General features: G+C 42.2%; 5 protein-coding genes across 7 annotated transcripts; 3 read left to right on the top strand and 2 right to left on the bottom strand.

Annotated features, from left to right (window-relative positions):
- The first annotated feature begins 19,588 nt into the window (after positions 1-19,588).
- On the top strand, positions 19,589-66,464 carry LOC308134456 (rho guanine nucleotide exchange factor 9-like). 3 transcript variants are annotated; one of them, XM_080502196.1, is made up of 13 exons: positions 19,589-20,501; positions 24,277-24,403; positions 24,505-24,611; positions 46,088-46,267; positions 47,632-47,721; positions 48,916-49,116; positions 52,241-52,420; positions 52,708-52,940; positions 53,854-53,983; positions 55,563-55,694; positions 59,586-59,829; positions 60,097-60,165; positions 63,554-66,464. In XM_080502196.1, the coding sequence occupies exons 1-13, from the start codon at positions 19,764-19,766 to the stop codon at positions 63,727-63,729; spliced, it is 2,607 nt and encodes an 868-aa protein (XP_080358322.1). In that variant the 5' UTR covers positions 19,589-19,763; the 3' UTR covers positions 63,730-66,464. The 3 variants fall into 3 exon arrangements, with proteins under 3 accessions (XP_080358322.1, XP_080358324.1, XP_080358323.1); XM_080502198.1 differs by having other exon boundaries at positions 60,097-60,188; positions 63,554-63,674; XM_080502197.1 differs by lacking the exon at positions 47,632-47,721.
- A 186-nt stretch (positions 66,465-66,650) lies between these two features.
- asb12a (ankyrin repeat and SOCS box-containing 12a) lies at positions 66,651-73,083 on the bottom strand. Its single transcript, XM_080502199.1, has 4 exons — positions 72,908-73,083; positions 72,397-72,723; positions 70,177-70,705; positions 66,651-69,258 (listed from the first exon to the last, which is right to left on the bottom strand). The coding sequence occupies exons 2-4, from the start codon at positions 72,679-72,681 to the stop codon at positions 69,113-69,115; spliced, it is 960 nt and encodes a 319-aa protein (XP_080358325.1). The 5' UTR covers positions 72,682-72,723; positions 72,908-73,083; the 3' UTR covers positions 66,651-69,112.
- Positions 73,084-77,762: 4,679 nt separating this feature from the next.
- On the bottom strand, positions 77,763-89,293 carry zc4h2 (zinc finger, C4H2 domain containing). The gene is made up of 5 exons (XM_080501989.1): positions 89,161-89,293; positions 87,785-87,956; positions 87,376-87,548; positions 79,596-79,758; positions 77,763-78,627 (listed from the first exon to the last, which is right to left on the bottom strand). The coding sequence occupies exons 1-5, from the start codon at positions 89,211-89,213 to the stop codon at positions 78,514-78,516; spliced, it is 675 nt and encodes a 224-aa protein (XP_080358115.1). The 5' UTR covers positions 89,214-89,293; the 3' UTR covers positions 77,763-78,513.
- A 4,308-nt stretch (positions 89,294-93,601) lies between these two features.
- LOC308134544 (moesin-like) lies at positions 93,602-102,258 on the top strand (the record flags this gene model as incomplete). The annotated part of the gene is made up of 14 exons (XM_080502311.1): positions 93,602-93,640; positions 93,864-93,947; positions 94,025-94,120; positions 94,260-94,382; positions 94,998-95,149; positions 95,251-95,334; positions 95,415-95,561; positions 95,808-95,904; positions 98,753-98,916; positions 99,086-99,216; positions 99,381-99,541; positions 99,866-99,958; positions 100,266-100,499; positions 102,094-102,258. Exons 1-14 carry the CDS (start codon positions 93,617-93,619, stop codon positions 102,256-102,258), a joined length of 1,755 nt encoding a protein of 584 aa, XP_080358437.1. The 5' UTR covers positions 93,602-93,616.
- Positions 102,259-103,362: 1,104 nt separating this feature from the next.
- LOC308134568 (progesterone receptor-like) lies at positions 103,363-113,133 on the top strand. Its single transcript, XM_080502341.1, has 9 exons — positions 103,363-104,517; positions 105,525-105,661; positions 105,911-106,027; positions 106,469-106,612; positions 106,713-106,919; positions 107,520-107,664; positions 108,621-108,751; positions 108,901-109,052; positions 111,856-113,133. The coding sequence occupies exons 1-9, from the start codon at positions 103,667-103,669 to the stop codon at positions 112,018-112,020; spliced, it is 2,049 nt and encodes a 682-aa protein (XP_080358467.1). The 5' UTR covers positions 103,363-103,666; the 3' UTR covers positions 112,021-113,133.
- Positions 113,134-139,091: the final 25,958 nt, after the last annotated feature.

Raw genomic sequence — 139,091 nt, 5'->3', positions numbered from 1 at the left:
GCAGTGTACATGCAGTCAGTTATATAACAAAATAATACTTCTCTATGAAGAAAGACACCAATTAATATAAGGTTGTTAAAGGTTACTATACACGCTTTGCTTTGCATACAATTACTGCTCATCAATAGTAAAACCCAGAAAATAATCATAAAAATAATGTCTCTTATTTATAGAATGTGAAACTACAACAACACAAAATGTTCTTTTTCAAGTGTTACAAGACAAATAGATTCCTGCTTCAACAAAATACCTCTCCCTGTTTTTCCATTGTAAACAATAAAACATTACCATTACAAAAATACTATTGAATAAAAAAATCCAATGCTAAACTTTTGTCTTCATCTTTTCAATCCTTCTTTCCTTCATCAGTCTTCTCTGCCCGGCCATGTATTTCTATAGAGTAAATTTTTCCCAGCAGAGTTGCTGAACAAATAAGGGTGACATTTTTTTTCCAAGACATTTTTTATTAATTGTAGAATCCGCTTCAGTGAACCAGCAGGAAGTTTCCTCCTCTCTTCATTCCACTCGTTCTCAAAACAATCTCAACATTTTCATTGTGAAAAGAGCAAGTGCAAAACGACAAACTGAACAATTCTCAGTCTGTCTGAGTAACATGAAATGCTTTTGAGCCATCCTAGAAAAAAAATTAAATAAAAAATATGGACCACTTCTGATGCACCTGTAGGCCACAAAACTCCTCATCAATGTTGTGCATTTCTTTGAATTTCTTGAGATTGGTATCCCGATCGAAACACTTGACACGCTCTCTCTGGCACTTGATGTGGCCCTCCTTATCATTCCAAACTGGTGGTTATCTTGGTTCAATGTTGTGAACTTCTTTAAGTGTGTCAACTACTTCTCCTCATACTGCAGACATGCACTGTCCAGGTCTCTCACAGAACTCGCCACAAAAATAAAATCAAGTCCATTTTTTTAGTGCTGGCAGTCGCCTGGCTTTATGGATTGTACTGCTCATACATTGATGGGGCAGTTTAATATTGTATACCACTAAATATATATCTCGGTGAGATATTGTTATATTGCTTCTGCTCCTCCATTAGGTGTGTTTTCAACTTCAACGGATTTTGTTTACACGCTATCGTTCTTCCAGTTGAAGTACAGGACGATGGCTGAAAATATTTTCACTGCTTCATGGTTCTTTCCTTCCATAAAAAAACACCACAGAACTGGGTTTCTTTGAGTTCTCCATGCTTGATTTCAACAGAGTGGGACGCTATAACACTATTGACAACGGCTTTGGTCTTATTGTAGGCGCTGTCAAACTTTTGGTGGTGTCGGAGTCTCGGAATGATATGAGTGAAATCAATGTACCTGAAGCTGTTATATTCTTTAACAGTATGGACATGCCTGAGCACGCCCTGGTGCATTTACATTATTCTATTTTCCTGGATCTCACACAAACCCATCCAGAACAACTCTGCCCTGAGCTGGCTTTATTTATGCTTTTCTGTGTCCAGTTGAGTTTTGAGGTATCAAGCATTTTAGTTCGAAAGCAACACATGCCAGCTTGGCACATGTTGCTGTCCTCCTCACATTCATCCTGACTGAGATGGTAAATTGGGATTTTTTTTTCCCCCCAAGTTCCTCTGAAAAGCAGCTCTTTGGCATTTTGTGTGTAAATTGGAGACAAAGTTGCCCTGGACCTCTAACGTCTGCTCCATTGGTTTGTGAGTGTAATAGACACGTTCACAAAGAAACCTCTTGGGGAGTCGGTGAGGTGCAACATGGTACCGTAGCATTCTGTACAATTCAGTAGATTTAAATTCACACCTGAAAGGCTCTTAAAAACTAATGGAAACTAGACATATTCATACATTTTTAAGAGCAAATCTGCATGCATAAATGTGTATGTGGGTTTGTGAAGGAGCTAAAAGAAAAAGCTTGTGCTCCAGGCTTAGGTCCTGCTTGCTTGACATCAATGCTTGGAGTCACTGGAAACACAGCATTTCAGAAATGCTCTGAATCTTTCTCCATTTAAACAGGAGAAACATTTTTGAATCACTGCTATTGCACTTGCGCATCACAGCCGTAGTAAATACTGTGAACCTTTCTTTGTTGTGATAGACTTTCCGACTGGAAAGAGAATCTGTTTTTGATCGCTGAAGCGAGGGACAAATCTGGATGTTTGGAAAGATGATGAGCGGGAGTTCACTGGACACTGTAAGTTATGGGTGTGAATAAAGGAACAAGGTGTTCAATTGTGAATTAGGACTCAGATGTTTATTCATCTGACACACTGACAATCAGCGTGTCAAGTAAGAATCCTTGGGTAGCATCTCAGTGTTTTACGGCTTTGGCTTGCTTTTTTTTTTGAGTTTCAGACGAACATGCAGGCTTTCACTGCTCAAGCTCACAACTGTAGCCTAAGAGGAAGAATCCAAATGAGTGGTTGCTACCTTAACTGCAGGAAGAAGTTGATGCCCCTTGCACAATTGCAATGTCACCAGTGGAAGGAATGGTTATCACTTATCTTTTATGCACTGGCTCTACAAGATTTTGCTCCAAATTAGTTCTCAGTATGTCCAGGAGCTGAAAAACTGCCTGAAGGGTTGAATAAAAAGGAGGTATGCCACTCTTAGTTTCCTTCAATTTCTTAATTTATTTAACATTGACTAGAGCATCAACAATGTTACTGTTAAAATGACATCTATCTGGTCCTGCACCCATTGATTTGTCTGTATCATCAAGCTTCCATTGTAGGGTGTCAAACTGAGATTTCACAGTGAAAGAAACTTTTTAAACTCTTCAGAGCTTCATCGTGGCCTTGCAGCACGGCTTGCTGCATGTTTTAAAGCCTTGTCTCACGTTCGCAAATGGTATTTTTTCTTTTAATTTAAATTCATGTCATCATTTTCAATGCTTTCACCTTGCTACGAGAACTTCTTGAGCAGTTCAGTGAGTAGAAACTGTACCATTTTCCTCTTAGGCTCATTTTTCTAAAAAGCAATTTTACACTATTTAATCAGAGATGTGTAAAATTGGTCTTTTCACCACTGGATTCCACTCATTGCTTTCAGGTAAAGACTAATTAACCTATAATCCATGACGGGCTGTATTTTATTGAGATGAAGTCGCAGACAATGATTTCCCTCATCTCTGCTAACCACCATTCTGGTTAAAGTCTCGTCTCACGGGAATCGCTGCTACAACAAATGATGAGAAACAGCCTAATATAGTAATAATTAGTATTTTGTAATTTCCTACTCTTCTGCATTAACAGATTATAACGTGATCTGATTTAAATGCTTAACCTAATAAATACATTTGTACTGAATCTCTTGATTATAGATGTCCATTTACATTGCTGATAGAAATATTGGGTGAACTTGATTAAGCTCATGACTCAAAAAGCAGCAAACTGGACACCTTTAAAAACACATGTATTTTCACTGTGATTCAAATATCATCATGTCTCTCAAAAACAAGATCTCTGAAAAAGTATGGTCAGGATTTATTGGACTCGTAAAGTTGAAAGAGTTTACAGAAAGACTGAAAGACTATGTTTACTCACCATTCTACAGTGAGACAAATTGTCTATAAATGGGGAGAGTTTAGTAATGTGGCTACTTAATTGTTGATCTTTTTGCCAGCCAAAGCCACACTGTAACTCACCCTAACAAGAAGCAACACATGTTTATTTCATGAGTGCAGTCGGCCATAACAGTAACAACAACAGATGTGTTTCATCAGCTATTTCAAATAAAAACCCACATTTCATGTATTATATATATTCTTATTTTAGGTTTTGTACTCAGTTTCTAGGTGAAAACAGAAAACACTTGTAGGCCAACTGTGTTGCCCACTGTAGTGACCCGTCCATTGGTGTGTGATGGTGCAGATAGGTTGGTCTGGTGACCCCCACACTCCTGGAACTCTTTAGGAAAAAAACACCCAAAAAGCTCACTCAAAGACGAGTTCAGTCTTTCATGCATACAGTCTCACTGTCATTGTCCACCACCTCCAATATCTTTGCAATAGTAACCTGGGCGTCACGCTTACCTGCCAGCTGGCTTCTCCGGTCTCACGGTGTCATTGCATGGTCATTGCACACCCAGGAATGAAGGTAGAAGGGTGTGTTTGTTGCTGAGGCACCTTAGACTTTTACTGTGGTTTAAATACAATTCACACTGTTAGTCCCAGGGCTGTGTCGCCTTACAGGCAGAACACACGCTGAGCGTGGAGACTTATTTTATCAACAGATGTGATGCAATTATGGGCCGGTACGGTTGATTGCGAACCATTTTCATGAGTCAGTGAGGTGAGAAAAGACGTCATCGACCAAAGAACCCCACTGCTGTAATGATTGATGTCGTCTGAACCAATCAACATCCAGAAAATGTAAATAGAAATAGTGTTCAAGGCAATTAAGAAGAAAAAGCGCTTCACTCAGATGTGTAATCTTGAAAAAAAAAAATTGAATGTAAAAGTGTTTCTGTGTTCACTTTCTAATTAATAACTTCCTTTATTTCCAGTAGCAGATGTTACCAGTCCTTCAATGTCCTGTTAAGACCAAGAATGCAGAGAAGCACATTGCAGGAGCATGTGCACCAGAAAATAAACCATTTTAATAACTCAGTCCCACTAACTGCAGGTGAACTTGATGAGTGATTCAGTCATTGCACGCTGCTGACAGCTCAGCGACAGGAAAAACAAGCTTGGGTGCATATTGTTAAGAGGGAACAGAAAAAAGAAGTTAGTTACTTTGTTGTCATGAAAAGTAGTTTAGGGGTGCTTTTGGTCTTTTGGTTGGGGAGTCCATTGGCAAGTGGCCCTGTTGAGGCTAAAAAGTTCACCCACACAAACATCGCAGAGATAAACGCAACAACCTAACACATGCTATTAAAAAAAATAAAAAAAGTAGAGCGCTCCAAAAATACAGCTTCATTAATATTTTTTGACATGAACACTTTCTAGTAAAAAGAAAAGGATTCAAGTTAAAATTCCTATGAAATACTGTGTCCACTTCTGTGGACACATTAACACTGCATTCCAAAAATTTATTTTAGTTGTGAATGTTGCTTTTAAAACAAACATTGTATTACATTTTGGTTGATATGGCACCTTTGTAGTATCTTTAGTATAAAAATCTACAACATGTGACTTTTGAGCTCATTATTGAATTTTGCGTGCAACAAGGGGATTGAGCATGATTGCCAAAAATTGAGACTCTAAAATAATATAACTGTGTGGTATTAGGTGGTAGACTTTGTCCATATTTTAAATGTGAATTGGATTACATTTCATAGCATATATCTTAGGTTTTTTTTGTATTAATATTTTTGAATTGTATTCAGTCACATTTCTACAAGCCAGATGAGGAAGTCTGGATGGAAATTGTTGGTTTGGTTCTGCCACAGCCAATTTTTTTTTTGTCCAACTCCATTTCTGGATTCGGGAAGATTTGTAGAAAAATAATGACAATTTTCTGTTGCCTCTCTGCTTGTCAGTGTACCAGTTGTCGTCTATTTCAACACTGCAGTCAGTGATAAAGCGTGACACTGTCCCAGCAGCAAAATAGTAGAGAGATGAAAAAGATACAGCTGTACAGAAAACCTCATTAACAAGAGGTATTTTGCTTGTGCAGAGAAATAAATCTTCACAAAAGATATTTTCTTGCGACAGAAAATTGAGTGAACTGACAAGGAATTAAATTAATAAGCTCTGTAAGTATAATATCTCTCAGAAATTAAACTAATGGCTCTTTATTGTGAGTTTTTCTTTGTAAAGTCATCCTGCCTGCTCATGGAAACTTAACGCCTGTGCATATATTTGTTTCTTCGACCGGGTCTGGTTAACGCTCCTCAGCTGTCCTCAGGATTTATACTGTTTGTTGCAACAAGACAAGGTATTTGATTTCACTTGGATTCTGTAAAAACTCATGTTGGGTATTTAGTAGAACTACATGACTTGCAAGTTCAAAATGCTCTAGCCTCTATTTCAGTCTAGATTTGACAAGCAAGTATATTATTTTTTTGCATTTTCATCCAGCAGGTTGTTCAAATGATCAGCAATAATCATAAATATCTAATTAAATCGCCCACTGTTGCGGCATAAAAGTGAATTATTGACACATGATAGTCAATCGCTCATTGTTTTTTCTTTCCCATGCGGAATACCTGGTCCAATCCAGTGATAATCCATCCAATTAGGACTGTTTGATGTGTTTGGATCCAAACCAGAAATGGACGGTGGTGATTTAAAGTGTTTTAGGATGAAATCTGATGACTCACGTGAAAACAATGAATTGCGGACATTATAGCTGCAGCGATAAACGGTGCAGATGGGAAATACATTACATTGTGCCCATGTATATCCAATGGAAACATAAAAAGAACAATTGAGTGCCCTTCATAGCAATAGACAGTTTACAATGGCCCGAGGAGAAGATGCCACAACAGGGGAGAGGAGGCACGAGTGTTTTGATTAGTAATGCTAATTATCTTCAGACCGTTAGCAAAGAAGAGAGAGCATTAAATTAAATGGCCTGCTCCAAATTCCCTTTGTTTTAGCAACGTAAATGGCCAGACGACAAATCAGATCTTCATCTCTTTCTCATTCTCTCTCCCACTGACTCCCCCTTATTTCTCTCCCTTTCAGGAGAACAAAATGAGTCAAGATCTTGTTCATTACAATTAAATCAGACAACATTAAATTGTTCTCCTATTAAATCAGCTCTTTGTCAGATAAGATCTCTTCAGTACTCGGCACCAAAAAAGACAACCGGGTTCACGCACACATGCACATGTGCAGGTCTCCGATGAATGGACTCCAGCTCTGCTTCCACACTTAGATGATAATTATAGTATATATTGTCACAGTGGATGCATCCTGACAAAACACAAACACAGCATATGCAGATTGGCCAGTTTAACAGGCTGAGGATAAATCAACATTTAGTGTGCACCGACGCTAGGGAAATATTTATCCTGGAGGACAAATGATGTGTGTGACAAAGGAGCCATATTGGGAGAAGTAAATAAGGCAGATTAACCGTTCTGGTGTTGTGGTGATGTTGTGTTCCCAGATATGTTCTAGTAGGACAGATGGAGGCAGTGAGACATGCAACCCTCATTGTTATCACAGACTGGGCAAAGCCGCATTAGAATTAATCAAACGAAAATAAACTCGGCATGAGGAGTGCTTGATTACTTATCATGCGAGGACCTGAAATGAGAATTTAACTGGGTCTTGATTGAAACTGGACCAGGGAGGATGATCAGGCGCTTCAAAACCCCTTTTCTCACTGGGCTGCAAATAGTTGGACACACAAAGATGCAGGACAATGTGCGGAAACAATTTTCCCTTGGAATCACACTGAATTGGTACTTTCCTTATATTGCATTCATATCACATGATGGTTGTTCTGTCGTGCAACAGTTGTGCGACAGCCATGCAAGACAACTCGTGAATACTTGACCAAGTTCACCTTCCCAGTCCTGCAATCAATTATTATCAGACTTTTAAATGTGCAGAAACTAAATGAAAACCTCGGTGACGACTTACAAAAGCTTTGTGGCCTTGTGACTCACAGAAAGAAGTTGCAAACAGCTGCGAACATCGTAAGATATTTTCAGAACTCTTTCTCTAGTTCCGTTTGGTAACTTATCGCAGCCTGGTGGGATCGAGGCCAAAGTGACCGCAGCCTTTGACATCAGCAAAGTATTTCTTAAGTTTACTTTTCTTTCTTTTTTCTCCATTGTACCATTAAAATGTGCAGTGGCTGTTCTCTCTGTGTCACCAGTCTCTCATACAGGTGTTTTGAAGTTCACTTTAACTCACACAATCGCGCACTGTCGCCAAAGCGGACTGAGTTTCTTTCCCTCTTTTTCTTTCACACAACACTGTCTGATATTGATGTCAACCCATTGGTGAGGTCTAGGCGGTCGAATGAAAGGTCAAAAAAACAGACTCTATATTCCTTTTCAGTAGCAACCAAAGCCACCCACATGTAATACTGCTTGCTGCATTATCAATCCTGATGAAAAGACACGAGGCAATCTTTCATCTAACCTGAAAAATGTCAGCTGTTTCACTTGGTTCTCGCCTGTGGTGGAAGCAGCACTTCTGTTGTTTCTGCAAAACCGAAAGGTGCACTGGTTGTCCCCTTGATGGATTGTCAAAAATCATAGTGTTTAAATTGATTTTTTTTTTTTTTTCAAATAACCTGTGCTTGTGTGACTTTGATTGGCTTGCATTGATTAGAATGTGAGAAAACCTGATTAAAACATCATGCTCCTTCTCAGCGAAGATCGTATATTTCCCACAAGAAATAATGCAGAGGCAATCTTTCAAATTCTAACAGCATTTACCTCCTGGCAAAGATCAGCTCGAGACACTAAGACACAGATCAGTGAAGGAGTCTCTGGGGAGAAGTCAGCCTTCATCTCACTCTCAATAATAATAACACATGCATGCTTACAAAGTCAAGTACTCTGACACTTTCTTTTTTTCCCTTTTTTTTTTGTATTTGCTTGTTATCTATCGAGTTATCTATTTCTCTATCTGCTATGCTACCTTACCATTGACTGAATGCATTTCCTATCCCCATCACCCTATGTTTATCCTTAACTTAACCCTCTCCTTACCGTGACCTTAGGAGGGAAAAGGCAATTATTTAGCTCTTTCTCAAAGTACTGTCATATTCACCCATACACACCCCACAGGGTAGGTGGTGTCCTATTTCACTTTCATAATCACTGAAAATGCCTATTAACGTTATTGTGTGAAATAAGGAGGTTTTTTTATCAATCCTGGGGCTTCTTGGAGGAAATAGTTTGGATTTCTGCTTAACTAAGTGGTGCGAGTAGTCACAGTAGTTGGAGTAGTCAGGAGCAGTGAATCAACAGTCATTTGTGCAAGTATGGAGGGAGAGGCAAAGAGACAAATGCATTGAGAAAGAAAAGTAATTTATATTAAATGCATGATATTTGAAAAACCACGCACACACACACAGTACAATATAATTTATGTGGAGGTACTAAGAAATGTTACCATTACAATCCAATCATTATTACCATAAAAACAATCTCTGTGTATATTCACACACCAGAGGGACCCATCTAATTGAATCTATTTCCTTTGCAGATGATGGATTCACCTTCTGTCATGGTGGATGTTGTCTGATTTCCATGCTGTGGAAATATGGTTTTATTTCCTGGCTTATCTCGGCTGCCTCTACCTCATCTGCTCTCGATTCTCTCAGCACCCCTTCACCCCCCTTCTGCCCCCCCCCCCCCCCCCCCCCCCCCCCTCTCTCTCTCCCTTTCTGACTATCTCACTAACATTACCACTAGCAGCAGAGAAATGATGGTAATTGGCCATTTTGGGCTTGGACAGCTGCTAACATGAAAGCAAAAGTGGCTTCAGCTTGGAGTGCTGGGCTCTAACCTCTTCAACAGTTCCCCCCCTAATAACCACAATACCTCTTTTCGCTTGCATACTCTGCAGACTATTCTCAGTAAGCCTGCATAAAAATACAAGAACGCAGCCAGGTAAAATGGATAGACATGCTCAAGACACATAAACACACATGAGCAGCGTGTGTCTCCTGAGTGATGCAGACTGAGAGCTGAAACAGACTTATGTCTCGGATATACAGATTAAACAGCCTCTTATCTGGCCTTGTGAAGCCTTTAAGCAAGGACAATGTGCTCCACTGAATTAAAAATGAGAAAGTTCCTCTTGACTTGTAGTTTTTAATTTAAACCGACCCATTACCTTACTTGTATCAATTAAACATTGCTGGAATCTATGGAATTGGCCAGCAAAAGCCGGAGTTCGTGCTTCTCTTGGCCGGGCCTCTTTGCAAATGTGTAAAGCAAATGAAATCATCTGGCTGTGTTACAGTGGAAAATCATGGAATCGAATAGAGGGATCCCACTATTCTGCAGAACATCCCTAGACTCGGTACCTTGTAACAGAGATCCAATCGATGCCTGTAGCTTTAATCACATCTAACTTTAATGCTGGCCACATCTCCGAGGTCTAATTCTTTACTTTCACACCAAATTACAGCTTAGCTTCAGGCACATTTTCTCAAAAAAATGTTTTATCTGTGGTCACAGATTCAGCAGTATGACCATGATCCATTGATTGACACACGGCTAAAGGCTGTATCCAAATAAAGAGTATTCCTGCTTTCATTCATGCTACCAGGAATCTGGGCTTCTTTTTTTTTTTGTAGAATTGCTGCCCATGTACCTGCACCTTCATTATGGCGAGAGAGGAGCCTTCAGCCTTCAGGCACCTCTTTCTTTTTAATGGAAGACCAAAATTCGGCAGCAGACCTGTGCCGAGCACAATCACCCTTAATCAGATTTAGTAGCAGTTGCTTATTGAACCCCACCACCCCCCAGCCCCCACCCCCTCACAGTAGCCAATAATGTGATGAGAGAGTGAACTAAACCTGGGAATACTGGTAGTAGTTAATTAAAATCCTCATAGCAAATTTGGCCAATTTCATTTCATCATTCTGGATCAATTCTTCCAGTTTCACTGTATCAGTTTGATTCCCCAGAAAACTGGATTTGCCTGTGTGGTAATACTCCTGAAATAGACAATATTCTCAAATGCATGGTATATCTGATTTTTAATAATAACGGATTGTCTTGTAATCGTCGTTCCAAGTGGCAAGAAGCAGCCTCATCCTGTAACAGAGCCAGAGTGCCATCATGTGGAGGAGGCTAACAACTGCAGTGAGGTACAATATTTGCATCAGTCAGGTTGCAAACAAGACTGAAAGTACGAAGACAGCATGGTTTGATGATATAAACTCTTTTCCACTAAAATTCTGTTTTGTATTTAACCATAAGTATCAATCTTAATGTATAAATCTAAACGTTTATCCACTGTGTCATGGCAGCAGTTTCTCCTTGCTCCTCTAGATGTCTCTCTTCACCAGTGTTTTTTCCTGATTTATGACTAGAGGCAAATATTCCAGCCTATTAAAATGAGGGTATAGGTCTCCAGGAGTGGGGAAGCAGAATTGATTGTTCGGATAGTACAAGAAGAGGGGGCGAGACTTGAACAAAAAACCTTTTCCTGACTCCATGCAGCTGCCTGGCCACTGGAACCTGCAGCAGCGTGCCGCATTATGTCACTGTAGTGATTAGAAATGTTCTGTACTTAACCCTCATCCTGCTGTGCAGTCTTACATTGTTATTTCACAGTGAGTGCTTGGACCAAATTGTGACCTCAGCTATTAAATTACTATTGCCCAGAACTGCACATTTCCTACACGTGTTCCTCTTTCCTTTCTTGTTTGTTTTATTCACATGACACTTAAAAAAAAAAATATATATCTTTTTAGGTTTGTTTCTTTCTCTAAATATATATTCTGTGCAGCAGGCACAGTCACAGTGTATCTTCATTCATATGTGTAATATGTATATCCCAATATATTATTGTTTATTGTTACTATATTGTCCTTATCCTTCCTAATGGGTGAGGGTAATGCTTTTGACTTGGTGCATATATACATATATAAGTTTCTATTGGTTATTTTTAAACAGGTAGAAAAAAAACTAATGAAGCTATTTTGACTGAATAAGCACATTAGCATTTTTATTGACCAGATGTGTCCATCATTGAATAGAAAATTAAAGTTATTCCACATAGATGCCTGTGATAATTTTCATACATGCATGATCACAACACAATTCTCTCCTCATTACAATCATATATTTTCTCTCTGAGGGATCTGATATCCATTGTTAAGACCAACATTCTGGTTCTTTGAAAGCTTTGAAAGGGTTTTTGTTGTTGTGTTGAAGTTACATTTAGGTAAGGATTACAGATTAGAGCAAGGGTGGTGAAATAATTATTTTTCTCTCCTCGTTGAGCATATGTGATGCTGTACATATCGTAGATATTCTCATATATCCTCCATTTCTACAGGTTCAGCAACCATAGGGCGATGGAGTCAGTCTATCGTTGAATGTAGTTAAACTTACCGGACCATTTCAGGTGAGACACAGACAGATGACACCGACGCCTTCATTCACACTTTGGAGTTATTTAGAGTCACCTAGTGACATAATATTGATGTATTTGGTCTCTGGGAACAAAATTAGTATTCTGGGTAAAAAAAAAATTAAAAAAACATGCAAACCTCACATAAAAATTCCCCTAAGTATGGATTCAAGCCTGGGATTTTTTTCCCCACTGTGATCAACACAACATTGCCTTATTAGAGGAGAAATAATTAATTATTCTTACAAAACTCTCAATTTATGTTTAGAGTTAAATGATTAGGACCTCACTTTTTTTTCTGTATATCAGTCATGTGGCTTCACTCTTGTGCCCTTATGTTTAATGTTCACTTCTTAACTCAGTGTATTTGATGGAAGTATCTAAAATTATGAATAAATCGATGAAACGCCTCTGATACATTTTTGTGTCCAATATTCCAGGCGTCTCGTATTTCATTACAAAATACAAAGGTCTGAGTGAGCCTGCAATTGACTGACACACAAATGGCCACTTATGAAGCAAATTTTACAGCTGTACATGTTCATCTAAACATACAAATGTTAGTTACTGCTCACAAATGGGATATACTTCAGTGTTTTTCCCCAATAACACTTGTACACAGGGGCTCAAACTGCCAACCCAACGATGGAGAGATGGTCCACTCTCTCACTTGAGCTCCAGTGGTAGAATGTTGAATCAAAATTATATCTTGTCATCTTTTTGTAATGACACATACAGCAATAATGTTTTATGTTTGTAAGAAAAATAACTCACTTGTGAAAATGATGAGTTTTTACAATGTATTCATGCCCTCTTGGTCACGAAGTAAAATATGGGAGGAGAGAGACACTCGCCCTTTGGCTCCATCTGAAACCTCTGCAGAGGACACAAACAGAGGGATGGAGTGTGCTGATAACTGATAGGACCAATAATATGGCTTGTGCTCTATCCCCAATAAACCCGGTGCCGGATAGAACTTTATTTCCACAGCTAAACCAGCACAGACGTTGACCAGAGACAATGACATGGTCAGAGGTCGACGTTCATCAAGGAGATAAAACAGACAAGTCTAAGAGAACTCGAATCAGTGCAAGGAATGCCACTTTACTATCAATCACACCATTAATTGTGCACTATCTCCTCTTAGATCTCAGCCTTTTACTCACAACACGGAGTGATCTGCAGAGTTTTATCTCTTTTTGTTCTTCACAGTTAAATAGCCCTCTTCTTACTGACCGTAATCCCACCTTTTATCACTCGGGCTCCTGAGTTTTCTTAATCAGCTGGTTTTTCCCCTCTTCTAAAAAAAATGAAAGTGCCCATATGAACAGAAAGGGTGTATTCAGGTGCTTTTCAGTCAGTGCTGCTATGCTCAGCCCAGGGCCTGAAGTTTTGGAACCATATAAAAACTCACTATGACAGAAAACTGGAGAACATTTCTGTTTATACATTTGTGATTTTTTTTACAACAAAATGAAAGAGAGTGGTGAATCAACTGTTAACAAAGAAGAATTTTCTCTTTTTTTAATGTATTAAAACTTCTCTAAAGATAGTCCTTCCAAATACTGCTTCTGATTTGAATTCCTAAAAAATCTGCTGTTTCCTCCCTTGCTCTAAAACAGGAAGTAGAACTGTGGTCGTCTTCCGCTCGTCTTGTTTATTGGAACGCGCCTTCCTGTTTTCAGATTCATCCCGATAATGGCCAAAAGTCCCCAGCTGAAAGCCACACACACACACACACACACGCACCGCCTGTCCGACCCCTCTCGTTCCTCCTTTCCCTTCATGTTTCTGTCTCCCTCTATCTCTCCCTGTCCCTGTCGCTCAGATGACTCCCAGATAAGTCGTTTTGCTTCCATATTGCCCGCGACGCTCACAGCATTGCGCCGCACATTCCAGTTGTCCATGTGTGTGCCAGGTGAGCTTGCATGTGTGGAAAAGGGCTGAAACTGATTGCAGTAGGGCTCCAAGTGTCAAATGTCAAAGTGTGAACTGGTAGGCTATAGGCGTGAGTTCAGATGTGTGTGTGTGTGTGTGTGTGTGTGTGTGTGTGTGTGTGTGTGTGTGTGTGTGTGTGTGTGTGTGTGTGTGTGTGTGTGTGTGTGTGTGTGTGTGTGTGTGTGTGTGTGTGTGTGTGTGTGTGTGTGTGTGTGTTGCAGGGATAGTGCCATGTGCACCCAAGGCAGAGGAAGTATGCAGGTCAGTGCAGAGGGAATGCCAGGAATGTGGGTGTAATTCAAACTCCAGTCTGCTAACTGAGCCAAGCACCACCTGAATTTTTTTATTTTTTTTAAAGTGGGCAAAAATGCTCATCTGAATGTGTGCCAGCGCACTGGGATGCTTCGACAGGAAGCCACTATGTATACATGCCCACATCAGTCCCCCCCTAGTCCTCTTTAAACCTCCCATTCCTCCCCTTCCCAGGACTTTACAGAGCCAAATGGTGGCTCAGCCGCACTGTTCCCAAACACCTGCACTGAAAACAACATCTAAACTGACCTCCCAGCTGTTCTCACACGAGTTACACCTCCTAAATCCGTGTTCCCAGGCTTTAGTAAGCCTTTCATTTGATATCACAACATATCTGCCCATCACCTCCCTCTTTCCCTCTCTCCCCCACCCTCCCTTTTCTCCCTGTCTGGCTGCCTTTTTCACGGCAGCCTGTTTTCACTCAGCAGCCTTGACAAAGACTGGCGAAATAATTATGGCTGGGCCTAAAAAAAAAAAAAATTAGGCGAGTGTTTGTCTCCTGTAATCTCGGCTGAGCGCTTATGAGCGTGGACCGTGTCATAGGAAGAGGAGGAAGGGGCTGATTGTTCTGTAAACGAGAAACCAATGACATCATTTCAAAGAGCTCTGTTCGGAGCGATCAACACTCGTGTCGTAAATAGGTAACAAAGCCAAGTGGAAGGAATTAGCATGCGGGGCTCGCCAAATGTCAACAAAACTTATCATTTCAGACACAAACCCATCTTGCCGAGAGTCTATAAATCTCTCATTTGCTTTCAATCCCTCATACAAATTGCTCTTCTTTCAGTGGCTTTTCACTAAAGATAACAGGCTTGTCTCAAAAGGTGAAGCATTTGGCCTGTTCGAGCCAGGATGTCTTTTGTGACAGCCCGGGGACGGCAGGAAGACTGCTTGGGGTTCAGAGGAAGTTGGCGAGTAAAGGAAGGGAGGGAAGAAGTGAGGGAATGGAAGCAAAGCACACTGACAAACATCCAAAGTATGATGAGAAAACATCAAGAAATGACACAACATCAAAGTCTAAAAAAAAAAAAAAAAAAAGACAGCTGTACTATTCTTGCATGTCAATGAAAGAGGAGCCTGTTAGCCCTGCACATGGAGCTGTGTGCTAAAGATGTTCCTCACAGGAGAGGTCAATTGAAGATGAGTCTGGCGTAACACGGAGTGACAGTCGCGGATGAGTTATCGGGGAAGTGTAGCATGTAAATCACCATCTTGCCGCTACTACCGCCACTACCACTATACCCTCAAGTGCTTAGAGCAGCTCCAGGGAGAAGGCCAGGCGGCAGGGAGTACGGTTCCACGGGCAAGTAAGGGAAGCATGGACACACAGAGATATTTACATACAGTCAGACAGACTTCCTGGCATTGTCAGCCTGAGAGCGTTGATGTCAGATCCACTCCTTCCTGTGCAGAAGGGGAGAACGCCATGCGATGACAATGGGCCCAAAACAGGACAAAGAGGAAACGTTTAAATTTAGGCCCCCTTCTTCCACCATCTCCTCTTTCACGGCTATGGAGCTCTGGAGCTGTTTAGTTTTGTGAATTCCTTCAGTTTTTCCCCCCCTCTGAGCTCCCTCTCCCTATTGTGTCATTTCAATAGAAGGATTTTCACATTCAGTGCAAATCCCAAAGGAGGATCAGCTAGTGAGACCAGAGTTCAGTCAATCACTTGTTTTCTCTGATGTTTCTTTAGAAATTATGAGTGCTTTTTTTTTTTTTAGCAATCCATCCAACTAGTGCAAAATGGAAATAAACAAGGGATAGGCACATATGCTTCAACAGCTTTAAATAATCAATGAGGAATATGTTAAAGTGAGACATCAAATTATAATCACACAGTTAATGTGATCTAATAATGTTGGCTATGTAAGCTAATCTAATATTTAAAATGAAATTAGCTGTACATATCTGGCAATTATTATTTAGCAAAATAAAATATTTGTCTTTACTCGGCTTCTCATTCCTATTTAAACATTACCTGAGCTTCTATGCTGCTATGTAATCAGATAGATCATAAAGAGTGACTCACTTCAACGTGTACACATACCAAACACCATCATACATTATTTAAAACCTGACAGGAAGTACAGTTCTAGACAAGATGGTTTCCTTTGAGTAAATATTTGTATCGCTGTAAAAGAATGAAATCTATAGTACAGTATTTGATCACTGGCAGTTCCAAAACAAATAAACTAAGTGCAATTAAATTAATTTCAAGAAAGTTTATTTGAGTGCTTCATCAAGTTCAGCCCTGCCCCTCACCGCCATGAAAGAAACAACAACTCCGAGCACCGCCCCTGCACTTAAATGAATTAAAAATAATTACTGTGATGTTTTAATGTTTTGCCTTTTTTTTGTACGCGTGTGGTTGTGCGTGGGGAGTGGCATCCGTGTGAACGTGTGCGGTTGAGTGTGTGTATAAGCTTGTTTGTGTACGTAGGTACGTGCGTGTCTTTGCGCGTCTGTGCGCGCAAGTGTGCGCGCCTGTGGGAGCTTTATCACAAATCACAGCGTCTGCGTCTGCAGAAGCTGGCGGGGCAAGAGTTCACCGGGCTGTCCTTCTCCTTCTCCTCCTCCTCCTCCTCCTCCTCCTCCTCCTCCTCCTGCTACGAGCAAGGGACTCTTCTCCAACTCCGCCGATATAGTTGTGCACTTTTCGGGGCAAACTTTAAACACATGTGAGCGTCAGAAAGAAGAAGGGAAAAAGGGAGTCGCTGGATGTTTCACCGCCCTCTCTCTCTCTCTCTCTCTCTCTCTCTCTCTCTCTCTCTCTCTCTCTCTCTCTCCCTCTCTCTCGCTCAGGGACAGAAGTTGAGTTTAGGGAAGAAGCGCAGCGGAGAAGTTCAGCCGGTGTTTTCCTTCTTTAACAACGGGTAAGTTTCCACTTTTAAAAGGTACTTTAAATCTTACAGGATAAAGGCTGTTTAATTCCCTCGGTTAACATCTGTCCGGTCATTCATTTTCACCCGCAACACCGAACTTGGATGAGTTGTTTATGCTTAGAAGTTTAAACTAACTCGTTAAAAAAAAACTTTTTTCTTTCATTTGTATATATTCTTTTTTCATTGGCACTTCATGTTTTAATGACAAGACTGTCAGACGCATAAAAGTTAAATCACTTTAAACAGGAACCGAGCGCTTTACATTACGATCTCTTAACTATAAATGAACTTTAAAAAAGCAGTGATATCAGACTGTGTATATTAGTGGTTGTCAGTCCTTTACGCGTGTAAAGCAGACTGTATTACAAACTGAGCAGGTATCCGTCCATCTTTTATATCGTTGTATCCAGTTCAGGGTCGCTTCAGGGTGAGAAACGACCCCAGCTGACTCTGCGTCAAGGCAGGTTACTGGCTGAACATGTCCTCAGTCTATCACCGGACACACACACACACACACACACACACACACATGGAGAACATGTAAACTTCACACACTTCAAGCAAAAGCCAGACTTGAACCAGGGGGACTTCACACTGTTAGGCAAGTGCTAACCACTTCACCTCCGTCTATGTATTCAATAAACTTTATTAGAACATTACATTTTAAAACAAGGCCACACAGTGCTGTACTGGTTAGCTGCCCCATTGTTTGCATGTCCCCTCTATTGTTGGTGGGTTTTCTCCCGGGACTCTGGTTTCTTCTCTCACTCTAAAAACATCGATTTGACTGGATTGAATTGAATAATGCAATATTGAAGACTGACAATTTCAATAATTATACAGAGCTTACTCTGGCAACAAATTAATAGATACATTTGTCAAAAATGGCATCAGCAAATTATATTGATAGTTTTAGAGCAATACATTTTATATTTGCATACTTGTATGAACAAGAATATGGTTTGTCTCTTAACCTGACATTCTTGCATTTGAAAGCTTGAGGAGCCACTTTTCTTCCATCCTTATCGACAAGTGGCTTATAAATTAAATTGCGGCTTTCTGTTAAAAGGCTGCCCTAATTGAAACACATCTGCCATTATGATCTCATGTAACAACAAAGATGTTTGCTGGGGGCCCCAATTATACAAGATGCTTCCATACATTAAAGGGATTACAGAAGAGGGAATGAGGCGGGGGAAATTAGCATGTGGTAAGGGCAGCGCTGTCTGAGCATCCTCTTCCTCAGAAGGAGCTTATCTGAGCTGGGATGATGTCACAGCTGGAGCAGGCCTGAAATAACCAGGCATCTCTGTAGTGAGTGTTTCTATGACAACGCAGCCTCCCAGCATAAATGGCGGATGGGGACTGTGTCTCAAATAATTACTTTGGATGATATGGGGCAAATTTGGGGAGGGCAGGTGGAGGGCGGTGCATGTTGATTCGGTTTACAGAACTCCTCATCTGAGTATCACAGGTCACAGAGACCCCTCATGCACTTGTTTTAGTGTTTAATTAGTATTTTGTATATGCTGATCTTGCTTTTGACCCGTGGTGTAGGAAAATATGGTTTAGAATGCATTTTGCATTTAGGGCAGACATCTACGGTTATTTTCAGAAAGTTATGACATATTATTTTTCAATTTGTAATGACAGTGGGTTTAATGTCAAACTCCTGAGTAAATATACTGCTTTGTTCCTGCAGGTGTTTGAGAAAGAGAGAGGCCTGAAGAATGATGTCCATTGGATGTGATAGCTGACACTGTAGAATGAGAGAGGATGGAGCAGACAGACAACCCTGCCCCTGAGATCAACAACCCTAATGGGTTTGTCAACCGAGTGTTTAATGTTTCTCTGGATGTGGAGAATGAAACCGGCAGTGTTTATATTCAGGAGACTGGGCCAGGGCCTGCAGAGGGGCAGGGAGAGATCCACGCTGCCTCTTGTCAGACCCCTGTCAAGGACAGACAGGAGGTCAACCGGAGGCCCCGTGCCACGGGGGGCATATGGAAGATCTTGAATCGAAAGAGAGCTGTCTCCGAGCTGGAGAGGCGGCCACACTCCATGATCTTGCCTGGAGAGGCTTCCATCCCTAAACTCTCCTTTGCTGACAAAGTTCGCTCTTTCAAAAAGCTTAAATCCCCCGCTGTGTTTCGAGGGAAGACGGGAAAGTTGTCCAATGCCAAGTTCAGCAGCTCCTTCGTAGACGAGGAGTCTTTTTGCCGTGAGATTGGCACTCCTCAGCAGTCCAGCAGGGGCACGCTTAAACACCGTGGCAAGCGGCATTCATATGCTGGCTATACAGCGGAGTTCGACTGCTCATTTGAAGACATTGACCTCGCCGCTCCTATGGACAGCCATCAGTCTACTGTAATAGGAGAGGCCATGACTCAGAATGGCTTTAAACTATCTGAAAGAGTTTCCTATTCTAAAAAAAGCCACAACAATTTATCCAACTGCCAAAAAACTGCTGCTTGTTGTGAGGAGCCCAGCGTGAAGGGCAGTCCAAGAACCCACCACAGTGGAGGAAGGAGACACAAAGATGTGTGGAGTTACCTGAGGAGGATTTCCCTTTTGGGGAAGAACAACCCTGTCTACTCTGAGAGGAGCTTTGAATCTGAGCTTCCCTCACTGGACAAGACAATGGACTCTGACTATGGCTCTGTAGACTTTGAAAGCGTCAGAGACTTTCAGCCTCCGCCCCCGAAACAATCGGATGCCAAGGGACACTTTGGTGGCTTGTTCAAATTTTTCAACAGCGTGGCAGAGACGGCGAGAAAATGGCGCACAACGTCCCGCTCCTTCTCTCCTCCGGAGGGAGAGAGGTCGCCTGTGAACTCTCCGCGGGAGCTGCAGTGCGCAGCAGACAGTGTTCACAGCGTGTCTCTGACGCTCCACAATGAAGGACTCCCACAATCCCAGCCTGACCCGTCGTCACCACTGACCGATAACTCCCCACACGCCGGTGGAGCTGACAGCGAGGCTCCAGCACCTGTGACAGGTGGACGGTCCCCCAAGGTGGTGCTGAGAGGCTTCAGGGCATGCCCGGGATATCCAGCTGTCAATGGGCTTCAGGGTTTTGAGGTTACAGAAAAAACTGTGGATGGAGAGGCAAACCACAAATCCACAGCCATTGTGGAAAACCACTTCTCTCATCCAAACACAGGAGCTAAAACAGAAGCAGAAGTTGAAAGAGGTCAATTGAACGGCCTCTGTCAAGAGGAAAAGGTAGAGGGGCAGACAGGAAACGAGCAGGATTCCAGGGATGCTCCTCTTGACTCCCACCGTTTACAGGAAGCGAATGACCAATCACAACAAGGTGATAAAGAGAGCATGACCAATAGTGTGCCTGCATCAGATTCCACAGAAGAAATATTCAAGGTACGTGAGTTCAAACAGAGTGAGCTGCATTAATTACCAGTCACTGAAATGTAATAAATGCATTCACTTAAGAAGTCAGTCATTTGTGTTGCTAAAACTACTGTTATGTGTGTTTCTTTCCTCGAGAATAGCATTTTCATGTATAATATGCCACATTTATGACATAATCACATTCCATTGCAGGCTTTTTCCACATCATTAACATTGCCAGGAGCATGCATCATGTAATTACTGCATAAATGCTCAAAATATCATTTATGTAACTGCTTTAACTGTGGTCATTCTTTTGCTTTTTTAAAAATCATCAACAAGCGCTCAGTTGCTATTGCTAAACTCATGAGTCGAAGGTGTTGGAACATGAATTGTCAGGGTGAAACAACAACAGTACAAGGCGGCAGGCTGTCAGGACAATGGTTTATTCATCTGCTCTGTCGTTGTCCTTTTGCTCCATCTGTTGGAGAGAGGGGGAAATAATGATCACAAAGGTACATGCCGCCATACTGTGAGGAGTTTGTCCTTTCCCCGGTTTAGCCACCCACATGTTAGCCTGCAAGGAAACCCTACGTGTCCCACAGAGTGTGTGGCTGCATCAACCCCACAGTTCTGTGACGTCTGTGTTTCATGACAGCACCCTTCCCTTCTCACTCCGTTGGAGGAATTAGTCATCCCCCTTCTAGTCACACCAATGAGTCAGGACATGTTAGCCCCGACTCCTCCTGACAAAATGAGATATGACATCTCAACACTCAGCACACTTTCACGGGGGTTTATTATGCAAAGGCAAGGGCTTTTGCAGAATGGGTACGCAAGAAGGGTGCTAATGTTCAGTCCCACAACAATTTGGTAGGGTTGTCTCTTGTCTTACGTGTGTTTTTGGATGCCGGTAAAAGACATGTAAATTAGGGAGTCTCAGGGCATCACGCCTGGCTTACTTAAAAGCGAATAAAAACATTAGAGCACAGTATGTGTAAGACAGGGAAAAGCGTTTGAAAACAAGCAGTGTTGTCTGCTTTAAAATGTTGCAAGAAATCCCCAACTTCTTTCAACTGTCAATGTCTACAATGGATCCTCTGTCCTGTATCCGTCATCAAGTTGTTTACGTGTACATATTGGAGCCAGGGCTGTAAAAGGGTGCTCTGGTGAGCACTGTCGTCTCACAGTAGGTTCCTGGATCAGTCCTGCTAACTGACAAGACTTTTCTGTGTCCAGTTTGCATATTCTCCTGGTGCCTGTGTGGATTTTTTTTTATCCTGCTTTCTCCCACTATTCAAAATTTGTGGACTTTAGCGTAATTGGTGGATCTAAACTCACTGTCTCTGTGTATGGTTACGGGGCAACTGTGCGTCTCTCTTATCTACTGAAGTGCATGTATTGTTACTGCAATACGTGACAACATCATTGCATATTGCCTGTTCGCCTGATATTGTGCAGCATTAATTCAAATCTGTGACAAATTTAGAGCCACAAATTAACTTTAAATGTACGATTTCGAATTGTGGGAGGAAACTGGAGGAGCCTCAGAAAACCTACACACACATAGGAGAAACATGCAAACTCCACAGAATCCACCCCCTAATTCCAATAAATCCAAACTGCTGACTTTGATTTACATTAACCTTAGATGGAAGATAAATGAAAAATCATGGAGAAAAGAGTGCAAAGTTTAAAAAAAACCTATTTAATTTAATAATTAGAATTTATGTAATGTAACATATTTCATAAATTTAGATGATAACCACATTGTAAAAATTACAGAAACTCTTCTTAAGAGATCAGTTTCAAAGCTCCGGGTAAAGAAGTCAGGCACAAGTACTTAGTAGATAGTAGCAGAACGAGTTGATGAACCATTTAACATATTGATCTAACCTTTGTAACATTTTAATCTTAACGTGATCAGTCGATGGTTCATCTCACGGCGACTCCTCACTGGATGGGAGTTCTTAGAAGTACTAAAACACTCACTCTGATATGTACACTGTCGTTGACCTCATAAATAATCTTTCTCATGAGTGCAGACACTGCTGTCGTGTCAACGTGTATTGAGCGATACAAACCCAACAAGTGCAATGTTGGTTTCAGCCTGTTTTGGAGTTAAGTTGTCAAATTAACAGTTTTGGCAGCATTGACGTTTATTGCCGGAGAAAAGTGGGAAGCAGCTACTCGAATGTTTTGTAAACTGAGCTTTGCTAATAAGAGTGTCAGAACTCAAGAGTCACTCACACTGCTGCACACAGATAATTTGTCACATTCGCACGCCTGCATGTGTGAGTGGAATATGTTTAGGAGACGTGACCGCACTGGCAAAAATCCTCACCAATAGTCATGAAATTGTTTAAAAATAAACTCTACCTATCGTTTTCTCCAAAATGTAGCTGCCAATAATCTTGGCAACTGGCTCACTATTGATGTTTTGCAATTAGGACCAGGAGCTCACAGCTGGTAGATGGTTTCTGAATGAAATACGAGGTTTTTGTTGTAGAATCTACTGAGACATTTTCTCCCAATTCCCGACTCAAGAAATGCAATGTTGCACCGTTTCACTGGGCCAAAATTGCTGAGAATCTGTGCCAATCACAGCTGTGCGAGCAGATTGCCAGCCAGACAGGCTGCAGCGTAAGACAGCCGGCCATGCCCCACTCCAGCACAGAGAGGACCTCTGTACCCCACAAGCGCCCTCGCCCTCGTCCTCGCCCGGCCTCGGTTGTGCTGGACCTGCGGCGGCACAACCCGGACCGAGATCTCTACAGCCACTACAGCGAGGTGGGCTCGCTGGCCCGGCGGAGACGCAGGCCTGCTGCCACCGTGCAACTCTCTCCGGAGCAGAGGCGGACGGCTGCTCGCGCCAGGCCGTGCTCTGTCATAGAGACCAGTGTTACTAGGGAGACGCAGTCCATGGAGGTGCATCACACAGTAAGATGTTAAGCAACACAGGCATTCATGCATATATTCACTGATATAATATTGACAAATAGGCAGTCCCATCGCTATACCCACATGGGCAGATAAAAATCTATATTTATATAAATATACCTCATCCTTGTGTTGGGGAAAAAAAGAGCACAGAAGGGCCAAGTCTCACTCGGAGTCACCACCAACTCACAGATAAATATAGCTCTGGCCCATAATGAATCAAACACACACTACGGACTTTGAAGGGCAGCCCAATGCTAACCCAGTATTTATACACCACTCGCTGTTAGCTGCAACAATGGCTGCATGCTCTGCCTCATTTCTACAGCCCTGTATTTCTGGATGCTGCTTTTTCCCTCGGCTCACTTTCTCCTCTTCCTCCTTTTTTTCCCTTCCCTCCCTCCATTCCCTCCCTCTTTCTCTCTCTCTCTCTCTCAAACCCTTTCTTTCTTTTCTCTTTGTGGCTTTTCTTTCACTCTCCCTCGTTCACCAGTCTTTTCTCTGTGGCCAATTTTCTGCCTCATCGCTCCCATAAGCTCTACCTCTCATTGCCCTAACTCAGAGTCAGTTCATTTTAACCTGAGAGATCGCCTGGTTGGCATGATGTATAGTCTCTCACGGTTTGCTGCAGGGCATGCACACCGACCAATGCACCAGAATACAATTGCTTTATGTGAGATACTTTTAATTCACAGCAAAAGAAAAAAAAAGATTTTTTTATTTTTTTATTTGAAGGACAGAAGAGTGATTGTATTCAACCTTGTGTGCGCGCGTGTGTGTGTGTGTGTGTGCGTGCGTGCGTGCGTGCATCAGAATAGCAATGTACGGTGTATAGGTGATGTTCTAACAACTCAGTCCCCTCCAGGCCTTGTCTCGCCCTCTGGGTGTGTCACCGCTAGAGCCCCCACACAGGGTATCTCTCCAGAGATGTCGCTCCCTGCCACTACCCCCCACCACTCTCACAGCTCTGGCACTACTCCTGCCTCCATCAGGTATTGTTTATATTTTTATTTGCAATATCTTGAGTGGTATCTATTTGGTACATAGATTTGCCTGTGTGATTATGTGTGTGGGCACCCCCCCCCCCCCCCAGGAGATGTGGGCCATTCATCATCCGTGCGCCTGCGGTCTGGAGGCTCCGGTAGCTGCAGAAGGAGGCGGCTGCTCAGACCCGGGTCAGAACCGCTACAGGTTAACATAGTGAGTGCCACTCAACCCTTAAAAACACACGTACAAATGCAGATTCATGTGGTCACTGCATTCACTCGCTCTACTGTGTGCACAAGTGGGTGAAAAACACATTGGTTATGAAAGGTAATGTTTACATACACAACATGAAGCTCGCTCCCTTGGGAGACACGTGAAAACATGAGGCTGGAATTTATTATTCATTAGACGCATGACTGATAACCTCTTACTGATCTTGTAAGATGGAGATGACAAGGCACCGGTCAATGTTTCATCAGATAATGAAGGGAGTGATCCATGAAGAGGGTGTCCATGTGGATTGATGCCGTGCAGTACTCTCAGGCCATTACTCATCCTGAGTTACTTATCCCGAGTTGGGCACCCAGAATTTCAGACATGCTGAAAGCACGTGCAGTTCGTTGACTGCAGAGTGACATTAAATCATGTCTTTATACCTGGCGTGCTGGAATCTCTGAGAAGTGTCTTTGTCGGTGGTGTAAAATTAGCTTCAGAGTATGTTGGAGTCATACTACCCGGGAAAAGAAACCAGGCATTTCTCAATTGATGCTTTCATGTGCGAGCCGCCTCGGGGGGATAGTAGTGGGAAGAGATACAGTTTTTTCAGAGTTTTTCTAAAATATCCTGACAGGATAGTGCACATTTCTCGGGCTTGTTCCAGCACCCACAACTATGTTACCACACTGCGCAAGGTCTGTGCTCTACATGTAATTTGGCTATTGTAGAGGCAAAGTCTATGGAGCTATTACACTGTAGAAATACGAGTGCTGATGTATTTGTATATATTTTGTAATGATATTTGTCTGTTATAAGAATTCTTATTGTGGACTTGAATTTGTATGTGTAAAAGTGGTGTCAAATCCATTTGAATTAAAGGGCCACATGCAGCCTGGTTTCACCTTGAGTGGAACGAACCAGTGAAATCGTAACATTATAAGCTCAAAAATATATAGTTTGGTCCAATTCATGATTACCCTTTCTTTTGAGCATTGCGAAGAAGTTGGAATTTATTCAATGTGTTTTACAGAAAACTAACAAGTTCCACATTCTAAAATAAGTGCAGTTTCAGCATTGTACAACTTAATGGCATCTCACTAATGTTTTCTTTTGTGATTGTTATCCCACGGGCCGGGTTGGACCTAGTTTTGGTCCCTGGGCTAAGGAGATACAGTGTAAACCAAAAATCCACAGACTGCCAGTCTAAACTGAGAGCAAATACAGCGCAAAGTTAAAGACAAATGTTGTTTGTCAGAACAGAACAAATGACAGAGATCTGCCTGAGAAATTTACAGGACCTTGTACCAGTCATGCTATGTGTCATATTATACACACATTGTTCTCTATGTTCACAAAAAAATTGGCACAAATCTTAACCCATTTCTGTGTACACACAAATCTAAGTGCATCAATCTCATGATAGACCCAAATATCACTGGATACATAAAAATAGAAATTAGAGCTAAAAATGTGCCATTCAAGATGGACACACACACACACACACACACACACACACACACACACACACACACACACACACACACACACACACACACACACACACACACACACACACACACACACACACACACACACACACACACACACACACACACACGCACACAGGGCTTTCCATGTCATTTTGTTACATAGCTCCATAGATAGATCTCAGCCTTGATTTTAAAAAAATAAATAAAAAATGTTCCAAGTAATTTAACAGACTACAACCAAAATAAAGGAATAGAGGTCATATTTTATGTAGTCATCAAACTTTCTTGAAGGACTCACTGAGGTTTGATTGTGATGTACTGCATAAGCTACAGTAAGCAACCTGTTTTATTATCACAGTTTTCTCCTCAGTTCTTGAATCGGGAACTATGGGTTCTCGGTGCGAACTCGCCCAGACATTAAAAAAAATATGTAAACTGGGCGCTTAAAGAAGTGACACTACTGCATTTAGGCTTTGATGATAACTTTTCATTACTGATCCAAATAGTGTTTGTGAACCACTGCACCCTGTTGCCATGACACTCGCTGGCTCCTGTTCATCTTTGTGCTTCTATCTTTAGGCAGCCTTTTTAAGCGTGAGCTAAATCGAGAATGTGTGTGGGTGAGAGAGAGAAAAAGGGGTGGGAGAGAAGGGAAGAGAGATGCTCCCTTTTGTCGTGGCCCTCCCCTGGGGTAGGGAACATGGACACTTTGCACTGGAAATGCCTCGTGTGTGTTTGTGTTTCAGACGTCCATGTGCAGCAGGCTGAAATTTAAAGGATGATGGTGTCAAAGTTCCCACGATCCGGTATAAATTGGACAAGTTCAATCCCAAATGTACTGCATTCAAGCTCATGTTTGATTGTCCACCATGAGTATTTTGGTATTATAAATGTAGGGATCTGTTTATTAATCACAATAAATCATCAGAAGACAGAGTTATTAACAGCCACTGTTTTGGAGAGAAAGTGTTTGATGATTAGTTTCCTTGTCGTGTGCTTACGTTTGCATGTGACTGCGTTTGGCATGACAACAGTAATGCAGCATTAGCACGGCAACGGTTCTGCAGTGCAGCTGAATGGTTGAGAGCTGTGTGGATCTCGTAGGCTCGTCATGGTCGGATCTGCTGCTTGAGATCCGGAGTAGTGTGTGTTACAATCTTCCTGTTTGGATGACATCTCAGGCTTAGAGGCCGCAGGCAGAGAGAAAGCATTCTCACTGCAGTGGATTAAGTGCTAATGCTGACGCCTCTCTTCTCCCTTTCATTTAAATGGATTTCTCCCCCCAGTCAGCCTCTCCTCTCCTCTCCTCTCCTCTCCTCTCCTCTCCTCTCCTCTCCTCTCCTCTCCTCTCCTCCGATGCAGATGAGAGGACAGTCTTCCTGTGTGTTACTAATGCTCTGCCCGAAGCTCTGCTGTCAACGTGTCAAAAAAAGAGGGCCTGTCTTATTAAAGGCTCCATACAGATTAAGAGTTTCAACAGAAATCTTATATGATTAAGTTTGGGCCAACCTAGGTCTGTCTGGGCATAATCATATTATGCAATGCAATCTATTTATTATGAACGCATGAGTCAGCAGGCAGTGGCGAGCTGGGCAAATATGGCAGAGAGGGAAAGAAAGGACAATGTTGAGATGAATGAGTTCTCATACGTACACAGTTGTGCTCATGTGTTTTATTCGTTTAATTCAACCACGTGCAGAGATGTAATTTTTTTTTTTTTTCCGTCTGCTTTGTGTATTAGGCCTTTAGCCCCTACCATACGCCCTGTGATGTGCACACTTCACATGCTCCTCCAGTGCATTGAGAATTTATCTGTCAGGATGCATGAGTCATTGCATTGACAACTTCATTATTTGGTGAGGAATGAATCGCACCAGCTTGTGATGTCTCCGTCAGACACACTGTGAATGTGTAGCATTTGTTTCACCCGGGGCTTTTTTTTTTTTTAGGAACTGGTTTAAAAAAAGAGAGAGAGAGAGAGAATAGGTCCTGTGCAAAACAACCACATTTACAGTTTGTGGTCTTTCAGCAGTTCATTTAACCTCGTTCCCCTGCGATGGTACACGCACATATGTGTTGATTTTATTCAGTCAGCAGCCAATGTTGTTGAGTGAGAGGTGGAGGGCTCTGATTAAAATAAAAAGTGTCACTAACTGGATTTCAGCAGGTAGTCATAGCAAAACCTTTTGAGGTATTTTCTTCCAAAGTGTGTGTATTTGTGCTGGTGTTGTCACGGGTGTACAGCACGGTCATGTGACTCCATGCTGACATGTCAGTGTGTTTTTCCTCTATGTTCTGAAGACTGGGGCTCAGGGCACTTGTCTTATGTAACTCCAGAGAAAGGAAGTTTTAGTTTTTTTATGTTTTCCTCCACATAAAAGCTCTTTTCAGTTTTGGATAGCTGCATGTTCCCCAGTACTGCAAGAGCTGGGCTGTGTCTGTACGCCCTGACTCACTGGTGAATCCTGTTTCACAGCATCTCCACATTAGGCTTCGTGTTTTGTGGGGTCATGCATGTCTGTGCATGCACGGATCTGTGTCTGTGCTTTCTCGGAGCACTTATCTCATCAGGGCCAGTATTTGTACAAGTTCATCACTCAAACTCTGTCATGCTGCTGCCACTGTGGGACAGTGGGGATATTTTGGTGGATGGCTTCACTGATATCACAACATGCAGTCATTTCTGTTATGAGACTGTTTTGAGCCTGGAGCACTTTGGAGCTTGTTAAGCAGCACCAGTTGGATTATTTGTGACAGTTTCTCGCTCCGATTTACCCTCAGCCGTCAGTGTCCACTGTTTGTGTAATGCACTGTTTATTTTCATTGCGGTTTGACAACTTGATATGAGGGGAAAACACTTTGTCTGGTCCTAAGTCAAAAATTGTCGCCTTTTGGTCGCTAATGTGATATAAATGTGAACAAGTGTAAAGTCTACATGACAGGTACAAATTTTATGTAGAATTTACTGGATTTCCTCTCTTTTCACTATGTCGTCAACATTCATTGTATTGGGTATACTGTATATTGGATTGTGATCAGGTTTAATTCTGCAGTGCATATGGTGCCACTGCATTTGTTCAAATAAAAGTTTCACTTTCACAATTTTTTTGGCAAAGATTTTAAATGATGGGATTTAGAATGATTCATCATTGGCACATTTTGACCCAAAAATGAATTGAACCAGTCTTTTCAAATCCCATTCACGTTCAGAGACACTTGTGCAGCGGTGTCCTCTTATTACGTTGGGAGATTTGCCAAACAAGTGCATAATAGTGGTTTTAAGCAGAGGAAATGATTTATTTGTGCACAAAGTGAGTGCAGTGATGTCACTCCTGACTGAAGATCACAGCTGTGTGTGATTGTGTGAGTGAAGCATCTTTTTTTCCCTCTTAACCTTATACTTAACACTCTCTTTCATGGCATGGATGACTTCTCACTAAACCGTTAAACTGGTTTACCTATTTACACAATACCCCGTATTTGGAAATCCACAGATCGTACTGCCGATAAGGCTGCAGGCAGTTTCATCAACTCAGAGGGAATTCATGCACAACTTCAGCTTCTGATGAAAATTAAAAAAAAACAACAACAAAAAACAATGTGCATCCAATAAAATAGACATATGGCATTCTTCCCTCTCGGAATAGCATGAAATGAAGCTTGATTTACTACAGTCCTGTAAAAAGTGTGCTAAAATGTGTGAATTCAGCCCTCTTTACATAAATGTTAACAAACTATCTGTTTGTGTGTGTGTGTGTGTGTGTGTGTGTGTGTGTGTGTGTGTGTGTGTGTGTGTGTGTGTGTGTGTGTGTGTGTGTGTGTGTGTGTGTGTGTGTGTGTGTGTGTGTGTGTTTGTGTGTGTTTGTTTGTTTGTTTGTTTGTTTGTTTGTTTGTTTGTTTGTTTATTTGTTTGTTTGCATTCATTCACAGCATCTACACATTAGGCTTCGTGATTAGATGGAGCCCATAAGTGGCTGGTACGTAACAATGAAAGTGACAAAATCATAGCTGTTTAGTAACACACAGGAGATTCTGAAAAGATTGCAGGAATGAAAAAAGAGAACAGTACAGAAAACATATTTTAATTTAGTCTGCCAATAATAGCTGTGTGGAGCCAGATGAGGAAACGCCTCTCACCACTACAACAGCAGCATCTCTGCTAAAGACTGCGTCTATTTGCACCAAAACCAACGCAGTCATAAACAATTTTTAGACATTTTAAATCACATTAAAACACAGGTTCAATATTTTCTATTCAATAAGGTAAATGCGGAATATTGAATATATATATAAGATTTTACACATGTATGTGTGCAATATACATGAAATCTTTTCGAAGATCAGGCTCAAATTGTTTATGTCAACGACATCGGCCAGTTGTCATGTTTCGTGTCTTTATTGAACTCTAGATGTAAACGTTCACATCAGCCAGTTTTTGAAGCCTGAAACTCTCACTGTAAACTCCCTGTGACAAATAATGACGTGGACTAAACTCGTCCAATAGCTGCAGATTACATGTTGTGGAGGAACTTTGGACGAGTCTTCATAACAGAATTGTTTTGCATTTTATTTCGAGCTTAAGAATAAAACCAGGATATTTTGAAGCCCTTTTCCTTCCAGGACAGTTTTCAGAAGGGATGCACGGTGGGTTAGTGGTTAGCACTCCTCCTTCATCGGGAGAAGGTTGTGGGTCCAAAACCTTTCTGTGGGGAGGAGGAAGAAAAGAAAAGAAATAGAAAGTGTGCTATATTGATCAGTTGGGGAAGATATTTCTCCAGATTTAACCTATCCTATTCATAGTTGACCTCAACTGGCATGAAGTATAATGTAGTTTTTCTGAATATACATAAAATGCTGGACCGCCAGTGACTCATCCAATGGGCACAAGGTTGTGTTTGAATGGAGGGGGTGAAAATCATTCTCTTCACACTTCAACTATGTACAGAAGTGGTCTTGGCCGAGAGCAGGGGTCTCCAACTCCGGTCCTCGAGAGCCCCTGTCCGGCATGTTTTAGTTCTCTACTTGCTTCAGCAGACCTGAATCTAATGATGATGTCGTCGCCAAGGTTGTGAAAAAAGTCCATTAACAAGCCAGTCATCATATTTTAAATACGTACATCACCTCATGAGCATGCCAAGCTTCCACTAACACTAACTATGCAATTGAGCAATCGTAATGATAATAAAATGCAAAGCTCTACAGTTGTTCACTTTGTGCTGGCGTGACACAATGAGACAGAAGCTAACTGCCTCTACAGTGTTCTGCTAGTTAGAATGTATCCTGCAGGCCTCTGTGAAAGACGGGCTGGATTTTTATGGCAGCTGCCACTTCTTGTATACATTATTTAGCTTAACTTTCTGCCTCTGACCTCCCCGACTCCCTGCTCCACCACATGCGGCATCACAGAATACCCTGAATCACATATAGGTATTATGCAACCTCCCTTTCTTCTTTTTCGTCTTCACTCTCCACCCACCTCCCTTTTTCATACTGACCCCATATAGCTCATCATCTTTCCCTCCCTCCCTCCATCACCCCCTTCTCTGTTTTCTCATCCCCTCAAATGAAGTCCCCCCCTCTAGGTTTGTGAAAAACACCTGCTTCCTGCGGTCATGGTGTTTCTATGTGCGATAGCACGCAAGTCTCTGCGAGCGTCCGTGCCCGAGTGCCGTTGTGGATTCGGGGCGACGGGCTTGTTTGGGAATGTTTTGCACGCTATCAGGTGCAGTCAGCAAAGTCTTTGATGGCAGGAGCCGACCTATCAACTAAAAGAACAGCACTCAGAAAGACAGAATACCAAACAAGCCTTCACCCAAATATGGTTTCACTGCAGAGTTTTGCATTTCAATCTGCTGTTCTGCTTTTGAGCTCTTGTGGCAAGGAAGCAAAGAGAATGTGAAATCGCTCTTGCTCAGAGGGCAGGTGGAGTTTTGTAACCACCTCCGCACCGTTCACCCGGATTTCCAAATCCAGGGGAACAGCAGTTCATTGGGAGTGGGCTCTTCGTAGCCCGACTCCCGTGTCTCAGGTGATGCCAGAAGTGTGACAATAAAAATCTAAATATACAATATTTTACCAACACAGGCCAAACAAGGCATGTAAATGTTGCTGTCAGAGAATTCGTGAAAAATAGAAGGGCTCCTCTTTCTACCCTCCCCACTGTTTGGGGCCGCAGGTGGCGGGCGATGCTCTGATGAATGGTGACATGAGCGAGCACGCTCACTACGCTCACAACCAGCAACAATGCAATTGCTGGTTTAGAAAAAGCAACCAAATCCTCGCAAAGGTCCTTTGGCTTTATTCCTCGTGCCACAGCTGGGGTCTCAAATGACCAATTATTTAAGTACACGTCTGCACTGATGCAGAACAGAAACAGAAACTGGAAAAAAATTAGATTGGAGATTCAACAGAGTTCCTTAATGCCTGTTGTTTTTGTTTTTGTTTTTTTTTTTTTGTTTCAGTTTGCGGAAAGCTGCTGTGCTGCGTTCGGGGAGCTTGTTACAGTGTATTTTAGCAGAAGGGATTGTTTTGCCTCCATGAGAATATGTAACTTTTTTTTTTTTTTAACAGAATTCTCACACTGGTCCTTTAAATCACTCCACTCCTGAGATGTTTCGAGGAGGTGGTTTAATAAGCTTAGAGTTGAGGAGTCAAAAACCAAAAGAAAGAGCCTACTTTTTAGAGACAGAGTGGGTGAAATGCTTTCATTATCTCATCATTTATATGTCTCATTTTTATTATTAATAAAATGTAGTACACAATATAATCATGTCTACAGAAATAGCTATATAATTGGGGGAATGTGCATATTTGATTTCCAATGAGACGAGAAAATTGCAGCCTTTCATGAGAATGTGGGATAAATATGAAGCCGCAGCCAGCAACTGCTTTCTTTAATCCAAACAGTGGTAATGTGAGTATCTTCAATCTCATTTAGTTTCTTTATAGAGGTACAGAAGGACTGTGTTGACTTGGACTTCTGTGTACAACTATAAATGCCACAAATACACTTTTGTTTTCTCTCATTAATCACAACAGCACCATTACATTTTGTCGCATAAGTGAGGATTGCGGGTGAAGGGTATATCAAGTATGCTTGTAGTTTTTTGTGTCTCTCCCCAGCAACCTTGTCTTCAAAAACCTGGTTTTATTCCACAAGAGACTTCCTATACCTTAAGTTCAGGCGGTGTTTATTCACAGACTTTCTGCCTTCAGTTCTTCTGGAGCTGCACAATGTTACGCAGTCTCACGAGGGGCCGACACGGAGAACACAGTCGCAGGGTGGATTCATCTTGTTCCACCGTCTCAGAACACACAGATATTGTTCTGATTCATCATTAAATTACGATTCTCCTTCTCTGGCCCCATGGCTACATCGTGCTTGGGCAGGAATATTTCTGCCAAAGCTGTGAGACAGAGGAATGGCATGATATTGCTTTTTGATGCATTTAACCATTGTTTCTTCACCCTACTTGGCACAGCCTCTCTCCTCTGCCTCAGCTGTCTTGGGCTGTTTCTCAAATCTGTCCATGCTCTGACCCATTGACTTGACTTAATACTGAAAGCCAAATTGAGCTGAACGAATAAACAGCTGATGGATGAACAATGGTGACAAAGCTGCGTTCAGGAAAAGTCCAGCAATTTATTTTTAGGGCGCTTTGTGGCTGCAGGGCCTGGGAGGAAGCAGGAAGTCAGTGTGGTTGCCGTGGGGACAGGAGGAGAAGAAAAGAATTGGAGCAGACTGGAGGGGAAATGGGTGTGGTGGGCTTTGCCTCCCATTAGTGAAATACCTACTGACCACAAACAGCCTCATTTGCAAGCTCTGAAATGTCCACCGTTCTTCAGAGATGATCTGAATGTGATGCTGGACAGCAGAATGCAGGCATGGCCGGCTCAGTACTTACTTTGAATGGTGATGAAATAGATAATAATGTTGGGCAGTTGATCCCAGAGCTGAATGAGCTTTTGCCCCCTCACGACAGAAAGGTCGAGGACAGGGGTCTGCAACCTGCGGCTCTGGAGTCACATGTGGCTCTTTGACACATTTCTAATGGCTCCCTGCAGCTTTCACTAAATTATACCTAAATAAATATTTTCTCTGCGTTTTATGTATTTATACTCCAGACTCGTTTTCAAAATGACTTGTATCTCTCGGATAAAAATGGCTTTTTAAAAAAATGGCCAAATAACTAAAATGAGAAAAATAGCTCAAACCACAAGAATTGATAAAATAACAAGGATTTTTTTTTTAAAGGGGAAAAATCCATCCTTTCTGTATTTATTTTAGTCACTGTTAAGCCTTGTGCATATTAATATTTAAAATTACTTCTTCAATTTTTATCCTGTCTTATTTGGTATTATTCATCTTTATTTATATGTATCTTGTGTGGAGCAGTGGAAAAATCAATTTCCCTCTGGGATTAATAATCTATTCTATTCTATTCTATTCTATTCTATTCTATTCTATTCTATTCTAAAAAAAAAAAAAAACAATCTGAAGTGGAAAGGAAGGATAAAACCACTGAAGGCATGTTCAAAATCTGCTGAAAATGTCATGAAATATTTACCATCCCAAATTTAATTGAAACTTCATAAATGTGACATAAGAGATAGTTATTATGTGTTTTTTTTTCTTCAGAACTACTGTATATATGAAAGTTTAGGAGCTGCGTTCGCCTCATGGATTACACACCGAAATTTTTTTTATTATTTTGTAAATCAGTTTAATCTGTGGTCCGTTTGAAGTGGTCTTGGTCATCAGTTATTAAAGTAATGCTTTACTAATGTTGCATTATATTTATACTATCTTTGACTTCCACGTGCGAGGTGCGTGTCATTGTGATGGATGATGTCAGGATTGCAGCAAACGACTGCTGTCTCAAGAGCGGCGCTTCCTGCCTACATCCATCCAGGATTCTAACTATTATAGAACTTGCCCCGAGGCATACATTGGAAATTGGTGCTTTGTGACAGTATTACTTGTTTCTTTTCTGTCAGCGCAACATCAGCTGAGCATTATTCAAGGCTTTGTGCTCCTGTTTGTGTGGGGTATGGATGAGCAGGATATTGAGGTGCACTGGATGTCTGGAGGGAGTCCAGTTTGGGGACACGAGATTGGCCTGATTATCTCCTCCCCTTGGCTTAATTGGACCTTGATATTCAGCTTTCACTGGAATAGTTCTCCCGTGGGAAAAGACGGCCGAGTCAAGTGTTGAGTTTGCTGCTGGTTTTGTGGATGGAGGACAAGGTCATTTGTACACGGGAGGACGAATGGTGAGATCACAAAATTGTCGGTTTGGTAGAGTGCTAGCTGTAATTGCATCATGTCAGGCTCATGATGTGCATGCACAAGCAGAAGCACTTTTCACATTGTGTTTTTCGGCTGCCCCCTCCAGGATCCGTGCAGCTGATCGTGTGATTTGCCTTTGTTTGATTTGGCACAAGGTTACATGCAGTATGATGTCACCTGAGGGGTCGGTGGTTAAGAGCCTTGCTCTCAGAGCCACAAGAGGGATTTGAACCACTGGTTACATTGCTTCTCTGATCTCTCAACTAGCACTAGTCCTCAAAAGTTTCCTGATTATTTATCCATCTTTTGGGTTTAAGGCGAGCATTTCATGCCCTCGGGCATCATGATGCACAATTTTAACCATTTGGATGAATATTTCCTCTTCATCTAACCATATGTTCTAATTGAATTTCTCCTTAGATGGATTTTAGTATTCAAATTAAATTTTTTTAATAGAGCCAGAAAAGTTTCACCATGACAAAAAAGTACAGATTCATTTATTTATTTAAATTTTATTTCTGCTTGTTTTTGGTTGAAAAAATTTTTCAACCAAAGTCCTGGTCCTGGTAAAAACTTTCAAATATGTAATAATTAGCAGGATTTTAACATTCAAAAACCAGTTTGATTACATGGTGCGAAATGATTGTTCTGCTGTGTTGATTGTGGAAATATAAAATAAATATCTATTGATAAATCCAACAATGAGTAAAAAATGGTTTCAGTGAAATTGTGAAAATAGTATTACTGCAGTTTATTTTGATACAGTATGATCACTGAGAAATTACAAGAATTTTCTGTGTGGGCTTCCAAAGGTTTATGCAGGAGACATTTTTGTTCTTAATGATTAAAGATGGAGGTAAATTATACTGATAGTTGGGGGTTGAAATATGTCAAGTTATTGTTTGCACTTAGCTTCAAAACCAAGGTTAACATTATAATGATGACAGAAATGTATTGCATTTCCTTGTGGGAATAAAAAAAAAACGAGGCCGTGTAAAAAGCACAAAGTGGCGTATTGGTTAATACTCAAGAAGATGTATTTATTCTCATTGTATAAGTCCTCTTAATAACTTTTAGTCCTTTCAGATGGTTTTGACATAGATATAATTACATTTTATAGTGCCTGATTGCTTGTATTTGTATCATTAGCCTCAAATCAACACTAAAACCATCAGTGCATAACATTGGAAATCCTGAAAGAGATGTGACTTGTGTAGAATATAATGCTCTTTTGGTAACCACAGACTTATTAAACATGGGATCCTCTTTCTGGTGGGAGATATTCTGCAACCACCCTCAACTCTTGCCCTCTTGTGTATATGCATGAGTATATTAGCATTGGTGTCTGCGCAGATTTAGACTTTCAGATGTGACCTTTGTTGTCTAAATGTCAGGGAGATTGGAGAGGGAGCCCACAGAGGTAGAGCAGGCTTATGTAATCTGCTCGCTCTGTGTTTCTCACACACACACACACACACACACACACACACACACACACACACACACACACACACACACACACACACACACACACACACACAAACACACACACACACACACGCATGCACGCACGCATGCATACACACACACACACATGCACAGACACACAAGCACAAGTGCAAAATGTGGGGAAAAAAGCCTGTTTGAGGACGGTTGTCATATCTCAGCTGTGATGCCTTGCGCTCCTCTCTGCTCACTGAAAGCTGGGCTTTCACTGAGCCTTTGCTTTTATCAGCATGTATGTGTAGAAAGTGCCCTGGAAATTATTTATGGCTTTAAAAATACTGATATATTGCACTCCTTTGGTTTTATTCTTCTAAACCTATTCTGAGGTCTTTTGATCCATCCCAGCTCTCAGCTGAATGTGAAGACATTGTAGTTCGGGAGTGTGAGTGCCGGATGGTGTAATAGGTGGATGCCGGTGTGAAGGATGAAGAATGATGAAGTGATTCTCCTACATGAATTTCTTTTGCCATCACGTCGCGTCGGCCAACAATAAGGAGCTGAGATGTACTCCTATGCTATATAATGCTCACCTTAGCTATCAGCGTGCACATGAAGGCGACCATAATGACAACATGCATCCCTGCATCTTGTCCTGTCACTGACAACACTTACCCTGAAAGAACGCCTGCAAACCAGGTGCTGAATACCAAACATGGCGCTCCTGTACAACTGAGAGCGGCTGTAAAACCTATATTTCTCACTTCTTTAAAGAGGTTATCACCTGACGTTTGTAGGGATTCTCAGTCAATTCCAGTAACACTTTTCTTTATGTGGAGTTTTAAGTGTCAAAGCATCCATAAACACCCTGCAACACAATATGCTCTGCCACCAGTCATAGATATGCTCAGTACACTTCCAACACTGATACATTTGCCCAAATGCCCAATTGTTTCTTGGCCCTGCAACCTGTTTGATAATGTATTTTTGTGCAAAAGCGACAGTTGAGAACATTTTTCCTGTGAATGAACAGCTGCAGCAGGTTTATACTGACATGTGGATGCTTTACCTCTTCACTGACACTGGCCTGCTGTTGTAATAAGCAGGATTTAAGGCTGGCTATAAATACCATTATACTGTTCCGCAGTACCTTCCACTTCTGTTGACAAACATATTTTTTAAACTATATTAACATCACATGGTTCATTTGTGACCTTTGACATTACACAAAGCCGAAACTATATTTATATTGTGAACCTGTGTGTCAATTAGGAAGCAGTTTATATTTGTATTGCTTCTATCTACTGTGTGTGTCTGAACATCTTTTTGATATTGGCAAGTCTTACTGCTTCAGTTGATTTTGTTGCTTTCTCGAACTGTAATTTGGATTATTTGAACAGCCAATAGTGGTGCATTGGTGGCGCTCTTGACCTTGAGTGTGTGGCCCCCTCATTCAAATCCCAACTGTAGTAAAGTTGTAAAAAGTGTACAATACAAGTCACATCCTGTGAAAGGGAGACGTGGAATAATCTGTCAGTGACTGAAGAACTACATTAATGCTGTGTGTGACATTAATCTGGCTGCCAATGGCTTTATAAGAAAGCAGCATTGACACAAAATCTAGGCACCTACCAATATTAATTATCAAGTCTTTTCTCTGTGTCAACTTTGCACTGTAAATAAATCAATGTTTTTTTTCTTTTCGCTGAACTTATTGCTGTATGATAATATGTTGCCACACTTTCACATGCTGTGTGCACTTTTACGCTCAAATGTGGTTCATAGTAAATATATCCCCTTATTGAATGATCAGTTCAATGTCAGCTGATCTCTTTATGTGGGAATGTTCTTCAGTGCACTGCAACAGCCAGCAAGTCGTTGAGTCTGGTGTCAACTTACAAGCAAATGATGCTCCTTGTGAGCAAACTGATAGAGAGACCTCCTGGGTGATGACCAATCAGAGGAATGAAGGCTGAGAAGGAGGGAGAGGTTTAAAGAGACAGAAGAAAACGGAGATGCTGCACTGGCCAGTCGATGACATATAAGGACTTTCACAATGTATGGTCTAATATGGCAGCTTTCCTGAGGAGATTTTCCTGTAATCCATCCAAATTTCCTGTAATCCATAAAACATACAGTCTTACTACTGCAACATTTTGTTGGAACCCCCCCTGCCAAAAACTGATTTAAGAAAAACAGTCGAACTCTTTATTTGTTTTTTTACTTTGGTAGAATCAACATGTGATCATCGGTGGATAATCATTCAAATCTTTCCCATAATAATTTCAGCTCCTTCTTTATATTTCTTCTCCACATTTAATGGAATACCTTAGTTATCAGGACAAATTTAAATTTCCAATAAATGTAATATCCAGCTCCATGCGGCTACTCACTCGTACGTGATGTTTTTGTAACGTTATCATTTGTAGCACTCTGGGTAAGTTGTGCCTGTACAGTGTGATAATACACAACCTGCCCACTGATACCCCTGTAATGTTTCCAGCTGTGCTGTGATTGATGGTATTGGAGAACCCAGAGCTAATTAAAAGGTGTTGTTGTGTTATTTCAAGGAGTCCGATCAACTTTAATTATTGAGTTAGTTTGCATCTTCAACCTTAACTTTAGAGGGGTGGTGAAGGCCAGTAACCTCTCAACCTTGGTCCTATAGGGCTGGACCACACCACTGAGTAGATGATTTTGAAATGAATGACTTCTAGAGAGGGCACATTGAGGTGGCTCCGTGTTGTACAAAATGGAAATTCAGTTGAATATAATATCAAGTGGACAAGCGCACTCAGATTAATGTGTGGCCACTGATAAACCTGCAGAAGACGCTGACATTATGCCAATAAAATTATAAGATGGTGATCACTCTGAGGAACATGCATCCATTATGATGACATTTATTCCCCTTCATCGCACAGCCCTTAATGATAAATGATAAATCACGGCACGGTGGTATTTTTAGATCGGGGGTGGGAGATGAATGAGGTTATGATTCTGGTTTCAGTGGTCGATGTAGTCAGCGAGGGGGCTGGCTGAGCCCCTCCCCCGGCTGTAGGTGATGGCTGATGCCGGCAGTCTGGCAGGAGCGCGCTGATCGCCGCCGTTAACGCAGGACCGCCTCCCCGCCGCACAGCCGACCGTCCCCCGGTCCCCGCTCCCCCGGAAGGCTGCTGGGCGGCTGCAGGCACCCCGCGGACAGCCGCTCTCTTGTTTTGCTCGGAGGATCCGTTGGCCCCGGGCCGGGAGTCGCTCGCTTTTTACAGGGAGGAAGGCGAAAACACCGGCAGGTGTTTGACTAGCGGGGAGAAATCGCGGTGCAGACTGATGACGATGATGATGGTGAGGATGATGCATCTCTTCCCGTGCCTTTATGAATTGCATCGCGTAGTGTGAAGATACGTAGGGGCATCGGGGTTTTTTTTTTTCCTCCTTCTTCTTCTTCTTCTTCTTCTACCTCCATTCTTCTTCTTGTTCCTCCTCCTCTTCAAGTCTTGCCTCGGCGTAACGGAGGATTTCTCGGTCGCTTTGAGGCTGCGTGTCTAGAAGCGGGGAGCGGAATAAACCGAGAGCGCATCTCAGCGGCGGCAGCATCGGCCCGCAGCGCTGCGCCATGGCCTTGGACGTCCAGACTTGCGCGGTGTTTACGGTGATCGCGGTGTTGGTGCTTGTGAACGTGCTGTTGATGTTCATCCTCGGTACACGTTAAATGGATCTGCGCCGCTTGGGGCCCGGTTCGCAGCGCACCACTCTGTCGCTCGGGAGAGGAGAGAAAGGCGGTGCGCGTTGGTCGAGAGCGGGGACACCCGGCGCTCCATCGCGGCTACGCGTTGAAATGAATGACGTTGGTACAACATAATGTATTTCTGTTTCTCCCCCCCCCACCCACCCCCCACTTTTCTACCCCCTCCTCCTCCTCCTCCTCCTCCTCCCCGATCCTCCGTTATGTCTTGTCTCCTCTCACCGTTTGTGGTAGTTATAGTGTTGTCTGGTGGTGGTCGGTGATCCAGATTCTGTGGTGCTCCTACCTTTACTGTGCTCACTGGAAATTCATACAAACATGCCCCCCCCCCCCCCCCCCTCGTTGATGTTTTTATTCTGTCATAATTAGACTGTTAGGTGAATAATAATAATAATTTAAAAAAAGATCTGATGGTGTGTGTTTTAACCACAGCCTACATGCTGCGTCAGGACTTGTTTTTCTATTGTGATCCACTGTAGCCACATCCACAATATGGCAGCTCATAGCTGTGCAGTGATCTCTGCACAGAAGTTAATGTGATATTTGTAGCGAATAGCGATGCCAGTGAGAGGCTCGTGCTTGCTGACGGCGGACTCTGGAGGAGCATTGTAGTCTCAGCTGAACAGTAACCAGCAGCAGGCAGGGCCAGGCCTTAATAAAGGAAGGGCCTCCGTCACTCCAGGTTTCCCCCATTTTAGATTCAGCTAAACTCAGCTCCCATTTCATAGCCCCCAATATTCACATTTCTCCCTCCTGTTTGCACTGTTTCAACGTGACACCTGCCTCTGAATTTGGCACAATATCACACCTAATAGTGGGAAATATAAATTGCATCTTCATGCCTGCATTCAAATGAAATATCAATGTCAGGCAAAACTCCCTTTCCCTCCCATTTTCTTCAGAAGTGCAGTGGTTTGGTCTATAATAAAGGCTTGGAGGCAGGTGTCATGAATGTTGAATGAATGTCAGAAATAGATATGCTAAAAGCCTGTCCCAGAGCTGTCCATGACAGTCCTATTAATAGGGATGGTAGATTGGTTCAGGTTTTTTTTTAAAGATACTGTATGTGCTCTTTCTCTCTCTCTTTTGTTCTCTCTCTTTTGCTCTCTCTCTCTCGCTCTCACTCACGGCGAAGTGCTGTGTGTTTTCAGTGTGTGTGTGTGTACTAAAATGGTAAATGTTGAACTGTAAGTGTGGAGAGAAATGTTTGAAAGCCATGTATTATGAACACAGATACCTCCATCACATGCCCTGGCATGTGGGCTGGTGTTTTCCTCACTGTGGCACAAAGTACAAGCATGCTCCGTTTATAGATGCCCCACAGGACTCTCTCTCTCTCTCTCTCTCTCTCTATATATATATATATATATATATATATATATATATATATATATATATATATATATATATATATATATATATATATATATATATATAAAAATCAAAATGTCACAAGAGCATGATGCATACTGCAGTAGCTGCGGCTCTCGTTGGTAGAGGTGATGAGAAGGGGCTGCGTGCAGATGTGTGTTCACATGTAAGCATGTGTCAAGTAGTGTGTGTGTGTGTGTGTGTGTGTGTGTGTGTGTGTGTGTGTGTGTGTGTGTGTGTGCAAGAGGTATTCTTGAGTGGGTGTTATCTGTTGTTCCTCTCTGAATCTTGAGTCCTGCACACGTCCCAAGTGTTCACACATTTGTGATTCCTCCAGGGCAGGTGCCTTCTAATAGAGTTCCGTTAAATGCTGTGCAGTCAGAAGTGTCAATGTGCAGATGGTGTGTGCAAGGGAGACAACAGCGTGTGCGAGGATGTGTGTGTGTGTGTGTATGAGTGAGCATGTGTGTATTCCTCACCGGTTTTTAGGCAGAGCATCTTTGATTGGCTCCCAGACTCAGGATATAAGTGTATTACATAACAGGGTTGGCAGACACAGGGAGGACGGACCGCGAGACTCGCTCAGTGCATTGGAAAGAGAAGCCTCTTTCTGGAATACAGCAGCTTGTTACTTGACATCTTAGACTCGGCTCTCGCGGAGGACCAACACCTCACCCATCTTCCAAAAAGAAAAAAGAAAAAAAAGAGGGATTTGATTATCATGATTGTATGAACCGGACTTCTCCATGCATACACTCTCCGAACAGTTTCATGCCACAAACATGGTAAGGCTGGCTAAAGGCGTGTGTGTGTGTGTGTGTGTGTGTGTGTGTGTGTGTGTGTGTGTGTGTGTGTGTGTGTGTGTGTGTGTGTGTGTGTGTGTGTGTGTGTGTGTGTGTGTGTGTGTGTGTGTGTGTGTGTGTGTGTGTGTGTGTGTGTGTGTGTGTGTGTGTGTGTGTGTGTGTGTGTGCTATAGGTGCTCTGCTGCAGCTGTGCTGTGCTATGGCTAGAGACAGAGGAGGATGTTGGAATGCAGTGGATCAGCCAGTGCAGTGAATGCTGATGTGTTGTGCAGCAAAGATGATATAAGCAAGTGAATGGGCTTCTTCTCTTCTTTAATGTTTCCTTTTTGTGCTCCGTGTCTGTGTTTAAAAATGTGTTGGAATTCTGAACAGAGAGCAGTGTCACATGTGTCAAATGTATAGGGGCTATATTCCTCTGCATTCATTTGCATTGACCCAAATACAGATTTTGCGGTTTAAAGGGGACCGTGTAGCCCTCTGATCTTTGATGTTGTAACTGCAGTGTAACTAAAATGATGACATAGGTCATTATAGCCACGATAGACACAGGTAACGATGAGCAAGACCTCTCAGCGTTGGTCTCTGTGTGTTTACTGTATGCCATTTGATCAAGCTAGGTATGGGGCCGTTCTAAAGCAGGGACGGGTAAGATTGATTATGTAATGCTTTTAATTTATTCAGACTTGTAGAGAGGGGGAAAATGGGGGGATGCAATATATTGGAGAGGGCAGTACTGATCTCATTAGAGAGATGGAGGGATGAGGGGAAGGAGAGAGCTGAGAAGAGAGGAACATTGGCCGTGAATGGATCGCTGTCTCTCTGCCTGTCGCTCTTTCTGTCTGTTGCCTGTATTACAGCAGATTGATGGGGTATGGAGAGATTGTGTTTGTAGTGAATGGGGCTGAAAATGGAGTGGTGCTCTGGGGAGGATGGGCAGGGCACGAGGCAAGACTGACCTCAGTGCCAGGGCTCATCTGTTCACTGAGCTTGTTCTGTGGGACGGTTTTAGGCCGAGGGTCCATGTATCAGATGGTGATGATCAAGTACAACTTATTTAACTTGCACTGACTCATTGCTACAAGTTCTTTTTAATTTTAAATATGATTGTGTAATAGATTATTTAAATCAAATCCCCTCTTCTGAATCAGTGATGATGTTTTAATGTTTTTAAGCACTATTCATTGGTCATGTTTCCATGGCAGTGTGACATGTTTTTGCGGTAATCCTCCTCTCTTCCTGTAGTGGAGAGTTTTGAGGTATAGGATCCAGCTATTGTTACCCCAGCTCCCAGTCCAGAGGGATGCTTGATCAAACAGACGTGCCTGGTTTGCATCTCTGATGCGTGTAAATCTGCATGCAGAGACCTCTAAAGTGTGACTTTGCATTTTGCGAATGATCACTTCATTGTGACTTGCTCATTTCAGATGTTTTATTATTTCATGGAATTGTGTGGCGCCTCTCTCTCACACACAAACACACACAAACACAGACACACACACACACGCTCCTGAAAACGTTATAGTACATCGCAAAGTGTCCCTGCCTTCGCCCATCATCTTGTCAATACCGGCGAAGCATCCTCATCTGTCACCATGACGACGGCTGCTCTTTCTCTTCTAGACATGCACGTCCCTCCTTGTGTTTACTCCCTTGGCTCTGATTGGCTTGTACCCACCACCCACCCTGTAGCTGTCTTTGTGAGCTATCGGGGGAAGTGGGCTTGTCCACAGGTTGAAGAGGCCAGCGGAGCTGCTGAGTCTCAGAGCCGAGGTCCTCATGGGGAGTTTCAGATGAATACAAACACACACATGCAAAACACACAAATGCACACGAGGGCACTCACAATCTGCTTTCTCAAGAGCATTCTTGCAAACACACCACATCAGCAGGAAGGTGGAATAGCATTTTTGAGTGAAAATGATGAGGGGGAATTTCAACATGTTTTCTCATTTTGTGAATAATTAAAAAACGCCTATAGCTTAATTTAAAAACCGCTTCAGCCTAATGTGCAAAGCTCTACGAGTTAGTTAAAGGCTAATTGTGTTTCTGTCCATGTGACATCCGAGTCTCCAGGCTTTTGATAACTCCTTACCTAGAGCCTAAGTGTCTCCTGTCAGGCTCGGTTAGCGCTGCCTAATCTGCCCACGGCCCCGGGGACCGGATGCATGGTTAGCTCTCTGGCCGGGAGAATGCTGATGAACACTGCTTCGGAGAGAACAATTGGAACAAACACTTGGAATTGTGCCACAGATGCGTACACGGCTGTAGTGCATACAAAGTTGGAGGAGTGCGGCTGCACGTGCGCACGTATGCATGGGTGTGCACTCCTGTCGTGGGTGTGATGGATGGCGCCGCTGCAGAGTGATGATGTCAGAGCCCTCTCGGCTGTCCTTTAAACGAGGACAACCTTTAGCCTTTTCACAAATCTCCAAGGAATACTCATCCCCTCACTATAACCGTCCGATGCCCATCACGCGCGTTCACCGACGGTTTACACGGTGTAAACGTTTACTTTCAGTGTCGCATAATGTCCACATTATTAATTCATGATTTTGAAATCAATAGAGTAGATTTGATGAGTCATCCTTCTACGTTAGGTGGAAGACAGTGCTGCAGATAAAACAGCGAGCCTTAGTGACATGAAGGAAAGCAGATTATCCCTTCACATTTGTTTGCTCCTCAGCATTTATGTTACATTAACACATGTAATTATTCTAATGTCATGATGGGCCAATTAGCGTCTCTGTGTGGAGACTGGTGCTGTGCCGCTGAACACTGTTGTTTCTCTACTAACAGCTAGACCTTTGCGTGTGTGTGTGTGTGTGTGTGTGTGTGTGTGTGTGTGTGTGTGTGTGTGTGTGTGTGTGTGTGTGTGTGTGTGTGTGTGTGTGTGTGTGTGTTGCGTGCGTGTCGTTGCATTGCGTTGTGGTCATGTTGTATTCCTACTCCTCTATGAGACACTTTGCATTGCCTCGTGTTTGAATTCTGCTGTCTTAATGAAACTGACATGCCTGGAGTGTCCTGTGGTCTGTGTTGGCTATTGTGTTGGTGTATTGGCAGTGCCTTTCCATAGCCGCTGCTACCAGGCCCTGGCTGTGAGAGTGTGTATTTGCACCATTAGGAATCTTGAGTGGGATTATCAAGCTCAATTTGCACAAATTTAAGCTAATGAAGTGTGACATAGTCATATCTGATTGAGACACTGTTGTAGGTCTTGTGGTTTGTGTATTGTTCTGATCAGTGTGTGATGTTCATCCCTGTCTTAGTGGTGGCTTCAGGTGATGAGAATAAAGCATAAGGTGTCCCCTTGTCTCTTCTTCAAATGTCTTCAGTTGATAAGTGGAGGCTCAATCGTCAACGCTGAGGCGGTATGGGACCATGTGACCATGGCGGACCGGGAGTTGGCGTTTAAGGCCGGCGACGTCATCAAGGTGCTGGACGCCTCCAACAAGGACTGGTGGTGGGGCCAGATTGACGAGGAGGAAGGATGGTTTCCTGCCAGCTTCGTACGGGTGAGTTAGCTGCAGCCATGGCTGGCCAGCGAGCACAGGAACAACAGACGCCCATGCACACACAGAGATGGAGGAACATGAACATATGCGCTCGGGCTGATGAACACACACATTGGAAAGTCCACAGGCACAAGGATTTTTGTCACACTCACAAAAAGAATCACACGCACCCACACACACACACACACACACACACACACACACACACACACACACACACACACACACACACACTGATGATGCTTGTTCCACAGATACACAATTAAATAATGCTGTATTTTAACAGTAATTAAGACTCCAGAGATCAGCTTGCTGAATGTCTTCAGGCACAATGGAACAACGACGAGGAGCTCCCCCACTCCCCCTTTTTTTTAGCTTGGCAGCACCTCCGTGTTTTACCTTTGAAATCTGATTAAATGTACAATAACAATCTTCACGTTGAATCATGATTATGTAATGTCACCCAGATCACAGCTAAAGACACTATGCACACAAGTTTCATGGAGCCACAGCTTATTATTTCACACTTTTGACTTGCTGTACTTTAATTGGATATTGGAAGCTGTCCGTACAGGATGTATGTATATTGAGCGTAACGCCACAATGGGGCTTCGAAGTTCCCTCTGCTGAAAGTGGAAATCTCAGTGGAAGACATGCACTTAGTGGCCTCAGCAAGAGAGGTATTCTTTCACCTATACGTTCACTTTTTAGGTTTTCTTTTTTAAAGTTTAATTTTGAGGATTTAAACCTACACATGTTTATTTTGGGCTTCTATTTGCAGTGGTGTTAGTTTGAACTATATTATTTTAAAAGGTGTTCCTGATTTTTTTTTTTTTTTTTGCCATTTTTTGATACTGCAATGAATTTCGGTCGAGGACAACACCACTCCAAACTGCAACCCAAAAAAAACAAAAAACAACGACAGTCTGATATTCTCAAGAAACTGAACATTTGTACCTTTGTAAAGGCAGATTTTTTTGACTACAATCTGAGCCTCAAATCTGCAATGGAAATTGACACAACAAGTAAAATACAGAGGGGTTAATCTTTTTAAGACATTTCTTTTAATGAGATATTTAAGGTTTTTCCATATATTTGACAATGACCTCTATATTATCCATGCAGAGTACTTGCATGTACCTTGCAGTTTGCCTAGAGGTGATATTTATTCAATAAAGGAAGAATTGGCACCCTTGGTATTCACATTAAAGCACCCCCCCCCCCTTTCCCAACCCCAGACACTCCTCATGGCCATTCCCACCTCTCCACCCTTTCCATAATCACTCCTGAGAGGGCAGGGCAGACAGGCTGACTGACTGTCAACCAAAAAGTATCTTTCTGTTCTGTCATTCTCTCTCTCCAAGGTGGAACCCCACCCTCCTCAGCCCCAAACAAAACAGGTTTTCTATATCAACCCCATAGCAACTCCACGGTTCCAAAACACCACGTCAAAGGTGCGTTTTTCCCAGCTTCATCCACCCATCCAGCCTGCCCGCCCACCCGCCCGCTCCAGTCTGTCCAACGCAACGTACCCTCAACATTTCCAGACATTAACGTGCCCATGACGTTATCACACCATTCCTCAACGGGGTCGATAGAGAGGTAGAACTGAGGAGTCAAGAGTAAAGCTAAATGTTAAATGTCTTCCTAACGGCTTTTTTGGGAGGTAAAATTCTACAAATGTGTGTGGAGAATAAGATGGATTTCTGAATAATTTTTAAGATTCTGTTTCCAACATGAATCCTTTTCTTCTTCAGTACTCTATTTACTATTGACTCTGACTAATACTCAGTCTTAATGCTGCGCTACTAGTTCTCGTCTGCAGTCAGTGCTCTACCACCCGTTACTCTGCTTGTCTGTGGCGCTACATTCCTCATCTTGTGTTTGGCATTCTACCCGTCGGTTCTTTGATGTTCTCTCGGCAAACTGTGTGTCATCAGGTGTTGGCTGCTGGGCATCTGAAACCACGCTCACTTGGCCCTTTTCCTCTCTGAGCGAAAGTGGAATACACTGCGTATGTGGGTCTGTGAGTGAGCGTATGCGTGCGTGCTTGCGTGTGGAGATCACGAGGTGTGTGTGTGTGTGTGTGTGTGTGTGTGTGTGTGTGTGTGTGTGTGTGTGTGTGTGTGTGTGTGTGTGTGTGTGTGTGTGTGTGTGTGTGTGTGTGCGTGCGCGTGCGCGAATGTGCATGCATATGTGTAGCGGGGTGGGCAAGGTGAATTTTTTTTTTCTTTGGTTTGTTTTGTTGGAGTCACACACAGTGCATTGAACGTTCTCAGAATATCTTCAGTCTTGGAAAGACTCTTTCTCTATCGTATGTATTACTCTGGAGCACTTGGGCAGTGTGCAGCTAACCTTTCTAAGTTTTACTCACTGTCCAAGCTACTGGAGATCGTCCATGTGAAGCTCTGTGTGTGTGAGGCGTGTGTTTATGTATGTGTGTGTGCATTCATGCTCATACTGAAGAGTGCCTGAGTGACACTCATGCAAAGTTTTTACAGCAATATTAATTGTTTACTCATGATGGTTTTGTTTTGTTTTAGTACACTCAACAGTACACATCTCTTATCCAAGTGCATGTGGCTCTGTGTGTGTGTGCGTGCGTGTGTGTGGTGTGTGTATGTGTGCGTGATCGTGTTTGTCCTCAGCTGTGGGTGAACCAGGAGGACGGAGGAGCGGAGCCAGCCGAGGGGACCAGCGAGGTGCAGAACGGGCACCTGGATCCAACCAATGACTGCCTGTGTCTGGGCTCGCCCCTCCAGAACCGAGACCAGATGAGAGCCAACGTCATCAATGAGATCATGAGCACGGAGAGACACTACATCAAGCACCTCAAGGACATCTGCGAGGTATGAAACATGTGCATACATCCACCAACACGCACGTGCACACAAGCTGCTGCTGCTGCAGTGCTTCCAGCCAGAGCTGCACAGGTGAGGATTAACTGCACCGAAAGAGGAAGCTGCGTTTTTTTTATTTATTTTTTTATGCTACACAAGGATTTAGCATAAATTCATAACACTCCCACAGTCACACTTTTATTCCAGGCATATTTTTTTCTTCTTTCGATTGCAAAACAGTCTAAATATATTTCTTTCTTCTTTTTTTTTATGTGGAATCACAATATGTCAGCTGTACACAGTCATTCTGGCAGTCCAGATTAAATTTGTCTTTATACTATGAATCATGCTGAAGTGAGAAGCTCAAATTCACACCTAATAACATGAAATGAAGGCTTTTCGTTTTATTTTCACCATTGCAAACCTTTAGTGACGCCTCAAATAGAAACCCAAATTGAAATCTTAATCTAAACTCTAATCAGCAAATCAGTAAAATACATTGATTGCATTCGAACTATTCCTTGAGTTGATGTCATCTGGCATCTGGCACAGCATAGATAACAATACAAATTTCACAAACTCAGTGGATTCCTCTCAAACTGTAACAGCTCATCTTTAGATTGAAAATAACCAGAGTTTAAACACAGCTGGGAGACACCACATTGATTTATGTGCTTCAATATAGCAGAAGTATAGTATTATTTTCAATTCCAAGAGTTCTTTACCTACACTTCTCCCGTAGTAGGAGCTTTATGAATCAGTCACAATAACATTCATGAATCCTTCTAGTCATAAAATATTAACATCACAAGTTACACATTTAACTCATTAAGTACTTTTTAATAATTGCTTTGAAACCATGGTGTCTCGTATATTTCTGTCTCATTAGCACACTGGGTCTGTTATAGCTTTGTATTGATAAAAATGTGTGCACATGTGAAGGTTGACCTACGAATGGAATGCCCTGAGAATTAAGTCAAATATCATGCACTGTCGATTTTGCCTTCATGAATATGGATCATCGAGGACATGTACAAGTTCATGTAAAATACTTGGAGGAGGTGATGCTAGTGGGTTAATGTACACCACAGAAAGTGATTTAGAACCCAAATCCTTGGGTTGTTTATCATTGTGTCTGTTTTTATTGTGTTGGTGTTGTGACGAGAGACATTTCCTCCGCTGGCTCCCCATGACGTTTGTCACAGATTTTATTATAAGTCTTTTCATATTTGACCTTAAATTTTGTCTTTGTGAGCAATCATCTCCCATAATCCTGTTTTTCCTTGTTATATTTTTCTAAATTCAGATTTATTTGTTGAAATGCTTCCGCCACCAACACATCCAACTCCAGCAAGTCACATTATTGTTTTGGTTGTGAGAGTTTCATTTGGTCACTCCATGGCAAACATGTTTGCTTTCTCCCAAGCAAACATGGAAGAAATAGTTTCCAGCTGATCGATCTCATTTAAACTGTGTCTAAACCCCTTATTTGAATATTCATATTTGCACGTGATACCAGTCATGGTGTTATTCTTAGTAATTCACCTGCACAACCTCTGCATTTGCATACTTGCAATTTAGTATGCTTTATAGAGGATCTTGGTGAGTTAGACCCTTCCTGTGTTTACAGTGATTGTGTTTAGCTCTGTGTCTTTGGATTCTATACATCCATGATATTTATATGTTTATGGATGTAGACAATTGCTGTGGTTTGACTGACTGGCATCTAAAATCAAATTATCCTGTTGGTCTAAATATGAACATAAGATGACCCTTTCTGTTTTTTGTTTTTCTTTATGAATACATGGTTGTTGTTTTATGAAATTAAGATAAACAGCTCTTGTTGATATATTTAAACACTGGTAATGGGAAACAGATGCATACATAGACACACTTCACAACTTAGCTGAACTTTCCTCCTTAGCTTTCCTCCAAGCTTTGATTCACTTAGTGCTCCTTTTACGGCCCACCGAAAGATTCTAGAAACTACATTTTAAAGCATTTAAACAACTTGTTACTAACAATTTAGCACAACGACAAACACTAAATAAGATGGTCTTGGTAAATTGTGTGCACATGACATTAGATTGACTTGAATCCAGCTTGCTATATATATATGTATATGTGTGTCTTACATTCATACCAACACAGTGGTATTATTTGGTTTTGGTTATAATCTTGGTCATGTCATATTTTAAAATTGATTTGAGATGTTAAAAGAATCAGTAATGCGGTCTAATATAAGTGCATCTTTGTTTGATAGACTTGCAAATGGCTTCTCTTTTTAAACTATTGGAACTAACATTAGGTTGACACATGAGACCAGTAACATGAGGTGTATAAAAATCACTTAATATGCTGCATGTAGATCATTTGCATACATTATGTAAAAATAAAGTGGAAGCAGCTCCACATACTCATCACTTCTATAGAAACAAATGGCTATGGGAATAGAAGAAAGCAAGCGTACTGTTATGTACAGGAATCCACACCCAGCTGCTGGTTTCCTGTAAAGCAATTTGAGACAAATTCACAGAAACACCAGCTTGATTCTGTTTGGGACGGAGAGGTTGTCTCACACTAAAACAGCAAACCTTTGCAGTACTCTTGCTTTGGGTGCTTTGGTATGGCAATTTTAAATGTCTGTATATTTTGCTCATGTAATCATCTTTCCCTAATCCTCTGTACACCCTTCATTTGTTCTGCAAGCGAAATGTGGTGTTTAAAAATAGTTGCAATAAAGTGTAAATTTCACCTTTTCACCTCCTCCTGGGATTGCTAACATGCAGTACGCTTCACATTAGCATAAACATGCAGAGACGTGTTATCTATGCTTGGACGAAGACGTGAATAAGAGAGGTTGCTGTGGACTGGCTAGAAATATAGAACCTAGATGGGAAAGTTTCCCTAATGTCAAAATGTTTTCATAGTGTCAACAGTGCACAGTTTTTTTTCTTGTAGAATTATCATTATTTATACTTTAATTTATTACCTACTGTTAACTTGATGGAAAAGATGGGAAATCAGAGTCTTATTTCTCATTATTAACAGCATAAAGGATTACATTTGTTAGTGTGAATAATGTTTGATTTGTTCCCGGCCTCACGTAGCTTTTAATTCATGTTTTTTACAGGGCTACTTGCGCCAGTGCAGGAAGCGTGTGGACATGTTTAATGACGACCAGCTCAAGGTCATCTTTGGGAACATTGAGGACATATATCGTTTCCAAATGGGTTTCGTGAGAGATTTGGAGAAGCAGTACAACACGGAGGAGCCGCATCTCTCTGAAATCGGGCCATGCTTTTTAGAACACGTAAGTATGAGATTGGAAGAAATACCTTTGCACTGTCCAGCCAGGAGCAGCCATGATCATTAATAATTTTATTCAGCCTGTTATCACCCGATCTTAAACTAATGATCTTGTTATCGTGAGATAACATTGAAATTGTGGAGGTAATTAAGTCCCCCCCCCCCCGCAAATCATTTATCCTAAGATAAGGAGATAATTAAGTCATGATCCTGAGAAAAGAGCTGTAAAGAATGTAGGATCTGTAGGCAGCCTTTGTTCCTCATTACCCTCCCTCTTTCTCCACATCACAGCAAGATGGCTTCTGGATCTACTCAGAGTACTGTAACAACCACTTGGACGCCTGTATGGAGCTAAGCAAGCTGATGAGGGATGGCAGGTACCAGCACTTCTTCGAGGCCTGTCGTCTCCTCCAGCAAATGATTGACATCGCCATCGACGGCTTCCTGCTCACCCCTGTCCAGAAGATCTGCAAATATCCGCTGCAGTTGGCTGAGCTTCTTAAATACACTGCACAGGAGCACAGGTACTGAACGCAGTGGCCGAGATCACATTTCATCTATCCAATGTGCTTTCGTGGTGATTTTGTTGCTTCTGAAAAAACAAGCCGTTACCGATGCATCCAGATGCGTTGTGAGTGTATGTCAGTGCAGCTGTTGCAGGTGATTCGTGGTTCGTTCTACTGAAATGGAAATGACTCGTGCACGAGCTGAAACAAAGGTCGTGCAAAAGCAAATCGGTTTCATGTCGGTACTTTAAACATGATTTTGGTGCTTTCTGCAATCAGCATGTTCCACACGTCACACATGCAGCAGCACAGAATCCGACGACTAGGAATAGGAACATTTGCGGATGAGCTCCCATGCATATACGTGAGCTTCCAGCACGTGCAAAACCCACAGAAACATGGTGTAAGTGATTCAGCGTGTCGCAGCCGGCTCCAGGTCATTCACAAACCATGCGTTCTTAGCCAGGGAGGGACAGGTGCCAGCTCTGCCAGCGAAGCCTGCCAGTTCACAGTGTTTGACTGTGAGGAGCTGCGGAGGATCTGCCAGATAGAGGCCCATCGCTGTCACACAGCCGCGCACAACGCTGTCGACACATGCGAAGACGTGCACGCAGCCACTTTCAAAATAAGGATCGCTTCCACAGCACATCGCAGCCTGAGGGCCCAATCCAGCTCAGTTAGCACAGACGCAGTTAGACTAAACTGTGAATGGGGAAAGCGGCTGATTGGAATTAAACAGCAGTGTGTTGTTTTGAACGCGGTCCAACAGACTTATTGCTGTGACTTGAGTTTATAACCCTTGTCTTTAATAGGCCAGTCTGTATCATTTACTACTGCAACATTACATGTCTTCTAGTGGCCAACCTCCAAGAGCTATAACTTTACCCTTTAACACTCCGGAGTAATTGTGTGCGTGCTGTGTCTGTACTAGTGACTATCGATACGTGGCAGCGGCCCTGGCGGTAATGCGGAACGTCACTCAGCAAATCAACGAGAGGAAGAGGAGGCTGGAGAACATCGACAAGATCGCCCAATGGCAGGCATCCGTCCTGGACTGGGAGGTATGTGCACCGGCTTGTATGTACTTCATACTTTAATAATCACCTAAACTACTTATTTGAAGAACAAACAACAGTCATGGTTTCCCTCTGAGCCCCGATTGCTGCAGTGCATCGAAGCACCGATCTATCCACTGCTCACCCCCCCCCCCCCCCCCCCGTCTCATAACACCACTTTGTATGTAAGAGCCTGTTCTCAGTCCGACAGGACAGAAAGAAGCAGCACGTACTTACCCCCGGTTACTATTAATGACCCCTGTTAGATGAAACTGTAAACTACAATGCTGGCGCTTTTAGCAAAGCGACAATTATCACCACCCCCATCTGCTATCAGCCTCAAAGCACATTTGGCTGTTACAAGTACAAACAAAGCAAGACTTCTCCTTGGTGTTGCTTCCCACTGCCACGGACAGCTGTTGGCAAGTGAAGGACTGAAGTTTGACGATGAACCTGCAACGTTTCTTCCAGATTAGTACGTGAACAGCTATCGAAGCCCTGTCACTGTCTATAGATTAGCTAAAAACTGAGGGTTGTCGGTGCGTGTTGGAATCGTTGCCATGTTTCTTCACTCCTGCTCTTTTCTGCCACGTAACAAAGCCATTAGTGCCCCAAGTCCACTGGATATTGATGCACAGTTCAGAGCAGTGCCTTGGTTAGCTCCACACTTCTCTATCCACACAACAGAGATAATGACAAGAAGGAATCAACGCGGGCAAACAGACCTTTTTGAATCTTTTATTCAAATCTTTAGTGAAGCTAATTGTGTTGATTTTGCTGCAGCTGTTTTCTCGTTGCTTTGTCTCTAGAAATAGAGCTGAACAAGCTATAACTTAAAGGGGAACGATGTGAAATATAAGTTGTGCTTCTGTTAAATATTGGGTAATGATGCTACGTCATGTTAGTCTGTCCTCCGCCATGATTTGACACCTTTTTGGTCATATTTTTGTTTGATAATAGCATTTCTAGCTATGGGGCAACTTGAAAACTTGTGATGAAACTCTGAGATTAGACCCAGACTTATTTTGTGTCATTTTGCTTATTATTGGAAGTAATATTAGTTCACGTTAAAATATAATGTTGAATGTTTTACCTTTAAGCTATAGTTTGAGGGTGTTTTTTTTATTCTTTCCAACACCTCAGTCATTCCTCATATATTCAAAATGAGAAATTTCCAAGTCATTGCATTATTGTGAGTTGGTTTATTTAACAAGCACTGTTATATTAAACTTTCAACAAACTGATAAAAGTAATCTACTGTCGCACTTTAAGAGTGAGATGTGATTTTCAACAATAACGCAGCTATTCCAACATTATTTAAAGAAGTAAATACTGTTGCTATTTGACAAATTAGGACAGCTATATTCATGTTCCAATTAAATAAATTAAACATTTTCTCCACTGAGGTACCACATGTGACAAGTTTTTACTTTATCCATTTTTCATGGGCCTTCTGATCAGACCTGGAGAGCCTGAGATATATAACTGCTTATAACTGCTAACCATGATGAGTAAACTTGTGACTCTACCATGAAGGCTTTTTTGTTTGTTTGTTTTCATTTGTTAAATGTTTATCTACGTTTAGGGGGATGATATCTTGGACAGGAGCTCGGAGCTCATCTACACCGGGGAGTTGTCATGGATCTATCAGCCGTATGGACGCAGCCAGCAGAGAGTCTTCTTCCTTTTTGATCACCAGCTGGTCCTCTGTAAGAAGGTAGGCTCGCTCTTTTCCCTCCCTCACTCCTTTCTCCTTATAGTTCCGCTCCTTCCGTTCATTTGAAGACACGGTTGGGTGAAAGCAAGCTGATGAGCTGAAATGCATCCTCAAATCTGTGTTCTTGAAAGTCGCTGTATATCACATGGCTGCCGCCGACAGGGACGCTTGAAGACAATGTGACTTCTTACAGCGTCCGCCGAGAACGGCAAACACATTACATAATGCTGCATGAGACGCACCAGCCCTTAGTGGAGACGCGTTCAAATCCTCAGCGCCTCTCACAAAATGGAGCTATGGTAGTTTGGGCTCTAATGCACCGAGGCTGCGCTCTCCTGTCAGACAAATGTTCACGCTTGACTAGATTGGATACATGCACAGAGATACAGACGCAAATGCAGACAGACAGACACAGACATACACAGAGGCCGGGTAACCGCATCATCATCATCATCATCATCATCATCATCATCATCATCATCTCTCACACACACACACACACACACACACACACACACAGACAAACACACACACACCGAGGAGCAATCATTTCATCACTACACGGGGGGGGGGGGGACTAAAAAGGCATAAAAATACCCAGTTTTTATGTCTTTCTGCCCTTCCCTCCTCCCTAAACCTCCCCCTCTCCCTCTGTATCACTCTTCAACATCTCTAGCACCGCAAATGAAATCCAGCGTGTCTGCGGATCACCGTGTGTCGTCGCTGTTCTCATCCACTGCTTAAAGTCAGCCACAACATGCACTAAATTATAAATTCAAGTCTTTGTTTTAACTCATCCACATGTATAGGGGCTCCGAACATCCCTCAGGGGGTGTTCTGGAAATGTTGCATGTATCTTCTCCTCTCATCTCGTGGAGAGACAAATGTGCATCCATGTGCTGATTAATAGATGGCAGATCTTTCTCTCTATTTTTCTTCTCCTTCCTACCTTCCTTGCCCTCGCAGTACAAATTGATGTTCGTTGAATCCAAAGGTCATGATGAGCATTGTCTCACGTGCGCATCTTGTCCTTTTAGATGCTGGAAATGACGTTGGTTAAGGTTATTTTAGTTTGGTTTAAACTAGTGGAGCTAAAATATGAAGCGATTTGTCCTATGAGGAAAATCATCAAGCGATCACATTAGATAACCACGATATTTATGTTATTCCTGCTCTGTCGCACAAAGACAAGCCATAACATTGTGACCACCAAACGATGACGTGAACAACAGTGAAAATATTTTTTATCGTGGTACCTATTAGTGGCATATAGTAGGCAGCAAGTGAACATTAAGTCTGCAAAGTTGTTATAAGTTGCATTACCTGCATTATCTGCAGGGGTCAGTATCTATCGAAAGTGATCAGTGCAGCAGATAAGATGCTGGAAATAGGATGGAAACCTCCGCACACAACTAATTGATTTTTATGAATAAACTAATTCATTGACACTGTACTTATTGAGGTACAGTATAAATTACTGAAGTATACACAAATGTATGAGAAACAGCCACAGATTTAATAGAAATGTAATCATTAGTGATGTATTTGTTGACGTGTTTCTTAGTTTCAGATGATGGGCTCATGGTTAAGTGGCTTTGTTTTTTTCTTTATTTTGTTCACAAAAAATGATTCAGTGAACCAGTAAAATGGTCATGGCCATCCAATAGGGTTGCACAAGATATTGGGAATTAATCAGAACAATGTCAACTCGTGAAAAGGTAGGCGGTCATAATGCTGTGGCTGATTTCTGTTCATGTTTTTGCTGTGGTGTGTGTGTGTGTGTGTGTGTGTGTGTGTGTGTGTGTGTGTGTGTGTGTGTGTGTGTGTGTGTGTGTGTGTGTGTGTGTGTGTGTGTGTGTGTGTGTGTGTGTGTGTGTGTGTGTGTGTGTGTGTGTGTGTGTGTGTGTGTGTGTGTACTGTACAACTGCGAGATGTAGTTATAGTTCACGGTTTCCCTCTTGCTCACACTGACACCGACTTACGCCAGCGCGCTAATTAGATGCATGCGTTGGGCGACACTAACGTTTTCCAGCAGTCCGTCATTAACTTACAACCGCCGATTGCAGCCTGGCACTTGAGTGTGGAACGAAGTGCTGTTGCCCTGCCATGGGTAGTCTGTGTCACTCTTCTCCAGATGAGCAAAATAAATTGCATCGAGATCTTTGCAAAGCAATGAGCTGTGAAGCTATTTAAAAGAGTCTGACAGCTTCAGATGAAAGATGCCTCCACTTGCAGCTGCCAAATGAACAAACAGTTGGGATCAGCAGGTGGCAAAACATGCGGGATTAGCTCGGATCTTGAGGAGTTGTTGCATTTATTTACTGTCAAGCAGCGTCAACTGTACACACGTCACACTGCTGTGAGCTATTTGCCAATATACCATTCTGGTCACATGTCTGGCAGTCAGCATTGTACGTGGTTTTTGAGCGGTGAATTCTCTTGGACGAGCATTTTCAACGTAGCATGTTCATCCATAACATCATTGTTCCAGTCCAGTCACCCTTAATTGAATCTCAATTTGTATTCTTGAAGAAGTCGGTTTGATTCGTCTCATTCTGCTTCAGCTGTGTTTGTTGTCTTCCGGCTTTACATCCTTTGTACAATAATACAAGACCAGTGCAATAGTGCCACAATAGCATTAAAATTTAAAACTGTTAAGTTTTTCTTGGTTGCGGCGTACAAAATACGTGATGAAAATATCTATATTTTCGCAAAAACCATCACTACGGAAAATGACTACAATCTGAACTTAAAGCTAATTTCAATGATACATTCTTGTGCAAAATACTGTGAAATGTAAAAAAAAAAAGAATTCTCCTATAGCTGTTGCATTATGAATATTTTTACAAACTCATCCTCGCAGTGTGACTTTGAGACAAATCAGCAATGAGCTTTCATGGATTTCTGATATCTCAGCTCAAGTCTCTGTTGTTTTGTGTCCACTACTTTCTCAATTTTTTTTTTTTTTTTAAATCAATGTTGTCTTCAAAATTTTTACTATTTGCTTGGTTGTTTGGCAGATGGATTGGAGCTTTTTGGCAACTGCTTTTGGCCGACGACTCTTACGTTTGACATTCAGCCACAGCATCTCAAACAAGTTATAATTGTACTTTTGTGAATGACAATTCACAATCTGGCAGTTGGTGTGGCCACAGATGTTCAGCAGTGGCTCTCAGGAAGTGTCTTGATCAGATTATCAAAAATGATTATAAAGTACATCACAGGAACTCATGCTGAGCATGTGTGGTTATTTTATACATTTTGACAATTCATTGGTTGGATTAGGGGTGTCAAAAAATTTCACCCTGCAATTTCAACATGGCATCTTTAATAATGTTTTCCTGGTGTAAAAATCTTATGAAAAAACAATTCCTCTATTTATGTTTGGACTGTTACGTCCAAAATAGCAATAGTTGACTGAATTGTATGTTTTTTTTATTTGGGAACTCTACCATAACATTTGAAATCTTGCCTACATCCAATGATCCTAATGCTACTTTTTTCCTTCAGTGCATCACATAAATAAACCGAGCATTAAAAAGCTTTGGCAGATCTGCTAAACAGTGAGTAAACATGCTGTTATTTGCGGCGCACTTTCTACCTGTGTTTGTATGAGGCCAGCAGCAGATTTACTAAGAAATATGGCTTTCTGTGGCGTGCGTGGAAGGTGTTTGTGTGTTTGGGCAGCAGATGGAAAGGGTTGCATAAGACAGACTGTCAGGATACCAAGGGAGAGATGCTTGTTGACACCTCTAAGGTTCAGCGCGCACACACACACACACACACACACACACACACACACACACACACACACACACACACTCTCTCTCTGTCTCTCTCACACAGGCAAACACACACATTAACAGACGTCTTCCTCTCCTCTTCCTCCAGGATCTGATACGCCGGGACATCCTGTACTATAAGGGCCGCATCGACATGGATCGCTACGAAGTGCGGGACGCTATAGATGGCCGCGACGACGATTTCAACGTCAGCGTGAAAAATGCTTTCAAATTGTGCAACAAAGACAGCGAGGAGATCCACATCTTCCTGGCCAAGAAACCCGAGGAGAAGATCCGCTGGCTCAGGGCCTTCCACGAGGAGAGGAAGATGGTGCAGGAGGATGAGAAAATCGGTTAGTCACACAACTCTCTTGCACCTCCCCGTTTGGAAGCCATTAGTTTTAGTCACAATGGCAACATGAGTTTCAGTCACATGTGCAGGATAGATGGAGGATTTTGTAGCACAAAGAGAAAGGTGACACGTGTGCGATATACGCATGGGTTTTACTAAAAACATGCCGGCGTTTGTGACATACTATGACGCTTGTCATGTAAATTTTTGTATCAACCAAATGAAAATACATGAAATTTGAAACATTTGTACTTTACTTGCTGTTTAGGTTTCGAGATCTCTGAGTACCAGAAGCGTCAGGCAGCCATGACAGTGAGAAAGGTGACCAAACAGAAAGGTGAGGCAACAAGAAGATATCAGGTGATTTTCCTTTTTTTTTTTTCCCCCTCACTGATTTGCTCTGTCTTCTCATCGCTGTTTACTCTTTTCTTAACCTGCTTTCTTTTTTTTTTTTTTTTCATTTTTTTCTTTTTACTTCCCGCACCTTTTTCGAGCGCACACCGTGTTTCTGAATGGACCTAGAATAGCCTCGTGCGAAGTAAGCTAGAGAAGTCAAGAGGATTGATGTCGTCACGCTTTATCACTTCCAATATTTTCTCTCTTTTGAGTTAATTGTCTGTCAGCCCATAAAGGCGAGGATGACTTGATCTGAGTCATAAAGCAGCTGTTAAGCATCAATGAAAAGACAGAGGGCTGTTTGCATGAAGTATTGAGTTTAAAGGACGATACCGGTGCTCGTGGCATGTGGGTCTTGTGTCACGCTTGTCTTGAAACTATTTACTTCTTCAGACAATGCTTTGAATTTCTCTTTTACTGAGTTAGGGTGGTTTTTGGAACTTTTGCTTCCATTTCCATTCAAGGTCATGGAAACTACCCCCCCCCCCATAAGCAGACTCTAAATTTCCTAATTATTTGAGTAGTTCTTAACATTTTTTTTTTGCATGTAACAGAAGATGGTAGTGAATCCTGGGCTGTGTTTCAAAATACTTACTTACATTTAGATTTATATTTTTTATAAAGTAGTAGAAAGTAGCGATACAAAATTTGCAGTGTGCCAAAAAAACATACAAAGAACTGATTCTGTAAAAAATCAATTTTGCATCAAGCAAGCATGCACAGAAAATGATGTGTGAGATTTTTGAATTTTGATTACAAATGTGTGTTAAAAGATCAATAATGACACTGCATACTATTCCTGCTATAGGCCAGACATATTGTGCACTATTAAGCAGGGGCATCTTATTATCCTTGTCAACTGATCTATAGCTGTGTGTATACAGTATATATATATATATATATATGTATGTATACTGTATATATATGTTTCATTTGGAATATATATTTCAAACATGAATAGAGCAAAACATACATTATCAATAATAATAATCACAACAATCAAGCAGCAACTTGGAAAAATCAAGAACATAAAACTCTTTATTCATACTCAGAAATGTCTAAGCATATTAAATGCATTAGTTTATTGCCACTTCCCTAAAAGTTGTGATCTTCATGTGCTCTTTACGAAGAAAACCTCCACCTTGACCAACACAGTTTGTGAGATATATAAGAATAAGAAAAACTGACCTGTAATAATTGATTTTTAGGTTCTTTTCTATTCTCTCAGCTGAGAAGTAAAAAAGCTATCATTCATGACTTTTTTTCAATATAGTCACATTGACAAATATTTATTGCATGATGCATGAGCAGCACCAGTGAGTATGAAATGTGAATCAACCAACAAAACTATTGAAGTATCTGTAAAATCAAATACCCATTCCAATTCCATACAGCTTTATGTAACTCGGTGTTGTCCATCACAAGACAAACACAGAGACACATTCACTCCTATTATTTTACTTCGAGGCACAAATGAAACTGAAATGCTTTTTGCGGGGAGACTGTGAGAGAAAACCAGAAGAATACAAACTCCCAAGCCTGAACATGAACTGCAAATATTCTCACTGTGAGAGGAGACGGCGAACCGCGACACCACAGTGCAACCGCAGTGAAATCCATTCAGTGTTGTTGTCTGTATCAACATGGATTAGTCAGAATAACAAACACTGATGCTCTGATAAAGGCTTTTGTCCACGTCCAGCTATCTCAGTTCAGATTTTGCATATTGTAAATGCAATCACAGATGTCAGATGTATTCCGCTTTAGCACATAGCAGGTGGTTTCTAACAAAGCCCTGATTTGCGTACTTTATGAAGCACGCCCCTTTAATTTGAGGAAAATCAGGCCATGCTCTGATTTACATTGTCCCACACCTTCCACGGCCGACACAGTAGTAAGCCCTGCCAATGCCTCCGGCTATCTCAGTAACAGAAGAACATGTCAGACAAGTTCTTCAAGGCTCCACCTCCTGACAAAGCATCACAGAGGACCCGCATTTCCACACTGCTGCTATCATCCTTTAAGAATTAGCCGTTTTAGCGCTAGGCTAGATGTTTGTCCATTGACCATCACTGATCTGTTCTCGCAATGAGCATGACCATCCATCAAGATACAATTGAACTAATGACCACTGCTGGAATGTTCTCTCTGACATTAGGATCCCTCTAGATGTCTGTCAGAAGTAAATGTTGTGTGTTTCTAAGTGCTGTATGTGTACATGGCTGGCACAAGGTGAAGTACTCTCTTGACTTTCAGATTCATTTATAGATTTCATCTTGAGAAAGAGGGCCATGTTGTATGGACATGGTTTGAAAATGATAAAGGTATATGCATTAGAGTTCTCCTTAGCGCTAGCACAACAAGATGCCATGGCAACTGCTAAAACAGCATTGGGAGGCGTTGTGTTTAACGTTGGCCGTCCAATCTGTTTACAAGCATTATCTTGACCATCTCAAGATAAACAGGTCCCACTAACACAAACAGACGCTAACCCTTCTAACTGCTATAACAAAAAAACAGTGTCTGGGTCAAAACACCTGTAACAAAAAGACACTGTTTCTCATTTTCCTCATTTTTCTTTCCAAGATGCCATGGCAACTTTTGAATATTTCATCTCCGAATATCGACTGTATCTATTTATTAATGACACGAGCATAGTTGTGATGCTTGTAGACTGTAGCTAAATGAAAATGTAGACTGTAGTTAAGTGCATATTAACAGTTTTTTTTCTGTTGGCTCTATTTTCACCACTCTTGTGTTCTCAAGTGTCGAGGGTGCTATTCAAACAAATGTGCTGTTAGCAAACATGAAAGAACAGTGTCCACCCCAACCCCCCCCCCCCCCCCCCACCCCCCCCACCCCACCCCTCCCGCGCTCCACGTCCAAATGCCCAGTTTTGTCCTCAGTGTATCAGATGTAATCTCTTGGTTCTATTGTTTGCCTGCTACAGACTTTGATTGAATAGCATCTTCAGTCTCCCTTGTGTCATTGCTAGAGCTGAATACCACATGTCGTCCAAATTCAGCTGCCATCGTTACTCTTGTCATATCTCAGGATTAATATGCGGGAATGTTAACGCCAATGGCTCATTCTGTACGTCTCTGTGCCTGTTTTCTGTGGAAGCATGACTTGATGTTGTGTTGTTGTGCCCGTTTTGGATGCAATACTGATAACGTTTCCCTTTTTGCTGCCCACCTCTCTTCCTTTCTCCTTTGCTTCGTGTCCTGCTCTTTCTGCTCTTCCTGCTCTTCATCCCCGTCTTCTTCTACCTCACCCCCCCCCCCCTCTCTCTCTTTTTCTTCTTTTTTTTTTTGCACCTGCCTTCTTAGGTGTAAACAGGTGCACGCCCCCCTCATACCCGCCCCCCCAGGACCCCCTCAGTGTGGGGCAGTATGAGGTTACGGAGGACATGGCACAAGGAGAGGTTTTTGAATTCAGTCAATCCAAAAGAGGCCAGGCTCCTTTCTGGCAGAATTTTAGTAGATTAGCTCCATTTAAGAAATAGAGATACACAGACTCTTCCGAAGGACCAGCTATTTTTCTTAGAAGCACTAAACACTGGATGATTATGTCCCATGATGAAGAAAAATATGAAAAACATACGCACACACACACACACACACACAAGAGACTTGGAAGTCAAGGACCAATGTTAATATAGAGAGCGACTGGAAGCAGCAAGAGGACTGAAGACTTGGATTTAAAAAAAAGGAGGAAAAAAAATACAACTTTATAATTCATATATGTTAGTAACGTTATTAGTTATCATGCCTCTCCAGCTGAGTCATCCATCAAGAACTCGTCCCCTCTGATTCTGCATATTCGCTCCATCTGAATGTCCTGGAGGTATTTGGATTCTCATAAGATTTGGTTTTAATCGACCATCTGGATTCGGGAGGTCACACGTCAGGTCATTCCCAGTTCGTGTGATGGAGGTCAAGAGCTGAGGTCTTAACCCGCTGCTGCTGCTCTGTGAGTTTGTTTTTTTGGGGGGTTTTTTTTGGGTTTTTTTGCTGCATTCTTCTGAATGTGAGATAGATTAACGACGACCTCAGCTGCCGGGCTGTGGAGGACCTTCCCAAGCTTGACTGTGGACGTCACCTCTGAGTTCAGCCCACCCCATCACGGACTGATCGGGCCACTAACATCTGGATTCTGCTCCTCTTCGCTCCGATGCTCCCTTCCTCTCCTCTGCTCCAACCGCCTGCATACAAAAGCGTCACGGTGTTGCCATCCCTCTCCACATCCCTCCCGTCCCCTCTATCACTCCATCCACCTGCTCAGCCTCCGTGAGTCAGTGGCTCTCGGAGGGAGGCTCTCATTCACTCGGAAAGCTGCCGTTGGCCATGATACGATGGGTCAGGGAACAAATCAATAGTGGGAAGCATCAATAGAATATTTACATCCTTTCCACCAAGCGCTTGTGACAGGGTATTCATATCCGATGACACCGGGGATCTGTGCGGAGAGCTCGCCCGCTCAGACGAAACAGCTGGGAGCAGGAGATAGGCGGGCTGCGGTCCACCTGCCTGGTGTTTCCCCCCCCCCCCCCCCCCCAACCCCCACCCACTCCTCCCCCCAGAGACCACCCCTGTAGCACTGTGCTGGCAGCTCACTGGGTGTTTCTATGGAAAGAGCACAGCCTACCTCCAGATACCAGAAAGTGAAGTTGATGCATCGTCCAAGGTCTAAAATATTATCTCGCGTTTCAAGTCGGCCGTTAAATACAACAATCAGTTGATTTAATCATTTTCTTTTGCTTACACTGTTTAAAAAAAATAAATAAATTTTTAAAAGCACAGCATATGAGAAATTAGTGCGCGGCCTATTTAGCACTAGATGAGGGCGAAATGATAAAAAAAAGTGGGTAGGAAGACGTGTGGACAAGAATGTGTGTCTGCTGCAGTAGAGGGGGCCAATACCGTGAGGAGAAAGAAAGGTGAATTCAATCTGTAGCACGCAGGTGTCCTCTGACAGATTCATGCATCTCTAAAGACTGCAGCTTCAACTCTTGGCTCTCCGCCCCGTCACGTTGTTCCCCAAGATCTGATCCGTGTTCTCTGGCAGTTCGCTGCGGCACCCGCTAAGTGATTTATAAGAAGGACTGTTGCCCGATCAGATTGACTTGTTTAACCAACAAAATCCCTGAAGCCGCCGCCTCCGAGAGAGGGATCTGGCTATCAAGTCCCCCGAACGAAGATCCGACGGGAAACAGTGGATTTTTAACGCTCATCATAAAAGATATATTCTTTTCTACACTGGGAATGTAAGTGAAACATCTGTCCACAGTTTGTGATTATACTTTGACCTCAAATACCGGAGTACATTTTGTGTTGAATTCTCTCACCAGATGGACAGTACATATACAGTATGACAACTTGTGCAATGTGATATATCATTATATATCTTCACTATTCACTACAACGTGATATCAAAGAGTTATATATTGTTCTATGTCATTCGTTTGCCTTCTTATAGGCCTTATAAACTAACGGAGAAAGGAGAAAAAAAGACCTTAGAATTGCTTTTGTATGTTGTGTAATTTATGTTTTTGTTTCAGTAAAAAGAAAGTTGAGAAACGGGTGAGTTGGCTGCTGGTGTCTGTAGAGATGGCTCCCGGTGAGATCGTTCTGGAAGATTATTCTCCTGTCTGGCACAGCAAAAAGATATGGTTCCCAGGCCATGATAACCTCAGGTCCCGTGCTATGCCCCCCCCCCCCCCCCCCCCCCACCGCCCACCCCACCTACCCAACCCCCCATCCCTCCCTGCCCTGCCCCATCTCCCACCACCCTACTCCACACTACCACCAGTATCAACATGCAGACAAACACACACAAACACACACACACACACTCTCGTAGACACACGTAATCACGCGCACTCGCTGGCCCGTTCTGCTGCGGAGAAGAGAGATGCTATCTAACAGTGCCTTCCAGCATTCCACTAGTGATTATCTATTCAGTTTCACAAGCAGATTTGAATTAGTCATGTATTTTCCCTTCAGTGCATCTCTCACTCGCTCTCTCTCTCTCTCTCTCTCTCTCTCTCTCTCTCTCTCTCTCTCTCTCTCTCTCTCTCTCTCTCTCTCTCTCTCTCTCTCTCTCTCTCTCTCTCTCTCTCTCTCTCGTACGCTGTGGGAATTCCTCGTTCCCTGGTGCACGAGATCCGCTCGGACAGAAACTTAGAGGTCAGGCCCTCTTTTCTCCCCCCTTTCTTTTCCATATGAGTTAGATACTGTGCTGTCTGACAGAAACACTTAATAGAGTTTTTTTTTTTTTTTAACCACCTTATTATACTCTATCGCACTCTACATAGCAGCAGTTTTATTGCACAAAAAGAATCTAATTTCAGAAGTTTAGAAACTACATAGAGTTCATTTATCTATTTAACATGCTGAGAGATGGTTTAATTTGAATATACAGCAGGAAGCAGGTTTTCATTCGTCGACCTGGGTTTCACATTTGAAAGTATATTATTAGCACTGAGTTCTGAATCAAAAGAAGAATCATCTATTTTACCTTTATCAGCTACACATTGTAAATACTGTAAAAAGAACAGATCATATATTTGGATATTGGTATTTTGCGTTGGAGACGAATGTTGTTCCAGTTCTAGCGTGCGGTAGACCTCAGTACCAGGTAAAATGCATGTTTGTGGCATCCAATATTTTGCATGAGACTTAAGGCAACTCTTAACAGATTGTTTGGTTTCATTTTGACTTCCGAATTGACTCTTTTCTTTTGAAACTCATTGAATCCCACGACGACGCGGAACCGCTCACGTTGTGAACCCATGCCATCTCACTAGAGGGAGTTCTTTTCTCTGTCCACCTGTCTCCTGCTCACTTCACATCACATGTCGTAGCTTCTGGTTCGTTTGTTGTTGTTGAGTTGTTTTGTTTTTTTATTTTATTTATTGTCGAGTCCAGGGGGAATTTAATCTTATTTTCATTCATGCTGAATCACAGACTGAACTGTTGATTGCTGATCTGACAGGCACTGGCGTTCTCTTTGCCCACATAAATGGGTACCATAGACTAAACTTATTTTTGAAGCCTTTTCTTTACTTTAACCTTTAATCATTACTGTCACGCTCCAGACTGCTGGTTGATTTTTTTTTTTTTTTTTTTTATGATCTTTTTTCTCCAAATGCCATTTTCTGCGGAGGTAAAAAAAAAAAAAAAAAAAAAAAAAAAAAACGGGTATAATTTTTCTATAACAACAGTGAACCAAATAGGAGTTAGCACTGATCATGGGTGTTTGTGTATAGATTTGTAGTCAAGCAGAAGAGCTGAATAAATTAGAAGCCTCTTGCGATGAGCTAAAAATAAACATAATCCTGAATACACAGACACACACAGACACACACACGCACACACTCCGTGTACTTCACTCCAATTCATATCATGCTCTTGTTTCTACTTAAGAACTGATTATTTGAAGTACAATGACTTGACTTTACCAGTGAACATATCACTTGTATTTATTGACAGCAGTATTAAATAGTACCAATTCTGGCCACGTTGTTTCAAGGATGTATATATTGGTTACATTTATTTCTTTTATTAATTATTAATCTGACCTGAGAGGACAGTTTTGAACACAGTTGAAGTTTTCATTTAGTTTGTTTCTTTTTTTACTCTCTCTCTCTCTCACTCTCTTTCTGGTCATGTAACCACAACAGGATGCTTCAGAGGTTGTTCACATTTACCTTTTTCCTTTTCTTTTCTTTTTTAAATTCCCGGGTGCACATGAGCCAGTAACTCGTTCACGTTTAACATGTGTTGTTTCAGACCGGTCAGGGTACAAGTCGTCAACAGCCATATCTTGATGTGGTTTTCATAGACAGCAACGACTTGCAGAAGACTGACACCCCACACTCGGAAAACACACTCCATTGTATATTACCATCTAGATTGAAGGTCTGGATTCTTTCCTTTCACAGATAAACTTACTCACAATATCCGCATCCTTTTGTCGCCATATGCAAAACATTTGTCATTTTCTTTCTCGCCGGCCTTTTTTCAGTTGGATTATTTGTTGTAGAGATGAAAAACCTGAAAAATAATTGCCTATTCAATCCAGAAACTGTGAATGGGAGAGTGGAGATGTCAACTGTATGTACATTATATGTTTTGATGTAATCAAGAAGCACTGGGAATATGTTGTACTTCGCTGTAAAAAAAAAAAAATGAATCCATATCTGATATAGCTGTACTTTTGTTGAAAATAAAACCTCTACAGAAGTGGGTGTCGAGGCGTCAGATGTGCGAGTGAGAGCATTGTGCCGGCTTTCCTGTGATATCATCTCCCTGGTAAAGTGGGGCCTGTTCCCAACAGCTGACGCATTCACTTGCTGGATGTATTACAGAGGAAAGATTTATCACCACAGAATGAAAATCCTCATCAGAAGCAGGTCACAAAATTTAAGTAAAGAGCTTTCAAAAATTACAAACTTCTAGCCTCCAAATAACAACCTTAATCAATAAGTAATGAGAGATATGCAAATCTTCTCTCCCTGCTGCTCATTCCAAACATGCAAGACTGAGCTCTTTTCTTTTTTGTTTGTGTTTTTTTTTTTTTTCCAACAGAGATCTAAGACATCCTGGTGTGATGCTTTCGTGTGTGTGCGTGCGTGCGCGCGTGCGCAAAATTGATCAAAACTGCCAATGCAGAGCCCAAAGTTTGAGCAAAGCCCAATGTGCAGTGTTACTGTGGTCTCTGGTGGCCAACCTTTGTACTACACTTCCAACATGAACGTCTTTACGATCTCTGTTAGTAAAAATAATTTCCGTGAGAAAACACAAAACATCAAATCAGGGGTGTCAAAGTACTTAAAATAAGAATAGAATAGTAGAAAAAAACAAACAAACAATCTTCACAAGGCTTCACATGACTTCAGAGGGGTCGTGCTTTAAGTAGTTCCTCAGTATCACAGGGATGTCCAGTCCGTTTACTGCAGGCTCCTTATCAGCAAAAGGGAGGAATCCTCGGATTGCCAGCCGAGTCTGTGACATCAGCGTCTTGGGACAAACTAACCAGGAAACAGAAGCAGCAAACCAAAGTGAGACAACAAATCCAAGTTGGGACGCAGTCTAAAATGTCATTCAGAAATCAATCAAAGTGTTTGAGCCATATATTGAACTGAATGAGCTGATCCAGACTGAAAATGGACAGGCACACACACTTGTAGGATCGCAAATTAGCTTTAAATGTATGGTTTTGGACTATAGGAGGAAACCAGGAATACCTGAAGAAAGCACACTCATGCACACAGAAAACATACAAACTCTGCCCTATGGGGCCACAAATAAAACTGAACCAAAGAACTTTAATCAGAAAGGCCTAAAATCAAGAACTTGTTCTCCATGATTTAGTCAGATCTGCTCTACATCTCATTTAGTGGATTTGATGGTTGTATATTTTCATCAGAAGGTGACAGATTTGTTCTGCTACCAGGGCAGAAAAAGTTCCTTTTTGAAGAATGAGCTTTCAGTTTTCTTCCTTTTAGAGTTGAGTTTTAGTGGATGTAGTAATAACCTGTTCCCAGATGAGGCTTTTTCAAAGTGTCGATGCAGGAATTTCCACCTCATGATCATATTTGACCATGTGATGGATTGAAAATTACATTCTCAGCCTTGTCACATGCATACAGGAGTATCTAACTTCTGTTAACAATGTGTACAGTGGGTGAAAAATCTCTCAGGTTATTTGCCGTTTTACTTTACTTTAGTCAATCATTATTTGTTTTTCTATTTGTGTGTGTGATTCTATGTGGATCTGACATGTAAACCTTTCAAAACTTTAGTAGAACCTGCCCCTATTTACACTTTTAAACAAGTATATATTCATTAACAACAAAGGCATTTCTTGGTTTCACCAGTGGTTGTGCCAATTAAATATATAAATAAATAATTCAATCAACTCAACGCATATATCACTCTCCTCTCACCTCTTTCTTTGAGCAGCAGCAGCAGAGCTTCGTTCTGCTTTGTAGTTTTATCAATGATGAGTGTGGGCAGGTACACGTCTGCGCCAAAATCTATGAGGAGCTGAATGTACTCCACCCCGCAGCCGTAACGCAAGCACACCTCCAGGACAGTCTTTGGCTGCTTTATCCTGGCCAGCATCTTCTCGTCCGTGCAGTTGTAGTTGGGGTTGGCCCCGTGCAGGAGCAGCAGTTTGAAGCAGTCCAGGTGTCCGTACACGGCCGAGATGTAGAGGGGCCCTCTGCAGGCCGTGGCGTTGGAGGCCCACTCGGGAACTTTGGGTCTGACGTCCACCTCGGCCCCGAAGCGCAGCAGCTCCCGGAGCACGTCCATGTCGCCCTCCCGGGCGGCCGTCAGCACCGGGGAGCAGTTGTTGTACTGGCTGCCGTTGGGGTCGGCCCCCGCCTTCAGCAGAGCCACCACACAGTCCAGATGTTTCCCGCTGACAGCTGTGAACAGGGGCGTCTGGGCCTTCACGTCCAAACTGTCAATCTGGATTAAAAACAAAGCACCGCAGACAACTGTGACAGGGATTGAACGCATACATTATGATGGGGTTTTGTTTTGTATTGTATTGATGAAACTGACTCACGATGTCACAACATCATCTAAAATTAATGCACCGCAAACATTTGGAATCACTGCCAACAGAGTTATTCCTTTATGAGACGATATAATACATTATTTTAAGATACAATATCAAATGTCACAATAAGATGCAATACAATTGACAGAATATTATACCAGCGATGATATGTTATACTGTAGTATAAGCTTTATGATGCTATTCATTAAAAGCATATAAATTCACTATGGGAGATCAAATTTGATATGAAGCTGTATGTCAAAATAGCATACAAAGAGATTATATAAGAGGATATACTATTTGTAAGATACTATACATTATCATGCAATACAAGTAATACTTACAACACCAATAAAGCAACAAAACAATAGAAATGTACACTTATTTACATCATAATATGTTTTGGTAGATTGCATTTATCCAATAAGAGTTCCTTGTGGTCATTAGGGCTGGCATAGAAATCATTTAAACCACAGTGGCTGCAATAAATGCATTTTTGTGTAATGGTGCGTCAGTAAATGAACACATTAGCGGTGCATAAAAATCACAATTCTTGTTCATGGTGATGAGCTTCCCATCTGGCTACAGGTAAGCACTCTCACTGAGGAAAACAGTGAGCTCTCATCACTGAGGTCACATCCTGGAGGTGGACACAATCCTTCGGCAGTGTGTCAATGAATCTGTGGTGAGCTCACGCTGGAAGCCAAAGCTTCAGTGTGAGCAGACGGACATCGTTTCCTCGTGGCTCGAGTCGGAGGAGGCGAAAGGCATTCATAGAATTCTCATGAATAGATGTGTTTGTGCAAAAAGATTCTGTTACGCTTGAAAAATAAAAGGTATCCCATTGAAGGCCATTTCGGTATTTGTGCCACTTGAATCTGTTCTGTTATCAGTGTTATCTGGTTCCCTTCAGCTGTGTGGCTACTGTCACAGACACCACATTCAGCAGCAGTGTTTTCCCAATGATTTCGTCTCCTTCTGGTGTCTGTTCACTCCGGTTACACCATCATCGATGGGGTTTTTATTTCTGTGTGCAACACTAATGAATTCATGTGGACTTGTGCTAAAAATCTATGTTTGAAAGCTTAATTTATAATGTCCAGAGTAAATGTAAAATGTTCAAATATGAATACTGAACGTGCCTGAACCTAAAGACTCTGCTGCAACGTGCAATTGTGGACTGATGTTTTCACTGCTGACCACTTGTGATTGAATCACTGGAGATGTATGGACGCTCCAGGTCAAAGGTCGCCTACATATGTTGTGCCAGAGAACAAGATTATCATTCACACATTGAGCACGTTTATCACGGCGAACGCTTCATGGATAGAAAGACGGAGGAAGAGGAGAAAAGATATAAATGGCTTCGCAGATCTGACGCAAATGTGAATTTTCGCAGCTTTAATGTCCATCGAGTAAAATGTCTTAGAAATACTTTGCAAATCAAAGAAACCTGACGGAATCAAGTATTATGGGATGGCTGACTTTTCTGTGTGATATTGCTCAGTAAGCAGGATATCTGTGTGCATAACACCCATCAGCAGTCTCACGGCTGTATACTTCTCCAAGAAATACAACAGCCCTCGCCACGTCTCACCTCTGCGCCATGCTCCAACAACAACTCCAGGCACCTCAGGTGTCCCAGAGCAGCAGCGGTGCGCAGGGGGGTTACCGGGACCCCCCACCCGCTCCGGGCGTTGATGGACTTTCTGTAGGCCTCCTGGGACAGCAGCTCGGAAAGCACAGCCACGTCATCGCTGCTCACGGCGTTTTTCAAGGCCTGGCACTGCTCGCCGTCCTCGTCCTCCTCCTTGGGTTGCAGCAGGGAGAAGATCTTGGAAATGTCCATCAAACTCATGTTGACAGCTTGGCCCAGAACCATAATGCAACTCCAGGCTACGGTGCCAAGTCAGAAGCTTTCCATCTGCAGCGGCATAGAGAGAAACGACAACAACACGCGCACACACACGCACACACACACACACACACACACACAGATGACATCCTTTTGTCATTTTGGTGTCTAGTACTCCAACATGTAATACACAAAGCTCATCCCCATCGAACAAACAACAGTCAGACCCAGATTTAAGCAGGAACACACCTACCTCACTTTGATGCTTGTTGACGGTGTTTCCAAAAGTTCAACTGTGCAGATTCTCCATTGTGAGTCACGTGAGGGAACGCTAAGAAAGTGGATGATGCTTCCAGAGCTGCTACCACTTGTGAAAAGTGTCGTATGCCATAAGTGTGGATGTGTGTGTTTTGTGTATGTGCATGTGTGTGTGTGTGTGTGTGTGTTAACTGACAGAGGGGGCCAGGACTCCTTCCTGGGGCTGGGGGGTTGGGGGGTTGAGGGGGTGGTGGGAAGGGGACTAATTTTAGGCCACACATGGGCCTGGCTAAACTTCCATTCTTGGAGAGTGGAGGCGAAGGTTTATAATTAGAAAGGTGGCAGAGTTGTGACACAAGCTCAGTGATTGGTGAGTGTGACTTTGTCTGTGGTGGTATGCAAAATAGACGAGACAAAAAAAATAAATAAAAAGAAATGTGTCAGGCCCTATCAGGGCCCACAGGCTGAAAGAAATAGCAAATTATTTATCTGGAAGGTAGCCGGTGTGTCGCCCGTGTCCTGTTATCACCCTGCTTCCCTGACTCACACTGAAGCAGCCATTTTTAGCGTCAGCTGCGTGACTGTCAGAAGCTTTAGAGGAGAAGCCAGTCAGCTGTCCCTCTGCCAAACCCACCCTTGCTTTCAATGCCGTTCCACGATCAGAGCGGGAGAGAGGGGCTGAGACGCATCACGTTCTCGCAGCAGATGGCACAAGAGTCAGGATTCCTGGCATCGCACAAACGCACTGTGACGTTTTATTTATTTATCCGGGCAGAAGCAAACGGGACAAAATTCAAAGGGGGCTTTAAATGCAAACACCCAGAGTCACCTTCAAAGAGCGCTGACAAAATGAAAGCGATCAGCTCCTCCAATGAAATACAAAGAGCTTTATAACTGGAGATACTTTGAGTACAGTTGTTACTGATAACATCAATGACTCTTGTCCTGTGAGGGTGCACCACTGGGAACGAGCCCTGAAAACTGCAGCAACAGGGACTTTAGCTGTTTATGTTATGACATGTACAAATATCTGAGGTAAGCATTATAATTAACATTTCTAAAAGCTTCTCACATTAAAAACACTGCCCCTTTTGATCAAGCTCATAGTTAGAGATGGCCCTGGTGACTGTGATCCCTCCCACTATGGAGAGATTTACATAAGCAACTCAATTAGACTGAAATTATATGTTACAGCATGTCATTCATTTCTGTTTTGTCTTCTCCTCACTTTAATATGCCTTTTTCTGCTCTTGTTTCACTCACAGTGGTGGCGTTCTGCTTTTCTTTATTTCTACTTAACATCCCAGCAGCCTGCTTGATGCGCACTTGTTACTTCATTAGGTCAATTCATTATTGAAAGGTTTACTTTTGTTGCATAGCAAATACTTTATACATGAATAGTTCTTTTCTTCACTTCGGGATATTTCCAAATATCTTAGGTTGAAATCAGTATTTGGGTTAAAAACAAATACAAAATACTAATTAGTTCAAATGAGGAGTCGTTACAAATTACCAGACATTTATTTCAAAATGTAAGAAATATAAATCTACTTATAAAAGTATGATTCGAAAGGTATTTTATAAATCCCGTATAGGAATGTGTGTGGTTAGAGCATCAAAACAATACAAAGATTACATACAAGAATACATACAATGTACTGAAATTAAACAAAATTTAATGAATAAATGTATTTGCAATTAAGTGCAAATACACCAACATACTAAACAAACAGGAGCATTATACAGTCAAAATGCAGCAGGCTGGAGAGACGTTCTGCTATACTCAGTTCTGCACCTCTGAACCATGATTCTTCGGATAGAAAGTGGGAAAAAAGCTGTGCTGGATTTCCCTCGGTGTAAGGAAATTGTGTGAGCGGGAAGGATAGGTTCTTAATTATGGATTTAGTCTGAAAAGTGTTCAGCAACCTGCTTCAATGTGTCCTTCTCTTCAAATATCCCGGAGACTAGGACTCATTAGTTGTGTTTGTGTGCCGAAAACAAGAAGTTGCTGCACAGAATAAGTTTGCAATGAACTATTTCACCATAAACGTAAACATTGTAACAACGCATTGGCAATGTTATACTTGTCTGTCCATACAAACCATTCTATAAATTCAATGCCACAGTATCAACATGGAATGTAATTAAATAAGCCAATTGAATACGTTTGTTTTTCCCCCTTTTCACGTGACAGTCATGGTTAATGTGATCAGAGAATGAAATTGAATTTGTAGTTACAAAGTTTGCCCAGCAGGTGGCGGTGATGACTCGCTGATAGCAGGAAGTGTTAACGAAAGATGAAGAAGGAAGAGAATCTGTTTAAATTCTACGCAGTTGTTAGTTTTTCTCTCGTAAAATTTGTACAAAACGCGGACAAAAATGTCTGGTTGGGAAATGCTATTTTTACTTGTTTTTAATGGTGTTGTTTTGTAATGGACGTGGTGAGTCATCACCCGCGGTGAACATGATGGTGTTTTTAGCAGGTCGCGTTAAAACAGTTTAAAACTGTTTATTATCCGGAAGAAAATGGACGAGGAGGAAGAGGAGAGGAGGAGGAGACAAGAGGCATGGAGGTTTCCAGAGGGAGTGACGGGACCGGGGCCGAGTTTCGAGGTCACTGAGGTTGCAACCGTCCCGAGCAGCGGGGACACGGAGCCCCCCCCCCCCTCCACACCCGGCGGGGGGAGAGAGAGAGCCTCCACCCCCCCGGGAGTCACGGAGGCCCGCCCCGCCTCCACTGATCACCACAGAGGGTCAGAACGTTAAAGGGCCACCTGACGGAGGTCTATGTAATCCTGACCGCCTGACTCAGTTTTGTTGCTTTAACGAGACTTGAATGTGTAATATCTTGCCGAGGCCGAGCCGGACCGCCGGGGCCTGGCCGGGCTCCTGCGGTGTGTGTGTGCGCGCGGGCAGACACCGGCTCCTCCTCCGGCCTTGGAGACTTTTATCAGGAGGAAGAAGACACAACTGCAAGTCCCAAAGACTAAACACAGGCCGGAGTGAGTGACTTTAACAAGCCCGATCGCTTTTAGAGGCTCATCTGTCAAGATCACGTTTACGAGAGTCCGACTGGTTCGCAACAAGAGTGATTAACTTTATTTATGAAACTCTTCTCTGAAGTTATTAGTGCTTTACAGACTGTCCAAATAAATATAAAACAATGCGATAGATGAGATACAATTGTATCATAACACAATTATCCTTTCACAAAACATAAGTGTCTGGAGCTGCAAAACAAGTAAATATATGTTCATATAAATAAAACACACATTTACATCATTGCACGGTCACAAGAAGAAGCCAGAATTATTAAATTCTTCTTCTATAACTCACTATTTAATATCTTCCTTCAGCTTTTCAGTTCCCTAAAAAAACTAAAACATTCAGTCAAGTTATTTATTATATCTAAGTCTAATTTCTGTTGTATTTCACAGCTTCAAAAGCTGGTATAGTATAACGGTTTGCTGTATTTGTCAGAACTGTAATTAATGTTGCATTTCTGAAATTTAAAAACTACAATTAAGACACACTTAATTGAACTATTTAACAATTTTGTTTCAGGCTGTGATGCAAATGGTGGTTAGTCTACTGAGCCATCTGTGCGTCAGACACGAAATGGAAGTAACCGTAAAAATCTGATACACCATTTTGTGTGATGGAGTAAATGGGCTACTTTTGGCTCCAGATCCCTGGTCTAGTAGAGACTTCCGACTTCCGTTTATGTCACAGACGCTTTTAAAGACAGTCTTTAGAAGCTGACTGACAGCTCGCCAGGTTGTGGTGTTAGAGGAGTTATTCCAAAGCGTTGTAGATGGAGAGAAACAACAAAACCCCCAAAAAAACCACCACTTTGGACTGTGGCACAGTTTTGGTAAAGGAGACAAGTCGTGTTATCTCCCTTTAAAATCAACTCTTAAATGAACGGTGCCAATGACTGAGTGATTTATGTTTTGGGGAGTTTTATTGAGGACTAATCTGAGCACTTTCTTGCAGAGTTTAGTGCTTTTGTGGGAGCACAAATCTCCCACAGCCCTCTAATGCCCCTCGCCGGATTTGGGAGGAACTACTTGGCGAAGATACGCGGGTCACAGCAACCTGGGGTTGCCTTAGCAACCACTAAGGAACGTGGAGTTGCCCTAGCAACAGATGAAATGAGGGGTTACCCTGACAAAAACGCTACAGGAACTCATTTAGCGAGACCTGGCTGTCCTTTTTCAGACAGATAGCTGCAGACATGTTGGGCGCAGTATTAATACAGCCAAAGACACAATGATGGCGTGGAGTCAAGCATATTTCCGCCGCTTTATTTCCAAACACTGACTAAAACCACCCATTGTTTACATCCATAGCACTATGAACTGAATGAATTAGAGGCACTATGATATTTTGTAAGAGAGAGAAAAAGAAAAGATTGACCCGTCTTATCAAACACCCAGGAAGGCTGGCATGTGTAAGCAAAACTAATGGAGCTTTAAAAGCAGGAGCACAGGAGGAGTGCGAGACCAACATAATCCAATGCTTGGTACAGGAGTTCTTCCTTGTAATTTTGCTTCTCGACAATAGAGCTTACACCTTTCTGAAGAATTTTCTAAGGAACCCGCATTTGTGGGATGAGTAGAGTGGAGTAAGTGGTTTGCACCCATTGGAACACTCATGAAAGTCTAACAGCTTCACTCTGCTGAAGCCATTAACTTGTGTCCATTACTCAATGTAAGACAGACTTGAATTTAAGCATTTTTCCAGAGTATTTTTCATTTTATTCCAGTTATACGTTCAACCTGGGCGACAGACAAAATGGCCCTATGAAACACCTGCTCTCCCCGAGGGTGTGACGGGTGTTGGATCTACTTCGGATGAAAGAATTGTTGACCTGACAAGGATCAAAGGTTGGCGATTACAACGTCTGTGGCTTAAATACAAATGTGCAGTCAATTCAAAGAGCCTGCAATCATGTCCACATTCGAAAACACCACAACTGGATGTCTGGGATTCGTTTTAAGTGTAAAAATAAACAGACAGACTGGGTTAGTACAAAACCGCTTCTTTATTTTCTTAACACTGTATTAAAGTTGAATACAGAAGACTATTCCAAGCAAATGAGTCTGGCCTTTTTTTTCCTTTCCCTCCAGTTTTGCTGTAAACATTGAACCAACACTGTGTTGTATTTAGCTTCGTAAATTCAACCTATTAGATTACATATTGGCACAAAAATACACAACAGACAGCCATGGCTAGGAGCATGCAATGCAAGAAAACAAATAAAAATAAAATAAAAATACAGTAAAACATCTAAGGCAATGAACAATAGCAACAGCATTGGGGCAAATTTTTTTTTTTTTTGCATGATTGCATTTACATTGTTTAGCTCTAGTAAACACAGTTACATATTATAAACACATCCAAAGCACTGATAAACACAAACACCTCTGGACACATGGTGAGCGAATTACTAAGACGGCTTGTTAAAGCAGGGGGGCCGTTTGGAAGTGGTCCTGTTACTTCAGTCATGTAATCACATGTACAGGACACAGCTGGTAAGAGGTCGGGGAGTTGGACCGGTTGCTCGCTGGAGCTGCAGGTGCGAGTAGCGTGTGGGATCTACTCATCTGGCTTCCTCTTGGGCTTCTTTGGGTTGCGGGAGCGGCTCTTGGCCTTACATAACGGACAGATGGGAGCATTACGGTGGATCTGCTGGTGGCAGGACAGGCAGGCCTGCAATGGAAAGTGGAGACAAATCAGCAATTTTGAAAACAGCCAGTCAAGAGGAGTCCGACTCGTCTTCATTTAAACTGATCAGCGCCTGATGCCAATATTTTTACTCGTCGGGCAAATACAAAAAACGACTTCATGAAGATCCAACATGGCAGCGTCTCCATTTGTTGCAGCTTCTTCTGGTCCATGTATTTGTAAATATTTCCAATCATTTCATACGTTTGCGTGTGCAAGCTGGTGGTAAAGGATGATTGGAAGACTGCCCAGCCACGAGAATCTCTATAGAGGTTACAGTTATTAATGCTGCAGTTTGTCTTCCTTCCGATGGCGACGTGGAGAAACACCGCTAATGGCATGATTGAGGCAGAGAGAGAAACTCTGCGCTGAAAAGCTTGAATCTGGACTCCGGCGCTCGTCCTACTGGCAGATGCATATTCTAAGTGGAGGCGGTTCAACTTGTTTTTAAACTTTTTTTTTTTAAGGTGCTTTCACACCTGTGGTGCGGCAGGATAGATGTCAACCACCAAAACAACAGCGTGAAGTCTCTGAGAAGAGCTTCTCCAGAGTACAACACGATGTGCAGAGCGTTTTATACGGCGGGAACAGATAATGCAGAGAAGGAAACCAGGGAATCAATGAGTTCCACAAACCTTGGGGGAAGCATCATTTGTAGCCTCATAAACATGTCAACGAGTTTAGTAGTCATGGGAACATGATGTTGGGACAGTCGGTTGCACCAGAGCAACAGAGGCAGTCGTGAACACAAACTAACTAAAATCCTTTCTTTACCTCCTAATCCATTTCAGGGTCACGCCTTGGTCTGCACACTAGCAGGTGTGGAAGCACCCTTGAGGAGCGTCGCTGTTATGAACATTACGACTGATATGGCTCCCGGGAGACAAATGGTTTTGTCTCGACTGCTCGTGAGACTGATTCCCATAATCGCTCCCGATGAAGTGAGTCGGTACCTTCATGGGTGGCGGCTGTTGTCTGAAGGTGGCCGTCTGGCGGGCGTCCTGCTTCCTGGACACCTGAAGCTGCTGCGCGGCGGCGGCGGCGGCAGCGAGCGACTCTGGGATGGCGGGCTCGTGGGGCTCTTTTTGCCACTCCGCTTTTTGCTTCTCGAAGTAACTGTTGGGAAGCAGAACGAGAGAAAGCCGGTGTAGCTGCGAGTCTTTATTTGGGGCTCATGAATCACATCACAGTTGAGATTAGCCCCGTCCAGCGCCGTCTGTGTGTCGGGAGATGAGGAGAGGCAAAGCCAAATAAAAGCGAGACTTAAATTGAAGAACGTTATAGTGGAGCGAACACATTTTTTTTTTCTTTTTTCATGTGTAACTCTGCGCAAAAGCACAGTCATTGTGAGATTGTTTGTCTCTCTGCATGCATGCATGTGTGTGTGTGTGTGTGTGTGTGTGTGTGTGTGTGTGTGTGTGTGTGTGTGTGTGTGTGTGTGTGTGTGTGTGTGTGTGTGTGTGTGTGTGTGTGTGTGTGGATGGTGGGGGAGTTGGGGAGGGGGGGGGGAGTGGAGGGGAGGACTGGGGAAGAAATGTGGCCTTGGACTTTATGCCTGACTGGCCCATTTTCAAAAAAAAAAAAAAGTGATATCCCATTTCATTACACTCTGGTTCTTCTCAAAATAAGTCTGTGATTGAGCAGAAGTTTGGAACATTCGCAGACCAAATTTAACGTGTTACTTTTTTTTTTTCTCCCCCCCAAAAGCCACAAACAGCAGAGCGTATTTACAAGAGCTCTCAACAAATAAATACACAGTCATTACATTAATATTATAGATTTGGGGCTGCTGTTGTTTCGACGTGCTGTTGTTGGGGTTTGTTTTTTTTTATTCCTGTTGTGAGGTGTTCGGCTCTACGTTTTGTACTAATTTATCACCTCACAAAAGGATCTTAAAATCAAGCCCACACCCCCGCGGGCTTCCAAGGTGTGATTTATCCCCCCCCCCCCTCCGAAACTGCAGTCACACCTTCGAATATGATCACTGTGCAGTACAATTAGGTACAATTACTAATGGTACAAAGTGCAAATAATGCTTCCCGCATTTCCCCTGACGCCATCGTAAAATTTCTCTGGGGCCCAGTTTTTGTCTGCGGAGAAGCAAAACATAAAAAAAGAAGGAAAAAAAAACCCAGAAAGAAAGAAAGAGGAACTCAGAAGAGCAACAAGTGATGAACCTTAACTTTTTAAGTGAGGCATACACTGGGGAAACATCAAGGAACGTGCCACTGAAAGGAAAGCAGAGATGACGACCACCTGGCAAGGAGTGAACTCATCCCCCCCGAGCCTCCACACAATTCACAGCCAAAGTAAGAGGAGCAGCCTGCCAAGTCAGCCCTGGTTCAGCTTTAAATCAGCTCAGCAAAGAGGTTTTTCTCAATGACAAAAAAAAAACTAAAAAACTATGACTATTCATATTTTATTTTAATTCCCTGTGTGCTCTCAAGTTTTGGAAGTTTTTTTCCCCCACCTCAAAAAAGTGAGCGCCGACTTCACCTCCTGACAGCCGCACTCGCAGGTGAGAGAGATCAGCGACAGATTTTTGGCAGAATCAATTCTGGCAAACAGGTTGTGCATGGAAAGAAGCTTCTCTGATGACAAGTCCTTTCCTGCAACGTGCCCTCGTGAAACAAGAGCAACATCAATCAAACTAATTATAAATGATCCAATCACGTGTTGCAAAGACAGAAGCCGCGGCCGTTGGCTCCTCCCACCTCGGCGACGGCTCACGACACTTGAAAAGCCGGCGCTTTTACTTCCCCGGATACCGGAGAGTCTTTGTTCAAAGCTCGGATAACCTTCACCTTCTTCAACTGTGAGTCACACAGTAAAGCTGCACAGCGCTGGGGAGTTGGTGCTGCTGGGAGTCTGGACTCCCCTTCCTATCCTCCTGAACACCATCCCCCCCCCAACCCCCCACCCCCGGTCCCACGCCTCCCCACCCCACGCCCGCACCCATGTACCTCCAACAATGTGGTTAACAGGGACTTTGTGAAGCCTGAAATGGGTTTCCTTTCTCACCAGCAGCTTCACTGGTTCCTGAAGCAAGTGATCCTCGCCCCATGGAGAGGAACATTTATTGGACTTCATTTCTTAACAGGACCTGTTCCAGAGGCAAATACCTTTCTGTTTAAAAGCTAAACCCTTCAAGGGTCCTTCATAATAGCACTGGGATCAGCAAAACAGCCACGGAGGATTTAAAATATACTACTAGTGTGCGTTTCGAGACCACTTTTTAAGATTCATTAGTGCTGCGGCACTTAAAAGCAGCACCAGTTCACTTCAATCTATTCACTCCCCCCATCTTCTATACCAACTTTATTTAACTTTGGGTCACGGGGCGCTGGAGCCGGTCCCAGCGAACTGGGCAAAAAGGAAATGTGCACCCTGGACAGGTGGACAGTTCATCAGAGAAAATGAATCACCCGAGCACACACACACACACACACACACACACACACACACAACAAGCAATTTATAGTCGCCACTTAACTTAACATGTATGTCCTTGTTGGAAGACGCCAGAGTTTAGACACTAGCGACTAGTGATCCCAATGTATGTCAGCGATTAAGGGTATGAATAAAGATGGCTTCTTCATCCTTTCTTTTCTTTTTTTTTATTCTCTTGGTGGTCGTATCAGAGGTTTTTGGCAAAAGTGCAGGTAAGAGAAAGAATGAGGGAGTATGTCTGTGCAGGTTCTCATATTTTCAGGTAAGAGGCATATTAAATTAACTGAATGAGGTCAACTGGACATGGTTATGTATCGGAAAATGTTTTGATGAAGTGGCTTCATCAGCTCATTGAAAGAAAAAGAAAAAAAACAGCAACCCCCCCCCCCCCCCCCGAAAAAAAAACTTTAGGCCCTCAATAATAAAATCTATGTGCGGTATTCTCTCATTAGGGAGATACTTGAGCTTTTCCACTCTGTGGCCTTTTGCAGTGGAACACAGGCGTAGGTTATTTGGTATAAGTCTGTTTTTTCTTCATCTTCATCATGAATCCAAAGCAGTCCTGGAAATCTAGAACTTTTCAAGCTGTCTTTTCAAATTCCAACAAAATTCTGAGGGCGTTTTTTTTTTTTTCCTCCCCCAAAACTGCTCGAAATATGTCTGCGCATGTTCTCATTTGTCCAGGCAAGAGGCATCTGAAATGAATGGAATTAGGTCAACTGGACTTCTTTATGTGTCCTGGAAGATGATTTGTACCTTACGAGGGAGAGGGACTGCATGTGTGTGTGTGTGTGTGTGTGTGTGTGTGTGTGTGTGTGTGTGTGTGTGTGTGTGTGTGTGTGTGTGTGTGTGTGTGTGTGTGTGTGTGTGTGTGTGTGTGTGTGTGTGTGTGTGTGTGTGTGTGTGTGTGTGTGTGTGTGTGTGCTTACGCTGGCGGAGCTCACCGCCGCCGCTTTAATTAATTAGCAAGACGAAGCATGAATTCAAACACATCTGACCTTCGTGCAGTTCGGAGAGCAACTTGTGGCACAACACAATGTCTGCAGCCTGTTTTCTGTGAAAATAAACTTATAACCTCAAAATGTGAAATAATAATGACTATTAAGACTGTGAGCGACACTGTCTACATAACAGGTCAAATCTTCAAGAAGACTGGATTCAGATTTTGTTTTTGTTTTAATTCAACTGCCTTCTGGATAACATTATGCCAGAAATGGTGGAATATAAAGTGATTTACCTCCTAAGAGCTGGCAGTCATGAAATGCATCTGTGAGAGAAGAAAGACCCCAAAATCTCCCAAAGATTCTAAATCTTTATAGATTAAACATATAGTTTTAACATGTGACCACTGACTGCACCGAACAACAGCAAAATATGGGTGAATACCATGACTTTAAATGCAACAAATTATATTTCACGAATTTCGTTGGAATGAACTACAGTGGATTTTTCCTCGAGTGTAATGTAATGTAATAATGTGTAAACTATTATGGTGGACAGCTTAACAACCTATACAGGATGGTGGAAAAAACACATGTAGATTAAATAATACTGTTGCGATTGCAGGTGTCCCCTACGGTTAAAAACTTCCAAGTGCGTTGCTCTTGAAGTGTTCAGTTGCAGTTAGAATTGTAAATAGACAGCTGCAGTGCCCAACCAATGCAGTTTAAAAACTTCAAATATCAATTGTTAAGTTGGATTTTTTATTTTATTTTAATAATGGATTATATTTAACTCCTGAAATTCATTTTCAATGGTTAGAATTTACAGTTGCTACTCTGTGAAAAGTCGGTGGCATTTTCTTGGCAGCAGATGACTCGGAATCAGCATGAGAAGAGAGCAGAATCAGTCCTGAAGCCTTAAAGTTTCAGCAGGTGAGACTTGAACATTGACACTTTTATGAACCTGTGGCATTAATGGGTTGCGCTGACGTACTGCCTGCTCTCCCTGCAGCTTTCTCTTCGTAACTACGTCGACGCTCCAATTTGACTACCGGACCAACTGGCGCAGTGCCACGTTTCCAGCGCCACTGAGCGTGGAGACATGGGGAGCGCCACGTCGATGACGCTCCCGGGCGAATTCCACACAATTTTCAGGCCTTTCACGCCGCACCATTTTACACAAGCAGCTGAAACGTACCTCCATAAAATATCCACTAAACAGGATACGCAGTGCATTGCTGAAGTCCTTGAAACTTTGGCTTGGCTCCAGTTATTGCTCGTATCATTTACCAACTTTAATCAAATACGTGTATGTCTTCGGAGCAATCCCGTCAAACGAGGGGAGGTATTTTAGCTCCAACTTTGAGAGTTCCTGAGGCGGTTGGGACACACCTTGGTGCAACCCATGTCCAATTATGTTGACGTCATGCCAAAGTGCGACGGCGGCACGACACTCGGTCCCCAAAAAAACCAACAACTGCGTCAACCTAAACACGCGAGGTGTGAAACCAACCAACCTCCAGCACATACTCCAGCACTTACCTCCGAGAGTAAATAAACGAAACACAACTGAATATTTGTGCGAGTCTCCACAGATAACGATAAAAAAAAAAAAAAAAACGGCGTGCCCACATTTTAGTGTATGACTAAAGTTTGCGTGCCAAGACAGGCGAGATGGCTTTTATTGGCAAACGGATGTAGAGAGGTGTGGCATGACACCGATACAGTAATTACAGTCAGTCAGTTAGCAAAATGAAAAAAAAATGAAAAAAAGAGGAAACCCATGCCTGTGGCCAAGCACCTCTTCACAGATCTACACTTTTAACAGTTGCAATCCTATTTGTTGTCCGGTTTGGATGAGACTCCAGCCTCCTGGGCAAAGTGTATAGACAAGAGGGATGCTTTGAGCAGTGCCGGCCAAACAAACACTGGACTATTTTGATTTACATCCGGGGATTAGCAGGTTAGCAACGGACACTCAGATGATTTAGCCTCGTCTCTGAGCGTGTTGGTTTGTGATAACAACGTACATCTGCAGTGGTGCTTGTCGTGGTATGATTGCTACATATGCGCACGTCGACGCAGCGCTGAAATAACGCATCATGCAACCGTGTCTGAATCCAAAGCTCTCGCTGTCACTACTTTGTGCCACGACCATAAATACTCATATAACATCCCATCAGGATCAGCCATTGAGCCTTCTCAGACTTCTTTTGGCAATGCATCCTACTGAAGCACCACTCACATCACCATTGTAGGCTATTCAACATTTCACAGTTGAACTCGATCCAAATGCCTTTCAGATTTTTATTTATTTTTTTTTTTTTTACAAATCTTGCATCACATTTAAATTTTAGCACCAGCTTGTCTTCTGCAAAGAATTACTTCCATCATGTTGACACAATTCAAATCAAAGGGTAGGACACATCCATTTGCCTTTGACATTTGAGAGCTATGATGTCAATGTGTGCTTTGACACGTCTTGCCAAAGTGCCCGACTGTTATAACCTAGCTTGGTCTATCATGTCAACAGCTTTCTTAGGAGAACTTGGCTACCCTACAAAACCAGCCAATAAATCTTGTCCGTGTCATAAACTGCTGTACCCCTATTTATCAGAAGGACAGGCAATAAGACTATTCCATGGATATTTATAACTATACGCATGATTGCATGCGTAATAAATTTTGTGTTAGTACATTGGTCACAATGCAATTTCAATTCAAGGAAATCATAAACAGTTATAATAAAAAAAAAAGTCTACTGTGTACTGACTGCACCGTCTACCATTTCTATTGTCTTTTTGGCTTGCTTACAAACATGTTGAACTTTGGCAATACAATTGCCACTCCAATGGACTTTGTACCTTATTTCAGATTCACAACCATTAGTGTCAGTTACATAAATACAGTATTGGCACACTTTGGACATTTGGAAGGGATTTTCAAATCTGTGAATTAAAAGAAAAAGACAACAGGACATTTGATTTGGGTTAAATGCCCTACTTGCTTTAGAAATACTCCCCTAATGACTTGCACTGTCCCCATCTCTCTCTGTGAGCTAATTAATCTCTGTTTTCTTAGAATCTGTCAACAACACATCAACTGAATTCCTCTTAGACTTCTTCAAATTATGAAGCTCCCAGACTGCTGTCTGTCCTCTCCCTGTGTCTGAATATTTGGAGGCAGTTTGTGAGAAACACAAGCCAAAGCCATTGGCTTTCATACTACATGCCCCCTTTTGAAACCATTTTCAATTACTTTCATCTTGAACGATAACCTATTGTTGACAAATTACAAAGTTGGATTTGTTTGTTGCTCCATCACAGTGAGCTAGAGAGAAGTAGTAAACTCAATAATTAAAGTTTGTCAAAGCGTGTTCATAAAAGAAAATTACTAAAGCAGTGGGTCAGTTCCAAAATTGAAAGTTATTCTTTCTACACTTCATTTAAGCTAGTTAGTTTGAGTTTTTTCCCCACTTCAGAATAAAATATCTATTTCAGAAATGTATGTTAAATAGTTCACAGTGTTCCACTGTTTTTTTTCATTACAAGATGGATCTTATAGAAGATATGATTGATCACTGTACAAAATGTCATATTAATTAATCTTCTATACACTGGCTCTCCAGCACACAAACCGTCAGAAACAGTCATATGATTGAAGCTACAAGGAATATGGATTCAGATCTATAACTCCAACTATGAATCTAAGCCCAAAATTGAATGAGGAGTGGATAAGGCGTACCACAAGGCTTGATTCTTGGGTGTCTTTTTTTCTTCTCCAAAATCTACATGGGATCTAATTAAACTTACCAATCATGGATGGCTCAGCAAGTCTGATTAACTGCTGCATCTGCTTCAGTCTGAACTTGTGGCCGCTTTGCTATGACTGAATATTGTACTTGATATTGTGATGCAACATTATGTGAAGGAATACCGAAACATCAACTGTCATCAGTCTTGCATCCTAAAATAATTCCAAACATAAACCTTGGTAATGATGAAAGGATTAGGGTACATTCCGCAAGATGCTATAATTATTTACTACTAGAAGAAAATATCTGTTGTATGTGACCTTGAAGAGTGGGAGTGTGCGGTAATGTTATAATATTTTACAGCGATGTCATATTGACAACAAAGGTGAGAGAAAACAGCTTATCATGGCGCTTGAGAGTGTAATAGAAAGGCCAAATGTCTATGCATTTTCAAAAACACATTATATCTGTATTATGCATCAATGATTGGCTTGCTGTTAGCCAGAAAAACTGTGTGTGTGTGTGTGTGTGTGTGTGTGTGTGTGTGTGTGTGTGTGTGTGTGTGTGTGTGTGTGTGTGTGTACTGACTCCAGGGAGAGCTTCTCCTCCTCTTCGTTCAAGTTCGGGAGTCTGTGTAGACCTAAAGTCATCCTGAGGGCATCGACATGCTCCTTCAGGGGTTTGTACTCGTCGTGTAGGCGGCGAGTCGTTTCAAGCAGCTTATTCAGGTCATTCTCCGACTGCTTGATAGTGCTCTCCATCTGAAAGGGCAAAGTTTGATGTTTGAGGCGTTCATCGTGTATTATCTTTGGTATAAACGTTCCAGATCAGCACCTTACATAATAAATGACTTCTGAAGTGAAACTGACCTCATGAACAAGAGATTCGTGATGTAAATTCACATTTTAACATCAGCATTATCAATGTTATTTTGAAAGCCCATGTGTAATGTGGTGTCTGTATTGACTGTTAATCTGTCAGAGCAGCAACCGCTCACCACATTGATATCTGCATGGATAAGGCGCAGTTCCTCCACATGTGCCATTTTTTCTTGTAGAAGGAGATCCATCTCTTGTTTATACTCTTTCAGATGTTTCTCCTCAGACTCCAGAGCGTCAAACTCAATCTTTAGACGGGACTTGATCTTCTGCATCTGGATGGTCTTATTCCTGCATAGGAAAAAATACAAACAAACAGCTGTTATTTTCTGCAATCTTATCTTATGCTAAATTGTTCAAGTAAAAATATTTCTTCGTCTATAAATCTTCTATATTGAGTTTGAGTTCATTTATTTAAAACTGGGACAACACATATTTATGTAAATATGTAAGATTATATCCAATGGTTGATTTCCATCTTTTGTCCCTTCGGCAGGTTGATGTCAACGACACAAGATAATAAAATCAATAAAACAACAGTTACAATAAGTGGAACAGTTTGCATTCATGCCTGATCCAAATTCTGAAAATAATCAGAGCAAGATTCACCATGACCACCGGACAGAGAGACAGACAGCCACACATATATTCACATGACCAAACTAATCCTTTTTTATCAATCAGTGTGGGAGAAATCCCCCTTTCTGCATTTAGCTGTCCTATTTTTAGGAAAGCAACAGAGAAGTCACATTAAGGCACTTCATGGAGATGATGATGGTCAAGGATCTTGCTCAGATGACCTGTCCGCTGTGGGAATTGAACCCGTGAACCCCACATCCTATGGGCACTTCTCTAACCTTTGGAGGCCATCACTACCACAAACACGGATTTTTGGACTGCTGGGGAAACCAGATTACCAGAAGACCACATAGGGAGAACATACAGCCTTCTCTCAACACAACAAAACATTTAGAAATGGAAAAACTCCAACTCTGTTTATTTCTCCATAAGTGCATTGCTCAGCTTATTTTGTAATATTAGTTAGTACACATAGCCTCGTGTAAATTTGGTCACTGTAATAACCTGGGCATACATAGCTTCTACAATGTAAACAAACTGAATTCTCCCTCCCTGCGCACTAAATGAATGACAGACAGCTAGGCTAGGTAGCTGCCTCGCAGACAGACAGCGAACATCTGGCGCTAACATCTGGAATATTGATGCATTGGACCCAAAACTTTCGCTTGAGTGTCATAATCCCACATTGGATCCGTTTGCAGCCGTGTCAAGGAAACAAAAAAAGCAGACTAAAGACTGGAGCCACAGGATGCTGTAGGAGGAAGTATTCGTAGGCAGTAGAGCTAATATTAGCTAGCTCTGTAACAAAAGCCAAGGAGTCCCAGACGGCTAAAGCTAAGCTAAAATAACGTTTCTCCGGACGAGACGAGCCGCACATCTGGCAGATGTTCGTGTCGTTCGACAGCCGGAGCCTCACCGTATTTCCAAGATGTTCTCCAGTTTGCACATTATTTCTTGTTCGTCCGCCATGGTTTTTGGTAGCCCCCTGTCGCCCCGGTGGTCTCCCCCCGTGGATAAAAACACAATAGAGCCACGGGAGCGCGCACGCCAGCACGCGCCCGCCGTGCGAAGCCGAGGCTACGTAATGACAGGAGCGCGAGCCGACATGGGGAGCGAAGTGTCCTCTCGCTGCAGACACCGGAGGAAGCGGCAAATAAACACTCAAAACACATTAAGATTGGTATCTGCGCGTTATTTTTATAACTGCGGCCATCAGGTCTGCGGCCAACGGGGTGAAATAAACACCGCAGTCGCATGGAGTGCGAAAAAGCAACACAATTTACATCAGTCACTCAGAATTAATGCTACATGCACACAAGAAGCTGTCAGGAGTAACAGTGTATGCTCAAACTATCAACTGCAAGAGTATCACATGTGCGTTTGACTCTTTGTAATCATCATGCTGGATTACTTTCACTGTCGTACTACTCAACTTTGAGCTATTTTACAGTGTCCATACAGAGCAAGTAAAAGACAGCAAATTGATTTCTATTGCACCACTCAGACACAAGCTAATGCAATTCACGGTGCTCTACAAAGCAGCAGGAAATGCATTAAAACAAGGCAATTAAAAGCTTAATCTTAAACGATTAAAATTATGAAATAAATAAAAACAAAGCAGTTTAGAATGGCATAAAATGAGAATAAATAAAGTATAAGTTTTATAAGGATAATGCAATTAGTAAAGTTTGTTGTTTAATGGAAAGCCTGAGCAAATAGTGTTTTAATGCCTGAATTAAAAGAAATGAGTTTGTCAGCATGAAGTTTTTTGTTTTTTTTAAACGGATGAGGAGCGTCTCACCTTGTTTGCTTCTAACTCTGGGAGCATCTAGTAAATATCTTCCAGAGGACCTCAGAGGTCTGCATGTTTCATATTCTACAAATTAATCTGAGATGTAGCAAGGCTCAGCCAGGGGTTTGAGAATTAGATTGCATCTATAATCAAATATTAATATCTGAAAAATAATATAAAGGATTCTGGACATTTTATTTGAAAAAGGATCATCATGGTACAAAGTTCTAAATGACACATATCTGAAGCTATAGCACAACTTGGGTCCAGCTTTAAGAGGCCTCTTAAGACATGGCGTGTTTTAAAATGTCAGCAGCAAACCTTTCTATTTAATGCAGAGTACAATTAAAAAAATATTCTCAGATTTTTAGAGATGACATTTTCACTTAGCTTTTATTTCAGGAGTCCCCATGAAGTTATTGTAACTTGCACCTTAGACCTCACAGCAATAACCATGTAAAAACTGTAGCCTAGTATTAAAAATATGAATAAAAAACCCTATTTTTCTTAATACTATTCTATGATTATGATCCCAATACTTTTGGTTTTGGCTCATTTGTACTGTTTGATTTATTTTATTGTACTTATCAATATAAACTGGTGTTATTATGAAAGAGCTGCACAGTTGTGTAGGTAACAATCTCGCCTCATAGGTTCCGTACATGCTTGTGTTTTCTCGGGGTACTCCATTTTTTTTTCATTCAAATCATTCATGCCTATTAAATAGAAGTTTGATTCTATCCCTGCACAGGATAGAGCAATTCATTGGAAAGTTTATCAAAGTGCTTTTTGATAAACAAAGTATTTGCTTACACAATCATCCACGCACACCATGTACAGTGTTTGCACACTTGAATCAATGTGGGGTTCAATGTATTGCAGTGTACTCACAAGGACAGAGTGAACTGGGAATCAAATTCACTTTGTGAACACATAGAACAAATACTGACAAAAAAAACACAAAATCACTCTGCACATTGATGAACCTGAATGCACACGCCATGACTAAATAAACAACAAAAAGCTGCAACTTAGGTGCTAAAAATATAACTTAAATGCGTTTATGTTTTTATTTATTTATGTATTCAAGCTTTCTGACCTGCGGGTGTCCAGAAGACTTTACCAGCAATCAACCAGCAAGGCATCGTTCAGCTGGAGAATGAAGACCAGTTGTGAGTTCTCTCTCACTTGAACGAGCATCTGATCAGCACATTAAAACCAGCACCAGCCAAACCTTGGCTTCAGTGGACTGTCAGTGGATATAAATCAAGAAAAAATTGCCCTCTTTGTACAAAAGGTCAGAGCCATAAACTTAAATGTCTTGCTGTGGATAGAGTGGAATTTCAAACATTTCATCTCATTTCAGAAGTCAGAATTTTGTCGTTTTTTTCTATTAATATTATCACATTTTTCAACTTTTTACTTTGAATACAATAAAAGAGTGAAGGAGATTTTTGAGTGAGCTATCAACTGTAAAAAAAAACAACAAACCAATTTAAAAGTACAGTGCTCGAATAAATGGATTCCTTTATGTATTTGCTTGTCCTTTACACTTTGGAAGATATGGAAGTTGTGAAAAAATGCAATATCGGAACTAGATTCCCCACAACAAGCAGCAATGCTCATTCCAAAACGATTGGGTGCAAAATGTAAATGCAGGAGGCGATGATTTACAAATTGCACAAAATCATATTTTATTCACATTTAGAAAAATATACTTTCAGATACTGATGATTCCAGTTTCAGATGTGTCCATTTCAGAAGAATTGATGCACCCAGAGATCATTCAGGTTGTTTGCTCTTAAACCGATTACAGGCTTGGTCCTTCTTCCCTCTGCTTTTCATGACAAACCCCGAGTGGTTTCCAAAAAAAGGTTTCAAATGTTTATTCATCTGCAGATTTTGCCTCAGTCCATTTCAAACGAGCTCAAAGGAACAGAATCCTTCACAGTGGCTTGTTCTCAGCACATAAAGCTGGGTTTGGAATTGTTTTAACAGACGGTGACTTCAGGAGGTATTCCTGAACCAATGCAATGGTTTCCAGCACACAGTCGCGCCTGTGAAACTCTAAAATCACTGCAGTCAAATCGTAACTCCTTTATGATGTTGTTTTACAAGTTTGACTTACATTTTTTTGGGATGAGTCACTTCTGGTGGTGCAGTGATCAACACACATGCGTCAAAGCAAGAAGATCCTTGATTCGTATCCAGGTTATATGCACCCTACCTTCAGCTCCAGACTGTGTGACCCTGAATTTAAATATTACAGCAATATAGAAAATGGTGAGATGCCTCTGTAAAATGCTGTTTTTCTACCGGTGATACAAACCTGCTATCCCTTTACCTACAAGATGCATCTGCAGGTGTTATTTACACTTTTTTTCCACAGCCATTTGTCCTTGTCTAACGTTTTGGGAAATGTGTTTCTGCCATTAAAAATAAATAAATGAATAAATCTTACTTTTAACACCTATCTTTGATTCATTGAGTAGGAAATTTTGATTTATGAACACAGCAAATCATTTTAACTTGTTTTTATCTACAGTGCCCCAAACGTATTGGAATTGTTTCATAATAAAAAAAAACAAATCACTGTATGACACAGCAACATTAATACAAACTGAAAGGATTATTAGATTAGCAGGGAGCACTGGAGACGTTGCCACGACTGGAACATTAGGTACCACCCATACTGTTGATTTGTTTTCCTCTTGAAACAGATCGGAAACAAAGATCACACATACGTTCTAAACAGGTCCTCAACCATTAAAACACTGTAGAGTTCAGAGGAAAAGTGTTTGCAGCGGGGCGAAGGCTGCCTCTTTAAAACATGTGGGCCGGGACTGCCATTGGATTAACGGAACAACTTGGGAAAAATACAATGGTCCATTCTCACTCGGCCATAATCCTTGTAGGTATTGCAAGCAGTTTCATATGACTCTGCAAAGATAAGGCTACTACAGGCTCCTCTCTGGAAAAAGAAGAACACGGAAAAGAAGTATTTCGGCTGCAGATTAAAAAATACAAATGTCAACTGTAAGTATGCATATTTTCTTATATGTCCTTATTTCTCCTAGAATTGCAACACCTCCTTCTTTCAAATGTGTAAACCCACTTTGTAAAAGCTACAAAATCATATTGAAGTGCACTTCTTAAACCTGATAAGTGCCTATCAGCTTGTCATGTCTAGTAGCCAGTTGTTTCCAACTTGGTGGCTTGGTGTTCTTGAGCTTATTGCCGTGCTGTTGCGGTATAAACAAAACAGTTGCAAAGTTAAGCTTTCTGTCCTTATTTGCATGAATATTCATTGAAACAGTGTGTTCGGCAAGGTTACATTATTTCTATTATTATTAAAATTGGCACTAATGGCAGTCTGCTTTGCTTAGCCCATCCTGGAAAGATGTGTGTGGATTGGAGCAAACACTCCACTGGTGTTGCATTTTTCAACAATTGCAGATATAACACTGTCACTGCTTCGTTAATACTTATGCATCATGGATGGAACCATGTTCTCGGATAAGTCTAAAATACTGTGGGCTTCATCTTTTGATTGTAGTCCCCACCAACCTCTTGCGATTGGATGCTCCTGGTTGAACAGAAGAATGTAAGAAACACTCTTTTTGGTCATTTTGCTGTCAAAGAACCAACACTCTCGCATTGTTTCAAAGAACAAACAACGCTCTTACTAAATTGGTTGTACTCTTCATCTTTTCTGCTCACCCAGCCATTGCTCTGCATGCTCCTCGTTTCTTCTCCGGAGACACAGATGAATGAATTGCACTGATCTTTTTCCCCTTGTAACTCATCATGAGTCTTTTCTCCGGTAGATCAATGTCCGAGTTACGACCATGGATGCGGAGCTGGAGTTTGCCATCCTGCCCAGCACTACTGGCAAACAGCTTTTTGATCAGGTACATCTTACATTATGATCGCACAGGTGCTACGACGGATGAAAGTGTAAATGTGGTGCATTTATTCATGTATTTAGATAGTGAAGACCATCGGACTGAGGGAAACCTGGTTCTTTGGCCTCCAGTATCATGACAGCAAAGGCTTCTCCACCTGGCTCAAGCTGAACAAAAGGGTGAGGTGGTCATTTGCTGGCCTTCCCTTGATTTTATTAAGTTGTAGTAGTAAACAGGGCTCAGTGTCACTCCATCAAGGCTAATCAGTACGTATGCATTCATCCTAACATCCTTCTGTTGTATTGGGGTCAATTTCAGGTGACCGCCCAAGATGTAAAGAAGGATAACCCTTTGTTGATTAAGTTCAGGGCCAAGTTTTACCCCGAGGATGTCGCAGACGAACTGATCCAGGAGGCGACGCAACGCCTCTTCTTCCTCCAGGTCAGAGATGAGTGCATTTACCAGCTTTTTAAAAAGAGATTCCTATTTTAAATTGGCACCGCTGAGACACACTGAATTGTAATGATCACCATTAGTCGCTGTAATTCATTTTCTGAATTAGGTGGCATCGCATATTTTTATGCAGTGAAAGGGATTTGCACCCTTTTAATTTCTGACTAATGTCATAATTACCCAGACAGAGGCATTATTTGCATAAAAATACCAACAGCAATAACACAGAATTCCTATAAAAAAAACATTCAAATGTGGACACAGTGGATGCGTCGATTGAAGTTGGGCCATCTTGTGCAGGAGTGGTGCCCTGCAGACGCAATAATGAATGGAGATTAGCAATCAAAATACAATGCTGAACTCGGGCTAACAACTGGTGGGGGTGCTGTGGTGACTCGTGAAAGTATTGTTAATCCTTGTGAGATTTGTCATGAAGTAAATTGAGCACAAAAATATATCCAGGTACTAAATATCAATTTATTACCCAGTTTACAATGATAGTAAACCATCAGAAAGCTTTGTTGCTGAAATCATACACTATATTAAATAAAATAGATTTATGTGTGGAAAACATGGTTTCCATGTGTTTGTTTTGTGGTTTAGGTTAAAGAAAGCATCTTAAATGACGACATTTATTGTCCACCTGAGACTGCAGTGCTCTTGGCCTCGTACGCTGTCCAGGTCAAACATGGGGACTACCGGAAAGATTACCACGTTCCAGGATACCTCTCAAGAGAGAAGCTACTGCCGCAGAGGTAGACCGCTCTGTGCATTTTAATATTACCACAGTTCAACTTAATCCCAGCGTAGGTTATCTGAATTTTAACCTGCGGATCCGCTTTACTGCTAAAACCAGGGTTTTGGAGCAACACAAGCTGAATAAGAATCAGTGGGAGGAAAGAATCCAGGTGTGGCACCAGGAGCACAAGGGAGTGCTGAGGTACAGAAAGTCTACAGAAAGAAGTATCAATGCACTTTTTGACATTCAGAGAGTGATGAAACTCTGCCACACCACCACAGGGAGGATGCAATGGTGGAGTATCTGAAGATAGCCCAGGATCTGGAGATGTATGGGGTCAACTACTTCAGCATCAAGAACAAGAAGGGGTCGGAGCTGTGGTTAGGAGTGGACGCACTGGGACTCAACATCTACGACAAAAAGGACAGGTAGGTCACAACTCAAGAAACTCAATTTTGACTGGATTGTTTCCTGAAAGTGTTTGATTATTTGGCTGGTTAACAAAAACTCCATTTTGTCTTTTGTCTAAATAGTAAATTGCAACTATTTAAAATACCTGGATAAAAAAACATGGGCTTAAACTGCTTTATAGTCAATCTTAATATAGCTGTAGAAATGTTTAAATTCCTCTATACACTGCAAACCAATTGTATACTTAAACCATTACATTACAGAATGACCCCAAAGATTGGTTTCCCCTGGAGTGAGATCAGAAACATTTCCTTCAATGACAAGAAATTCGTCATCAAGCCGATTGATAGGAAAGCTCCTGTAAGTGAAATGTAAACATTTGTAGTATGAAGACCGCTGGAGTGTGGCTACTCTGCATGCTTGTCTCCATTGTGGGGGTGAGTGTGGATTTGTGTGTGAATGAGATTTTTACTGACAGACTTTTACTTGGCTGAAAGTTGTTAAATCATGCTATATATGTGGGCTCCATCCTTTATTTGGTGTTCATACATCCCATAAGCATTTAAACACATGACATTTGAAGTAGATTTTGTTGCAAAATCACCTTTCTTATTCTGAGTCCTCTAACAGTAGCGCCATGTTTTAAAATTCATCTAAAAACAGCATCCAAAGAAATGCTTAGCCCATATCAATTTGTTATAATAACTAGTAAAAGGACAACATATGAAATGTGGATTTTTTTTTTCCTTTAACAAAAGTGAAGAAAAGACTAGAAATGTTGTGTAATGGCTTAAAAAAACACAATAAAGCTAAAAGGCAACTGTTCAGAATCATAATTGAGGATAAAAAAGGGCATCTCAAAGTGCCACAGTCTTTTAGAAGTAAAGATGAGGAGGTCACTATTCTGCGACAGACTGCACAGCGTGAACAAAGGTTTCATCATCTCCTCTACATATTATTGTTGAAAGATTCAGTGAATCCAGAGAATTCTCTGGAAAGATTTAAGAAATAAAAAAAACAGTGCTCAACTGGACTGAATCATCAGGATTTTGCCTGACACATTTAAAACAGATATGATTGGGAAATCACTGCAAGGAACTCCAGTGCACTTCAGGAAACTATTCTCTGTGATCACACTTTGACACTGTATTCACAAATGTAAAAAAAAAAAAAAAAAAAACAGCTATGTAAAAAATGTAATTATTATCAAGATGCAAATAAACTATTGTTTTTCTTAACTTCAAATCAGTTGGGAGAAAAATGCCTCATGGCCTCGAAAAAAAAAAATCTAAATTAAGATGATTGATTAAGAGGCAAGAGAGAATTCAGTTCAAGCTTATAATGGTGCATAATGGTTCTTCATATATTTCATCATGTATTCACATTTAATCATATAAATGATTCCTACTCCCACTGGAATTAATAACGTATTCTATTCTATTCTATTCTATTCTATTCTATTCTATTCTATTCTATTCTATACTGTTCCGTTCTATTCTATACTATATTATTCTATAGGTGTACTGGGTATAAGCAAGCTGAAAATGTGCCCAAGTGTTATTTTTGCTGAGCAGAGCAGGGATGGAGACATCAAACAAAGGCAGAGGCATAGAAGGAGAAGCAAAATCTGTAGTCCACAAAACAATAACAAAACACCACAGTCTAAACAAATGAATCTGAAGAGAAATTAAATTGTGTGGAGAGGAAAAAAAAACAAACATAGAAAGGCAACTAAACTAAACTGAGAGGCCAACAAGGACACAAAGACAGACTGAGACACACACACACGCAGGTGGAAACAATCAAACAGACCAGCCAGGTAAACCACATAAAGGGTGACTGGAAATGAAACAGCCAGACATAATACTTAAAAGGGGAAATTGTAAATATGAAATCAAAACATGAACAGACCAAAGACTTGTGTAAAACAAGACCGTGCTTGACGAGACCGGACAAACCAGAGGTGTCAAATATAAGGCCCGCAGGCCAAAAACGGCCCACCAGATGATTCATCCAGTCCCGTGGGAAAGTCTAAATATTACAAAGAAAACTGAGCTGGAATTTTTTCATAATACTAACTGCTCTTTTGAATTTGTTTACAGTGGGCGGCTGTGTACATTATATTGAATGACATAAGACCTATTTCTCATGACTTCTCATTTGCATACTGTGAGTTTGAATTTGGTTAACTATGACATGCTGAAGGCTCGATAAATCCCGTGGTTTAGGACGTGTCTGGCTTTTACCAGTGTTAACATGAAGAGAAATACTGTTGCAAAGGATTTGCAGTACAATAATAAAAAGAAAATACATTCTGCAAACAGAGGACATTGTATTTTACACCATTAGACATTAAAAGTTCCTTGTATATTTAAACTTTTTTAGGTTTTGCAAAAAGAATTACAATTTGATGTTCTCTTATCTCTTTGCAGTAATACAAACTTGCCTCATGGCGAGAATATCCCTGGTTCAAATTTGTTTGGCAATTATCTGTATGAAATTGGCATGGTCTCTCTGTGCGTGCATGGATTTTCTCCCACAGTCCAGAAACATGCATGTGCGCCTGTATGTCATTCTGAAGTGACCATTGGTGTGAGTAGTCTGTCTCTATTTGTGTCTGGAGGGATGCACTTATGTATATTTTAGAGGGTCTCAACTTTCATTTGTAAAATCAGAGAAACCAAATACCTATTTTTCCAACTTTATGGTATGCTGAATTAAAAGCTTAACTAAGCTTTACTCATTTATAGATGCTTGTGGAGAAGATTAAGTAGACATTCCATTTTTCCAATACCTCGAGTGCTCATTATCGAAGCATTACACGTTTGTATGCAAACCTTTGAAGAACTACATATATGATATATGTGGCTCCACATATATTGTGTGAGAATTATACATAATGTTGTTACTGATATGACTGAAGTAACTGGCATAAATTACAGTAGGTGTTAAAATGAGACCAGCTGCTGCTTGATCTCATTTATGAACATGAGTTTAGCCCCTGAGTCCGACTTGCCTTCTGAGTGCATGCAAAGGGTTGAGGATAGCATCCAAGGGTTTGAAATAAATAAATAAATAATCTCACTAAATCCTCCGAATCAAAACATTGCTCTTAAGTCATTTAAACTTGAAACAGAGCTGATGGGAATATGAAGTCTGTTAAATCAGTGATGGATGTTTTGGTTTTGTTTTTCTTGGTTTGTTCAAGGATTTTGTTTTTTATGTACCTCGCCTTCGCATCAACAAACGCATCCTGGCGCTGTGCATGGGGAACCACGACTTATACATGCGCAGACGCAAACCTGACACTATCGAGGTGCAGCAGATGAAGGCCCAAGCCAGGGAGGAGAAGAGCAAGAGGCAGATGGAGAGGTAAAGAAGGAGAAAAGCTTTTCTGTCTCATTTATTTATTTATTTTACAGTTTACAGTGTGTTCTCTCTACTTGGAGGGAGAGAAAAAAAAAAGCTGTCAGGAGATAAAGATTTTTTTTTCTTCTTCCTTTTCCTCCACATGTGTATTTATGCACAATTCTCCTGTCAGGGCTCTGCTCGAGAGTGAGAAAAAAAAGCGAGAAAACGCTGAGAAGGAAACTGAGAAGATTGCTCGCGAGACCATGGAACTGATGGAAAGATTGAGACAGATTGAAGAACAGACAAAGAGAGCTCAAGATGGTCTGACAACTTCAAGCTTCCCTATTAAATAACATTAAAAGCTCAATATGTTACAAGATTATTTTTTTTATACATTTTAATTTGAGGACAGCTGTAAAGCTTACAGGGTGTTGGTACATTTGGGTGTGTTTGAAAGCGCATGTGCACTTGTGTGCTTGTTTCAGAGCTGGAGGAACAGACTCGTAGGTCGCTGGAGTTAGAAAAGGAGAGAACAATTGCTCAGGAGGAGGCTGAGCGCCTGGAGAAGGACCGTAAAGCTGCAGTCGAGGCTAAAGCAGCCCTGCTACACCACTCTGAAAGCCAGATTAAGAGCCAGGAAAACCTGGTACTCATGCGCAACACACCAACACACTGATCCACTTACATTTCCCCTGTGATCAGAGACTCATACATCAAGCCTGACGTTTGAAACAATTCAAGTCAGTTATGTTGTCGGATTTTTTCTCAGTCTTGACCAAAAAAAAAAATAAAAAAAAAAATCACAATTTTCTGGGAAAGAGCCATGACGCTGCTCATAAACGTGTATTGTGAGTGCACACGCTGGCACACACTCACACATCCTCTCTGGCACACTTACAGAGCACAATGACCTTTGATCAGGTGCACTCTTAACTTCACTCTCTGTCCATTTGTGTCCACGCTTGTATAGGCCACTGAGCTGGCAGATCTCACCTCAAAGATCTCCCAGCTGGAAGACGCGAAGAAGAGAAAGGACGAGGAGGCAAAGAGATGGCAGCAAAGGGTGAGAGTCAAGAAAAGGCCCCATGAGGGAGATAGAGAATGAATCAAACATGAGCTCAGAGGGAGCAAATCTCAGTCCTGCAAAGCGAATAGTTGACGTGCAAAGTGCATGTGAAGCAAATCAGCGTACAAATGTACCGATGAAGTCCTCACATGATTCGATGATTCTCCGGTGATGAGTTTCCATTCATGTGGTGCCTATACAATGTTTGATAAGAAGGTTTCACATTCTAAAGGAGGATTTATCACTTTATGTGTGCTTCAATATGCAACCTCAGTGCATCACCGCCTGTTTCATGTCTTCCCAGGCGATGATGGTGGAATCCGATCTGGAGCGAACCAAAGATGAGCTGAAGACAAAACTCATGGGGGTCAACATCCAGGATCCTGTCCACTCTCATATGCACGAGCATGATGAGACGGACGAAAGCAGCGCGGAGGCGAGCGCTGAGCTGACTTCCCCGGGCATGGTACGAGATCGAAGCGAGGAGGAAAGAGTAACAGAGGCCCAGAAGAACCAGAGGCTGCAGAAGAACCTCAAGGTACGATTAGATGAGTGTAGCCAGTTTCTCTATTTGACTGATTTGCTTTTGTCTTAATCACCTTCTTGTCAGAGGTCATGTACAGCTACAGGCGGGTAAATCCCAAAGCTGCCTGGGAGCTTTAAAGAGATGAATGAATTACTAAATACCAACACTAAACCAAAGTTAGAGGAAGAAAGCCCTTGACACTGATTCCAAAAACAATGTTATTCAAACTGGTGTGGTCTGATAATTGTCACAGTACTTTTTAAATATATGCATTTCCAAACTAAAATGGAATTCATATTTAGTTGCAATGGTTTAAGAAAACATATTGAATTGAATTGAATTGAATTGAATTGACATTAGTTAGTGGTCACTCATCTCTGCTTTTGGTTTTAAAATGAAAATATCTCAGACACTGTCGGATGGTTTGCTATTAGGAATAAATATCAGGTACAAAGTATTAAGTTGTAGCAGTTTTGTCATTGTGTATGTTGACTTATTGCTTCAAGCGCATAGGGTTCAAAATGTATAACATGTATATATAGCATAGCAGGTAGTCATTTCATAGTCATTTCACTGTAAATAAAACTAACCAGCCAGGGATATTATAACCACCTGCCTACTACTGTGTATGCTCATTTTGATCTTGTAATACAACACAATATGATGCACTGTGCAATCTGACACCAATCTGTCAGAACCAGCATTGACCTCTGAAGCATTTCCTGCTACACTAGCTTGTGTGGTTAGACTGGATCACAGTCTTAACTCCGCATGTGCAACAATTGTTTACCCGACCCTATTACTGGTTTACCACTTTGGCTTCCTTGAACCACATTTCATGGACGCTGGCCACTGCAGTGTTCTAGCTACAGTCTGACCTATGCCAGACTCACTCAAATCGTCATACTCACCCATTTTTCTGCTTCGAACATGTCAATTTCCAATGGAAATAATTCACTTGCTGCCTAATGTTTTCCACCCATTAATAGGCGTCATGATGAATTGATCATCAGCTTCTTTCAGTTTTACTGTTTCTGGCCTTAATATTATGGCTGATCACTGTAAACAGCAAACAGTGGTGTAGGGTTGTGACTCAGCTTACCATGCCCACATATGTTGCTTGCTACTTCCTTTCCCCTGTGTCATACAGATTCGCTCTGTATGTGTGGTTAAAAATGTCAGTGTTGTCATGCAGCCTTCCCTCGTGCTGTTTATGGACACGGCCCTATAGAGATGTGCAGTCTTCTGTAAGGAAGGTGGCCTAATTACCTCCCCACCAAAAAATGGTGTTTCACCAGAACTAAGCGCACTTTACATGATTAAACATTGTTGCATTTGTGCATTATCATTCTTTTGATGTCATTCATGCTGCAAATCTCATCCACGATATCTATCTCTCAGCCAAAATGAGATATGACGCTGTAAAGATGACTCAACACAAAAATGGCCTTAATAATGATGGACAAAAGAGTGTTTGCAGATGGGATTGATGGGAGTATAGGGGGAGAGGGGTAAGGTTTCTGAATAGTCTCCCAGTCTCTGGCAGGAGGATTTTGTTCACTGTATTTGTGCTCTTTTTTTTTTTTTTCCTTTTCATTTTTTTCAGTTCCTGAGCTTTGAGCTGGCAGAGGCTGTGGATGAGAGCAAAAAGACCCCCAATGACCTGATCCATGCTGAAAATGTGAGGGCAGGCCGCGATAAATACAAGACCCTGCGTCAGATTCGTCAGGGCAACACTAAGCAGCGCATTGATGAGTTTGAATCCATGTGAGAAGGTGTGCTGTTGGCCCACTTCGGCTGAGAACAAGATGCTGAGAAATTCTTAGAGGTGTAGGAGATGATCACATCAGTAGCTTTGTAAATTATAAAGAAATGAGTGTTTCAATGTGATAACAAATTATATATCTCCTTTTATTATTTTGTGATTTTTAATTCCATTACGATTGTAAACAAACAACTGAGGAATTATAACTGTCTGTCAAAAACAATTTAAAATTTCTCCACAAACACAAACATTCCCAGCAGTGTTATACATATAGGACTAGCAGGTTATCATTGTTGTCAGTTATATTGAAAAATAAAATAAGTTGAAGAGTGCCCTTATCAATCTGATTGCACAACAACTGCCATTTATTTTTTGTTTTCCACTGTTGATTAATTGAAGCTCTGACATTTAAGGCAATTAAAAGAAGTGAATAGGAAATCCAGCAGTGTGTATCTCTAAAATAAAGAAAAGCCCAGTGTTGTGCGAGGTTTCTGCCAGTCATCGATGCATTCCTGTCTGCCCGTCCAAAACAAGTAAATAATGACAAAATAAATAAATAAACAAACAAGTGTACTCTGTATAGCAGTCCCTCAGTTCATCTCTCATCACTACACGTGTTCCTCTTTCTTCCTTTTTTTTCTCTCCCCCTTTTTATTCATGCTTGGAATATGGTTATAGAAATATTATTTATATGTGTCTTAGTAGTGTGCAGACTTATCTGCGCCCTTCTCTCGTTGCTGATAAATCACATGCTGTCCAAAAATAAACGGATGAAAGTACAGCATGACCACCGGAGACTCCGCTATACTCGCTGCCGTGGTCAAGAGTGCGTTTTCACGTGAAATCATGCCACATGAACACATGTGAACGAGCCTGTGTCATTCTCACACGGTTTGGGTTGAATGTGCTACTTTTTTTTATTTTCGACTGAGACTGTCACTGGGGAAACATGGCAGCAGCTGCCCGGTATAGTAACTTGTCGTTATCATGCTGTATATTCAAGGTTCCCTCTCGCGAGACTCGGCTTAAGTTACCAATTCGGTAAAATAAGTGACATTGGGTGTTACTGTTTTGGCACGTCAAAGTTCAAAGTCCTCCTCCGCTCGTGCGACTGACGCGCATTTTGGCCTGTGCGTAAAACGAAAGCGACGGCACGTAATAAGAAGATACTTTGTCAAAAGAAGAGGAAGGGCGGAAAAAAAGTTCATTTGTGTGAACCAAAGCAATGGTCGGGTCGTGCGGGACGTCCCTTCCCTCGCCACAGCCTACGTCGACGACTAATCTGAATTCCCCATCCGCTGACACACATGAGTGGAGCCTCATTGGGTAGGCGTTTTCTCGCCAGGAAAGTGTTGTTGTGTTGGCTCTCCGTGCACCCAGCGCCCCGCTTTGACTCCCGAGGACGAAGCCGAACATGGCCTTTCGGTCGAGCTTGTCCGATTTAGAGGAAACCCCGCACTCTTTATTAATGAATGAGCGCGATCGCCTGGATACCGCCGAGCCGTACGCGTGCCCGACCACTGAGCTCAGCAAGGCAGTGTCAGTGTCTCTGGGTTTGGACTCGGTGGCGTCTCCGCTCAACAGCGCGAACCAGTGCTCGAGCAGCGCCTTTGCAGACTGCGACCCCGCCGCGGGGAGCCGTTCCCAGGCTGGGAATATGAACCCGGGCGGCAACAGGTTCGTCCTGGGCGACCCCAGCCTCAGGGAGGACGACTTTGGAGAAGTGTGCCACGGCATACAACAGGTGAGCTGCATGGATCTGTTCAGGTCGGACGAAATGGACAGCGCGCAGGCGGTGACGCGCGGCTCGGTGATCTCCAGATATATCTGCAAGGACTCGAACGTGTTCGCCAGCCCGGTGGAGGAGATGCCCGCGCCCTCTCGTGTTTCCGTGCCTCTGAAGCCTTATTCTGCCTACTCCGCCGCTTCCACCCTGTACAGAGATGCCCCGGGAGTGTGGTGCGCAAATGAGCGCGCGTACAGCGAGCGAGCCGAGTCACAGCGAGGCGCATCCGCTGGACATAATTTCCAGTGTAAATATTGTAATTGTGGTCAAACGTCTCTCGGAGCCAAGCAGGAATGCCGCTGTGTCTGGTACAGTAGAGGCGAACAGCAGGGTGTTAAAGGTGGCATGCGAGCAGCCATGGCACAAGGGTACGGCCAAGTGGAAAGTTTCCCGAGCGCAATTCCTCAAGGGCAACCCACTTTTTCCAACATCAAGACGGAGCCTCCAATTTGGCTGAATTGCACAGACCGCAGTTTCAGGTAAGTAACAGCTTTTTTTTTTTATTTCTTCCCCTCTCCTCTGTTTTTCTTTTAATTTGCGCCTCGGCAATAACCCCGGCACATATTTCTGTTTTACTACTCATCTTCTCCCATGTGTTCCATCTTTTTCTAATTATGAACTCAGCTTGCGAGTGTCTGCTGACCACATCGCAGTCAACAAAGCTCCAGATTTTTCTTTGAAGTGTTGAGATTTTTTTTTTTTAATTCAGTCGTGTTTTTCCGTTTTAAAAATGGCAAAAAAAACCCAAAAAAAACCAAGGTCTATGGCATAATTACAACAAACATTATGACTTTAATGACCATGGTTTGGATTGTTACCCTGTAGTTTAATACTGCATTAGCCAGAGCTGAGTTTTAGCATTAAAATCAGTGTGTACTCCACTAACCCTGTGTACTCTTCTGGCCTTCACACCGAAGTGTGTTTCAACATGGAGATAGGCTGAATTATCCTTCCAGTTCATCCTTCCAGAAAAAAATTCCTAATTGTGGGTGGGAAGCTCTCCTGGAAAGTTATCAAGTGTCACTGTGAAACTTTCCAGAAAAGTTCCATTATATGGGTGTAAAACTGCCCTGAAAAATCCTGTTTATTTTGTGGCTGTGAAACTGTCCATACATCCATATTTGTCATTGGACTGATTGAACACATGGCCCAGAAATACAAACACATGTATCAGTGTCACTGTAAGAGCAGCATCACATTGAGGATAATGTTTCCAGATACTGATTCATGAAGAGATTAAACCTGCCATTCTTCAATCACAGGTTGCCACACACTTGCATGCCGCTAACTTCTCTTGTCGTACAGTTAACAGATGAGAAATACAAGAGTTGAAATTGGGATGTGATTTAGGCAGCGAAGACCCCACAGCCTGTTTTACAGGTGTCGACTTTGTGTGCTTTACGAGAGAAAACTGAATAATCTTGTAAGAACCTCTTTGGTTTGAAATACTTTTGAAATGCAAATGACAATATGTTTGTATGTGCAGGCATGAGGACTTTTTCCCAGGTGTGTACCTATCAGACAGGAGAGTGTGCCAGGTGTGTGGCGACGATGCCTCTGGTTGTCACTACGGAGCCGTCACCTGCGGCAGCTGCAAGGTCTTCTTCAAGAGGGCCGCTGCAGGTGGGTGAAAGACGCTCTCCATTCCACTGGCGGACACGCGTGGAGCGATCGCTCCCGTGATTTAATTTTGCACATCCACTTGCTCTCTGATGCAGACAGGGCACAGTGACCTTACATCATGAGGGCGAGTTATTTGTTATCAGTAAACACCCACATATCGTTGCTATGAGCGGAGGCGCTGGCCATTGTTGAACTTGCTCCCCTCATTTTTTTTTTTATTTTTATTTTTTTTTTTGTGTGTGCCTCCAGGCAAGCAGAACCACTTGTGCGCCAGCCGGAACGACTGCACCATCGACAAGCTGAGGCGGAAAAACTGCGCCTCGTGTCGCCTAAAGAGGTGCTTCATGTCAGGAATGAGCCTGAAAGGTGAGGCACGGGAGGAGGAGAGCCAAATCAAAGACAGAGAGAGAGAGAGAGAGAGAGAGAGAGAGAGAGAGAGAGAGAGAGACAAGATGGAAAACAGTTGTGATTTGTTTTTTGGAAAATGGATTCAAACTAGTTGGATACCTTAGATTTTACTGTTCCAACTTGAGTACAGTGTAACAAATGTAGTTCAGCAGAGGTAAGAAAAAAAAAGAAAAAAAAACATTCTTTTGGCTGATTGGCCAACGGACAAAAACTTCCTCACATGGTTATGATAAGGGAAAGCTCCATGAGTTCCATGATAAGTGGAGTCCCAATTATAGTAGCTGCATTTTCCCAGCTATCTATTGTGCAGAAATTAGACTAAACAGATTGTAAGCGTCTTTGCTCTTCTCTCTCCCTTTGTCTTCTGCTTTCGCCTGTGTTGTCTGTGGTCAATTCAAGGTCGCAGGCTGAAGGGTGCCGGCCAGACGAGAAACGGGGAGGAGGAGCCACAGCCCGGTGCTTGGGGGCATGGAGAGAGAGAGGAGAGGGCCATGAGGAAAGACGCAGCCCTGGAACATGGAAATCCAGGTGCCAGGGCTCAAGGTGACGACTCAATTTGAGGCAGATTCTTTAGCTTTAAAAGATGTGTTCAAGTTTAGTCTTTGTGCTGTCCGTCCACTTCATGTATACTTGTCCTGAGCAGCGTCCCAGGCCCTGGTTCTTGGCATCCCCCCAACTCTGCGCTCCTGCCTGTCCTTGCTCAGCATCCTGCAGGCCATCGAGCCGACCGTGGTGAACGCCGGGCACGACCCCGCCGAGCCAGACAGCCCCACGTCCTTGCTCACCAGCCTCAACGAGCTGGGGGAAAGACAGCTGGTAACTGTGGTGCGCTGGGCCAAGGCAATGCCAGGTAAACTCTTCCATGGCCAAGGCAACACCCTGCAGATGCCATGTGCGCGAACAGGCCGCTGCAGCACTCGATTCACCTTCACTCTATCGCCAGACATACCATTTTTACTTAAAGCCAAACAAAACAACAACAAAAAAAGAAAGCTGCAAGGCCAAAGTTTTCAGCAAGGGGGGGGGGGGGGCGTGTTGGAGCCTGGATACCACTGAGCAAGCAGAAGGGAGCACCTTCTCAGTAAATGACATTTCCCAGTAAATTGAGATGGGCTACAAAGTTATCTGGAGAAGTATCTGAAATCTGTTAGCACTGGGCAAAGCCTCAAGATCTTCGAGAGAAGATGTTGCCAGGATTCTGTGCCAGTTCAAGCTCCATGTCAGTGCTGTGCAACGTGAACAAGGCTGTTTTAATATTTGCCACTGGAGGGAGCTATTAATCTATCTAAGGTGAAAAAGGAGGGGTGAAACTTGACGGCACTTCTTCAATGTTGTGTAATCTTTTTATATTTTCTTGCCATTGTTTTAGAAATGAATTAGAAACTGCTATTTCATCCTGTCTGATTGCATGGAGTGGAGCAGTCTGGTAATTAATGAGTGTTGTCGACAGGTTTCCGTGACCTGCACGTGGACGATCAGATGTCACTGATTCAGCTGTCGTGGATGGGGGTGATGGTGTTCGCTTTGGGGTGGAGGTCGTACACGCTTACCAACAGCTCCATGCTCTACTTCGCCCCCGACCTGGTCTTTAACGAGTAAGTCAGAACGGCACGTTCACTTTGCCTGGATTGTTTTTAAGTGAAACAAAGTTCATGAAATGTGTCTCAATCAAACGGGACGTTTCTGAGAGCCAACTGATGTCGCGAGGTTTCCTTGTTGTATCACCTGTGCTCACGAGTGGTGAGGAAGGCTTGCAGGCGTACGTGCCGAAGAGAGACTCTGAATAATCACAGGATGCATCCGCTCTTTCAAGATGAGCCTGTAAACATGCATGCTCTGTTCACGACGGCCTCTCAGAGGAATCACCTTGAAAGCGCCATTCCCCTTCATCTGCGCACAAACCAGCCGGCGGTCTGATGAACCGTTTCCGCTCTTCGACTATTTACTTGGACAAGTTTTGATTTGTGCCGCAACCTTCAGGCCTGCACTCAAAACGCTTCTGACACTTGTTTCGCCTCTCCTCTTTGCACTTTAGAAAAAAAAAACTTGTGTGCCACAAATCAACGTACGCCGTGTACATAAATAACAGTCCTGCCATTTCTTATCAGTAAATTGTTGGAAGAGGGCTATGCTGTGAATGCTCAAGCTGGCCGCGGGCCCTCCGAGCAGCTTCCAATTGGATGGTGATTTGTGCAACATTAGCAAAACTCTCATTCTGCCTGCATTAGACCTCTGTCGCCGCATCGCGCTGCCCCTGACCTGCATGGTAATGGATACGCCTGCCCTCCACGCTGACCCTCATTTTTCTCTGCCTCTCTGTCGATCTCTTTTTCCATTATCCATCTTCCTCATTTTTTCTCACCTCTGCCGCCTTTTCATCATCCCCCCCCCCCACTCCACTCTTGTCTCTGCAACTGTTAATTGTCTTCCTCCTTTCTGTATTCCTCCCGGCCTGACCCCTTCCCGTGGCCTCGCACTTCTTCCTCTTCTTTTGTTGCACCTCAAGCTCCTTTTTCCTCCACCGACACGCTGTTTTCTTATTTCCTCACAGCCAGCGGATGCAAGTGTCCAGTATGTACGAGCACTGCGTGAGGATGAAGCTGCTCTCCCAGAGGTTCTGCATTCTGAAGGTTACCCAGGAGGAGTTCCTCTGCATGAAGGCCCTGGTCCTCTTCAGCATCAGTGAGTCAGCCGGGACTATGTCTCAATAATAACCTAAATGTCAACTCAGCAAGTGAAATACGACTACGGCGGAGTGCAGTCGTACTTCAGAGAATTGATGGGGTAAAGTCTGCGAGAGTTATTGTTGTGTTCTGGCTTTGTGGTCACAGTGCCAGTGGAGGGCCTGAAGAACCAGCGTTGTTTTGATGAACTGCGGACCTCCTACATCAAGGAGTTGGATCGCTTGGCCAGTCGCCGCGGAGAGACCACCCGTACGCAGAGGCTGTTCCAGCTCACGCAGCTGCTGGACTACCTCCAGTCGGTAATACACATGAATCCCATTCACGCAACTCTCAACCTCTCCATAGAGACACACGCACAGCAGGACAGTGTTGCCTTGATATTAACTGTCCATTTGTCATTATATTGATAAATTCATGGCTGAATTTATTGTACATTGCATTTAGAATGGAAGGTTATTCTTATTTTAGCTGAGCTGAAACTTTAATATCTTTGCTGGCATCAGTGATCAATGTCTTTTTTTCCCTTATGTGACAATGGATTTGTGGATTTGACTCCTTTTTCAACTCTTTATACTACCTCCCCCTGCAGGCAGAGGAGTGTTACATCAGATTTGTTTTTTATCTGAGTGTGTTTTTTAGGTTCAGCATTTTTTTCTTTTTTCTTTTTTTTACATTTAACCTCATAGAATGCATCTGGATTCAACCCGATAAATTGACACTTAATTAAATCAACACATCGCTTCTTTCGATCTAACCTTAGTAATACTTACTCATTAGAAGACACAACTACACAAACTCTTCACTTAATCCACAAAGACCTGTGGCAACTTTTACATTTAAAAAATAAATAAATTATATATATATATATTGTTACCAATTCTCAGCACACCATGATAGATTTCCTTTAGTCAAAAGTTTTTAAAGTAAGTAAAATTTATTTATAAAGTGCTTTTCACAGATAAAAATTGGGACGTGCTGTACATGAAAAGAGAGCAATAAAAAGAAAACATAAGAATTTCATAAAATGAATAGTAAAAGTGGAACATTTATTCAAGCAAAAGCTTTCTTAAAGAAAAATCAGTTTTAAAACGGGCCTTTGGGACTTCAGGAGACTCTGGCCATGGAGATCGGAGGATGCGCCCTGAGGTGTAGGGGCACAGCATGTCAGCAATGAAAGTGAGGATTAAAATGTTATAGTCAATTTGAAGTTTGACTGCAAGCGAATAAAGGGTTGACAAAATAGGGGCGACGTCACCGAGCCTGTCAAAGGTTTTGCAGCTGAATTTTGTGCAACCTGACGTCTGCTGAGGATTGTCTCACTGAAGCAAATGGAAGTAGAATTGCAGTAGTCCATACTAGACGAAATGAAAGCATGGATGATCATTTCAAGTTCCGATTTCAACAACATCCTCCTCACTTTAGAAATATTTCTCAGGCGGTAAAAGCATGACCCTCGAAAGACACGGCCTGATAAAACCTATCCCCGAGGTTTCTAAGGCAGGTTTTAACAGACGAGCTCAGAGTACTAAGGTGGTATTTTTTAACAAAGGAATCTTTTTTTCAGGAGCAAAAAGCCTCATATGCCTATCACCTATGCCGTGTACAAGCTGAATGAGCCACAGTAATAAATTAAAGTTCAGGCTATAAAACATTTATCAAGTCAATGCGACACAGAGACTTTTTAACTCAAGTCAAAGTTAAAAAATACCAGTCTTATAATGGACAAAGTAGATATTTGTAAAAGAACATTTCGGCAGGCTATTGAACATTAAACATCTGTCCTAAATAAAACAGTGGCGAGGGCATGTGTTGCTGCTTTAAATCTGTTCGTGTGGACACTACATCTCCCTGTCATACACGTCATGTTCAACAGTTGTGTTTTCTCTGAGGTGAAGACTCCCTTCTTGTCTGTTTCATTCAGCTTCAGTGTTTGCTTCCTTTCTACGTCGCTTTATCTCTGTAATGCATGAAATGGACTGATGGGTGTAGGAAGAATCAGCTTTTTTAAAGTGACCATTTCATATTTAATATGAGCAAAAATACCCCCAAGAACTCTTATGCCCTAAGAACCTTAAAGTAAAATAAAGTGTGCTATTTTCCATTGAGGAAGTTAAAAGATGAATGTTATATCTTTTAATTTTTTAAACTTTGCTATAAATGATTGAATAAATAATACATATAAAGTCTGAGAACATATTTTTAAAAACGGGGTTGTGAAATAAATTCATGATTTTGTCATCCAGTGGTTATTTATTTATGTATTTATTTATTTGAATAACTTGAAAAAAAGAAGCAAAAATAGCTGCAGAATTTCATCATAATCATATTGTGAAAAAAGTACGAGAGTATGATTTTATTTTTAAGTTTAGATAACTGTTTTTACTGTGATTTTTTTCTTTGCTATATGATATATTCCCTTGTTTTATACTTCAGACTGTGCTTACATGGCTTGAGGGATAAAACGTTTTAGATATTTTGGAGCTGTGTGTCACCACTAGGGGGAGTAGATGTACAACTTTTTTACTTTTCCACCAGCAGAACTTTTAATACTATGAGGTGAACAATTAGTTTTCAGAGGGGGGGAAAAAGCCCCAGACAGCATTGATACGGCCATGACCAGAATCAGAAACAGATTTTCAGAATCACAATGAGATGAGTAACATGCTCTCAAGTACCTCCTACAGAGAGCCGGGCTGCAGAGGCTTCAGTCTCCTGTCTTTCACTGCAGATTTACCCTTTAACGCTCAGCTTTGTGTCTCTCCAGCTGGAGGGCAGCCAGAGAGTGTCTGCAGGGCCCTTTAGGCAGGAGACCGGAGCTGATCAAAACTCTGCGGTTCAACCCCTCTCGGCTTTCCTCCCTCCGCTGAGCTTAAGAGTGTCACAATAAGTGTTATCTTTTTAAACCGGCTCCTGCAGCGCGCGTCAAAAGACAGCCTTCAGTGTCATGTTATCTTCTGACTTTGTTCGTTTATTCCCGTCCGCCGTGCGCAGTCAAAATCGTCTTTGTTGCCTCATAACCTCACTGTGTTATTTCTCTCTCTCTCTCTCTCTCTCTCTCTCTCTCTCTCTCTCTCTCTCTCTCTCTCTCTCTCCCCCCTTAAGATTGTGAGGAAGTTACACCAGTTCACCTACGACCTGTTCATCCAGGCTCAGTCCCTGCAGACCCGCGTCAACTTCCCTGAGATGATCTCGGAGATCGTAAGCGTTCATGTGCCCAAGATCCTTTCGGGCATGGTCAAGCCCATCCTATTCCACAACACGGCCTAGAGTAGGAGCTGGTCTTATGTTTCACCAGCTCCAGTCCACCAACCTTTTTGTTTTTCCTGCTTTTTTTTTTCTGTGAAGCTCAAATGGCCACTATAGGTAAGGTAAAAAGGAAGTCAGAGATCATCTTGAGTGCAAGGGTGTACAAGGGTGGTTTAGATACTCTGAAAAAGAGAAGAAGGCAGCACATTCTTCCAGTCTCATGTAATCTAAATATAACTGCTCTTGTCCGTCCTACTGCCTGTTTCACTGTATCACGCACATCAAGTGTTTCTGGGGCTGATTAAAGCACTTGCATGCATTCCTCCACACGAGCTGATGAATGGTCAACCTGCTGGCGTGTAGCCTCCCTTGTCCCTCTCCTGTTGATTATTGACAACAGGCAATATTTAATTTCACAAGGCGAGGCAGCAGTGAGAAAAACCTGTTTGAAGAGTTCCCATCCCTGTAGCTTGTCTGTGTTGCTGTACTATGACATTTGCACTTGCTTTTTCACACAATGAGCGTTACTGTGTGCGCCAGAGACGAGAAGAAAAAAAAACACCCCCACCTTGACTGACAGTTAATAAATGGTTGTGACATGCATGCTAAGAAGCGAAGCTATCTCGCCTGAAGGCATATGAAAACATTTCTGAGGGCTGTTGTCATCCATTAGAAATTATATTTAACTAATGGCTCCATGTGTTGTCTAAATAAACTCTCCGAAAGTGCCAATGATTGCATTACTGCCAATTTAAAAATGTATATTTATGAAATTTTGATGTCAAAAGGTCACACAGAAACAATGACAAAACTAATTACAGAAAATATTCCATTAGTCAACAAACATGGGTGCCTTTTGTTTGGGGTTTTTCTTTCTTTTCTTTTTTTTTTTTTTTTTGCTTTTTTGAGTGCCAAGTGTTATTAAAGTAAAAAAATTTCCAGAGTGGACATTTCATACTGTTGTAACTTTTCTACAGTTTCTTAAAAGTGTTTTTGCAGATGCTTTGTTGTGTATCATAATGCATTCATTGTAGCTTGATGACAGTTTTGCTCAACGTAAAATGTCCAGCCAAGAATCTGCTCAGTTGTTGCAATATTTCCAGCTTAAGGTGTAATAAAATGAAGTCAAAATGACGCACAACTGTGTAACTCTTTGTCTACAGTGGAGATGGAGCGACTGTTGCCGTTTGGTACAAGACTTGTTAAACTTTGGTCTCTTTGGTATGAATTATTACAGTCCCGTGTTTCATCCTTCTCTCTTCTGCATTTATCCAAATTAGGGTCAGTGGAGCCAATTCAAGCTAATCCAGAACACAGAGACTCGTACAGTCATACATTCACATCTATGAGTCATTCAGAGTCAACAATTAACCTCAAACTCAAGTTTTGCAACTGATTGAAGGAATCAGAGTACTTTGAGGAAATCCAAGTCTCGTGTTTCTGAAAGATTAATTTCCCTTCAGCAATGCACTCAAGTCTCTTCCTTCACCGCTGCATCAGCCACATGCAGGTTGTTACTCTCCCAGAACTGTACTGGATCACAGCAGGGAAGCAGAACACGTCACAGAGCTGGTCAGAGGAGACTCTGGTGATACATCCATCAATTTATCTCTGAAAGGAATACCCACAATCCTCAATCTGATCTGCCTGAGTGCCTCCATATCTGGAGTTTGCATGTTGCAGGTTCATTTGGGACCCTACATTTCTCTTATGTTTGAATGTGAGCATGTGACTGTCTGTGTTTGTCCTGACCTGTGCCTTCACCTGGGATTGACTCCAGCCTCCCAGACAAACTGAATTGAATGAATTAAGTATAGAAAATGGATTTAAATCTCCACTCCTGCATGTCATCCGCCGCTGCCTGTGTTTGAATACCATCTAGTGGCGGCTGTACTATCTGCATTAGTTAAATGAACCAAGGCGAAGAGTGTGTAGTGGAACAACATCTGCTGGACCCATTGACATTTGCTTAGTATTGTAATTGGACACGGATTCACTAAGTGTTTGAGTGGGGTTACCGTTAAATAGCTTGAGTCACAAGAGTAAACCTCATCGCACTGAACCGTAACATTAAATAAACCATGCACAAACAATTGGATAGACAATAATTTGTAATCCTAAGTTGGTTTAGAATGTGTTTGTATCATGGATCTCTAGAATTTTTTCATCAAAAACCTATGAAAAATATACAAAAGTTTTTGGTTGTTTTTTTCTTTATTTTACATGATTCTAAAGGTCTGGTTTGAATATCATTTTACTTCCAAAGTCATCTTTTTTTAGTTACGTGGTGCATTTGAAAACCCCAATCTATAAAAGAGAAAGAAATAATAAAAAATAAAAAAAGCCCCACTCTTTCTGGGTAACCTCTCCCGCCATTTTAAGTCCCATTTCCTGAGCAACCTCTTTCAACAAGTATTTGTCCTTCTCATAAATGAATCGGAGCTGAACGGACTCCGGATTGAAAGACATGCTGAAATATCACTTATTTCTAAATATATAACCCTCACATCACATGCCCCTGCGGCTTCCTTTAAAAGGCATGGCGTCTCGTAGGTTTGCAATGATCAAAAATGTATGTGTTGATGTCGACATTTGAACTTAGTTTAGATTCCATTTGATTTCTCTGTTTCTCCAAGTCTGCTCTGCATCAATATTACATGTCTACTCTTGCAGAAGAGAGATCTTTTTCTCTTTTTTCTTTCCTCTTTCCTGTTGGGTAATGGTGACCACAGAGAGCGCGCAGTCGCTCTGGCCGCAAACAACAAAAGTTGAAACTATTTCCTTATGTGTGAGATGAAGGGAGAAGGAGGGTAAAACAAGGAATGAGTTACAGTGTGAAAAGATGAAATAAAGAGTGCACAATTAAAAGAGATGTGGAGACGGTGAAAACGTGACCCCGGAGTAACCGAACACCCATTATACCAAAATGAAAAGGAAAAATGTTTGGTACAACTTGCTGGACCTTACATAAAACGCAAGCAATAATGTCTTTAGCACCAGATCACTGCAACACACGGGCTACAATGACCGGAAACCAATTAGATTGGAGAGGTGGTAAGAAGACACCCCTGAATGGGGTGTTTCGTTTGGCCTATCTAATGGAGGGTGATTCCTGCCCAAGCACCAGTCCATTAACAACCAATTAACTTCCTATTAATATTTTACCAGACAGGGCCTCTCATCCTGACATGTTTTAAGGAGCTTTTCCCAGGAGTGTTTGAACATGAGCAGCTTTTAGCGCAGCATAAAGAGGCCTGTGTAATGGGCTGAAGGAGGAGGAGTGGCAACCTGATAGCACTGAGAGCAAGAGCAAAGGGGGGAAAGAGAGGCGAGCAGAGGAGGAGGAGGAGAGAGGAGACGGACCTCTGCAGCTGGTCCGGCCCGAGCCCAGCCAAGCCGAGCACGACCCCGACCAAACGCGCATGTTCTCCGCAGAAAATCCTCCACTTTTAAGTGCAAGAATGAGTAATGACCCCGTGCCATGTGTTGAGCTTAAGTGTGTTTGTACGGTTAAAGATGATGAGAGTTTTCTGTTTGCTTTGAGTGAAAAAAACACCAGTCTCGCCCCCGGGGCCTCAAGTGCTTCCCACCATCCCAGAGTTTGTCGTAAAATAAAGAGCTTGTATCCCTGCTACTGCTCTGCCCTCGGTTCGCTTTATGCTGCGTAAGGCTGGTTTGTGTGGACATTTAAAACTAGTTCAGGGAAACTCCCTGCCTTGAGAGGAAAAGAAAAAGCAGGGAGGAGGGAGAGAGCGAGAGAGAGAACGAGAGGCCATTATGACTATAGCTTGGGGCTACTCCCAACGGATAAGGCATTTGTCTACACTTGAAAGTATGATTTATTTTTCCACCAGTCAGAAGGGTTATGTTTGTCACCGCACACCAAAAAGGACTTGTGGAAATAACAGCAGAAGCAGAAATGGGAACAAAAAGAATGTCCCCCGATGTTCTAATGCAGTTGGCCTGTTTTCTCCAATACTTCCCTTCTATGGTTACCTTGTTTGGGATCACGTTCAGTCTTCATTAACTTTAGATAATCATACTGAACCTGGCATCTAATTAATCAGCAGACGCACGTACGGGTTTGTATATGCGTGTGTGTGTGTGTGTGTGTGTGTGTGTGTGTGTGTGTGTGTGTGTGTGTGTGTGTGTGTGTGTGTGTGTGTGTGTGTGTGTGTGTGTGTGTGTGTGTGCGTGCGTGTGTGTGTGTGTGTGTGCGCGCGCGCGTGTGTGTGTGTCAATGATTAAGAGAAAAAAGGGGGAATGTGGGTAGGGGGAGACGGTGTGGTTGTATCAGGTTCCCTCCACTGGGTGTAGATGTGGTCTTAGATTTCTCTCTGGGCTGCTGATTAACGTGTCTGTGTGTGTGTGTGTGTGTGTGTGTGTGTGTGTGTGTGTGTGTGTGTGCGTGTGTGTGCAGGGAGTACACCAAGGAGAGGAACTTCAGCTTTAATTTCCCCCAGCTCCAGATATTACACCCCCGCGCACTCTGTTTTTATTGGAACAGAGACCAAAAAACACCAAGTGTTTATGATGCATTAAAAAGGCGGTGGGGAACTTGAGTGCGCAATTGTAAATCTATACATTTGGCTCTGTCTCGGCAAAGCAGAATTAATTCTTTTATAGGGGGGGATTTTGTGTGTTTTACAAAGACTGATGATTGTAACGTGCCGTGAAATTATGTTTATCATACTGATGCTGGAGTAAAAGATTTCTTGATAGAAGGATAGTAAGAGGAAAAAAGGAGGCAGAACTTCTGGAGGGAGTAGTGTGTATGGGGGGGGGGGGGGGGGGAGGCAGAGGGCCACATGGGAGGTGGGAGGCGTCATTGAGTTTTTGGTTGGAGCACAGAAGGAAGGAATTATTCTGCATTACCCTAATGACCATATGAACAAACGGATGGGTGAGGAGACCACATTACATTCTATTAACTCAGCTTTTGTTGTCAGTGAACTGTTAATGATGTACAAAGGGAGCTCTGCAGCGCTCCTCTGGACAATACCAGCTCTGTGCTTCTAATTATTCTCAGGGAAGCACCAACAGCTTTTATACCTGGAGACACATTAGCTGGCTCTAATTAGAGTAAATATTCTTCGGGTACAACAGGTATTGCCTCACCAATCCAACGGTGATTAGCTCTTTCTGCAGGGCAGGTTGTGCTTTCCTAGCTCTTCTCTCACTATCTCTCACTCTCCAGTTGTTTCTTTTTAACATTCTGCCTTGATCATTGCCTTCGCCTCTTCCTCACTCTTTTCTTTTCTGCACTCAATTGGCTTCCTCTCCTCTTCTCCTTCCCTCCCAGCAGCAGCCCTGGCTGTGACAGAATGGCGGCGTCTGCCCATGCTCCAGCCACTTCCCAAGTTCATTATATCCGTACACAGAGTCCATCCCTCTGTAGCCCCTCGTAGCTCCCATGTCCCAGCCAAATGCAATGTGACAGCGCCGCCACAGCCCTCATTTACAGCCATCACAGGACAGATTTCCCCCTTCCAAGGCTCCCCCGTCTGCAGCCTGATAGATGGCACCCTTGCTTTTCTTCCCGCGCGTGCATGTGCCGTTGCTTGGTGCGGTTGCGCGTGCGTTGGAGTCGCCTCCATTTGTCTACGTCTGCATGCATACGAGCCTCTGAGTCGGAGCGGGGCCCGAGCTGGAACAGCATCGTTTCGTCTGTCAGTAGTGATCGCTGAGACGATGCATTATGATATTACCGAACCTTGTTTCCACTCGCTCTCACACTGTGTTTTTAGATTTAATGCACTCTGCATACATTGTTCTTATTTTTCTGCATGACTTTCGGTGCAGTTTTTAAGTGCAGAGTTTGTGTGAGGCCTTCCATTTGCTGTGGCGGTGCTTATTGGAGCACCCTTGGGGCGAGCACATCTTTGGGCTGCTGCAGCACTCTTCAGCTTTGGTGCACACTTTCTGATATCTTGTCTCTTCTCCTTTCCTCTCCTCGCCTCTAAATATTATACTTGTAGTTGCAGCCTCAGGCATCCGTTCTGTGTCATACTGGGGAAGGTCAAAGCAGACACACATACGCAAAGCGCACACACACCCATAGATTTCAAATATCTCCATCAGCACTCGGAGGATCAGATTGTTTTACGGGAAATCATGTCACGGGTCAAATGATTGAATTATTAATGGAAGTGCAGTGCAATAACAATCAGGTCTTGTCTATTGTGATTCCAACGTGATATTCACAGCCCCCCCACCCCAGCTCAACTTGATACTACCATGTTACAATCCAAATCCAATAATGCCAACTCCGCAGAAGAATGTTTCCCCCTCTCCTTCGCTTCTATTGTTTCATTAGTCGAAGAGCGTCTTCAGTCTGTTTGCCGAGCAGTCAAAGACGACTTCCAACTCTGAAGCCGTATCGACTGCTGTGCCACATTTCCAAGGACTAGGCAATACATTCTCATCAAAACTGTCACGGTAAAGTAATCCAGAATCATAAGACTCTTTCAGGAACACACCGGTCTATGGAGAATGCGTGTTTTTTGAACGTCTAATACAGTATGTGTCTGAGTAATCTGGCACTTCTCAAAAAGAAAGGGAAGAAAAAAAAAAAACAAGTAATCTTGGCGCCTTTTTTACAGTGCCAGATATGGATTTTGTTTCTGAGCATAGCTGGAAATCAACCAAGCAAATCTAAAGGGGTATTCATGATTCACATTATGGAAATGAAAGCAGACAATTCAGTATTTCTGCATTTGCATATGTAAAGAACGACACTAAGAGAGGTACAAGTATTTTAACCTAATTTGAAGCACAAGAGATTCAATTGGAAGCAATATGTGGCGTTATGATGTTTTCAGAGCACTTTGCTACTCTGCTTTTCCCTCAGGCTTGTTTCTCACAGGGCTGGTTTGGAAAAAGAAAAAGAAAAAAAAAAAGAATTGGTGATGGATTCTTGACCTCGGCTCAAGAGGATTTCTCAGTCTGTTTTGAGAATGACCGTTGAGCAACACGGGGGAAAAGAGACGTCAGGTCAAGCTTTTAGCATTTATTATCCGCCGGTGCCAGAACACACAACTCTTTTAGGCATCCTAAACATAGCACGCTGGACACATGGGCTGACAACTTCACTTAGGACAAGGAAATCAAACAGGCTTGTTAATGCAGCTGCTGAAAACAGTCCCATTAGGAGCAGTCAGTCTTTTTCTTTGTTTTCCTCTCATTTGTACTTGCCTTTTCATCGTCACTCCCTGTTGGGCAAGGCTGCGAAAAAAAAATGGGGAAAAATAAAAAACGGAAATGAAACGTGTTTCCTTCAACATTTAATGGTGACATTTGTCTTCCACTTAAAACTCAAAATAGATATCACAGGGAATAAAACAAGAGAAGAAAATAATGGCGGTAATGGGTTTGTTGGTTTCATATTTCTGAATAAAGGCGCTGCCGTGTCTAGTTCTATCAAGCTTCTTTTGCGCCATTATGCATTCTCATTACAGCTTAGCAGAAGTTTCCCATCTGGAGAAGCGATGTCCCTGTTTACAGTCCTCTCTTCCTCTCTTCTCCTCCCATTTCAAACCCTGTAGACGTTCTCTGAGGCCTAAATGAGCTTGAAGACAAAAAGAGCACTGTGTAGTATTACACGGCGCTCTGTAGAAATTAGCCTCTTTTTTTTTTCCTCATTATGTTCTTCACTTTATGGGAAATAGAAAACAAAAGACGACATATGTAATTACCAGGCGAGTAAAGCGTAAACATGCCTCATAGGATGGAGCTATGCTCTTGGCGATGGGCTAATTGTAACTTTCCCCCTTCTCCCTCTGCGCCTGGGTTACATGATCGCTCAACGTGAGACTGAGGAGCGTGCATATGTGCTCACATGCACACAGATGCACCCATGCTGTGCATGCATCACGGAATGAAGCTTCATATTCAGTGTGGTCATAAAAGAATAGAAAAAAAATACTTAAAGTGCTTTATGTCTTTAGATGAAGCAGTAAACTTTATTATGAGCCACAGGTCAAGCTAACGTTGACCTTCTCTCCTCTGGCGGGACATTCGTGCTGTGTAATGCTGGAAACACTTTCAAGGCATATATACAGAGACTTGATGGCTTTTTTCTGCAATAATTTTCACATAATTCATTTTCAACATGTATTATTGAATTTGAACAGAGGTAAGATATATGTAGCAGCAGTTTGTTGACACCCAAAAACGGACTTTTACTAAAAAAAAAAAAAAAAGTTAACTAGACACACAAAAAAAACAAATACAAAGATCAATGGAGAAGTGGACCAAGCTGAGAACAAGTAGAGGCTTTTTCACTTGTATGAAAGAAAGAGTCCACAGCTGAGGAAGTAAATCAAATGGAAGACAAAGTAGCATGAAGGAGGAGGGATAAAGATGGCAGGAGTGTCCTGAAAGAAATCCTACCTTGATAAATCGAGTTCCTGCACTCAGTGCTCTGCTGCGGACTGAAAGGAGGAACCTGATGATGCCAAGTGATCCTCCACTCATCATCATCGAGAGAGAGAGAGAGAGATCAAGATATGGAGCGACGGAAGTCCTTTTACTGGATGGCTCCGAAGGACATCCCAAATTTCATTTGATACATTTCAGTTATAATTTTTTTATATATACATTCACTAGGCTTACATATTGTATATGAACTGAAATCAGTTTATTTAAGTAGTGTTATTATTACAATAGTGTAACTTCTATGATTTGAAAGAATATGTTTTAGTAAAATTGCCAGTGACAATTCAATTAAATGTGGTTAAAGTATCTCAAATGAGTAACATTTGAGGAAAGCCACTTTAATTGAGTATTTTAGCAACAGTACTTACTTGTAATTGGGTACAAATAAAACTATGAAACAGGAGTGTGATTTTACTACAGTTTTTCAACACTCTTTGCACCCTCTCAGTGAAATCTGCCACCCACATGTTGACCAGCACTCTTAATTCTCTGTTTAAGGTGCTTTAAAATAATAGCTAACAGATTTATGAGCCTCTGGTTCTAATGAAAGCTTTTAAAGTTTTCTTTTTTACTCTTCCTTGATCTGGAAAGTCTAATCAATGTTAGTTGACCTTTAGATTCACTGCATGAATGCTAAACCAGGATATTAAGCAGGTTGATAAAAAAAAAAAAAAAACCTGTGGTGTCCTTTATTGAATGGAGGAGATATTGTTGCTATTTGCATAAACTAATGACATCATAAGCTCCACACTGTTCTTAAACGTGAGGAGAAAAGACAACTCTGCTCTTTCTTTTGAATACAATCACCACTTGAGATTGATTGTCCTGAAACTACCGTGGAGAACTTGCCAGTCACAGTCTTAAAGGCTCCTTCGACAGTTAAAAGCACTACACTACAACCATGAATGGCATCTCGGCCTTGGTCTACACACACACACACATCATTCCACACATTACTTCCCTCAGCTCCCCTTTTGATGTGTCAGAGAAAGAGCGAGCCACTGTTCCTCTGGTTTTTATTGCTCACACAGCACTGTGTGCATACGTATACATGTGTGTATGTGTGAGTGTGCGCAAAAGAGTGTTTGCTCTTCAAAGGCTGCAATGGGGGTGTGCTACTTAAGACCTATTAAACCTGCAGCTCTGTTCATTGTAGCTGAAGAGAGAGCGCTGCGTGCTGAGGCAGACAAAACGGCACAGGCATACCTTTGAACTGGAATCATGTGGGAGCTCACATTTTCACAAGTGCTGCAGAACTGAAAACAATGTTTTGGCGAGTCCCCTGATATGTGCTTTTTTTTTCTGCTAACGGCCAGCTAACAGAGAATCTGTTAGGGCTTTGCCCTGACGGTGTGATATTACAAGCCCACAGTACATAATCCAACATACTGCGAGTTATTAAAATATGACCATAGCTGCTCCCCGAGGCTATATAACTCACACATAAACTGTCTCTCTTGCTCGCTCTCTCTCTCTCTTTCTTTCTCTCTCTCTCAGACAGACAGACACACACACACACACACACACACACACAGTCTGGCATACATTCCTGTGGCACTGCATTCGAGCATGCTGTTCATACCTCTCTCACTCTCTTGTGCAGACACGAACATACCCCTTTATTTAAAGCCGCTCGCCAGTTGGAATGGGTAAACTTTACCCACAAATCAATACTTTAATGGAAGTCCATTCTTTCATTACACGCCTCTCTCTGCAGTTAGTTGCCCTGCAAGGTGAAGAAAGGCATGTCTCAGGAAAAGACTACCCGTGTACATGTTACTCTATACCACTGGAATACATAGATAAGCACATCAGACACAGGAAGCAGGCAGCTAGCGAATGAGACACACTAAATTTGATCAGTGCTGCAGACTGCATCTTATGTATAAGAGAAACAGAAAACAGAGAGAAATTACCATAACCTGCGGGGTGGCGTGTGCGAAGGCAAAGTTTTGGCCCGATTGATTTCCAAAACTCATTCCAAATAAAAGGAGGCATGTTGAGTGGGAGCTCTGCGGTAATGATAGATATACCCGTATTGGATTCATTTATAGAGTAGGGCTGGAACACTATTGTTAGATCATAATTCAGACAACCTCCTTCTTTCAGCTACAGTAGATGAGCTTCCCAGGAGGCTGCCGCGGTAGTCATCTGCATCGTGCTTGTGTGAGTGTGTGTGTGCAGGCGTGCACATTCTGTAGCCTCTCGCAGACACACAGTTTTGGTGTTCATGCGGTCCCCGGGGTGCAGAGCAGGACAGGAGATTTATGTTCTCTGTCGTCCAGACACGGTTCTCCCGGCTAGCTTCCGCGCTCATTAGGGCTCCTACATGGTCATACGTGTTACTCTAACAAGCTGGAGAGAGCCTCCCCCGAAAGCCTGATGGATTCTGAGAGGGCTGGACTGAGTTCCCTCTGAGCGAGGAGTCAGAGGAGACGTCACCACGTGTGAAGCACCGCAGAGACGACTCATCTCCATCCAGACAGGAGGACCGTGAGGCCGCTCAGCCATCCATCATGGTTAGCAGCTTTTATTAGCACCGGCCTAATGATCCTTTCGCTGAAGTGAAGATGTACTTATGCTGAAATGTTTGGTATTTGTCCACGTGTGTGTGAGTGTGTGTGTAGAAATGAGGCCAAGGAGCCTTGTTATTGCTGCAGCAATGGTACCTGAAGCAGGACCGCGTGCTTGCTAATCTCTACAGTTACACGAAATGACTGTTTTCTCATTCTCGGATGGTTACAGGAGACTGGAGTAAATATGAAGGCCAAATGAATAAACAGATGACTTGTTTGTGAACTGCTCCGCATACAAGCTTTATCAGTTTTGTTTCTAATCCGCCTGATAATGAATCCTGGGTCTATTATGCAACTCATGCTCGAGTGATCGAGGTGTGCGCCCGCTGTTTATAGCAGACGCTGTCTTCCTGAGAGATCCGTGCTTGTCATAGGAATTGAGTTTGATACAAAGAGGAGCTTTGCTTTGTTAAAGTATAATTTCTTGTGAAAGCTCAGGCAATAAATGGTAATATCACTGCCGATGAAGCTCATTTCATCTAAGTCTCCACCTTGGGATTTAATCAAAAATCCTTTAGCTCTTCGCTCACAACTGCTGTGATCGTGCTCTCCACTGCCGGGGAATACATTATAATGATTTCTGTAATGAAGACATATTGCACGTTGTCTAACTTTACGTTGAGGCTTAGGAAAAAAAAAAGCGGCTGACCTAATGACGGCTAATAATTTCCCACAGGGCTAGTTTATTTCTTCCTCGGGTGAAGGCAACAAAAGTGACACACAGGTGAAGGTTGCAATGAAGCAAGCAAATCGCTGGCAAAGAGATATGGGAGACAGGCGTTATTTACAGCCTGGTGTGTGTGTTGGATGCGTCGCCCCCGACATGCCCATATTTCAAGCGCAGCCATCAAGAAGTGGCAAATAAAATGTCTGCAGTCACATTTTACAGACCAGTAAAGTGTAACTTAATAAAGACGGTGAAATGCACGCCGTATTGACTGCTTGTGCAACAACACAGTGATTCCAGAATGATGGAGAACACCATTAACAGCAACATTAATGAGCCAAGTCAGAGCCTTTGTAATCAAATGAATCCGCTCAACAGTCAAACTTATTCAAACAAACAGTGCGAAGTGAAAACAGTGGTGATAGCGCAGGCACAGCCGGCAGTGAGTTCCTCCGGAGCCTTTGCTGATTAATCACACTGCAATTTTTGCACGCTAGGTCATTCACCTCAGCAGCGCTGGCAACAGCGAGGAGCTTGATGGTTCTTGGAAACTGCTGTTTATCATCGCACCAAGTACATGCTTTTTAAATGTAGTGACGGGCCCATTCATTCGATAGAAAACTGTTTGAGTTGGCACGCCGCGTGGGTTTTTAAAAAGATATTTAGCGACCTGTGGAGGGTTTCACTTTTCTAACACAACATCCAAAGTAAACCTTTTCATTTCCAATGATACAGGAGATCGGAGAGGCAGAGACGGAGAGCTGTGCCATTGTAAATTAATCAGCCGCGTGGAGGAGAAACAGCGAACAGGCATTCCTCAAATTAACAAAAAAAAAAAAAACAACAGCCACAGCTTGATGCAGGCAAAGCCTGGCTGTGATATGGCTGCCTTCCACGCTTCATGGAGAGCCAAAGCGAAATTAGAGCTAATAAAGTTGCCCGGGCCTGTTACAGTGAAACCTCCATGTTATCAGTACTCTGGCCAATTATTTTTACAGATGTCTCTGCTTGTGCCTGTCAATCGCTGCAATGCACATATGAGAGCAAACAAGTGCTTTTTTTTTTGTTCCGATAAATAACAAAGTCAAGTTGTGTCGCGTGTGTGTGCGTGTGTGCGTGTCCACTCAATCCAAGCCGCTCTGTCTGGGTGACACCGAGCCAGCCTCACTGCCCGGCCCCTTCATGGAGACAGTGCTGGGTTTAATTATCCCCAGCTGTGCCTCATCTCCCTCCCCAGCTGGGCTCTGTGTCCCAGTGTCCTCTGCAAGTATGCCACGGTATTCTCCGCGAAGTCAAGGTGAGATGCAAAGATGAGGGTATACACACACACACACACACACACACACACACACACACACACACACACACACACACACACACACACACACACACACACACACACACACACACACACACACACACACACACACACACACACACACACACACACACACACACTCATAGGAAACGCAACACCTGTGCAGCAGAGCGCTTTGACTGAATCACCTTGAAAAACAATATTTTCTCACTTTTAGGATTTCATTGTGACTGTCACCAAGTGTTTGATTCAAACCTACAGTGGAGTACTCCGACAGCTGCACATTTTCCTGCTCCTCAGGCTAATTCACTTTTAATGGTACCACATAAAAGTGCCCTAATTTGAGCAGATTTATGTCAATACAGAGAGAAGTGGGGGTGATAAAGTCCTTTTTAACATAAAACGCCTCGGGTTTAGTGGTTCAAAAGCAATTGGGCAAATATACAGGTATCCAGAGTAAGTGAATATTAATATTTTGGGTGAAACACACTCAACCAATGTCATCTCCAGACACCGTGTAACCAAATCGATGATGCTCGCCGCAGATGTCTCCAGCTATTGCTGTTATAGAGGAATCCCCGCCTTTATCCTGCCCTTAAAGGAAGTGGAAAGCAGCTCGGCTGGATTGAAAATCAGGAGACCGACTCGGGCAGTCGAGGATATTCAGCATCTTTCCTCTCTGAAAAGGCCATTTAGGGATCTTCATCCTGCTGAATGATGAAATGCTGTCCGGTGAATTTTGATGCCATTGGCTGAATGATCCTCTCTACCTCCACATTCATCCTCATGCAGTAAAATAGTCAATAATTACCAGCGTGCCAACTCTATTGGCAGCCGTACGTGCCTGAGCCTCAACAGAAGCATCGCCACGTTTGACAGATGAGGTGGTGAGTTTGGATCACGAGCAGAATTTTTTTTTTTTCCCCTCCACACTTTCCTCTTTCCATCATTTTCATAGAGGTGGTTTAGGGTTTGATCAGTCCATCGCAGTTTCCTCCATAACATCATATGTTTCTGGCAAACTCCTGCTGCTGGTTTTTTGAGCTTTCGCAGGGTCTTTGCATCTCGAGGTGAATCCTTCGAGGTTGTGGTCATGAAGTCTTGTCTTCATCACTGACGAGCAAACATGTCCGCCTACATCCTGGAGAACATTCTTTACTTGCTGTGAAACCATAGCATGTTTTTTGGGTTTTTTTTTTATTACAGTGCAGATGATTTTCTACTCATCCACAATATGTGTGTTCCTCTTTCTGCAAGGTCACTGGTCATCATTGTCTATCTGTGATGGGCACACCTGCTTTAAGACAGGATTTTGGCAAACAATGTGACAACCACTGCAAAACGTATTTTCTTTCTCAATTGTCATTGTCTAACCGAATTGACAATGAACAGATTGAATCGTGATGTTTTCCCTGATAGATTGTTGTCTTGTAGTATCATCTTACTCTCCTGACTGACCACCCCCCCCCCCCTTTTTTTCTGTCTTTCTGCTCATGCTGACAGAAAACTCCACCTCAGTGTATTTATGCAGAGCGCTGAGGCATATCTGAGATCTGTTGTATGTGAACTAACATGCAAACTGACACACAGCTGGCAATATTTTGTGCATGTCAAAAAATAAAACACTGGGGGGAAATAGAAATATTCAAAACTGCTTTTTCAATCACGCCCTTAAGAAACACCAGCTACAGGAAGAAATACATGGAGAGAACCCATTGAAACAAGTAATTGATTCCTTCTCAAGTTCCCATAGTAGAGTGACTTTTCCATGCATTTATAACTGTATAATACTTGTAAATATATCTGTAATCTCACAATATTATTGGGATGTGAATATGTGTAATTGGTGGTAATTGGTAAAGGTATCTTTTTTTTTTTTTACCATGCTGTTCCGACATAAATTCCTTTGTGAATCTGATTATGATTGAAGGTGCAGCTAATATTGGCATTATGTTAATTTGCTTCATTCAATATGGATTATTGTCTCCATACTGTAGTTTTAACATCTGATTACATAGTAAGTTCAGTCTTTTTCTTGATTATCACTGTCAATAGGAATCTGTTACTTGTAACTGACCTGGTCACATAGGGGTGGAAAAAATACAAAATAGATAACTTAGTTATAACAGTTAATTGAAACTAACAGAAGAGAAACCAATGACAGCAAAAATAATGAATGTAAAATAATGTTTGTTTAAAGCCACAAATACATCAGGTATGGCAGAAACAACAGATGTTCATTTAAATACGTATCACATTGAACAGATTGGCAGTCTCAATATGTTTTACACAATCAATAATAGTCACCCATTCACTCATACATGCAAGATGCTCACTTAGAGCATTCTGGGTCTTGCCAAGGGGCACTTCAACACTCAGACGAGAAACTGGATTGAACCCGTTCAACCCCATCAAGAGAATCCATTTAGGTCAGGATTAAAGTGGTGTTTGTTCTCAAATAAAGAGGAGGTTAGTGAAATAGTGAAAGATCTGCTCTCCAGTGGAGAAAACGTCAGCTAATAATGAAGGTAATAGTTGGCTCAGCAAGAGGGACAAAGACAAAGACTGTCGCAAGATGATTTCCAGTAACTGTAACTGCATTTCACAACAGTAATTAATTACTTAAGTCTTGTTGCAAAACTAAGTGCAGAGTCACAGTAAGTATTAAATGTGGCTCTTCAGACAGAATCGCCAGCATCACTGTCTAATATGCACTGTGTTTATGTGAAAAGCTCTTAATTCGATGGTTTTAACCGTTGCTCCAGTATAATCACCAAGTGTATTTTGTCAAGACCGTTTATCAGCTTATTCTTGTCATCGGTGAACATCCAGGTTAAGCTCCGGCCTGTCAGACGTTATGCAAACTGACATCCATAAAGACCCGACACACTCACATTCACACTGTGGGCAATTCAGAATCACCAACTCATCCCAATGCATGTTTCTGGACTGTGGAAGCAAAAGGGAGAACATGCAAACTCCACACAACACCACTGTACCACTAGATATTGGTCTCTATCGGGTACATTTTGTCCTTCATTGTTGAAATAAAGATCTTAATTTTGTGTTAATCATACATAATTAAATGAAGATTACAAAAAAAGGCTATCACTATGTAATGTAAGTTTGTTTCCCTCAGAAAATACATTTGAATTCCTTTGATTTTCTCTTATAACAGTGTCCACTTGATTTGAATTGTCAACACATGTCCAAATATGTGGCGTACACTGTGAGGATTGTACACTAATATAATAAGTATTGTCTCTTTTATTTTATCCTTCAAGAGTCGTTCTGCTTTTTGTCTCCAGCAAGGACGAATTCTCACCAACTGGGTCGATCAGCCAAAATCAACAGCATCTTTTAAGACTGCCAGAAGGTTATAGTTATTTCTTACCACTTTAATGTGCAGAAATTAGATTATTATTTTTTATATCCCTGATATGAAACACATCAAAGATTTAAGACTCTTTAATGTAAGTTAAATGGATTTTAAAAACATGGTCCCAACTAAATATATTATCTTCTCCCTAAATAATGAAATAATAGTCCTACACCAGGAAAAGGTTTTCATTGAACATTGACGTATTCTAATTGCTTGTAGAATTATGTCGACCCAACACAGTGTTTTCAATTTATTTAATTGGTTTTTTCTACACTTCAAGCCATTTATCTGGGGGGGGGGGGGGGTTCCGTACGGACAGACGACGAAGGCACCGTTTACACGCCAACAAAATTGAGTGTGTCTGCAAAACTTTCTTTACTCTTGGGGGCTCCGTTTGCGCGACTCTAATTTTTATACCGGCTACAAAGGTGGAACATTTCTTTCACGGTCGTGCTACCCCCCAACAGAGACTGCTGGAGGCCACGGAGTGCTGTTTCATGCACCCCCTCCTCCTGACAGACATTATGTTCTCTGCACAAATGTATGTGAGGTTATATTACAAAATAAGCGACAGCACCCTCCCGTGGCCCGGCATACTCACTACATCGCTGTTAGTGTGTCCCTACACACGCCACTTGGTTTTAACGGATTAGGTGTTGTCAAATGAAACGTTGTCGTGTAAAAAGGGCCAAAGTGGGATTACTATAACGGGTGACCTTCAACGATAAAACTATGAAACTACCGAGCTTCAGGAGAATATGGACTGGGAATCATGACACTCTGGATGCCGCCATTATTGTTATTGCCCATGTACTTGTTCAAATGCAGAAGAACTGTTTGCGCAATCTTAGTATCAGTGTTTCAGAAAAGTTGCGTTTTCCACCGTCAACAACGGAAATGGAGTTGGAGCGTATTCAAAAGGTTGCATGTTTAGTGGATCTGAGTACCACTGTCGTGGCAACGGACCCCATTTCACTTGAAAACATTATTGTATAAATGAGGTCATACAGGAAACAATGCAGTTTTTTTTTAACTTAGTGAGAACACGCAAACACCACTCAGAAAAGGTCCTGAAACCCTTCTTGCTACAAGGCGAGGGTGCAAACCATGAAAATGCATTTTTCTAGTACATCCATCTCTGTTGTCACTCAAGTAATTGTTATCTGAAGAACAAATGTGTTGTAATAGAAAACGAAGGTTTACTTACAGAATACAACACACAGGCAGTGGAAAGTGACAATGGAAAGGTTAAATGTACTGTACTCGAGGCCTGTTCCATCTTTCGTCCCCATTCTTCTCCCGCCTTAACACCAGTTAGCATAATATAAAAGGATGCAATGTTTTCTCTTGAAAGAGTATTTCAATGTACACACGCCAGAACCGCAAATAAACGCCAGACTTGCAGAGCTGCTTTAAACTAAACATTAGCTCCTCTCACTCACTGATAGATTTATAGCACCCGCATGTCAGACAAAAGCAGATTTACAATGAGCTGAACGGCACAGAGTGCCGTCCGCTGACGTTGAGCTGGGTTGTAAGATGGGGAATCTGTTGCTAATCACCACGGAAAGCGAAAATAATGTTTTAGACACTCGTCCTGTTTGTGAAAAAACATACAGTCTGCTTAGAGAGCGTGTCCAGGCACGCGGACCGCGTGGGAAGCTCAAGCTGGTGCGGGGAAGCGAAACCGTTCAACAGTGTAATTAAGATACCAGGACGGGTATCTGAATCAAAGATTTCAGTTCCGTTAAAAAGTTCAGCTTAGTCATGGCAATGGGTAAGAACTGAAAATAATTCATTCAGTCACTCCTTCAAATACTTCTTGAACAGGTCACTAGTCCCTCACGCACATAATGCAGAGAGAGGTTTTCTTTCTTTTGCCACCCTGTAACCACCATTTCATTGTGACTAGAGGTCACAGAAGTGAGTTTCTTACTGGATTTTCATTGGTTCAAATCCCACTGCCGATACGATACCACTGCGGGTCCCTGAGCAAGGTCCATTACCCCCTTACTGCTCCCCAGACGCTGTGCTGCCCCCTGAATGTGTGGTCAAGGTTAACTATTAATAGGATGAGTTTAATGCAGGGAAGGCGATTCAAGGGAATTGATGAATTATCTTGCGTGTAAATCTTAAAGTTCCAAGACCCAAACTGCCCCATTATGTGCCCATTCATTTGTTTCAAATTAACAAACCAAAAAAAACATGGCGTCAACTTTTGCTCACACACTTGTTAGTCTATGAGGTCGCTTTATAAAGAACCTCTCTCAGTTCCCCCCCATAGAAATAACTAATAAAACCACTAACCCAACTATCTAACATGACTCTTTTGTAAATGCTGAAGAAATGTATGAACAAAAAGCATGCAGGGGGAGGTGGAACATGCAAACAACAAAGTGATTTAAGTATTGAGCAAAGATTTTTTTTTATTATTATTTCTCAGTATCAATAAGTTTGGCTGCATAATAAGAATACTGTAGTTTTCCATACATCTGTTTTTTCACAATGTGAGCTAAGACAGATTAGAAATAAAACTTTTTGTTACTGTATTCAGTATAATGTAGTTGCAAATTTATAAAGAGTGGAGAGGGGGGAGACTATAGACTTACTGTTTGCAGAATAAACTTACTAACATGCATTAACAGGTAACATATTCTCGGATACAATTCAGTGTGACCTGAATATACAAACATAAAATTAGAAGTAATTTTGTCGTCACAGTTTTATTGGTGTAAGGTCAGAGAAGTCTTTCGTTTATAAAACCACACAGTGTGTTGTAGAGTTGTTCATGTTGTTGTGAACATTGACTGCATTCATGCATTACAGCACATACCACACACACACACACACACACACACACACACACACACACACACACACACACACACACACACACACACACACACACACACACACACACACACACACACACACACACACACACACACACACACACACACACACACACACACACACACACACATACACTCACACACACACACACACATGTGTACACTCACTTAAAACAGATGTGATCGCTGAGATAACAGAGTACCGCTGCCTCACACTGTTCCCAGGATGAGACAAATGTTTATGAAAGCTGTCCCTGCGTGAAGCTTTCGCATGACCACTGGCCTGACAGTTTTGATTGAATCCCAATCTGACTGGGTCTGACTCGGTCCATCTGTGCGACTGTCCTTGGCCGCGGTTTGGGATCTTGGGTGGAGGCGGGGCGGAGGAGGGGGGCACGGAGTTATCACACTGAGAGACTGCTAGGGTCATTACAACCCTGTGCTCCCATATTTCCACTTTTTTGATGGGAGCCAAATGTTGTGCTGGAATCCCTGTGTCTGTCTGTCTTTGTTCCCGTCTCTCACCATCCTGTCCGGGGCTATGCCAGCACAGCTGTGAGCGGCAGCGTGTAATAAAAGTCTAATGCGAGCAGCTGCTGGGGGTTTAAACTGTAATGAGATGGTGTGTGAGATTACCACACTTCGCTAGTCGCTGAGAGAAAGCCTGGCACCCCAACAACACTGCCCACCCCCCCCAATGGTACAATTACACTTTAGATATGGCTAATAGAATATCCACACAACGCCTGTAAGCAAGAGGCATAATGAGCTTTAGCTTTAGCCTCTCCAGTCAACATTCTCGTGTCTCTCCATCGTTCTCTCTCACATGCCTCCAGCTGCACGGAGCGTCCACCCCAAGGAGCTGCTGTAAACTGCGACGGGCTGATGTAGGAAACAGAGACAGTGTTTTTGAAATCAAAGGCACGCCTAGTCAGAAGATTCCCACAGAGAGGGTCTTTTTTTCACTCTCTCTCTCGCTCTCTCTCTCTCTCTCTCTCTCTCTCTCTCTCTCTCTCTCTCTCTCTCCCTCCCTCTATCTTTTCAGAGCTCGATCGCTGGAAACGCAGTTTGCCTGCTTACATCAACCCAACAAATAATTCAGGCCTCAAGTCATGAATAGTTGAAAGCCCTGTGTCAACTTCATTAGTCATCACGGGAGAGTTTTTGGTAGAGGATGTATGCATACCCACATGGTGCCCATACATTCAATGGAGGGGTTACAATGGGAAGGAGGTGTGCAAAGAAGTTGCTCGAGGTCTGCTGTGGAGCTTTTGTTAGGCGTTACTTTATCATGCAAAATCTTCTCTCCCGGTTCCCCCACACCTCTCTTCTCTTCTCTTCTCTTCTCTTCTCTTCTCTTCTCTTCTCTTCTCTTCTCTTCTCTCTACTCTTCCCTTCCCTTCTCTTCTCTTCTCTTCTCTTCTCTTCTTCTCTTCTCTTCTCTTCTCTTCTCTTCTCTTCTCTTCTCTTCTCTTCTCAATCCTTGTCATGATAGGATGCGTGCAGGAACATAAAACTCCTTGTTATGGTTTCTCCACCTCCTCTGAGGCACTCTGTAATGAAAGTGTGTGTGTGTGTGTGTGTGTGTGTGTGTGTGTGTGTGTGTGTGTGTGTGTGTGTGTGTGTGTGTGTGTGTGTGTGTGTGTGTGTGTGTGTGTGTGTGTGTGTGTGTGTGTGTGTGTGTGTGTGTGTGTGTGTGTGTGTGTGTGTGTGTATACCTGTCACAGCATTGCCGGGATAATAGGCCCAAAGGTGCCACTGCCTCATCACAGCAGAGGAGAAACTCCTCTGAATGCATACTGCTCTTCATTACCTCATGCGCCAGGCTAAACTCCAGATTCACAGCTCTTGCAGGGCTGTATATTGTAAACGTGACCCCAGGGAGCGCGGCAGTGGAATTTCAATATGCCACTCGGTCAGTATTATTCCACACCTGAATGCAGAGCCTTCCGGACAATTAGCGGAGAATTATAGAAGGGGGAGGCACTGAGTAATTTACAGGGTCTGTCTCACCCTGGCCCTAGCCTTGGCCCCGCCAGCCAACAGGGGGATATTTCACATTTGCACAGTCGGGGGGGTTGTGATGCCTCGGGCAGTGGAGAAGGAAAATGGATGCTCTTAGAAACCTTAAATGGGGGCAAACTCAATTTCTGCAGGTATTTAGGAGATGTCGAGTGAGGCAGCTCCGGTCCATTCAATATCTAAACGTTATTGTTAAGCGAGTGTGGGTGGGGGTGGATGCCTTGCTTCTGTAGAACTGGCTGCCCGTCTGCGTTTAAATGTAGGTACAGCTGTAAGATTTTATGTTTGGCAAATGGCCTGTCACTGTGGCACACTGTGGTCGTTTCTTCACAGCGAGCACACGACGAGGCCTGTCCCATTACGAATGCAAAGGACGACCAAGTCATTAAAGGAGTATTTGAGTCTGGACTGCAGCCTTATCAGCGCACTCCGCCATCCCTTTCATTATCCCACCTCATCTTGTTATTATCATCCACAGCCGATATTGTCTGCTGCAGATAACAGTTGTCATTTAACTACACCGCCGCTCTTGATTAAAGTGCTCTATTAAGTGACAGCCTGTTGTTATTTCACCATGAATCCATCTCTTCATCTGTGCAGAAATCTGAGCAATTATGAGACGATCGCGGCGGGAAAGCTGAGCTGAAATTTCCGACCATCAACAGTTGATAACATTAGAAAACACCCAAACAAATGATTGCGTTAATGCATCAGCCAGTTCACTTCTGTTCTCGTTGTCATTCGCTTGTCATGCGATGCCACAGCGCCGCAGCTCACCGCTCACTGAGGAATGCTTATTGCCACATGAGATCTTCATAGTATCCCGGCCGTCTCCCTCTGAAACGTGTGTTCCAGCTGTTACCACTCTGCGGAGTTGTGAGGTTATAATGAGCATGGAAGCAGCTGCTTCCTCCTACAGTAGAGGCCCCAGCCTCTCTAATCCTGATCATTAAGAGAGGAAAGGGTGTGGGGAGCCAGAGCATGCAGACCGGTGGGCCTCAGCAACGCAGGACAGGACTGCAGAGAATTGAGTTTCTCCACCATTTTACTGGTGGGACCAGCAGGTATAGGACCCTATTGATCTGCCTGAAGTGGTAAAATGAATTAAACTCTGCAAGACAGCTGGAGCAAAGACGACAAAAGAAGTGTGACCATGCTGTTTTCCACCCATCGTTGCCCTGACAAGTTTGGACATTCAGCGAAGATGTGCTGCCGCCTCAGTGTGAACGTCCTTACCCAGGATGAAGACACAGAAGCCTGATATTTCTGTATTCTCACGGCTTTAACGTCACCATGCATAAACTCAATCTTTACACAGGAAAATATCAGATTATGAAATATTTATGTTCTGACCTTTTCCAGTAATGATTTTATGATTTAATTTTCTCTGGCTTTACCTCATAGTGCTGAAAGAATACAAAACAGATCGAGCCACAAGCCCACCAAGGGGAGGGAAAGAAAAGAAAAAGACGATCTCTCGAGACAATGACATTTGCTTTCAGCTTGTAAATATCAACAACACTCAAGCAGATTATTCCTGGGTCTGGACTCGCCTGTTCCTCTACTGTCTCTCAATAAGTCGTCAGATATCGGAAAAGACATCTCCGTCTGTCTTTCAATTTCCCTCTTTTAATACTTTGAGCTGAAACAGTTGAGTGAGCAAAGTTTGAAACGGCCTGATATCCAATACGAGAGTCGTAAATCACAGACCATGAACGCCAGCGCCATTCAGACAAAATATATGCAAGCATATACCATGGAATGTACCGGTGTAAAGTTAATAGTGTTACATTTAGAATAACAAGCCCACTCAACCTTGTCATGCCTCAGTCAACGTGAAACTGCACCCAAGAGCTGTGACTCTTAACAAGACCGCGTCTTTGGAGCAATTTTATGTAGATTAGTAATATGCAAATTGTGAAGCATGACCTCGCTGTTTGCCAGATAAAATCAGTCGCTTTTTTGATCTGCATATTAATGCTCAAAGAAGAGATGGAAGTTGAGACATGAAAAGGTTTAATAAAATCAGCAGGTAATATGCTGCCTCATAATTAATCCAGCGAAGAGGAAGACTTCCGCAGACAATGGTCGCACCTCAGATTCATAATTGGGAGCTTTATTGATATTCCACAGGCTCCACGACATGCCACGACGTGATTAATGTTTCACAGTACGAAATGCAAAAAAAAAAAAAAATCTAAGGTGCTGAGGTGAGACGTGCTTAACGTTTTCCTGGTGCGACTGGTTTAGGCAAGTAGAATCCAGAATTATCCCACACAGAATCATCTCCACCTCAACCCTAGTGATAAATACACAAACCAGCCAAATTGCTAGCCAAACTCATTTTCCAAGCAGAAACACAAATGTCGGCGCAGTGCGTGGGACAGGCCGAGTCTTTATGCGTGATGGCCTGTCATTGCGTTTGCTCTACCTAACCTCTCCTGACACCTGGAGTCAGGGACCCCCCCTCCAAAATGTGTAATATTCAATCTTCCTGACAGCTCTGCTAATGACCAGAAGGAACCAAAACAGAGGTAATAGGTGAGCCTCAAAATTGCGTTCAAATTATCCCTGATAATGATTCCCGTCCAAGTAATAAACCCTGCGGTGTGTGAGAGAGCATGTGTGTGGCTGCGTGCATGCGTGAGTGAGTGGCAGTGTGTTTATGTCGGGATATGTAGAATGGCAGGGCTAATTATCAGCACTATTAAAGCTAAGTACATCCAGCTGCATCCAGGACTAGTCCTAATGAAGGACAGCAGACAGGCTGGACTCTTTCATCTGTTTTTTCTGATGTTGGTCAGTATCCACACCTCTGAACCGCGGCCCCAACTCCTGATTCCGCTTCAGATTGAAGGTGAAAGTCAAACATTTCATTGTGAGGAAAGGTGATGGTGTTCCTCTGCGGTTTGTCTCAGCGAGAAGACAGCCAACAAAATGTTGTTTTCCCCTCGATTTTTGCGTACAAACTCAGCTCAGGAGGATATTAGCATAAATGACAAACACATTTCATTCTTTGCCTCTTCTCTGCCTGTCTTATTTTGTCTGTCTTGACTATGTTTTCCTCGCGTTCCTGGACTGAGAAGAAACAGGCCTGAAAAGTCTTATGCGTTGTCCTCGGTCTCACATCGCAGACATCTGTTACTGTTGAAAAACTGGATAACTTTCCTAATTAAACTGTCCTCAACCTCAGACTGGTTTCCAGATACAGACTCAATATTTCTTAAACCGGGACATCCACATGTGAAAATATGCATATTAGTGCCTTCATGCAGCTGTGAACACGGAAAAATACCAGTTGGGGAACTCCCACATCAAAGATGGTAGCTTCTATTAAGGATAAAAGAACCAGCCAATAAGTTCAACCCTTAAAAATCTCCAGATAAAACAAACACAGATGCTTGTTGAGTCAATATTATGTACAGACATACAAACTTTGTGTTGTAGATTAACGAAGTTTGACTATTTTCACTGAGTCAGTGATGGTGGTTTATTGCAGAGTTCACTATTGAACAACATGTTTAGTCACAACTAATGTGCTTCTCCAGAAGGTACCAATTTCACATTGGGAAGTTCTTACGAATAGTGTTTAGATATATTTTCCCAACTCGAAATGTGGAAAACCTCAACTTTCATGTTAACGTGTATGATTAAATCTTTCAAGAAATTCTTAACATTGTGAAATTTAGTGGCTGGAACAACTGTAACAAAAGAAATTTGAGGTAATGTTGCAGGAGGTCAGAACTAGAGGAGTTGGATGAGTTTGGGGTGGATGGAGGGGTTATACATTGGACCCACTCTAAGGAACTCATGTTCAAATCTTGTGAAGTAATAGTACTGTAGTTGACATTTGTTTGAAAGTTTTTTTTAATGCAAATAAACTATAATTTTTCATGCTAAAATCTACAGAAGAGTGACCGCTTGAAAAAAACAAAACAAATATTTGACGGTTTAACAAGTGATCTCTACAACCTCGAACGATATGAACAGTACAAAACTGTGTTTTTATCACCATTGTTTTGTAGAAGTAAGACACTTTTAATCCCACAAGGTTGATATGATAAATGTGTGCTGATGAGTCAAAAAACAATGTGCTGATGCAATAATGTGGCAATGAGCTGTTTTATGGCAAACGACACCATCAGTGTGAAGAAAGTTTTTAACACCTATATATAGGACTACATGTTACATAAAAGTTACATAAAGTAGCTACCTTTTTTGAGGAGTAACTAGTAATCAATGATCACATTACATTTTCCAGATAACTGTGGCCACGCTGTACAGGCCACACCTGGTATATGGGAATACATTACTATGACAACATAAGCTGAAGTTGCTGGATGGATGGATGGATGGATGGATGGATGGATGGATGGTAGGGTGGATGGGTGGATGGATGGATAGCTGTTTGCATGTTGGTATTTTATGTTGCCGCTTCGTGTTGTCGTCATTCATTCACAGATTAATTTCTTTTGTGAAGCAATGTTCTGCCAAGTTCCGCTTGATGTGCAAAAAAGTGCATCGCCTCCTCCTCAATAATGACTTAATGACTTCAACAGATCAAAATAGCATGTGCGTCACCATCTGACTTACAACTTCTCACTTCAGCTCAATGAGTGAATCAGTCATCAGACTGACCCACACAGACCTGACAGCTCAGCTGCTGATTCAGGGAAACACTAAAATAATACAACAATGTGTACATCAGACATCCTGAGAGAGAGTTACAGTTAAAGGTAACACACAAGCTTCTTTTTCTAGCAATTTGTTACTTTTTGGTATTTCCAGTACCAAGGATAGTACCCAAACTTTTTTTAAACTAATTCTCAGTGATTCTCACAATAGTGAACAAACTCACTTTAATAAGAATGTGATCAATTAGGATAAGATGAGAGGTGACATCTGCAATGAATAAAAACCCACTGAAAATGTAGTAAAAACTATCTATCTATAATAATAATAATAATAATAATAATAATAATAATAATAATAATAATAATAGTGTTTTATTATGATTTCTTTGTTTTAAAACAAGGGTTTGTATCAGTACATCCAAGTACATTAAGTGTGCACAGTGTAAGTGTATTTTTCATTGTTATACTAAGGTGTTTGTAAATCAGACTTTGTTAAACTTAGACATGAGGCATATTATTGCTGTGGAATTAATTTATTTTATTAAAGGTTCTAGAAGCTTTATCAATCTCTATAAATAAGTTCACTCCATCTACTGTCCAAATAATGTTTTCGATAAAAGCTAAATATTCAAAATAACACTAAATACACACATATCACGCTAAAGGAGGAACTCTATGTCAAATAAGTAAAAAAGTAAATGTTTTGTAAGAACAAAAAGGATTTCAGATGGTACAAATCAGTGTGTGAGACTATTGGTAGGAAACAGAAAGGAGCAATTTTCTAGGCAAAGTCAAAATTTACACTTTTGTCACCTTTGCTTCTGAAAGACAGTAAACATTATTTACATAAAAGACAATGCCTGCAGCTAAAATGCTAACATTGGTTTTGCAAAACCTAACATTTTCAGACTTTTCTTTACAACTAAAAAAATGTCCAACAAAGACCTGCCTTATGGAGTGACCCACAATGCCCCTGTGCCTGCCGCGCTTCAAAGCCAGTGAACAACAAGTCATAAACTGTTAGTGTTGGACCGGCCTTTAGTGTTGGACCGGCCTTTTTTCATGTGCTAGTGGCAACGTGGCATTCTGGGTTTTTCTTTTTGGAATATTTCAAGTGGTTCCCATTAGGGTCATTTCTGTGTGCCCTGCTTGGAAATAGTTCAATGCAAGCAAATTTCTGCAGATTATTCAGTCTGTGTAAGGGG

Source organism: Blennius ocellaris, assembly GCF_963422515.1.
Source record: "Blennius ocellaris genome assembly, chromosome: 9".
NCBI classification, from domain to species: Eukaryota; Metazoa; Chordata; class Actinopteri; order Blenniiformes; family Blenniidae; genus Blennius; species Blennius ocellaris.
This window is presented reverse-complemented; position numbering and strand designations above follow the sequence as displayed.

Coding starts and splice junctions, on each gene's coding strand:
- LOC308134456 (XM_080502196.1), top strand. CDS start 19,764: ATGGACTCTGACTATGGCTCTGTAGACTTTGAAAGCGTCAGAGACTTT. Junction 20,502..24,276: donor CCACAGAAGAAATATTCAAG/GTACGTGAGTTC, acceptor AGTCCCCTCCAG/GCCTTGTCTCGCCCTCTGGG. Junction 49,117..52,240: donor ACCTCAAGGACATCTGCGAG/GTATGAAACATG, acceptor TGTTTTTTACAG/GGCTACTTGCGCCAGTGCAG.
- LOC308134568 (XM_080502341.1), top strand. CDS start 103,667: ATGGCCTTTCGGTCGAGCTTGTCCGATTTAGAGGAAACCCCGCACTCT. Junction 106,613..106,712: donor TCCAGGTGCCAGGGCTCAAG/GTGACGACTCAA, acceptor TGTCCTGAGCAG/CGTCCCAGGCCCTGGTTCTT. Junction 106,920..107,519: donor CTGGGCCAAGGCAATGCCAG/GTAAACTCTTCC, acceptor TGTTGTCGACAG/GTTTCCGTGACCTGCACGTG.
- asb12a (XM_080502199.1), bottom strand. CDS start 72,681: ATGGTTCTGGGCCAAGCTGTCAACATGAGTTTGATGGACATTTCCAAG. Junction 70,706..72,396: donor TGTTGGAGCATGGCGCAGAG/GTGAGACGTGGC, acceptor TTTTTAATCCAG/ATTGACAGTTTGGACGTGAA. Junction 69,259..70,176: donor GCTGCTGCTCAAAGAAAGAG/GTGAGAGGAGAG, acceptor TTTCCTGGTTAG/TTTGTCCCAAGACGCTGATG.
- zc4h2 (XM_080501989.1), bottom strand. CDS start 89,213: ATGGCGGACGAACAAGAAATAATGTGCAAACTGGAGAACATCTTGGAA. Junction 87,549..87,784: donor TCCATGCAGATATCAATGTG/GTGAGCGGTTGC, acceptor TTGCCCTTTCAG/ATGGAGAGCACTATCAAGCA. Junction 78,628..79,595: donor AACAGCCGCCACCCATGAAG/GTACCGACTCAC, acceptor TTTCCATTGCAG/GCCTGCCTGTCCTGCCACCA.